This window comes from Marmota flaviventris, chromosome 7, assembly GCF_047511675.1.
Source record: "Marmota flaviventris isolate mMarFla1 chromosome 7, mMarFla1.hap1, whole genome shotgun sequence".
In the NCBI taxonomy this organism is placed as follows: domain Eukaryota; kingdom Metazoa; phylum Chordata; class Mammalia; order Rodentia; family Sciuridae; genus Marmota; species Marmota flaviventris.
Window position 1 is genome coordinate 34,366,478 of NC_092504.1, and position 144,179 is coordinate 34,510,656.

Below are 144,179 nucleotides of genomic sequence, written 5' to 3' on the forward strand. Positions count from 1 at the left end.
TCTACCACAGAGCTATAGATCCAACCCCTACATTTACATTTCTAATACTGCAAATATACTTCCTTGTTCTATTGTTTCTATACTGCTTCTGGCAAAATTTTGGGGAGCCACTCTGGTTGTTAAGATGTGTAGCAGGACACCTGTCTCAGTAGTTAATTCCTGAATGCCTTGTTCATTCATCCTGTCCAACCTTTACCCCACCCTATGCCATTGGATTTGCTTTTGGTATGGTCCAGCTACACTTTTGAGCAGCAAACTTCCCAAATGTTGGATTAAAAATATGCATAGTTCATTCACTGATTATCTCTTTATAAGAAATTAAAGGATGTAAAATTCATATGCTAATATCCTATAGTAATAATACAGTTGTTTAAAAATATTTTTATCATAGATGCATTAATAACTATTCTCCACAGTGATGATCTGACTGAAGAAGGGCCTAAAAGTGATCTTTTTTTCCTCTTTTCAGCTTAAAGGATTTTAGCCACACAATACATGAGAAACTCCCTGTTTAATGTGAAATACCAAAGTAGTTTTTTCATGTTAGAAAATTATGCTTGGAGCTGGGTGTGGTGGTGCATGCTTGTAATCTCAGTGGCTCTGGAGGCTGAGGCAGGAGGATCACCACCAGCTCAAGGCCAGGATCAGCAACTTAGTGATAGTGAGGCACTGTCTCTTAAAAAAAAAGAGAGAAAGAAAGAAGAAAGAAAGAAAGAGAAAGAAAGAAAAGAAACTTGTGCTTGGGTTTGTAGCTATGTGGTGGTGCCACAAGACTGGATGTTTGAACTGCTTGTTTTTTCTAAGTTGAAGGGTGCCAAGTCAGGTGTTCAACATATACACAGTTAACTTGGTTCTTGCTCTTTGATTTCTCCTAGGACTTGGATTCTGTAGGCAGTGTGCACTGTTTGCTTTCCAGCATTTGACAGTTTCTGTTGTAGTGTAGGCGGCATCTCTAATGAGATGATAGAATTTTATGACTAAGATCTGCCTTCCCAGGAAGTAAACATTATTCACCATCTAGTATACGGACTGGGCAGGAAGCAGGACAGAAGGAGATGGATGTAATTATTTCTCTCCCTCCTGAATGTGAAGTTGGTTTGGTTCTGATATTGAAGTCTAATTCAGCTCATTCTAATTCAGCAAACATTTCTCTGAGCTCAGTTTATATGCAAAACACCCTACAAGATACAGCGTGGGATTCAAAGATAAAAATTGATCTGTAAAACACTATTTTGGGAAGTTGTTGCTCAGGGGACTCTTTATTGATCCTCCTTCATCTTTGGTTGTGTTAATTTTTAGAGAATTAACATAATTATTTAAAAGAAATGCTGGGTGCGTACTGAGCATACCAGTGAGCAGTCCCGGGAGTCTGAGCCCACGCCTCTCAGGATCTGCAGTGACATGCATAAGCTAACCCGGAAACCCTGAGCCCCAGTGCAACACGTCACCTACAGAAAAAACACTAAGAAATATGGAGTCATGGAGGCTGCTGCAGTTGGGAGTCCTTCCCCAGAATCGAAGAGATGACAGATTGGTTCAAGCTTGAAGTCCTGGAATCCTACCAGAAATGTAACAGGATTGCCTCAATTTCCTATCAGTGATAGTCACACTTTCTTGGATCCATTCTTCTCACTATCCTCCAAACCATATGGATGTTTAGCCAGGTTAGACCCTTGATAAGAATTCTAACTCTCTTCTGTTGTGCATCACACCCACTACTTCATGTAAACCTTCTATTCAATCCTTCCAAACGTTCTGTGAAGTGAGAATTACCATGTGACAGAAAAGGAAACTGAGGCTCAGAGAGGTTAAGCAATTTTCCAAGATTATTTAGAGAACAGCAGATGCAAGATTCAGACCAAGTATTGTGTGTGCACAGCCTCCATTCTTAACCACTAATCCAAAACTAAGACATCATTATTTCTTTTTATGTAAGAACACAGTCCTTTTTCCAAACAATACTTTCTTGAATACACTTAGCTTCTTTTCTGATTAGAAGTTCTCTGCACTTTAACCCTTGAACTGTGAATTCTGATGTATGGATTTGTTTGGGTTAAGAAAGATCCAACCTTCAAAAAGCAGAAAAGTCTCAGGGATGGTTTTTTTCCCCCTAATTACATTGATGGTTTGCAAATCCATGTTCCTCCTTTAATCACCAATGCCATTAGAAAATGAAAATTGATAGCCTCCCTCTATCCAAACAGAAATTCTGAGAACAGCCACGAAGGAGTGAGTCAGGGCTTTTGCTCTTCAGTGACAAGTGTTGCTGGAGAAGATAATTACTTTGCTACTGGCAGAACTTCTGCTTCACTTCAGTGATCGATTGCTAGTGTTTTCAAGAGCAAAAAACCAAAAGAGTCAATGTCATGGCTAAAAGGTAGCGTAAAATGAAGCTATGCTGCATAAATTGACTGGGGATTTTAAAATTAGGCTCTAAAACTAGGAACATGGTTAAAATTATTTCTTACCATGGTAATCTTACAGAGGTGATCACACACAGAATATGGTGATGGGAGCAATATTTTGGAGACAGCATAAGTAAAAAAGAAATTTTATGCTATACCTTCCCTGTAAAAAGGAAATAGATATTCTAATGAAAAATTAACAAAAAAACTGACACAAACCAGAAATCTTTAGGCCTAAGTTTTAACTGCTATCGGTTTCTGTTCCTACTGGTATTTGAAGAAGGGGTGTTTATGATTAATAGTATTTTAAAAAGTTTTCCTAGTCTGATTAATACACATTCTATCCTCTCTAGAGCTTCTGGAGTCTATAATTTGTTATTGTAAACAAATAGATGGCCATTGATATCAAACTTATGAATTCTTGAAATATTTCTGGGTTGGTAATATGACTTACAGGTTTTTTGTTTCATATTTCAAAGCATTACATTAACTAAAGTTTAGGTTAGGAAGGAAAACTCTTGCTGGTATTGTCTTCTTTGTAAAACAACTTTGTAAAACAGAAATCATATTTGTCTTCATCTGCTGCTGCTTTTTAGTTCTTTGAGAAAATCTATTGGCTTTCTGCCTTAGGACCTTTGCATATACTACTGCATATAAGGAACTATCCCAAAGTACTCCTGCCCACCTCTTAAATATTCATGTTCAATGTCTTCTAATTTTGGTAGATCCCAGTATAATATCTCCTCTTTAGAGAGGTCTACTATGTCTATTTGGTCTAAAGTAGGTTCCCTTCTCTTATAATTTCTCATTGATTCTACACTTGATTTTTGCAAATCTTGTAACAATTCTTATTGCATCTTTATTTCTGTACTGTATGTTTTCTATCTACCTGTAAAGCAAGGATCATGTCTATTGTATTCACCTACATAGACTAGACTTGGCAACTGTTTGACATTTAGTAGGTGTTTGACAACATTTTTAAATGAGTAAATGCAAGAATACACCTGAAGGAAGAAAGGGAAATTCTTAGTGATGGAAGTAAACAAAGCTGGCAAAGGGATTGAAATGTAAAGAACATCGATGTTGTGAAAAGGTGACAAAACCAGTAGCAAAAAGCAACTATGACACTGAGTGACTGGGAACACATTTTAAACAGAACAAGGATGGAGAGTGTTGAGAATAGTCCTGATATCATATATTGGATGTGATGAGAAATTTGTTTATTTCATGAATTTATAATATTCTAAAGAAGTCTACATGCATTTGAAATATAACAAGTTAACTTAAGCTATTTTGCTTAAGCATCATATCACCAATGGAAAGTGTGGGCTGTAATTTTATTATATTTACTGTACTGTCTTGTTATGTTTTATCCTTGAGTGGTGATCAGTAGATATTTGTGGAATACTCATTGCTTGAATGAATGAAAAATTGCAAAAATTTTCCACCAAGGAGAACAGCTTAATTTTATTTTAGCTTAAGATAAGTGTGTGAATTATAATCATTAAGGGTATGTTATGTGTCAGGCATGTAGTTTTTAGCTAATATTTCCTTGTACTTGTGGCAGGATATTTTTTAGTTTACTGGACTTTCAGTTTATTCTTAGAAAGGAGATAACTCAAAGGAGTATCATCATTTAAAATATGTAACCATACACACACACACATATATGTATATACACACACATAGACTTTTCACATATATTTTTAAAATATTCTAAATTTCTAATGACTCTAACAAATTCTTTCTATCCTGCAAATATGTCTTTAGACTAAGATCTTATATAGTCTTTGTTTGGCTCTAATCAGGCTAAAAAGAGTTATTTTCAGTTGGAGTACACGTAGTTATGTGCACAATATCACAGACACATTGAGTGACTATAATTGAGTGATGATATATTCCAGATATTTTGCAAGCAACTTTCTGAGGTAGATGTTGCTATCTTTCTATGTGAAAATTCCCAAGAAGGCATTTGAACCTAAGTTCCTTTGAGTCCAAAACATTACTCATGCTATCACACACTGTCTCCAATTCAAAGCACTAAGAATAAAAAGCTCAGAAGATTAAAGGGAGAGCTTGGGAAAAAATTAATTGAAACACAGAATTTTGATTTTTTTTCTTGGTTAGGCTAATAGGCATGCCCTCCCCAATTGTTACTGTGTATTCTGAAAGATCTGGAGATGTGGACATAAAATGGCTTTATTTTTTTCTTGTACCACAATGAGTATATACAAGAGAATTAGTACTTGTTGTAATACAGTGGGTATATGCAAGATAACTATTTCCTATTGTGACAAGGAAAAAATAATGCAATTTTATTTCCAAATGTTCAGATTTCTCAGAAGATACTGTAGGGGTTGGGAAAAGCATGCATATCAATCTAATTAAATTAAATTCATGCTTTCAGAAATAGCATATAGGAAAGGTCTCAATATATAATGTTGAATGATAAAGCCAGATATTAAATAAATGTAGATTGTATATATGAGAGCATTTTAATCAGATTCAGTTGTGATCACTGCTCTAACAGACACACCCTAAATTTTAATCTCCATTGCTTAACACAATAAAGGCTAATTTTCTTTTTTTTTTTTTTTTGCTCAAGACATAATCACATGCAGAGTGGTAGTGTTTATGAGTTTCTCTGTGACTCTGACAAGCTCAGTATGTGGTTTCAACGGTTCTCTGAGGTCATAGGACGAAAATATGGGAAAGGAAGAGAAACAGCACCAGTAGGACTCTCCCTATCTTAAATGCTTTGGTCTATAAATGACACTTCACTTTTGTTAATATCTCATAGACAAAAGCTAGGCACTGGTTCCCTCTCCTTAAATGCAAGAGGCTGAGCAATGCAGTTCTGTAAGCATCAGGAGCATGTCTGTCACTCACACTGGAAGAAAATACACAAAATTATCAATATCTCTAGTGAGGTATTCATGATTTTCATTTTCAACTTTGTGCTATAGAGTATTTTCTAAGAATATGAAATTCACAATTAGATAAAAACTACAAATATTAAAATTGGCAGTGCTATGGGCTTGTTGGCTGCTGATCCTTTCATACCAGGTGCAGATGGCTTGGCGCCCTCACTGTGTAACACATTTCAATGTGCCTTTATAACTTAAGAGATTCAACAAAGTGATAAGAACATACACTGAGCCTGACCCTGAGGCCCCTTCTCTTCTCTATGCATGGATGGTTTGGAGGTAGTATCTATCATTGCCGATCACTTGGATTGCTTTGGCTGATCTGGCTGGCTTGAGGGATTTTCCATTCTTCCCTTACTGCTCCATGTTTTTTTTTTTCCAAAAGCTTTCCTCTAGCAGAGAACAACACTTTCAACTAGCAGAAGTAGAAGCACGACTAACCCCAATTTATCTCTTTTCACAGCCTATTATAAAGATTTCTTGAGCAACATAGAAATATAGTTTGAAAATTCATCTTATACAGTGTAGATGAAGTCACTGGTTATTTAATAAGCATTAATATCGCTAGCTCTATGCAATCATGGTACAGATTCACTGCCCTTCTCAAAGATCACCTGCTGAAAGTGAAAAAAGAAATTAGCATTGGGAGAAGATGATGACACCTCCTATTCCCCACCTTGGATTCCACTTTTTATCTCTGACTTTTACTCTTTGGACATTAAACTTTAGAATTTTTTCTGCAGCTAAGATTTTTTTTTCAACACTTACCATGGGCTTCAAAGTTTGTCCTTCATTTCCTTTCCTTAAATTTACTTTCTGTTTTATTGCATGCCACTTCCTTGCACTTGTCCTGTTAAGGAGTCCACCATGGTCATTTAATATTTAAAGGCCAGGATCATTTTGCAGGTTTTAGTTTAAAGGTAACCATAGCACACACACACACACACACACACACACATTTATTATTAAGAGCAGAGATGCCCTGTATGTTCTTGGGACTCTTCTTTCCTTTCAGTGTTAGTTTTGTAGGAGTGCTGCTGTCACTAGGTTTCAGCTCTGACATTGCTGTGGCAATGAACTAGTGCATTAACAATGGGTTCAAAATGATGTAAACTGTTCATGTGGGTGGAGGCGACCATGCTGAAAAGGGAGATGAAGCCAGAAAGTGACAGGCCACGGAGAGTCCGGTTTCGGATCGCATCATCTCACAGTGGACGAGTTCTGAAGGAGGTTTATGATGATGGACAACCATCTGGCTCTCTGGATTCTGAATGTGCCAGTATTTGTGGGATAGATGGACTAAGTGATTCTGATGGACAGCAAAATGGCCACATTGGATCTGAAGGCGACGAGCAAGAGAATGATCAGGATAACTTGCTGGTGCTGGCAAGGGCTGCCAGTGAGAAGGGTTTTGGTACAAGAAGAGTCAACATTTTAAGCAAAAATGGCACAGTGAGAGGCGTCAAATACAAAGTGAGTGCTGGCCAAGCTCTATTTAACAATTTGACCAAAGTATTACAGGTAAGTCATGACACTTTCCTCCTCCTGAGCTTTGTTCCTAACTGGCCCTCTGAACACCTCTCAGCTCTGCAGTTTAAAGCAAGCCTCTCTTATTCATGACTCCTCCTTACTTCACAAGACACTCCCCATGTAAGACATTGTCTCAACAGCCACTGATTAAAAACAGGGTCATTATTCTTGGCAAACCAGACTGACTTCTCAAAGCCATGTTTCTAACATGCATATGAGCTTTTCTTCCAGTGTAAGGACTAAAACTGCATCTCTACTTCTCAGGCAAGAAAGGAGACAGACTCTAGAGTTCAAAACATTTCATAAAGCTTAGAAATTGGTTTCTTCCTGGTTTATGATTCTTAAATCATCAGGGTACCATTTGCCATCAGCTGTGATGAAAATGTTGACTGCTTGGATTCAGTGGGAATGTCACAAAGATGTAAAGGCTGTGACTTCTTCCCATTCCAGAGGAAATTGCAGGTTTTATCTGAGGTCCATTTCTTTGTTATTTGCCTATCATAACTCTGGAGCAGAATTTGAAAATTCTATTCCTCTATGAGTGTATGGACTAAAATTCTGACTTTATAGCCAAAAAAATGGTCCTTAAAATGTGGTCCACCCCCTCCAACTAACACAGGGATGTATCATTCAGATCCTAATGTCATTGACAATGATCTAATGATAAGTGCTTTAACCTGCCTAGGAGCATTGGAAAAATATTTTTTTCTTAATAACAGACATAATTACTTCAGCAATAGAATTTATAATCACTAACATTAAGGTAGCAAACCAATAATCTTCATTGCAATTCTGTATTATATGATTCTCAGTATTTGAATGAAACAATCTCTTGTGATAAATTATTCAATGCCTCTACATTATAGAGATGCAGGAGTGGTTGGGGGAAAGAATTTCAATAAAAGATACTCATATATGTTTTATTTCAAAGGAAGTATTTGAAAAGATCAAATCATCAAGATTTAAAAGCAAATTTAAGTTTTAATGAAAGGAAAAAAGCAGTTAAGACTAAAGGGTTTTTTTTTTTTTAATAAAATTTACCCATGAAGGATTTTATAGAAGTGGTAGGTATGGGGACAACAATCAGAAACTGATGACTCTTTTATTAGGTTGGGGATGATCTTATAGAGACTTCTAGACATGTGATTGTTAAGAGAATATCAGTGGAATGAGCTTAATCTAAAGTAAAAATTGTTACTGTCAATGTGTAAACTAAGAATCTTTGTACAATCGAGTTTTAAAATGTTTGCATTCATTGCAATTAATTTAGTTCTTTATTATTTGAGTTGCTTTATGATTTGGAGGGTTGTTTATAAAACTGTTTTACCACTTTTAGTGCTTTAATTTGAATTTGTGTATTCAACTCTCCCCACAAATTATGATTTGTGAATAAACATCTTAAGTCTTCAAAACCTGCAAGAGAAAAAAACCCTAATCTTCTCCCTATGCATTTACCTTGATAGTGCTATAAATTAACAAATAAGAAATGAAGGAAATTTTAAAGTCAAAATTCTAATATTAGATTAGATTAGAGTATTACACATTTTCTATTCATAATTCTGTCACCATTTTATGAGAACAAATCCAAGGAAACTTTTTCTAACAATTTAACATAATTCCACTTACCTATGGCTTTAAAAGGGTAGCAATGGTTACATGCAGAGGTCCCTCAAAGTCTTTGATATTTGATCAGTTTTTTTTTCTTATATGTGATCCTTCTTTCTTAATAATGTGGGTAAATCAGCCAGCATGTTATAGGTAATCACAGATTTTGGTTATTGTCTTTACTTTCATCACCCACCACTACCACCACCACCACCATCATCAAGTGAATGTTCTCTGATCTCTCTAGGACAAAAAATAAATTAATTGGGGTTGCCAGTGGCATTATTCGAAGGGCTCTATTCAGACAATTGTCTGTGTGAACAGCATGTTTTGACTTGTACGATATAACCTACACAATTAAGTAGAGAGCCAATTTGAATGTTTGCCACTTGCTAAGGGATTTACATGTAATAAGGGGCTAATCCTTGTCCTAGGCATTTGTCTTAGGATGACTGAGTAGTTTTCCACAGACATCTTATTATGCAGCAGTAATAGCTGAAGCTACCATTCAATTATTCCCATACACACTACCAGTTACAACTCTTTCTTTGGATCTCTTTATATTTTCCATATCCCTTGCAAAATAACCACCACACTTGACCTCATGTAACTGTAACTTAACAGTTTCCCTCCAGGAAGAAAATGTGAGCAGTTGGTATCTTGGATGTCTGGTTAGGGATTCAATGGATGGCTAATTTTATTGAAAAGGAACTGTGATTGACAAAAGAGTCAGACTTTTCTTCCGTTTTTAAGGTATAATGTCTTAAAGCACTCCACTAGAAACTTGAGAGGAAACAACATAAATAAAATCTTTCAAAGACCCTGAAAATCACTTTTCTTCCTTGTTGTTAGTTTCCCACTCTGTAATTCCTATTTCATAAAATACTGGCATGTGCCTTGCAAAAAAAAATTCAACTGTGCAGACAATAATCATCAAAATGATTTGTTTTAAAGTGTTTGTACTTTTCAGCATACTTAATTATAAAACTGTATATAAAAAGGAGCTAGTTTCTGTTTTGTCAGTTAATTTACTCTACAGAATCTTGAGTAAGTGAGGATGCACAATATTAGTTGAGGTCATTAAGGGTAGCAATGGAACCAGGAGGCAAACATAATGGTCACCTGACTGCTCAAGTGAAATTTGTGGAGGGCAGTTTGTTGGTGAGTCACTCAGGGCTTCCAGCTTGTCTCGATTATAACTCTTCAGATGTGGTTGAATTTTCCATTTCTCCCAGATATATCATGAATACAAAGCCCGGGAAAGGCTAATTTGGAAATATGAAAACCTAGAATCTATTTGTGATCTGGAAATATGCATTTATTAGAGACTTTTTAGGTTGTTCTTACATATACTACAGTTTGAAAATTATTGATCTAAAGCATAAAAGGAAAATCCAACCAGTTTTCTAGAGTAAAACAAAAATTTCTAAATATTCCTTATGTCTTTAATTTTTAATAAGGAAAATGAAGAAAATATGTATTGATCTGATTTGTTCTTTGGATAAGGTTAGATCACTAGAAGAACCTTTTCTGAGCCAAAGATGACAGTCATGTTTCCTATTAATATCCTATTTTATCAATTAGTTGATTTGGGAACAGGTCCAGAAATTTTACCAATAGACTCTAATATAAGTTCTGTGTTTTAGTACTTTTGAAGAAATTTTACTCTTAGGATGTTTCTATCTGGATAGATTTTTACACTTGATTACCAGAAAATTTTAGAAAAAAAGTTATTTTGTCCTTAAAATCAGTCTCTTGTTACCTCATGCAAAACAAATTAGAAAACCATTGTACAGTTCAAAAAGATCTCATTACCCAGTTTGCATGATTGAATGTGAGATGCACCTTGCTCTTAGATTCCTAATATTTCTTAGGGTGGCTCAATGATGCAGATAATTAAGGTCATTTATTTTTGTTATATTATTTTTATAGGATTAAATTTTGAATAGTAATCTTTTCTTGACCTTATCATTAAACTATATGGGTAGTCTGTTCGAATCTTCTACTGTAATTTCCACAATTTTAATTTTCTCACTTCCAAATTTAAAATTACTGTATTAGAGATAAATAAATCCAAAGAAGGAAAATAATTATAACACATACTATATTTTTGGCAGGTCCTTTCTAGAACTTAGACATACATCTTCTGTCTGTGTGTATACATGCATATGTCTGGCTAGTGTAGTTGCATGTATAAACATTCTTTCAAGATAAATAAAATAATAACATGTTTGCCAAACAATTTGCATTTTGCATGGGCTTTCACATACATTATTTTACCTAATTGTATCCAAAATTTTGTGAAATAAATAGCAAAATTATTATAATGCCCATTTTTTGATAACTATCAGAAATAAAAGCTACTAATTCAAGAACTCTAATTTTGGATACTTTGACACTTTAAAAAACATAACAAATGCAAAATGTCTCACATTTGCTGTTTTAAATGTTATCATGACAAATATGAATATTTATCTGACTACATCATGTTATGATAAAATCTGGTATTCTTAAACTTCAACATTTGGTTGGCATGTTTTAAAATATATCATTTGTTTCACATTTGATCTTCAGCTGGCAAAGTTTTTTCAGAAGATATACAAGTTTTTAAATAGTATTTTTAAAAATTTATCAGAAGCCATTATTTCTCTTCATCATTTTGTTAGATCATCATGAGGTTAGTTGGCACTGGAAGAGGATGAGTTGGCTACTTAAAGCAGTACTGTTGCTCAGCCTTGTCCACTGACTCAGCATAGATGATATTAACAGAAGTTTCTGGCAGTATTTATTATCCATCTCTGATTCACCAAAGCTAGCTCTTGTAATTGAATAATATTCCAGTGAGAAGAAGGTGACTCTTTGGATCACTCTATAAAAACAACAACAATAATATTAAGCCTCAACTAGGTACTTCCTGGATGCCAGGCACTGTTCACATTATTATGTGCATTGACTCATTTATTCCTCACAGCAACCAAGAGGTAGTATTATTATTAATAAATTATTTATAATTAGAACTTCTTCTCTGTGTAAATATTAAATTGTAGAATTTCAAATATCATTTACCAGAGAAATTCTTAGATGATTTTTTTTTTTGTCAAAATGAAAATATTGTCTTTTGAGCTTTCAGAAACTCTAAAATTTTTGGTACAATTAGAAATGGCCCAAAAAGTCACACTAAGAAATCAGGTGACTTGTTATCCAAAAATTAGGAAAGAAAGAATGCCAAAGACATGTTAACACTACTAATAAATTATTTATACCAAAAAAGAATTATAAACTGACAGACCTTAACAGTCCTGTTATCCTCTTCCATACACCAGCCTTTTGCAACTCTTGATCACAGCATTAATCATGGATGCTGAGTAGGATATAAGCAAATGTCTTTGTTGTTGTTGTTGTTGTTAGTGAACTTGGTGAAATTCGCCTAGTGGTTATTTCCCTTTGTTCTATTCCTTTTGCATTTAGAGATTCCTATATGGGGAAGGGCTAGAGTTTTCATGGTGAATTGTTGCCATCTGGCTCCATTCCATTCCTCAGTGTTTCTTCAATCATTTTTTAAACAATCATTTATTGCATCTTTACTATGGAGCAGACACTGTTAGGTAATGTGAGAAATAAATTCCATTTCTGCCTTTTGCAGAAATATTCAGGAGTATGTTGTAAATGGCTGTAGAAATCAACTTCTGAAAAGAATTTAGATATGAACTTGACTTTGCTTTCCATCTTGACTTTGTTTTTCCATCTGTTTTCTTGTTGATGTAACAGACTCTGCTACTCATTCTTTATTTCTCCACTGTTTTAAATTTTCTCTTGTAGTTTTTTCTTTTCTTAGTCCATCATTTAATTGAATTTTTTCTTAAGCTTTCTCTTGCTTTTTTCCTAACTTAGTTCTATCTCAAACATCAGGGACTGAAGGGAAATCTGTAGTATTAATGACTCTTATCTTGATCCTATCAGTCTCTAGAAGTCTAAAACAGTGATTTACTCTGAGCACTGACTTGCTCAAGTTCTATGAAAACCTTTTCTCTTTAGCTCAATGAATATCTAAATTGGATATCTTTCATTCTTCCTTATCTATCAGAGTTTGGTATCATCATGGTATTTTAATTTGTGCAACCTTGGTTTTAATTGCTGGAGTTTAAGCTTATGAAACTGAACTCTAACTTCAGAATGACATGCTGAACAAACCCATGGATTCCACCAGCTGACTTGCAACCACCTAATGAAATCTTATGGGCAGCCTGTGGTTACCACATAATTAGGAAATTAACACCTGGTATTTTCAAACTTTATTTAATTAAAGAACAGCTTTATTAAGACATACTTCATATATCATTCAATTTTTCCATTTAAAGTATAAAATCCAGTGGTTTTTAATCTTTATAGAATTATGTAACCCTCATCACAAATCAATTTGAGAACATTTTAATCATTCAACAAAGAAACTCCATAACCATTTCTAGTCATTTCCCATGTCTTCCTTCTCCCCTCTTATCCTCTTCTTACAAACTCCCCCAGGTCTGACACAATCACTTATGTACTTTCTGTCTCCATTTATTTGCCTATTTTGGCCATTTAAAAGATAATCTCCCTATATAACTATAATTATATATTCATTTATCAATATTTCTCTATCCTCCCATCCCTGCTAATTACTCATGTGTTCTCATAACTGTGTTCTACTCTCTCCTTCTAGGAGATCAATTATTTATATTTCACATAGGAATGGCGTCATGTGGTATTTGTCTTTCCCTGCTTTTTAAAATTTCATTTAATATTCTTCAGGTTCATCTATGTCATTGTGAATGACAAGATTTATTTCTTCATTTGGCTGAATAGTATTCCATTGTGCACAGATCCCACATTTTCTTTATCCATTCATCCACTGATAGAAACTTAGGTTGAGTCCATGTTCTGGTTATTATGAATAGTGTTGTAATAAACATAGTAATGTAGATATCTCCCTGCCTGGAGAATGTCCTATATGCATTAGTTGAGAAGAATGTGTACCTGTACCCATTGGATGAAAAGTTCTGTATTGTCTGGAAGTTTCATTTGGTGTACAGTGTAGATTAACTCTTATGTTTTCTTGTTGAATTTCTGTCTGAATGATCTGTTCATTTCTGAAAATAGTGTGATGAAGTCTTCTACCACTATTATGTTACAATCTTCCTTAATCTGTGAACATTCATTTTATATTATTAGGTGCTCAAATATTGTATTCATATATATTTTTACAGTGGTCAGAGCCTCTGTTTGAATTGACCACTTTATAGTTATATTGATCTTCTTTGTCTCTTTTTACAGTTTTTGTCTTTAAGCCCATATTTTTCTGATATAAGTATAGCTATTGCTGCTATCTTTTGGTTTCCATTTGCATGGAATATCTTTTTCCATTCCTTTACTTCCAGTCTATGTATGTCCTTACAGGTACACAGTAGGAGGTTAGGTCTTGTATTTTAATCTATTTAGCCACTCTTTGTCTTTTGAATGGAGAATTTAATCCACTTATATTTAAGGGAATTATTGTCAGATAATAACTTTTTGTTCATTGTTTTCTGGCTGTTTGTATGATCTCTTTCTTACTCTCTTTGTGATTAAGTGATTTTTTTCCCTAGCAGCATGTTTTCATTCATTATCTATTTCTTTTTAGTGTATCTATTATAGGATTTTGGTTTGTGGTTATTATGAGGCTTACAAGCTGGGTATTTTAAGCCAATAACAACTTTGATTAAAAAAAAAGAACCAACATGCTTTTATTACACTGCTTCCTACACATTTTGAATTCTAATGTCATAATTTACAACTTTTAATATTGTATATCCTTTAACAAATGATTATTTTTATTATTTTCAGTAGTTTTTCCTTTTAACCTTCATAATAGATTATAAGTGATTTACATACCACTATTACAATATTATAGGACTCTGAAAATAGATTATAAGTGATTTACATACCACTATTACAATATTATAGGACTCTGAAGTTTGAGCACTTACTTTAATTGGTGGGTTTTACACTTATGGGTGATTTCAAGTTACCCATCACCAACTTTTCTTTCAGCTTGAGAAACTCCATATAGATATTTTTATGAGCTAGGGCTGGTGGTGAAGAACTCCCACAGTTTTTGTTTTTCTGACAAAGTCTTTATCTTTCATTTAATTCTGCATGGCAGCTTTTCCGGGTATAATATTCTTAGTTGACATATTTTTGTTTTTTCCTTCAGCACTTTGATTATATTCTTTTGCTCCCTCTTGACCCGTAAGGTTTCTGCTGAGAAATCTGCTGGCTAGGGCATATTGAATTTTCTCATATATTATTTGCCTCTTTTATTTTCTTCTTTTTAAAAATATTTTATTTTTTAGTTGTAGTTGAACACAATACCTTTATTTATTTGTTTATTTATATGTGGTGCTGAGGATCAAACCCAGGGCCTTGCACGTGCTAGGCGAGTGCTCTACTGCTGAGCCACAACCCCAGCCCTGCCTCTTTTCTCTTGCTGCTTTCACTACCAGCTCTTGATCTTTGGCAGTTTGATTATGATAAGATTTCTGGTGGACTAGTTATTATTGGTGTCTTTTTATTTTCCTGCACTTGGGTTTTGTATTTTCTCTAGGTTTGGAAAGTTTCTGTTATTATTTCTTTAACTAAGCTTCCTTCTTCTTCTTCTCTATTCTTTTTTGAATTCTAATGACTTGTATGTTTGCTCTTTGGATGCTATCCCATGAATCCCATGATCTTTCTTCATTCCTTTTTATTCTTTTTTTTTTCTTTTTCCCTTCTGATTGGATACTTTCACATGTTTGGGGTTGCAACCAGCCGGCCCATCCAGAATCCCAGGCTAGACTAACTAGTAAAGGTCTGTCACCACCAAAGAACACCTGCAAATGCTGGACGGGGTCAGCATCTCATCAAATGTGCAGGCATCAACATAAGGACACAAGAATCATGAAAACTCAGAGGAACATGATACCACCAAAAGAATCTAATGAAGCTTCAGAGATGGACCCAGAAGAAAAGGAGATTTATGAAATGACAGACAAAGAATTCAGAATAATCCTCCTAAAGAAGTTCAGAGAATTACAAGAAATTACAGATAGAAAATTAAATGAATTTGGGGAAACAATTCGTGCACGGCATGAGACATTTGACAAAGAAATAGAAATTAGAAAATTCCAAATAAAAATCCTAGAGATAAGGAATACAATAACTGAACTGACAAATTCAACAGCAGGTTTCAACAGCAGACTTAATAAAGCTGAAGAAAGAATCAATGAACTTGAAGACTCTACGTTTGTTTCCAAACTTTAAAAAAAAAAAACAACAACAACAAACTTAACAGCAGGACAAGACAAACCTCCTTTCAGTAGCTTGTGCATGCTGACAGAGTTTGATATTTTCTCTGAAACTCAGTATTTTAATTTTGCATAAAATTAATATAGGCATTTCATAGTTTATAAATGAATATACTATATAAATATATCAGTTCCTCAATCATTATTGCCTAAAAGGGATTTATAAAATCTTGAACTGAATAAAATGTCATGTGTAAATTTTTAAAGGAATTCTATTTACATGCACAAACATACTCAACTAAGGTTTGAGAACTCTTTTGTCAATTTTATTTTTTTATAATTCATTATCTCACACAATTGCTGATAAATGATTTTCTTGATTCCTCTCTTGTGGTTTTATACATTGACACACCTTTGCTAAGATCATCTGTAAACATAATGTGCTTCTACAACCTTTGACATAGTCTTGGCTTCATAACTTCCTTTGGATGATGAGATGATAATAGATATGGCACAAACAGAGGCTTGAAGTGAACATGCATGGTTAGACATGCCCCCTTTTACTCCTTCATTAGCAGGAAAAAGATATGCCATGGGAGGCCGACTCATTCCAGAAGCATGAAAGACAAAGAATAGACCTATATCCAAATGACAGTTTGAAGCTAAGTCTCACAGAGCTCAGCACAGGTCAGCCAACTGCTAACCTATCTTCAGACTCATGAGTGAGCAATAAATGCTTAATGTTTTATTTTGTTCAGTTTGGGTAGTTTGCTAAGTAGCAGAAGCAAACTAACTGCATACTCCAAGATACTGAATAGCTTGCTCCAAGTTATGTAGATAGCAAGAGCACAAAACATACTTTAATGATAATTATTGGTGTATTTGACTTCAGAGATTGGTCCACTCATTCATTGTATGCCTAAATCTTTTCTTCAATGTCTCTGTCAAGGTCTTACCTAGGCTTTGGTGGGGATTTCTCAAGGCAAAAGATTGGACAGGAAAAAATTAAGTCTTCTCACTGTCTTGTGGATAGTGAATGTACTGGAACTGATCATACCAGCATAAAGACCATTTGTTATCCATATCTATTAATATAGTTTAAGATTAAATTAATATTTTTGGTGACTACCTCATGCTAAAGCGATGTTGGTTTGTAACTTATTTGAATATCTTTTCTTGGTGATATGGTTCATGAGTCAAAACTTACATAAAACACCTATTTTTTATTTCATATAATTGTTTTGTAATTTTATTTTCTCTATTTATGTATAGGACTCTACTTTGGGACAAAATTAATTTTATTGTGTAATCCAGGTTGTTTCAATCTTTTGGGATTCCCATCTTGTGCATACCTGTGTCTTAGTACATTATTGAGTCAATGGAACACAGTTTTTATTATGGCAAATTACTAATGTGGAAAAATAAATACTAGGTGAGTAAAAATAAATTAAAGAAAATTAAAATTTTTAATGAAGAGACAAATGATTTTTAGTAACTACTAGAAATCCACACATTTAAACTAATTGTTTTAGGTAAAGAGAAGAAAGATGATTGATGTGAAAATCGTTGTGACACACTGTATCAGCCTTAGAGGACTCTGCTGATTTCCCCTTTTCTTTAAGTATGACTCTTATATATTACATACACATACCATGCCAGAAACTTTGTTCAGAATGGGAATCATTTGTCCTAAAGGCTCATGCACCCTTGATATGATTTGAATGTGTCCCCTGCAGTTCTTGTACTGAATACCTAATCCCTTACATGGCAGTGTTAGGAGATGTGGCCTAATCAGTGTTTTTGAATCATGGGGACGGAGCTCTCCTGAATGGACTAATTCCTTTCTCATGGGATGGGTTAGCAATTACAGGATTCAGCCTGCTTTCCTCTTACATGCATGTGAATTCTTTTCCCTTACATCTTCCACCATGTAATGAAGCAGAACAAGGACCTCACATGATACAGCCATATGGCCACCTAATCTTGGACTATTCAGTCTCCAGAAATATATGATTAAATAAACTCATTTCCTTTATGAAGTACCCATTTTCAAGTATTCTGTTATAGCAACAGACAATGGAATAAGATAAAAAAGTAAAAGATACTACGAAAAGGGGCTATTGCTATACAAACAAACATCTGAAAATGGAAAAGTGGTTTTGGAACTGGGTAGTGGGTAAAGGATGGAAGAGTTTTTAAGTGAATGCTAGAAAAAGCCTAGAAAGTCATGAATGAAACTTTTAACAGCAATTCTGGTGAGGGCTCTGAAGAAGGAAAAAGACTAAAAAAGTCTGGAACCACTTAATTGGTCATAATCAGAAAACAGATGAAATATGAACAGTTAAGGCCATTTTGATAAGGTCTTAGATGGAAATGAAATATATGTTATTGGAACTGGCATAAAGTTCATCCATGTAAAGTTTCAAAGAGCTTATGTGACCTGCGCCCTTGCCTGAGGGCTTCATGGGAAGCAGAGCTTAAGAGTGATAAAGTAGGACACTTGGCGGAATAATTTCTAATTAGCAAAGTCCTTAAAGAACTGTGTGGTTCCTTTTTACTCCATACAGTGAGATAAGAGAGTAAATGAATTATTTTAAGGCATGATTTATAATTAAAAGGGAAGCAGAAAGTAAAATTTGGAAAATTCACAGCCTGTCCATATGAAGAATGAAAATAGTATTCAAGAGAACAAAACAAGTCTAAGGCTGAAAATAATGTCACTAAAGAGAGAAACATGAATAGAAGTAGGTGATAACCATCAAGACAATGGGAAATGGCCCAGAAGGTATTCAGAGATCTTCCAGGCTGCCCCTCCCATTATATCCCCAGTGCTCTTGCAGGGTAGAGTACTTTCAGAGTACTCTCCATATAGTCACTACTGCTCAGGGACCTCAGGATTCTGTTTCCTGAATCTAGATGTAGCAGTGGTTGGTCCCAGCCATGGCTCAAGCAGCCACAGATGTGGCTTGGGCTGTCACTCTGGAGGGTGCAAACTGAAGTTTTGGCAGTATCCATGTGGTACTGATTCTGCAGACATACAGAATGCAAAAGCTAGAGAGACATAATTTCCTCCCTGTAAATTTCTAAGGATATTATATAATAACTGTAGGCCTAGCTGCCATAGAGATTTCTACCAGGGAAATGCCTAGTAGAACCATGGGAGTGGGGTCCTTCCTTAAGACTCTAGAACTAAAGATACAGGCATGATTCAATTCCCACCTTGGAATGCTATAGATATGCTAATCTAGTAGAGCGGAGGCAGGAACTGAGCCCAGCAAAGCCCAGGTATGTGACTGCCCCCATGTTCCCAGGAAGCATCACATGGAACAAAAGATTAAGCTCCAGCTGTAAGACTTAAGGTTTGCCCTTGGGTTTTGGACTTAATCGGGTCTGTTACTCTTTTATACCTGTCACCCCTTTTCAGAACGGGAGTGTCAGTCTTCTATCTGTTCCACCGTTGTATCTTGGAAGTAGACAATTTGACTTGATTTTGTAAGCTTGCAGCTGGAAGGAATTTGCCTGAGTCTCAGATGAGACTTTGGACTTTTGAATTGATGCTGGAATGAGTTAGGAATTTAGGATTATTGAAATGGAATGAATGTTTTGTGCAGTGTAAGAAAGACAAGAGCTTGGGGGTTCAGGGGAGCAATGCTTTGGTTAGCATATCATCCAAAAGTTTATGTGTTAAAATCTTAATTCCTCAATGTGGGTGTCTGGGCACATGCATCCTAGTGGGAGGAATTTTCATGATGAGGTTGTAGCCCTCATGAATGGATTAATGTCTTTCTCTTGGGAAGAGTTATCTATCCCAGGAGTCTGATTACCTTGATTTTCTTGTGCTTATATGCCCTCTCTCTCCTTCTAACTTCTACCATGTTATGAAACATCATGAAGCTCTCATCAAATTTAGCTGTCCACTCCCGAACTTCTTGGCCTCTAGAACTATGAACCTAAATAAATTTATTTTCATTGTAAACTATCCTGTCTTAGGTATTCTGTTATAGCTATAGAATTCAGACTAAGACAATCCTAATTTCTATAATCTGAGGGTGATAACTATTATTTCTAGGGAACACACAACTTGTTCTCATGGTAAGAACAAGGTTGAGTCATTTGAATCAATACTCAAATGGTGGTGGTTGTGGGTTCTAGAATCATGGAGTTTTGTTTGTAATACAAAGAAAGAAGTAGAAGAATTTGGGCTAAAGTAGTACTACATGAGTACTTATTAACAGGTGTAGTAATATAGAAGTGCATATTTTTAAAATCAAAGAAGTATTGGAACATCTATTGCAAGGATATCATATACAAACCAATCTTCCTTTATTGAGGATAATGCATTTCTAATTAAACTAAATAATATAAATTTGGGACACAACATTATAGATTTCCTTGATTAATTTTCAAGTTTCAGGTCTCTTTCTCTAATTTGGAATATATGAATATATGCATGCATTTGGAATATACATGTGTTTGTGTGTATGTGTGTGTGTGTGTGTGTGTGTGTATCTTTACATTTTTCTTCTTCTGAGTTAGTGCTTCCATCAGCATACTTTAAGGCCAGTGCTTTAATGCCTCAGTTACTCAGTTACAAGTTGATGCCATCAGGAGTGTGTGTATATTTCTATGAAGGAGTTTTGGGGAGGAAATTATACTCTCAAAGAAATGATTTGGTGGTGGAAGCTCTTGAGAACTGAAACAGACTCCTTGAAAGCTGTGCTGGAGATCAGGTAGCTGCCTACTTGATAAAAGTCCTTTCCTTTCCCCTTCTTTCTATTAAAATTTAAAGATTTAAAGTGGTTGTTGGCTCCTATTTTTGAGAGATGAACCACAAATTCTTTATTAGTTATCATTGGCAATCTTTTCCTCACTCACAGTGAAACAGCAATATATGCAAACTTATATGGGATCAGAGAAATTAGCGATAGTCCTGGGATTCACCTGTGGCACTGCCCCTAAGCCACATAATGCTGCACTCAGGCTTCAGAAAGCTTTCAGGGCCTTCTCCCAGGATGCCCAACTCTTGATTCTTCCAACTCTTGAACTCCCAGCTTCATTGCCTTTATGTCCAGGCTTTTGAAAACTGTCAATAATTCCCAGGAACAAGATAAAACCCAAGGTTTTAGGAATCAAAGCTCTGCTTTGAAAGAAAATAAAATATCACTATTCTCTAGTAGTATCTTAAATGATTAATGTGCTCACGTTCCCTCCATTAATGAGTAAGAACACTCTTCTCTGGATGGAGATGACCTGGTTTCAGATGGAGCCTACTCTTTCCTAGTGTCTCTTCCAGGAAAACATACGTCTGTGAACTTCAGTTTCTTCATTGGTAAAGGGTAGATAATGATAGTGACTATTTCCTATCAAATAAATGAGCTATCATGTGCTAAGCATTTTGCTGAATGATTGGCACGTTCTATGTACTCAATAATTCCTATTATTCTTATTATCTGTCTCCCACACACATTGTGAATCAGGTACTACTAAGCCCTCTGCTGGACCATGAGGATGCAAAGATGAATAAAGCATGATCTCTGTCCTCAGGGAATCTAAGTTGTTCTTATGAAATACACAAACACGTAGTTAATGTAAAATATGAAAAGTACTCAGGAACTTATTGGGGGATAGAGGCAGGACATCTGACCCAATTCTGTGACTCTTACAGAGATCTTGTTGCCCTCTTATAGCAGCTGATGGATATAAGGCTGTGTGAGAAGTCTGGGCACTCCTTAAAAGGCTTTATGGTACTGAAGGCTTTCTTGGCAGAACTCACTTCCCTTTGGTAAATCTCTGCTGTTGCCTCTAATCTTGGCAGAGCTCCTGCCACACAAACCTCTTTTGTGTGGCCAATTTCCTCTGTTTGAGATCCTGTCTTGGCTCTGGCCCCTACCTGGGTCTTTGTCTTGTATTACTGAGTTTTCACCTCCCATGTCTACTTGGCCAAATGTGTGCCAGCCTGGCTGTGCTACACTTGGCTTCATATCTGTGAGCTCAGCCAGACGCCCACGTGCCTTGTGTCTGAGTATTCCTCTGGAACACGAATCACCCTTGGGGTAGAGGCTGACTCAGTCTCTTTGTCAGTGATAACCTGGGTTGGTTTTTAATGCCTTTTCATAACAATCCAGGGAGTTAATTGTATTCTGTGGGATGTGTTCTGCTACAAACCACAGAGGGTATTGCTAGAGATGGCTTAAAATACACAGGGATGCCTTATATTATGTATGAAGGCATTCAATAGAGGCAGATGCTGAGGTTATTTGGTGGCTTGATAAGCTGATAAAGAACAGCTTATCAAGAACAGGCTTTTCCTGCTGTTCTGCTCCATCATCCTTGGCTTGTTCGTGATACCTTTTGGGAATTCAAATAGCTGCAACAACTTAAAGCCAGCCCAGAGTCAAAAATCGAAAGAGAGAGGTGGCAAAAGTGAATAGTCATTGTAAATGTAATCTTTATGTCTGAAAGGCAAACAAAATTTCAGAAACTTCCCAGATGCATTCATTTACATTATACAGCTTACATTTCACATGGCCATTCTTTTCATGTTTTCTTTTAATTTTTAAGATGATGTATTATAATTTTACATAATAGTGGAAATCATTATGCCTTATTCATGCATACATATAACATAGTTTGATCAAACTCTTTCCCTAGTACCTGTCCTTTCCCATTCCTCCTCCACCCCCTGATCCATTTTCTCTACTGATTTCCTTTCTATTATTACTATTATTATTTTAATTAGTGTATTCAAAGTACTATGGTTTGAATATGAGGTATCCCCCCCCAAAGCTCCTATATTAATGCAGGGATATTCAGAGATGAAATGATTAGATTTCAAGAGCTGTTACATACGCAGTCTATCCTAATTCGAATGGGTGGTAACTGTAGGGAGGTGGGGTATGACTGGAAGAGGTGGATCCCTGGGGACATGCCCTGGCAGGGTGCTCTTTGTTTCCTGACCTCACAAATGGGGAGGGGGAAATATATATATATATATGAAAATATATATATTGTTTTCATAGTAGGAGGTTAGGAAAGTGAGTTTTCTGGACTATCTCTGTAGTAGAAGATAGCATGGGAGCATGGGTTGGAAACAACTTTTGAGTAAACAAGAAATAGTCTCAGTCACAGTCTTATTCAAGAACTTGAAACTGACTGAATTTTTCTTTTAGTTTATGTAGCTTACTTTGGCTCATACTGCTTGAATTACAGAAGTCTTTCAATAATAACCTTATTTTACAATCTGTGTACATGTTTTTTGCCTGCACTTCCTTTTTTTACCTTTTAATTTCTTAAAAAATAATCTCAGTACACATTTCTTTTGATATCTACTTACCATCGATATTTTCCCAAGGACAAAGTTTTTGTTTTTACCAGACCAGTTTAATGATTTTAATAGTACTGTGATAGTAGGAGCAAATGTGACTCCATTTTGTTTTATGACTCCATCCTGTAAAACAACCATGCCAAGTAGAAGAGTCATGACTGGGGCAAGATGTTCTTTTCCTTTTGCTATAGAAACCTTTAAGAACACAAAACTACCTAATGGGGTATTGTTTCTGTAACTAGGGTAACGGGGCTCTGTTTCTGTAACTGGGGTGACTAGGCTAACTGTGATTGATTAGGCTTCCCTCTGCTTGACTGCACTGTCCCGCTTCTGTAACCTGGGTTGCTTGCATTGGCTAGACCCCCTGAACATCCCTTTTGCGGTTTTCAGGCTTATAAGGAGTGCCCTTGCAATTGTTCAGGGCTGATCAGGGGAACAGCTTTATGTTCTGGTCAGCTGCCACTGGTGTGCTTCAATAAAGGCTTGATTCGATTATACGTGAGTGGTCTGGAAGTCAGTTTATGAAACCCTGGGATGAAGCTTTAACTATAACAGTACAAGTGCAGAAACTTCAAATGACATTAAGACAGGTAAATAATGTTCTGTTAACGAACAACATTAAAGTGTTAGTACATTAGGTATCTGTTTGTCTATAGTTATCTATAGTCCTCTGTTCTATCTAGTTTAGTTGGGTAATTTTTAAAAGGTGCATGCTATGTTTGATCTAACTAGAGCAACCTAAAATAGAAAGGAACTTCCCCTAAATTGTGCACATCTATATTTTTCCACCTGCTTACCTACATTAAATTTTAAAAAAATACAAAGCATGACAACTACATGGTCACAGTTCTCATCCCTTAATTCCTCCTTTTTCTTCTTGCCTCAGAAGCCAGTCACCTAAGGAGCTCTGTAGCTAGTGGCTTGGAACCCATTTCACGTTTGACAACAGTGGTAGAAAGCTCTCTGCCTGCAGAGCAGGACAGACCTGTGCTCAGAAAGCCTTTGAAGCAATGGCATTTCAGTTTCCCTGATCCTCCTAGTCATAAACAAGCTGGTTTTTATTTTTGAATTATTTATTTATTTTTCCTTAAAAAATTTAATTTGTTATATATGACAGAAGAATGCATTACAATTCATAAAAAAGATTATTAGTATAAAAGCAAGGTTTTTTGACTACTAACCTACATGTCACAGAAATGATCTCAGCTTCCTCTTTTTTAGCATTGTTTCTTTAATCCTCATAGCAAATTTGCAAGGTGCAGATGAGCTCATCTTACATGATGTAGACTGACAACATGTCCAGATAATTTAAAGGACAATGAAAAGACATCTATTCTCCAATATTTTGACCTTCATTTTGATCTGAAAATATATCTGTTATATTTCTGTTTCCTTATGCCAGAACTCTCCTTTGTCTTGAGTTTCTTAGAAGTAGAACCTAAGATTCTATGTATGTGAAAAGTGATTTCTTAAGACAGCAATCTCAGAAGAGAGGGAGCAAGGGAAGCAGGTTAGGGCAGGGAAGAGAGTTAGGCAAGTTAGTGATTTTTGGCTAGGGACCAGCTTCAGTCCACAAGTTCAGGAATACAATCTGCTGTATTGATTGGTCTCACTTTCAGGCTTGGGATGCCATTGTACATACCTGTGTCAGTCTGTCATTAGCCTCTGGCTGTGAGCTTTTAGTAGCCAATGTTCACAGTAGCTGAAGAGTGGCTTGGCCAGCAGTGTGAAAAGAGTCTGGGGGCATCTACTACTGTCCGCCTTTCGAACTATCAGACTTCTTTGCTTCCATTCATTAAATAAATACAACCAGACACAGCTTTGCAAGAGTTAGTGGGAGAATTAGTGGGATAGATTATAGCTCCTAAGCTTCTATTGGTCTTGAAGTGATAACCAGTATTTATTTTCTCCTTCTTTTACTATCCATTTTAGACTCTTGCTTTCAGTTAGCACATCTACTCACTATAGTGGCTTAAATGTTTCGGTGACCCATCTTGTCAGTCCCTACAGAATGAGCTCTGGTCACTATGCCCTAATCAGGTAGTGGGGGCTGAAATTGTCCATTTGCATCTAAACCCATGCAAGTTCCAAGACAGGCCAAGCATATATCTGCCTGAACCTTATCTAGAGCAGTAGTTCTGCCTCCTCATGACAATCAGGGTCAGTTACTTTTGCCAGTATAGAACTTCTTTTTATGCCAGCTAGTTAAATGTTGTATGAACTTCAAGTATCCAGATGTCAACTGTAGCTTAGTGGAAGTTTAGTGGAACTCACTGTGTTATTTGGAAAAAAAAGAGCTCCCTTCTGGATTCAAGGACTTACACTAAAAATGTCTGATGTTGCAAGGATATAAAGCACAATTCCTCAGGGAGGTGACCTGGGGGTGATGGAGAATAGGACCATTCCTACATCTTTCCATTGGATCACGAATTCTAGCTATTGGCAATATAGCACCTTGTGATAACTACTGGTTTAGATATAAGTAGCATCTTAAAGAATGATGCCATCTTCCCCCAGAGTGTCACCTTCCAAGAAAATGCATCAACTGCACCTTCACAGTGCTCTTCTAACATGCTCTCGGATGGCAGGACAAGATGGCATGGTGCATGGCCGGGCTGTACTCCTTCTTGTTTGTGTAGCTTACTCGAGTCTTTGATCCACCTGAACCCAATTTTAGACAAACCTTTTTCATTTGATGATGAATTGCTGCTGTGCCTGCCTGACTTGTGACTTTGTGAGTGTGACAGTATACATTTACGGATGGGTACTGATAGGTAGTTCTGATGACTTGCTAGGGTAGATACTCAGTTTCTTCCATAGCCCATGGCCTGCCAGAAGCTGCTTTTCACATGCTGTGAAGTTTTCTCCTATTTATGGCAAGGTCTTGATCCAGCACCCTGGGCATTTCTTCTATGACCTTCCTATTAAGTCTGGACAGAGACTCCACATGGTGCCCTCCTCTACTACAGATAAAGCTAGGAACATGAGATCTGCTGGGTTGTTGATCCAAGCTCCAGTCTTCTTCTATTTCAGCCTGGAGATGTTGCCAAGCCCTTCTTTTTGTGGGTCCTACTCAAAATGAGCAACCATCTACGCCGCTTGATAAATGAATTTGAAAACTTGAAGAAGCCACCAAGCACTGTTATTCTTTCTTAGAAGTAGAAACTATAGCTGGGCATAGTAACACATGCCTATAATCCCAGCTATTCTGGAGTTTGATACAGGAGAATAGCAATTTCAAGGCCAGCATCAGCAGTTTAGTGAAACCTTACCTCCAAGTAAAAAATAAGAATGGTTGGAGATGTATTCCTGTGGTAGAGTGTCCCTGGATTCAAACCTCAGTAACACCAAAGCAAGAAAGCAAGGAGAAGGTACAGTAACTTTTTCTTTCCTTTCAAGGGATGATTGCAGCTTTCCCCAGACCAACAGACTCCAAAATAATGCTCTAAGAGTTGTAAGTTTTTGGATCTGTGTTAGCATCTTTGTAGGGCTTATCTCCTATGATTTGGAGCAAATATGTTTTATTTATCAAAGCATCCAGATACTAAATATTTCTTGCTCATCAGGTCTTAATAAGATGGTATCATTAATATTAGAGGACCAGTGTGAGGTTCTGGGGATCATCAATTCCCATCAATTCCCTTCACTCTACAGCTTCCTGGATGAAGAGACCCATTTATCTGAAGGAGCATTTCTCTGTTTAGAGGAAGGAGCAGCTGAGCACATTTCATAGTCAACATTCAAAACTGATGGGGATGGTTCATCCACCTGGTTATGGGAAGAGGCGAGGGACAGAAACCAAATCATCTAGTACATGTTATTAACATAAAACTGCATTCTCTGGAGACAAGGGAGGAGTGTGGTGAGTGGAGAAGGATCAAAACTCAGGATTCTGGGATCCCTCATTGACACACTCTACTGAAAAGCAGTGAAAGGCAGATGCATCTTGAGAGAAAAGAGAAGGGGGAGGGTTGGTTGCCAGGAGTTCTGTGTAGCCAGAGCCCATTTCTGTGGGGAGTGGTAGCAGTGTGCTTGGAGAGAATTGTTAAACATTAGGAAATTCAGAAAATCAGTTGTGAGACCCTTGACACTTTCAATTAGGCATGGTGGCAGTTTTATATCCCAGAAATCAGAAAATTCTTCAAATTAGGGATGTTTTTCCTGTGAAAGTAGTTTACTAGCAACATATCCAGGAATGAGGATATCAAATGCTTTTCAACTGAATGTCAAAACAGGAAAAGATGAAAAGCAAGAGACACTCTCTTCCCCACAAACAACACCACTGCCACCCAAACTCTACATCCTTAATAATTTATCCTGGAGTCAGAACAACTCCCTGCACATTTTCCTTTTCCTAAAGTGCAATCAGAAAGTGCCATCTGGTTAGTCAGTTTTTAGGTTCATTATTGTTATTTCCTCATTAAAAAAAAAAATCCATCTACCTCCTAGGTTTGATTAGTAGCTTCATGTCATGTTGCATTAGATGGGAAGAAACTTTATGTATTTCCTTTTGCAGCCCCCAGTTTTAAGAATCTGATCATGTTCCTCCTTTGTTAAAAACAAACCAAGGGTTCTCTGCAGCATTTACATTTAAATCAAGTTTCTCAGTTTGCTTTAGTGACCCTAGTTTCTCTGACAAAATAAAAGGTGTGAAATAAGGACTTCCATTCAGTCGCTTTAGGCTTATTGAGGAAGTAATTACAAGGCAGAAAGGAGGGATGGAGGGATGTGGAAGAGGTAAGGAGGAAAAGGCCATATGAAGTGCCTTGACTACTGCCATGGACAAGGAGGGTTTGATTCTGGATCCTCTGGGGCATTCTGAGAATTGTCTAGAATGCCTTTCATACTCCACACTGCCCAGTAACTACCGAGTGAAACACTGATAGATTCCCTCTTTTATTTTTTTGATTGTTGCCCCAAGAGATCTCAAGCTTCCCACACTTTTGCACTACAAACCTATATGCCAAGCGGGCTTCTACAAAAGCCCCCCTTTGTGCAGTCAGAAGCAGCCCAGGGCAGAAAGTCAATGATGTGTAACTTGAGTTCTTGGAGAGTTTTTATCAGTACAAAGTGATTTGAAGCTTCTATGTAGCTTTTCATGGAAGCTGTGGCTGTGGAGTCTAACCTGAGGCCTAGAGGAAGTGAGATGGACTAAAAGAGGCAGCTGATACACCCAGCATAGAAAGCTCCTGGGATTTCCTATTCCAACTCCTCCAGTCTCATCCCTGGACAAGTTCACCCTTACAGCCTGCCCGTACCAATGCAGGTGTCCGAACTCCACAGAGCCATTTTATATAGCCAGATTAGTTTTGTTTTTTGATACATCTCTCTTCTAGAGAGGCTGCCACTTTCTTCTGTTAGTTAATTCAATCTTTTAAACTGACCTCAGCTGTGACTTTTTGCTGGATGCTTTCGTGTTTTCCTTCAGTTAGTGTTAAGTGCTTGTACATTCCTTGACCTATAGCTCCACTGAAGACCTTATTACAACATGTGTAACTCTAACACAGAAATTTGTTACCTAGCTTCAGTCTGTGAGGGACTGCATTTTTTAAGTTTCTATATCCTGAATAGCCATATACTTGGTTATATAATAAATGTTCCTTAAATACTTGTGGACTAAATGAATGAGTACATTTTGGTAGTGTATTGGATAGCTAAACCAGTGGATTACCAAAAATAAAAGAAAACCCAGATTCTATTAAAGCCTTCCCAAAGCAATTGAAGCATAGGTACATTTTGAAAGAATACTATGTGTCCAAATATACCTCTGATGCATAGAATCAACAATGTCACTTGATTTTGTAGGAAATCAAGTAGTAAGTCAATATAATGAATATGGAATTCCTGCTTTCAAGAATTAGACAAGATGCAAACACATAAAATGATGAGTAACAAAGGGGAAATACAAAGAGATATGAACTATTTATAAGGTAGTATGGGCAAGCAGGAAATGAGTAGCTAGAAACAGATTTGCCATAACTGAGGATTCTAAGATTTTCTTTCGGGAGACAGAAGGACAAGGAGGTTTCTAGGAGTTGAATTTGGCATTATGCATACTGATTTACAACAGTGGCTTTGGAAAAGAGCACTTAGGTTCAAATTTCTACATCACACACTACCCTTTGGCTGTGTAATCTTGAGCAAATTTTACCTCATCTATAAATTGGAGTTAGTGATTATACCTAATTCATGTGGTTGAGGATAAAATTAATTAATATATCTATAGAGATTAGAATAATGTTTCACATATAACACTTGTATTACATTTAATATAGCTTACCTTAAACAAGGGGGAAGTTAGTCTTTTAGCAGGGATGTAAGTTATGTTTGGAAGGCAGTGAAGGGATTAGTTTATTTGTAGCAGAGGTTTTGTGTGGGGAAATGGAGATAGATAAAATGGGAAAGCTGTTTGGAATCTTAGTGAGTATCGAAAAATTTGGATACAACTAGTAATGGAAACAAAAAAGATAGGATAATTGTATGTCTTAATTTTTCCTGGATATTATGGTTTAATAATTGTCTTAGTATAATTATTAGAGCTCCCATATTAGTGTCTTGTTAGATTAAAGATGTCTAAAACAGGGGTATGTAAGTAAGAATCATGGAGATTTAGGAATATTATCTAGCACAAATATGTAAGATACATTGGAGAACAGTTTGTAGGTTGGGAGGAAAGTCTGCATATTTATTCTAAAATCATACTTGTTTCCATAGTGTAATAAGAACAGTGCTGAAAAGGATCTGGAGATAATCTGGTAGGAGGCTTTTTACATTTTGCATATTGGTACATTGTGATTTGCTTTTCATGTGTTTTGAAATCTTCAAAGAAGTAAGTGAATCTGAACCCTTTGTGGTAAAACAAAAACATAGGAAGAAGTCAAAACTCATTGCCAATGAAGTAAGACAGCTCATGTAGATGGGAGGTCTCTTGCTTCATATTAGAATGACAGCCCTAAACTGTTTTCATATGCTGGGTTCCCAGTTTTATTCATTAGTTCATAGTTTAGTTTGGACAGCAGTGTTTGTGCCATGATCTCAACACTCTTCTGTACTTTATATTTATAACCTTATTGGAATTATTATGATTGGGATATTGGGAAATTAAATTGTTGATACTAGTGAGATCATTTTAATGAGGTAAGATAAAAAATCATTAGCTGTGCTCAGAAAAGTGAATCTCATGCTATGTTGAGTGGACCTGAGTCCACTCTCTGGGCAGCAGTAAGAGGTGCAGTGCAGGCTCATTATCAACCTTATTCCATTTAACCTGGTGAAAGCTGGTCAGAACCCATGCAGAGCTGGTCACCATAGCAGAGAATGGAGTCTGAGAGACGTGAGTCCCGGAGGATCTGAAATGGTCTGTAGTGGTTTCTGACTTGAGACCATCAGATTGTGGCCAGCATTTTCATGTCACCTGTACTGACTGTCTTGCTTCCAGTACCTTTTCTTCATACATTTATAATTAGGGAGTGCAGGGTTGACTTGAGTGGAGGGTATTTTTTCTTTCTCTCCCTCCACCTCCCTCTTTAGTAGTTATTGTTGCCTCCAGCCAGTCTGCAAACACTTCTTAAATGGTGATGTAAGACTTTAAAAAATTTTTTTTAAGTTGATGAATTAATTTATTCTAATTAGGTATATATGACAGCAGAACTCATTTTGATTCATTGTACACGATTGAAGCTCAAGACTTTTGTTCTGTGGTGATACAGGTATGTTTCAGATCCGGTTACCAAACAAGGGGGTGTGATGTGGCTCAGGACTGTTTGCTAGCTTCTGTTGGTGTCTCAACACATCTCTTATAAGCTGTGTTTCTAGGCATCCAATGGACTTATTTTCTTTTACCTGTCATGATCTGTTGAGCCCTAGCCTAGTTCCATTTCAGACAGTGAGTCTGGCTTCAGCTCACTGCTGAGGAAGCCCTGTGGCTTCAGTCCTGCTCATTACTTTGTTTCTTTTTCATTTCTGGTCCTTGACATGATATCATGTTTTGGTTTTTTAAAAGATTTACTGTTTTCATTTTATCTCTCAGTGCTGTGTATTTGGAACAATGCTTTGGGACACCTCTAAACCATCTCAACTGGACATCTCTCAGGAAAAAAAAAGATTTTGAATAGATAATTCTATTTCTGCACAAATTACTGATTAAGCATAGAATGAATGTTTTCCATATGTGCTAAGACTTAAGTGATTTTACCTTTCTTGCAGCATTTTTTTGGGGGGGGGAGATGACTCAAGCATGAATTTTTGCAAGGCAGAGAGTTACAAAGCAGGGGAAAGATTTGGAATTCAAGAAACACTGGTCCAACTCTGGAGAGCTATAGAGACATTGGGATGAAAGTATTCAGTAAACCCAGAGAATAGTTGGCCCAAGTTGGATTTATAAGCTAAATGGCAGGGAGAGGGAAGTCTTCAGGCACAAAGAGGACTACCCGAGACACCCATGCATATTCATCAAGGAAAATTACAAATACCAGGTGAAACTACACAGGCCAAGAGCAAAGCCACGGTTCAAATACAAAGCAAATGAATATTTGTCATTTTCTTGAGGTGGTAGTTCCCTACCCCCAATTTTTTCTTCCATACTATTAACATTTTGAAGAACACAATTATTTTATAGACTATCCCTCAGTTTGGGTTCCTACAAAGTTTTATCATGGTTAGGTTCAGGTTATGCCTTTTTTGCCTAGAATATTACATAAACAATGTTGTATCCTTCTGGAATTATCCCAACTGAACACACATGATGTCTAGTTTCTCTCTATTAGTGATGTTAATTTTGATCACCTTAATGTTGTTGTGTTATTTAATTTCTCTACTATGTATTCATTTTCCCCATTGTAATCAATAAATAATTTATTAAGAGACACTTGAAGGATATGTGAATATATTGTTCCTCATTAAACTTCGACAATCACGATTAAGTCTCCATTAATGACTTTTGCCTGAATCAACTTTTAGAATTATATTTGCAAAATTATGATTTTTAAATATAGATATTAGTCCATACTTCTGTAAGGGAGACCTTTTTATTCTTCTTTGTTTATGACTTTATTTATCCATCCATTATTATCAATATATGTAGACTAATGGATGCTTTTTTACTGGGTTATAATCTGTCATTGTCCTTATTTATTTTTGTGCTCTAAGTGCTTCAGTTTTGGCTGGTGGAAGTCTCTTAAAACTGGGACTGGTGCGTTTTTGACATATCCCTGTCAATTTTTCTGAGCCCTTCCCTACTTTTGAACACAAGATGTTACAGGCTTACCTTGTCCCTTTCCTGCCCTGTTTAGAAATCAGCAATGTCTTGTTGATATAGAATGGTATTAAGAGACCAAAATATGTAGAATGGTATTAAGAGACCAAGATCTGTCCCTTTAAAATATGAGTGGTAGGTTTTCTCATTGCTGCTGGTACATCGTTGTCATCTGTCCTTTAAGTGGACAAAACTGATGATAATGTTGGAGGGAACTGTGTTGGAATTTTTCACTTTAATTAATTTGAAGCTCATGCTATTTTCTCACTCCTAATAATACAGAAAACACGGGACATGAATGATTTTATGTTTGCTCCTTGTTGATGTTATGTTTATTTGGGAAGATGGATCCTGTGAGTCTATTCAGAAATCCATCATGCTGACCAGAACTTCTGAGCAGCACCTCTGAGATTCCAGTGGTGTCTCTGTCTCCAGGAAAATTAAAATTTAAATGGAGATGAATTAGTGTACATGCTGATTAAAAGTTTGATAATAAAAATTTGTCTTCTCTCTTCCAATAATATTTCACTCTAATAGTGTGTGGTTGCTTGAGGATCAAAGAAGGAAATTTGAGAAAATGAAACCAAGATTTGTCCCTTTAAAAAGAACACAATAGGAAGATAGCTTTTGTAATTTGCTTTTAATCGTTGCCTCCAGAGACTACTGATGTTTTCCCAATATATTTTACGTTATATATACATATATGCACCCACATACACAATATCTAGAAGTGCAATTCTTGGAATTTATGAAAGTTTAGTCTGATTTTATTGCTGAAAGCAGAAATATGCTGGAAGAGGAAAAAAATGTCCCATTTTCTCCAGTATTGATAGCACAAACGAGAGCTTAGTGTTTCATTCCAATAAGATTGTAGCTTTCATTAATCTCACACTTGCAGCTGATGAATGAAAATTGTTTTGTCGCCCTAAGCATATGATTCCTGCAAAGTAATTAATCCCAAATGAAGGGCTGGAAAATGCTGTGCATTTGCAGCTCAGCTGAAACTCACCAGTGAGGGCTTTCCTGGTAGTGCCTTGTGACTTGTATAAGAAGAGTGATAAATAGAACCATGGATACATGTGTTAATTAAATAATGTCATAAATAGGTGGCCATCAAGATGGAGATACAAAGGGCTCCTTAGGTCAGAGTTTTTAGGGGGAATGGATTTCACTGTGAAAGAAGCTTTCCTTCAGAAAGATTAACTTAGTGTTTTTGGGTGGAAGGGAATCAGTTGGGATAATTGGGCATAAGCCACCGTCCTGTAATAGGGATTAATCCTATTAATTCCTAATCAGTGGATCGATATTAAATGGATTAATTCACTAATCAGGTTACAGCTCTCATAATCTAATCATTTTGCCTCTGAATATTCTTGCATTAACACTTAAAATTTTGGAGGGACCTCCATCCAAACCAGAAGATCTTAATATTTAGTTTTTCAATGTAATGAGATCTGATAAGGAAATTAATCAGTGACAGGCATTTTTGGATTCCAGCATGGCCAGGACCTAATTTTATCTGAGTTTAAAGTTGTTTGGATACAGCTTTATATGTACATTATGTTTGTCCAAAATTTACCCCGTTGAGTGCTTTCTTTGCTACACCAGCCTCTCACCTTCATGAATGGTTGAAACTAGGATCACATTCATATAGTTCTCAAGTCTTGTTTTAAATGTCTGTGTAGCAATTCTGGTTCTAACATAGTTTTAATTATTTTTCCTCTGGAAGCACTAAAATCCCCAGAAAACACAGGATATTCCTTAACCAGTTAACAGAGGACCAGTAATATCTACATCACCTGAAAATTTTTTAGAACATAATTTTTTTTTTTTTTGGTCTACAGTCAAAGTTAATCAGAGTGTAAGTTACAATGAGATACCCAGGTGATATCTTTGTAAATTAAAGTTTTAGAAGCACTGCTCAAGAGGATAAAACCTCTCCATAGATGTCAATATATTTTGATATTTTGTGCTGCTATAACAAAGTACCCAAGACTGAGTAGTTTATAATGAATAGGAATTTATTTCTCACAGTTTATGGTGGCACAGAGGTAAAAGGTGAAGGTGCTGGCAGGTTTGGTGTCTGGTGAGGGCCATTTCTACCTCCAATATTGTGCCCTGAATGCTGTATTCTTCTCAGGGGAGGAACACTATTCCTCACATGACAGAAAATCAGAAGGGGACAAAGCCATTCTTGGAAGGCTTATCTATTGTGGCATTAATTCATTCAGGAAGGAAGAACACTCATGATCTAAATACCTCCCCTTTGGCCCCACCTCCCAACACTGTTGCATTGAGGATTAGGTTGCCAACTGAGGAGTCTTGTAGGAGACAAAATCATAGTATTGGACTTCCTGGTGTTCCCTCTTTTTCTCCATATTCCAGCTCTATTTTCCCTCCCGTTGTGGCTGATGCCTATCCTGTCAACACCCACTGCTTCTCCTTAACATGAGTGCTGTCCCTGCAGGCACAGGAGGTTTGTGCTGAGGCTATCTGTGCTTGACATTGAAGGAGTGAAATATGACACCAAGGATATTTGTTCCATCTCTGCTGCCTCCCATTATTTTTGCAACAACTTCTTGTTTTGACCATCTCTTTTTCAGTACTTGAGTTCTTTCAAAGTATATTTCGCAGTTTATACATCAAGAAAGTTCTATCAGACTCTTGTCTATTGGTTCTTCCTTTAGTCAGCTTTTTGCCATTGTGCCTAAAAGACCTGACAAGAACAATTTTAGAGCAGGAAAAGTTTATTTAGGGTTCATGGTTTTAGAGGTCTTAGTCCACAGATGGCCGACTGCATCGCTCTTGGAACAGGGTGAGGCAGAACATCATGGCAGAGAGGTATGGATGAGGAAAGCAGCCCACAATGTGGCCATCAGGAAGCAGAGAGTTTTCTTCACCAGGGACAAAATATATAGTCCAACGGCAACCCCCAGTGACTTACCTCCCCTAGCCATACCCTACCTACTTACAGTTACCACCTAGTGAATCTCTATCAGTGGACTGGTGCTCTGATTAGGTTAAGGCTCTCGTAGCCCAATCATTTCACCCCTGGATGTTCTAGTATTCTCTCACACATGAACTTTTGGGAGACATCTTATTATCTGAACCACAACAGTCTTCTATACGTACATATCTATATCTTCTATATCTTTCTAAGGTGAAGCTATTTTAGGCTCAAGTTGGGAACTCATCTAGCTGCCATTTTAGTAATAGCTAGTGTAATACTTGGGGTTAAAAATAAGTTGTGTTAGTTACTAATATTTTAAAACCAGGAGCTTTTTTACACAGAATCTGAATTGATAGCAGCTCTTAACAAAATTCGGTGACACGGAAAAACTGGATTGGCTTTCTTCATGTGAGACAGAAGAAAGCCATTCAGCTGAAGCTGTGTAGATGTTGGTTAGAGAGACAGGGCTGCACTGCTCCTACTGCTTTTTATCACTTACCTAACTCCAAGTCCAAAGGTTCTCAGTGTCTATCCTCATGTCTACTCTATTTTCTTAGATCTGGCCTCTGTCCCTTGTATTTATGTTGCATACTTATTTCCTGTGGGCATTGGATTTGAAGCCATGGTCCAGATGGTTTAAGGGCTTATGCTTATGCTTTTATAAAGGCATGCTATAACACTTAAGCCCTTTCCAGGGTAAGCGCAGGGTGTTGTGATTCTAAACGTAAAAAGTTTGGGACTTTTCAGATCATTGCCTTCAGAGGTGACAACACAACAGAATGTGGAAGGAAGATATTTGGATGATACAAAATCTCACCAGTTTTTGGATGATACAAAAACTCGCCATGTTTTCTTAGTTATTCTGATCGGATGCTTTAGAACACACAGTGGGCAGCAGGCCATTTCTTAAGAACATATCACACCCTAGGGGAAAAATCAACTCTTGGAACTCATGCTTTGTTTTATATATGGAGACCTGAATTTTTAATTTCTAAGATGTTAAATTCTATAATGGTTATTCTGTTTTTTATTATTAATTTGGAAATCTATCAATCAACCTCTATATCTCTCCAAGGTCCGAGACATGTGGTTTGTTAAGAAATGTAGAATGTGTAGAATTATCCTATATATTCTTTGTATGCCTGTGAAAAGCATCATGCTCTTTGTGGCCCTGGACATCCAAGAGGGGAGTAACAAGTCTTGCTGGTGTCTGAGGCCAGGCAGGAGGTAGAGCTTTCCCATGAAATGTTTCTTCAGCATCACTAGCTGAGAGTTTATTATAGGGCAATGGACACCCTGGTGACAACCTCTAGGACTGGCTGCCTTACTTGGAGTGAGTGATTGGCAAGGTGGGAGGGGAGAGGAGGGAGACAAACATGGAGCACAGAGTGTGAGATTATACCAGCAAGCAATTACCTCAACTAAGGAGAAATTTTCAATATGTCTAATGATATGCTTGTTCAGTCAGCCAAGAAGTCTTTCATTTCACAGCTTATGATGAACCAATATGAGAATTAATTTGTTACTGCTGCCATCACACTTAATGCATACATAGGGAAGAATGACATTTGAAGCCAAGCATAAAATTATGATATATATGTTGGTACAGCGTGTCACGTAGAAATAGCAGATAGCACTGCAGTGTGTGGCAAACATGCTGAGAGGAGCCAGAAACAGAGAATGTGTCAACATCGGGTAAGCAGAGAACCCATTCAGAGAGTTGAGAGGTTCTACTGAAGATCCCAGCTCTGTGTGGCACAAGCCACAGGGTTCTCCCCTCAGCAAACCGGGTAAATCTGGCAGCATCTAAATTTCCCTTCCTCTCTTCCTTTTTCTCTTCCTCTGTCCCTCCCTCTCTCCTTTTTATTCTTTCTCTCCTTTGTTCCTTTTATTTTTTTAAATTTTCCTTTCAAAATTTCTTAAATGCATTTTTTGGAAATGAAATGTGTTTCATTTTTCTCTTATTTTCTGTACTAAGTCATTATTCTAATCCTGAATAAATTCTTATTAGTGCCCTTTGTAGTTGTTTCTCTGTTTTTCCTTCTTTGATCTTCTTTAGTACATAGAGAAGAATAAATTATTCTAAGTCTACTTTGCCATGGGATTATCTATTGTTCAGGTTTGCATCCTAGACAAAGGCAGCATAAACATACATTGGAGAAAATATGGCTTTGCAATAATTTCCTTTTAATCTGCAGCACAGAAAACAAGTGCCAATGAGCTTTACACCCAGGCTCTATTTGTTCCCACATGTCCACTTTTTATCCATTTTTAGATTTTCCTTTTTTCTCTTAGGATTTTCCAAATTTGAGAATTCAGAAATATATCATCCTTCTGGTAAGATCCCATGGCAGGAAATATAACAATGGAGGACAGACAGTGGATAATTTTCTAGTTAGAATTCAGTGGTGGAGGCAGGGAGCAACCTGTATATAGGCAGATACTGTAATTATACACACACATACATGAATCTTTCTTGTCCTGAATCTGTCTTGCACTGATAGCAGCCTACTCCATCTGTGTGCAGTCATCTCAGTCAACACATTCAAGCTTTATTTTACTTCTTACTATCTGCTGCAAACAGCTTCTTCTTGGCTATTCCTTGGGCCTGGAGTTTTTTTCCTCAGGAGAATGAACACAGGAAAGAAGTTCGTGTAGACTCTGGTAGCAGGGTTGAGGCCATTTGGAGACAGAATTCTGGAGTACCCAGTACTCAGATCATAATCTAGAAGAGGTTGCAAGTTTCCTACAGACATGTATCCTTGTCCTTGTAGGGATAAGAATGACTGTAGGAGGACAAGAAAGGGTCCTGTAAAGCACAGATTAGGGGTAGCAGCCCCTCTTACCCATTTGTGAGAGGCCGTGTTGGAGGCACAAAAGAATTCTGAGGTCTTTCACTAAATGACCCCAAAATATGGAAAATCCATTTCTCCTTCCTATCGTTTTTTGTCACTTAGCCTTAATGCTGGAGATAATTCTCTACAGCCTCTTGCTACTGGAATTCTCTCACCTGGAGACTAATATTCTTGGATGTGGTACCTGCAAGATGTCTCCATGGTACCCACTTCACCTGAGGGATAGTCCTACAGCTATATAGAGTTAAATAATAGGAAATTAGATTGCTTCAGTCTGTCTTTCCCTCATCCTGCTAGTTCTCTCCACTTGTTTTCCTCTTGTCCTGATTACAGATCTGCAGAATTGTTGCATAAATGGACACCCAACCTTAAATCAGTTGCTGATCTGCCTTTTCATAGGAATCTGTTAATCGTGATAAATGATTCTCTTGGACTTTTGTTGGCTTTCTTAGTGGAGAAGTCACATTCATTATTTCTCCATGGGGAGGGAGAGGAGTGAATAAGCAATAATTCTCTCCTTCTAGACTCATAATTGCCTACTTCAATGGTCCTCTATTCCCATTTGTCTTCTGCTGATGCAAGGTAGGAAATGGCAATGGGATAGCAGGTAGCTGAAAGATAGCTGAGTTTATCTACTTGTTTCTTAATTAGCCCAGGAAGGGCTGTTTGCTCACAATTATAAGGCAATTTATGCTCTCGTATTCTCAGCTACAGTCACAGTATTCCATCCAGGGCTAACAGGAAAAGCTGACAATATCCTAATAAGCATGCAAACAAAATATCCTATGACAGAAGGTAACATTGCTACCAATTAAAAAAAATGACTATTTAGCCAAATATTTACTTTGATCTTTGCCTTTTATACATAGAAAATTTCTTTTATTTCACAATTATACAAATAGCATAGTTGTAATTGGCTTAAAATGTGGTCTAAGCCATATGCAAGTTACCAAATTAATCCCTTGTCTTTCTTGCCTCACTCCATATTTCTATGCTCCATCTGTCACCATGCAAGAAGTGTACACAGAATATTCCCACAAACACCAAATCTCAAAAAATCTCCAAAGAGTTTGCAATATGTGTTCTTTGCTCCTTTCCTCCCCTCTCCTCTTCTTCAGAGACATTCATGATAGGTATTGCTCACATCCCAAGCATCATTTCATGGGCAACCCTAAAGTTGATGTTCTAAGCCTGGTGTGCTGCCTTCACCCCCTTCTCTCTTAGTCAAGAGGAACATTTAGGGATGCCAATGAACAACAGAGTGATTATGGGGATAACATTGAATTCTCTCCAGTTTATATTAAAAGTAAAGCCACTCACAACCATTATTGCTATTCTTGGTAATATGTTGCTGCTACGAATTGCACAAGGGATTGTGACACTACAGTTGTCAAGCAATTCCATGGAGGTCCTAAAGTAGAAAAGTAAATATAGAGTAGGATGTTATAGTGAAGTGGAGAATTTGACTTCTGAATGATTCTTGAGAGAGACCCTAAATTATGGTGAGTCCTAGGGACACAACAAGGTCCTATAATCCAGTTTCAATTTCACCAAACACTCATTGACTACTAGGGTACTTTTACATAGTTATGTTTTAGAGATATCTATGTGAACCATATGAGAATGCTAAAATAAACTCCTGTGTGTTTACATGTATGTGGATGTGTGTATAACATACACACAGGAATGATGATTTTACTTATATTATCATACTTAACTCTGTGGGAAAAGTCAGGTTAATTCTATTTCTAGATAAGGAAACAGAGCTGCAAAGAATTTACTTAATTTGCCCAACTTTATACATTTAAGAAGTAATGAAGTCATACTGCAGCCCAGGACCTGCCAACTCCAGAACCAATGTTCCTAAAAACTATCTCCTACTCTCTCTGATTTCTTCTTTAGTTATTTCCTTTATTTAACAAAAATATATGGAGAAAAATTATGTGCCAACTATGCTTCTAGGTGCTGTGTATACTGCAGGAACAATACAGTTTACATCTCCTGGAGTTTATTTTTTTATTTAGACTGCTAAGTAATAAGCAAATAACTAGGTATATCCCATCAGGTAGAAATATACACCACGAAGGATATCTCCAAAATGTAAGGAGATGAAAATGAAGGATATCAGTAACAGTTGGGAATAGGAACCAGATGCTATTCTAGAAATGGGGGGCAGGAAGTCTAAAAATTGATGTGCTTCCCAACGCACTGGCAATTTTATTGAAGTCTGTAAGTTCCACTATTTCTCTGTAAACAATGGGCACTTGTTAGTAGAAACTCTTGGTTGGCTACTTGAGAGAGGAAGATTGTAAGTTTGAGCCCATCCCAGACTCAATATATATATTTTTAAAAAGCCTGGGGATGTAGCTCAGTGGTAGAACACTTACTTAGCATGCATAAGGCTCTAGGTTCAATCCCCCATATTATAAAGGAAAAAAGAAAGAAAACCATAGCTGTTTTCTGTGATTTGTTCTAAGCTCATGTTTTCCTTATATAGCAATATATGCATGTGCTCAGAGCATCTCCATAAAAGACAAAAGTTTGCAATCTGTTCCTAAAAGCATGAGAAATGTCTTAGTGTATCTAAAGAGTGTTTTAAGTTATATCGCAAGTAGGCTCATATCCTGTGTTTAGGTGAATACCTCTTTGACCAGGATCAAGATTTTGTGTTTTGGAAAAAAAAGAAAACTAGATTGAAGAGTGAAAAATTATATCAGTCAAGATTTTGCGAGGAGAGTGGTAAGGGTAAATTGCTAATGGAAGCAGAATGTGAAACCTACCAATCTAAAACAAAAGAAACCTCAATTTTGTTTTACTTAGGAATATAATAAACTTGGATCTAGAGGAAAATAAGATGTGAGGCATTTCACGAAGTACATTAGGGCCCTGAATTAGTGTTCAAGAATAAATTTAAGAATAAATTGCAGAAGACCAATTAACCAAATTTTGCTAATTTCAATAGTCTGTTATATTTTTCCAACAATTCAATTACCATTGTAATTTATTTCAACATTTTCCTTAATGATTTTCTCTGAATGATGTTCTCAGATATAACTAACTTTAAAAATATGCAGAATCCATGCATGTAAAGACTTTACAGTCCATTTCCTTCTTCACAGTTGGAAATGAAATGGAATAACTTGGACTCATGCCCTTCCCTCTTCTTTGCAGTGAACTTAATGAGTTGGAAAGTGAGAGCGAGATGGAGAAAGTCCTTGCTTTGTTAGCGAGTGTAAGAGGAGAGGCAGGCGTGGTACTATGACAGGTGATTCAGTTAATTCCCCCAACCAATTTCAACACCTCCAAAGGTCAGACTCTGAAGCTGAGAACTTCAATGTGGAACTTATGATGGGAGACGTTCATATAACTCCATTAAATGCTGCCAAGAAATAAATTGCTCTGATTGAACATTTCCAATCTCCCCAAGAGAAAACATTTTTTTTCTGTCCGATTCTTTCTACTTGAAAATGCTCAATTAGAGTATAGTAAATTTATTATCTATATATTACACCTTGATGTATATGAGGATCAGTAAAATACAGAACTCATTTAAGTTTAGAAAACAAGTAGTTGTCTTTAACTTTTGCTTAAATTTATTAAGCATTATCAAGTTATTTTGTAGAAATGTCAGTCATAAATATCATACATGCATAATGAAGAAATCTCAACTTTGAAAGAATATAATTGTTTTTCTAAATCAAAAATTACTATTTTCACTTTTGAATACTGAGAAAAGAATTATATGAAATCTATTTTTGATGTTTAACACTGAAGTGTAATATTTTAAACTATTTTTTTTTGTATTTCAGTTTAAGTTTAGGTATTTTTATACACTGAGCCACATTCCTAAGCCCTCTCTCCACTTTTGCAAATTTTGAGACTGTCTTGCTAAGTTGCTTAAAACCACATTAAGTTGCTGAGACAGAATTTAAACTTCTGAAACTACTCAGCTTTCCAATTTGCTTGGATTACAAGCATGGACCATCATGCCAGGTTTACAGTGCATTCTTTTTACCTATATTTACCTTATGTATGCAATATGTCTTTATAACTGAATATTTGTTTATATGTTAACACTCATGTATTGCATCCTGTTGTTAAATGACAGACATCATAGTGTTCCACTTGACTAAATGTTCTATGTAACAGTAAAGCATACTGTTGAGTAAATAAAAAAAAGAAAATGCTCAATGGATGTATTTTCTTCCTTGCTGTTAGGGAGAAAGCAGAGATTCAGCAGGGCAGTTCTATTATAGATTTTTATAAACTCAGACAACGCCAACTGGGATCAGAGAATTCTAGAACAGAGTTAAACTTATTTTGGTGCTTTCTTCATTTCGGTTCCTTTGAGCTCAACTTTGAATGAATATATGGGTGAAAATGTTCCAAGTGTCCACTAGAATGTTAATTCCATAAAAGGCATAAATTACTTTTTGCCTATTCACTGCTGTTGTTTCCAGTGCATGGAACAGTTCCTGGCACACAGCAGATGTACAATAAATTAAAAAAAATAAATGGACCATGGAGCTAGTATGACCCAATATAAGCTTTCAAAATTCAGCTAATGCCTGTAGAATAGAACAGTCCCTGGCACATAAAAAAAAAACAAACTCAGTAATGTTAATTCCTTCTCTCCATTCTTTGTTTTTTCTCCTGCTACAATAAATAGAGGATAATCAAGCCACTAAATTTTCATAAGGGTGTAAGAAGTGATTTATGTCAGGTGTAAAATCTAATGCAAAATCTGACAGGTTCAGAGACAAATGTTATATTTGAATTAATAAATGGAATATATGCAACAATAATATTACATATTTAAACCAATCTCCTTGAAAGATGAACAAAGTCTCAGACCCATTTTCCAAATAGAACCCCAATACCAATGTTCTTATGTAACTCTTTGAAAACTCTAATGAATACTTGAAAAGAAATAAAGAAAGAAAACCAAGTGTTTTCTGCAATTTGTTCAAAGTTCATGTTTTCCTTATAAAGCAATATATGCATGTGCTCAGAGCATCTCCATAAAAGAGAAAATTTTGAGGTGTGAGGTAGGTTTTCTAAGGTGGGAAAGCTCTTCACCTGGTTTCCCCCCAGTATCATGAACTCTTGAGAATGTTTTAGAATCTAATAGACTGTGAAATAGAAATGACAAAAAAAAGTATAAATATGGATCTGGCTGAAGATATTTCAGTATGTTTCTGGAGACTTTAACAATATCATCAATTAGCAGGCAGTGTTTTGGGTTTGGGAAATGCAACTCTGTTTAGAAAGCTGCATCCATAATGGATACTTGACAGGAAGGAAGGCATCAGAGCAATTTCCTTCTGTTAATTTATCCTGCTTTGCAGTCTCTAGACAATGCTAAGTTTTGAAGATAGCAGCTCAGCAAAAGTCAGAATGAGAAGATGGCAGTTTATTCTCTTTTATTGTGTTTGAGCCCCAAGTTTATACACCTTTTCTCTACCATTTTTCACGTTTATGGATAATTCTTCATAAAGTATTGGGGAAATATCAGGTAGGTTGCATTCAGGTAGGTAGTTGTATGTCCTTTTAGAAAGTGTTATGATTTGGATCTTGAATGTCCTCCCCATACTCAGACCTCCAGAAAGGCCTTTATGGTAAAAGCCTTGGTATCCAGGTGGAACTTGTAAAAGGTGGCTTCAGTGGGAGGTCGTTAGAACATTGGGGAATGGGCCTTCAAAGGACATTGGGGAATGCCAGTCAATCATGGAATGGAACCATTAAAACTATGAGTCAAAGTCAAACTCTCCTGGTTATAAATTGGTTATGTGAGATTTTTTGTTATATTGTAATTGACTAACACAGAAAGTGGAAGGCCTTTCGGCTTAGTCACAGACCCATTAATATAAGTAAATATATAATCTAGGGTAATAAGTAAAACTTTGAACTTCATTCAAAGTTTATTTCTATTATCCTCCAACTGGGGTCTCTCAAGTCTGAAAGGCTGACAGTGGGGAGTGAGAAACAGGGGTTTCTTCTCTAGTTCCCTGACTTGTTCTTCTCATGGTACACCTCAATACCTTTCCCCGTCCTCTGTAGGGTCTTTGGTTGATGGACGGAGCACGAGTCTTTCATGATCAAATGTAACCTGTCATGCTATCTTCTGGGAGTTTTGCCTTTGCAAGCTGATTTTTCCTCTCATGCTATACTTTTTTGAGTTTATCATTGATACCTCCTTTGGGCCCTTTCAACTCTTGTCTTTATTTTAAAAAAAGGAATTATTTTTTAACTGATAAATAAAATGTTTGTATATATTTATGGTGTACAACATATTTTGAGATATGTGTGCATTCTGAAATGACTAAGTAATTAACATATGTGCCACCTCATTCTTATTGTTTTTTATAGTGAAGACTATCTTCTTAGCAATTTTTAAGAATGCAGTACTTTGTTACTAACCATAGTCATCATGTTGGCAATAGATCTCTTGAATTTATTCCTCCTATAAATGAAACGTTTGTCTAACCAACATTTCAACTGCCCTCCTCTGGATGTATCATGCAGTACCACCCCCCTGCATAGACTCCTTCTTTGTCATCTGGCTATTCATTTCTCATCACTTGAATGTGTCTCTCCACAGCAGTATTATTGGGCAACATTCACAACAGCTGCAGGCTGCTCCTTGCTTCATGGCCCACAAGTAGTCTACAAGGAGAAATGACATTAACCCTTCAGAGTTGGTTTAAGTGCAGTTTGCTCTCCAATGCTGCGTCTTTATTATACAGTCATGGCCTCACAGCCAGCCTCTTGCCTGTAGACCTTTCTGTAAATCATAAGGGAAATAGGTCAAGTCAAACTGTCTCTGAGTGTTTTATTTTTTAAACTCTCTCCTAATCCCAACTAGGTAAAGGATAGAAAAATGCCACAGCCCTCCAACAATACATCCAAGAAAATTCTTTCTCTTTTTCTTTTGTGTCTTCAACCTTTTCATGTAGTTCAGGTTAGTGAGGTTAGTGATAAAGTAGCTTGATTCTTCTAGCACCTACTCTGCATGTGGATCACTTGGAGATGATGTTAATGTGCAAGATCTAATTCAATAAGTCTGTCTTCTGTCCTGGGACTGTGCATTTCTTTCTTTCTTTTTAAAAATAGTCTTTAGTTATACATGGACACAGTATCTTTATTTTGTTTATTTACTTCTATGTGGTAACTGAGGATCGAACCCAATGACTCACACATGGGAGGCAAGTGCTCTACCGCTGAGCCACGCCCCAGCTGTCCTGGGATTGTGCATTTCTAACAAGCTTGTGGGTGATATTCTTGTTGCTGGTTCATGTGCCACACTATCTATTCTAGAGAATATCCTTTATGCTATACTTTTGTGAGTTTTATCGGTGATATCTCCTTTGGGCCCTTTGATACCTCTGAAACTGTGAGCCCCCAAATAAACTTTCCTCCTCCACAGATGTTCTAGTTCAGTCCTTTACTCACAGCAGAAAAACAGTTGACTAATAAAGTGACTTCTCTGAGTTGGGGAATGCTTCTATGAACTAGGAAGACTGCTGTGCTGGGATATCAAGATAGGGTTCCAGCTCATTCTTTTAATTCTCTATTTTGTTTTGGAAAGTTAGCACAAAAGATGAAAGAGTGGTGACTAATGTCCTTGCTGATTCAGTATCACTCATAGAATCTTGAAATGGGGTTAAAGGATATGACAAAATGCACAAAACAAATTTAAATATGGATCAAATCTCTCTCTCTCTCTCTCTCTCTCTCTCTCTCTCTCTCTCTCTCTCTCTCTCTCTCTCATCTATAAAGCCTATGGAGAAGTTCATTGTCATCACCAGGTGAGAATTCTCACAATGTAAAGGACTATGCTGCATTATGAAGGATCAGTCATACACAGCTGTAGAATAAGTGAATAACTATAAGTTTTTGAATGCCAGTCTACATAAGGCACTGTGCTATGCCAAAAAGGAATGTGAAATATCCCTGTTCCCATGGTGTTTATAGTTTATTTGTTGAGTGAAAATATACTTCCTTTGGCCATGAATTACAACCAAGAATCAGACCAAGCACAAAAGGAGTTGGATGCCTCTGAGTTTGATAGAGCTGGTGGCACTTGGACTTGCTAACATCCCAGAAAGTTTATTGGGAAAATGTTCTTCTCTACTGACCACAATCCTAGTCCTGAACTCCTGAAGGTGGAGAAGGAATAAGGAGATCTGATGTTTCCTCTTTCCTAAGCTAAGGAAGGGAAGGGGTCAGTGTGGGCATAATTAGAGTCATCTCTGATTCTAGGGACCCACGAATAAGGAGAGACTACAGCTTTGATTAGACATGGGCTCCATGGAAAACCTAACTTTCCAATATATTATTAAAATGTAGGAAAAGAGAATTAGGGATTGATGGCTTGGTGAGACGTTACTAAGAGAGAAAGCTAAGACATATCCCATGCATAGTTCTCAGCTTAAGTAGATACCCTCCCACCCCTATTCCTGGTTATTGAGGACAATGATATAGGAAGCTACAGTCTTCCTGGGCAAAAGAGGAAAAATTGGGGAAATGGGGAAAAACTGAATCATAAACCAGAATGATGTTGCCTGAATCCGCGAGGTGGGGATCAATTGGAAGAGGCTGTCATACCTTATAAAGACTTCCAAAACAAAGTGAGTCTTTGAGAGTCTGCATTCACACCTATCTGTCTCTCATCTAACAAGAACAACTCTCATGCGCCATCAAGCAAATACTGAGTAAAGTGAGATATTTGTGTTTTAATATCTTCCCTCCTAAATTCACATGTTAAAACATACCCCCCATCAATATAATGGTTTTAGGATGTAGGGCCTTTTGGAAGTGTTTGGTCATGATGGGTACAGCCTTCAAGATTCAATGAATACTGTTAATATGAGAGTGGGTTAGTTATCACAGGAGTAAGAGTTCTTGATAAAAAGAATGAGTTTTGCCTAATTTTTTCTCTGTGTCATGCTTGCTTGCCCTTCTGCTATGAGATGATTTTCACAATATGTGCTCTCTTGATCTTGAACTTCTTAGCCTCCCAAACTGAGTGAAATAAACTTCCATTGTTAACAATTTATCCAGCTTGTAGTATTTTGTTTATAGCAGCAGAAAATGGACTGAGACACAAATACTACTGTATTATTCTGCTTTCTGCTGCTGTAATGAAATGTCTGAGGTTGAGATTTATTTAGTTCACAGTTTCGAAGATTCAAGAGCATTTGGAGAATTAGCACATGTTTGGCTTTGGTAAGGGCCCATCTTTACTGCATTATGACATGGTGGATGACATCATGGTAGGAGCACATGTGTGGAAATAGAGGTCACACAGTAAGACAGGAAACCAGAAAGAAGGGAAAAGCTAGTATTTCTCTTTTTATAACAACTCATTGTCTCAAGAACTAACTCATTTGACAAGAGCAGCATTAATCCCTTTTGAAGGCAGTGTCTCTGATGACCTAATGACCTCCCACTAGGCCTCATTTTTTCCACTTCCACCACTTGCCAGCATTGACCAAGCTTCAAACACATGAAACTTTGGGAGAAATAAACCACATCCAAAACATTAAAAGTACCTTATTTATTTTGCTACTCAAATTTTTCTAGCTTTGATCATTGAAATCCCAGATGCCTATTTTGACCCTTTGACATACCCACATTATTGAGGTTTTTGTTTTGATATGACCATGTTTTTATATCTAGTACAATTTCAGCTCTAGTCTTAGAATTGTCAATTTCTCCAAGAAGCTTGAGTTCATTTTAGTGGATAAAGGGTATTAAAAAATATCTGGGTGCTAAGGGTGCTGAGTGTGCTCATTGCTTCAGGTCTTCTCATTTGTCAGAATGTTAAAATATATGTGTGTATACTAACCTGTGTGTAACCCTTATCTGTAAATATTTCTATGTGTCACCACATAAATTAAACTAAACATAAATTCATACCAGTGCCTACAACATGGATATTATCACACGGATTATTGTAGTCTTCCCCCGACCTTGCTTATTTCTAAACTTCCATTTTTAATAGTGAAAAACATGAGTCCCATCATCTATCATTCATTTACTTAATTGTTAAATTTCAGTGTATATGTATGAATGTTACAATATATATTTTAAATAATCTATATTTATATTCAAATATAATTATATAGTTTCACGTGTAATGTAAGTACCCTAATAGAATATCTATTGTAGTATTCCTAATTCTTCTTTCCTGTCTCATATATTGGGGTTGTTGGAAGTAAAATCCATTAAATTTTGGGGTAACCTGTAAGACAATGGCCATCTGGGCTTTCTTTCTTTTATAGCAGTCTATCTTTGGTCACCAGTAGTTTATTAAAATTATCTCTCATATTCCATTTGATATGAAATCAATTGATGTGCCCATTATCAGATGAAAGGATAAAGAAAATGTAGTATTCATGCAAAATGGAATATTGTTCAGGCATAAAAGAAACGAAATTCTTTTATTTGTGGCAACATGGATGCACATGGAAAGCATTATGTTAAAGGAAAAAAACCAGAAAGACTAATATTCTCACTCATATGTGAAAACTTAAAAAATTGGTCTCGTAGAACAAGAGAGTTGTGTAGTGTTGCTAGAGGGTAGGAAGACTGGGAAAAGAGGATGGAGGGGGTTGGATACTTAGGTGAAATGAATAAGTGCTAATGCTCTATAGTATGTTAGGGTGACTATAGTTCACAACAATTTACCATGCATTTTGTATAGAACTAGAAAAGAAGGGTTCAGAGACTCTCAAAACAAAGAGAATGATTCATGTTTAGGGAAAGGGAAATGCCCATTACTCTGATTTGATCATTACTGATTTTATATACGTATGGAATAACTACACTGTACCCCATAAAAATGTATAATTATTATGCGTGAATTAAAAAATTTACAGAAGTAGAAAAAAAGAATAGATGAGGAATAATTACCATTTAAGTATTCTTACCAGCTATGGCATTTTTAGCTTGTGCTCCAGGTGAGTATATCTCAGTTACATCTGTCTCTTAAAATATCAGGGTGACAATTTGCTCTGCAACCTGCAACCCCAGTTCTTTCATGGACCCAAGGAAAGTCATTACCTTTCACTTTCATCCAGCTTTTTCTTATTGTAAGGAAGGGATCAACAACCATCAAGCTCTTCATGTTGGAGCTGAAACTGGAAAACCCAAACTATTTGGTTTTAATAATGATGGTGTCATTTGGTATTCTGAAAGAAAACAAGTGGTTTATTTCTATGATCAGATTTCAGCTATAATATATTGTAATAAATGGGTCAAGGAATGATACTAATTGGCTTTTAGGAGCCTCTTAGTTTTTCCATCTTAATTATATAACCATATTACTTTCCAATAACATCAATAACAACCTTTTTCCTTTAACTTTAAAAATCACCAACACTTTAGGCCAGGCATGGTGGTGCACACCTGTAATCCCAGCAGCTCGGGAGGCTGAGGCAGGAAGATCACGAGTTCAAAGCCAGCCTCAGTAAAAGCAAGGCACTGAGCAACTCAGTGAGACCCTGTCTCTAAATAAAATGCAAAATAGAGCTAGGAATGTGGCTCAATGGTTGAGTGCTCCTGAGTTCAATCTTCAGTACCAAAAAAAAAATTATCTACACTTTAGACAATTCACTTTTTAAAAAACGTTATTAGCCCTATCCTTAATTTCTACCTTATAATAAAAATTAATCTTCTAAGCATATACTGGTATTTTATTAATATAGAGATGTCAAAATAATTCAGATTTCTCATTAATTTTAATGGAGTAGAACAATGACTATTGTTTCCATGTAAAATATTTCCTAACTTCTTTCAAATATTACTTTTATCCCTCATTAAGTCTCTCTGTCTCTCACTCTGCCTCTCTCTCTCTCTCTTTTTTTTTTTTTTTGGTACCAGCGATTGAACCTTGTGTTGCTTAATCACTGAGCCAATTCCAAGCCCTTTTTCAAAATTTTATGTAGAGACAGGGTATCTAAGTTGCTTAGGGCCTCACTAATTTGCTAAGACTGGCTTTGAACTCCTGATCCTCCTGTCTCAACCTCTGGAGCTGCTGGGATTACATCCATGTGCCATAGTGCCTGGCCCATTAAGTATCTTTATTAAGGTTTATAATGTTAATATTTAGTCAATTATGAAGTATATTTGCTCTATTTTGTGGTTCCATGACAATTAGTATACATACAGAAATGTAAGTGGATTAATTTGGGCAAATTATTTAAACTCTTTATGCCTCAATTTCTTCCCCTGGAAAGAGAAATTATAACCATAATATTACCTCATTTTGTTGTTGAGGATTAAAATGAGTTATTGTAAGTGAGATCTCTAGTTTAGAGCCCACATGTGGTAAGCACTAAATGAATGTTGGCTATCATTAGTATCTTTGGTGGTTTCAATGACCATTACTTAGAATAACACTGTGTGTGTTTAAAGCTGGAAGGTACTTGAGAAGCCATCTTGTCCAGGAATCATGACCTGACTGAATTTGATTTTCAAGAGTTTTGTTGTATAACTATTTTAAAAATTATTTTTAATCTGAATGCCTTTTGAGGGTGCCGCAGTCTGGCTGGGCAAACTAACCGGGGGGTGACAAGCAACTTGTGAAGGTTGATACAGCGGGAGCCACTTTATTACGGGACAGAGAAGTATATATACCCAACTAATTACACACAGCTTAACTGAATTAACACAAACTAGATACAGCAGTCAGTCATTAAGGAATCTCCATCATCTTAATGGCTCGAAACCACTCCTCCTAGCATACTGCCAGGCGCCATCTTAACCTGGTTGTGGCCCTCATCATGAGGGAGCATTCAACTTAGCTCCTCAGAATCTCCATTAATCTCTGTCAAATCCCATTTGTCATTTGCCTCCAACATTTGGTTACCTGCTTAGTTCCTGAAAAACCTTTAATTTATGGCCCCTGATTAAAGCTGTTGCTCTCATTTAATACAGAGGCAAATGTCTTCCATACAAAAGCCCCAAAGTTGTGACCATGCTGCAAATAAGATAAGAGACTTGAGTTTCCTAGCCCAATGCTATCCCCATACTCCCTGGTGTCTGCTTTAATTGGAATTGCTTAGATCAAGTCCCCATGTAATAACAATAGACTGCAGGGTTTATCAAAGAGTCACATTTCCGTACACATCAGTGGGGAGAGTATGAATTCTTAGGGATAAAATAATCCTCCCTATTGGGAATTCCCCCAAAATGACACAAAACAAAACAGGAAACATAGGAAGGTGTGTGGCAATGTTCACACTGTCCTTGCCCACTTTTAATGATATGGGTGGGTCAGATGAGGGGTATATTTGAGAAGTTCTTCCTTTATAAATCTGGCACATATCCGAACCTAGGGCAGCAACTCAAGCACATCACTTTTAAATCTCTATATGAGGAGCTCAACAAACAGCTGCTCCTCCTGCTGTCTGTAAAGAGGGAGTAAAACTAAAATTATTTGTGTGGGACTAAAGTGTTGTAATAGGAAACTATTCTGGTGGTAGGCATGGTAACAACAATGAAATCGTTTCTACAAAATATAAAAGGAAGCAGAATGAGGTAATTAATTTTAGCACTCTAGATCTGGTATGCAACGTGAAGCCTATACAACTAGGAAAGGTGGATGGGTTGTGATTTATTTAAAATGAGATGCCTGTTTTAAAAGTGAATTGAGTTTTGGTGCAAGATTTTACTTTTTCCTTCATATTTTTCTCTTGAAATCAAGAAAGGAAATAAGACAGGATAGGTACTTGAACATGAATCACTGTCAACCTAGTGGGAGGTTTGGATTAGGCCTCTCCTTCAGTAAGAATGAGAAAATAAGAAAAAAAGTTGACAGTCTCATCCCTCAACAGTCATAGGACTGAGAAAATTTCCTGTAGAATGTTTGTTTACTCTCCATAGGGTGTAAGTAGAATATGCTATTTAAAAATTGGGGCACAAATAGAATATGCTATTTAAAAATTCATTCTTGTGACAAGAAGAGAGATTTCAGGTTGGTGATTTACAATTTGTCATGTGCACCAGAAACATATGGGGCTCTTATTACAGTAGTGGATTACTGCACCATCATTAGTGAGGTTGGGGCCTAGGACCTGCATCCCAAGACAGCTGAAGCCAGTGACCTATAGAATTATTTTGAGAAGGCATGACGATACATTTGTCTCTTATAGGAATTCTAGAGGATTTAATCTCTACCTGCCACCTCCTATTTTTAGCTTTATTTTAGGGACAGAAAATAAGACAAAATAGATAATAATATAATTTTAAGTACTTTGAAGATTTAAATCTTGCCATCAAAGTACTCACAATCTGCTTGGTAAACACATGCCATTAATAAATGGCATAGGGGTTGGGAATGTAGCTAACTGGTAGAGCACTTGCCTAGCATGTGCAAGGCCCTGGTTCAATCCCCAGCAAAACACGCAAACGAAGGAACAAACAAACAAAACAATGTAAGATTGGCATAGGTTGAAGAGTAAGGGGAGAAAAGGAGGATATTTGAGAGCAAGAGGAAATTGCAAAATTCTCAATGAAAGGATTGAGATGTGATATGTTCATAGAAAACACTGCATTATTTAGTTGAGAGATAGAGGTAACAAAGCTTAATTCTACTTTTCTGTACTTCAGCTATCCATTCTAGGGAAAACTATTTTATGTCTCTGAGTCTCAGTGTCTACATCTTTCTAAAAAATAAAAGCACACTATAGAGTTGTAACACACACACAAAAATTATTTAATTCTACGACTGGCACAGAGTAGTTGCTCCATGAGTTGCTATTTTTGTTATCCTTTAAAGAAGAGTTGGCTGTAGAAATAAAGAGGAAATATGCTGAAAGCGAAACCTCAGTAGTTGTATTCCATCAGATCACTCTAGTTTAAGTATGCTGGTATTCAGAAAGTATCTCTGAAGTTTTGACTTCCAGTTCAGAGTTCAAACTTATAAGATCATACAAATCACCAGAACTATTTGATACAGAAAAAAAGATCTCTGGGCCCAGTGCCAGAGTTTATAAGTCAGAATCTCCAGGACAAAAGCCTAGACACCTAGCTCAATAAATATCCATGTGGCTTTTAGGTTAGGTACTAGTCAGAGAGCATCTTAGTTAGATTCAGGAAGCAACCAGGCCAAAGCCATTCAAATGGAAACACAGAAAAAAGATTTATGGAGAATGAGAAGTGGGACTCCCTAAAGTTTAGGTACTTTCATTTATTCCTTTAGGAAATATTTTTTTTCAGCATCTTGTATGTGCCAGATATTGCTCTGGGTCAGTGGTTGTCAACTGGCATAAATTTGCCTTCTAGAGGTCATTTGTCAATGTCTGGAGATATTTGGTTTTCACAGTTTGGAGGTTGCCATTGGCATCTGCTGGGTCCAGGCGGTGGATGCTGTTAAACATCTGATAGTGGATAAGACAGTTAACCATTTCCCATCCAATAATCATCTACTGCAAAATGTCAATAGTAGTAAGGTTGAAAAACCTACTCTCCATGTTGGTAAGGAAGATAGCTAAGCTCCATGCCCTAATGAAATGTATATTCTTTTAATGGGAACATAATTGAGAGTGATAAAAGGTAAGGGAAAATTAGAAAGTATGGGACAGAGTATAAAGAAGTATATAAGCCAAAATAAGAAGTTTGGATTTTATGTGGCAGGGAATCAGAGCCACTAAATATTTTAGATGGAAGGTTTGAGAGATTATTCTGAATGGGTAGAGGAAGTAGTGTACTAGGGAGAAAAAATTGATGAAGCAGAAAGGATGTAATAATCTAGGCAAAAAGTGATGAGATTTGAGAGTTGCTTAAAATGATAAGAAGAAAGCAATAGAAATAATAGAGAAAATACCTTAAGGACACTTCCCAGGAAAAACTGGCCTATGATTTGGTATGATCAATAGGAGGATTGGGTAGAAGGTGGCTCCATGGTCCAAGAGAAAATAAGCAGACCAAAGCTAGAGAGGGAGCAGAGAGAAAAGGAAACTGGGGGAAAGTTCAACATGTAGACTAGCCAAGTTTGAAATTATGTCGGGATTCTAAAAATGGAAAGCCTATTAAACTGTCCCACAAATGAGAGGAAAAGAAAATAAATATTAACCTGGGAGAAGAAGAAGGGAAGTTATAGTTTCAGGAAATCAGAGAGATGAGTCTTTCAAGACAAGGATTTATAGAAAAGATATCAAGGTTCAGCACCAAGCCTTGAGGAAGGCCAGTGATTAGCAGTCACTTATGCATCTTTGTACAAAGTCCAGTCATGCCACCTGTTTTATTTAATCCTCATCAGGGCTGGGTGACATGAGTGGGTAGGTACGTTTTACCTGTTTTATGAATATGGGAACCAATTGGCTATAGGTCATCAAAATATCAAAGATGGGATTCACAGTTGAGGTTTCCTACCTCTGAATTCAGAATTTTCAATGTTATGAGCACCAGGAGTCAAGAGGAAGGAAATTATTTGTGCACTCCTAAGGTCTTGCTCATTCTGAATAGCCCAGGTGATATGTGAGTGTGGAGATGGGCTTATGTCCCCAGTGTGTGGAAACTGTTACTACCTTTCTTTCAAAAATACTGTTTCTGGAAAGTTTTTGATTTATAAAGAGCAAAACAATCTGAAAAGTTCACTGGATCTGCTGAAATCCTGGCTATTGCATCAGTCAGTGTCTTGGTTTGTGATATGATCTGAATATTTGTGTCCCTTTGAAATTTATTAACTGATACCTAACTGCCAAGGTGATATAAGAGTTAGCACCCTTGGGGGGTGAGGAGGCCACTCCACTTCACTCTCATGAATGAGGTTAGTGCCTTTATAAAAAAGGCCAGAGGCAGCTCATATGCCCTTCCACCTTGATAGGACACAGCAAGAAGTCACTGCCTATGAGGAATTGGCCTTCCCCAGAAACATAATCTGTTGCTTGGGTTACTGATCTTGGGCTTCCCTGCCTCCAGAACTCTGAGAAATAAATTTCTGTTGTTTCTAAGTCTATGGTATTTTGTGATGGCATCCCAAAAGGACAAAGACACATTGCTCATGACAGAAACATGGAAACATGAAGAATTAAACAGACACACACACCCCCAAACTACCCCAAAAACACAAAGAGGAATTAATTTATTGACTCATGTAAATAAACCATGGCCATGGCAGGAATGAAGATGAACAATGAACATGGAAATGCTGTCAGATCCCTTCTCTGACAGTGTGTAGGGGGTAAAAGCACTAGGTCTGGCATCTTCTATGCTTACACTTTCATTGCTTTGGAACCAGAGACAAAGATGCTTTCTCCTTTACAGGTCTGGCTGAAGAAGTGGCTATGTCCTATAGATCTGGACTGTAAATTTCAACAGGTGCTAACGGGTGAACAGTGGGTGATGATAAAGTGCAGCAGACTAGGGTTTTCTTGGGCCTGGTGGACATCTGCACAATATATCAATGGCCAATAATGATTCTCTGTTCTTTTTCAGGCGTGGTTAGCCTGTTTTTAATCCCCTCTTCTCTCTCTCAAAAACACATATTTTTGAGCACCACTTCACAGTCTTCAATGTTTCTGAAATCGTTGGCTTTAATGACTGTACAACATTATTTCATTTTAATTGGAAGCAAAAGTCTTTTGGTCTTTTTCTTCTTCAACCTGCTATTAAAAATGATAAAATGAGGCAGTGAGAGACTTTTGGCAACATGTTTACATGCGTCATGGTGTTCAGGGTAAGAGGTTGGCCATTGTGCAGTTAGCCTGCAGCTTCTGGCCTGGCAACGTGGTTTCAATTTAATCAGAGGCAAGTGCTATAAAATTATCCTGTTCAGAATGATACACACCCACTTGGAAAGCTCAGACACACCAACAACCTGCATTTCTGCCTCAGCTACTGATAAGAGCAAAATTGTATAAAATTTTTTAAAGAGAGAAAAATGCTTACTTGAGTGACAATTATTGGATGTTATATCAGTGTTGATTTACTTATTTTGGATTAGAACACTTTTGTTATTTTTCTTTTTTTCTTCATTATCCCCATCAATGCTAGATTGTGCTATTTTATTAAAATATAACATATACATATAAAATTTAGCATCAGACAGCCTTAAATTTTGGTTGTTCTCTATTCAACAAAAATTCATGGTATCTGTTTTGATGCATTTGGGCTGCTATCACATAACACCTTAGATCTGTAACTTATATGTAATAGACATTTATTCCTCACAGTTCTGGAGGCTTGAAATTATATGATCAAAACATTAGGGGCTGGGGTGTGACTCAACAGTGTAGTGCTCACTTAGCACATGCAAGACACTGGGTTTGATCCTTAGCACCACATAAAAGTAAATAAATAAAATAAAGGTATTGTGTCCAACTATATTTAGTTGTAGTTGGACACAATACATATATATATATATATATATATATATATATATATATATATATATATATATATATATATATATATATATAAGTTTTATATATATAAACTTTAACAGATTCAGGGTCTGGTGAGGCTTAGTTCAAGGATGGTGACTATTGTGGTAGCTGCATGGTAGAAGGTTCAAACCAGCTCCCTCTGGCCTCTTTTAGAAGGACGACAATCCCATTCATGAAGTCTCTGTCCTTAAGACCTAATTACCTCTCAAAGGCTGACCTCTTAATACTATAGCATTGGGAATTAGGTTTCAAAATATGAATTTTGGGGGGACAGCAACATCCAGGTCACAGCAGTGTCTATGACCATGTGCCAAACTCTATTAACTCTACAGTATATAAAATTAAGTAACACAAACTTTTCATCTTGGGAAATTCATAGAGGGAAAGAGTCAGTGCAGGGAGCCCAGAAGATGGACAAGTCATATCCCACTGAAGAGAGAGGACTGGGAGGTTCCCCAGAGGTGCTGCTGCATGACTTGAAGTTATCCACTGAGGAAGATGATGTTAAGTGAACTATGGAGAAAAGTATGTTCCAGGCTTAAAAACCACACGAGGAAAGAAAGGGACACCAAAGGACACGATATGTTTTGGAAAAGAGTAGGAGTTTTGTATCTGGAGAATTTTGCACATAGAACATGGTAAATATTAAATCACAGAACTTGATAAATATTAGTGAAATATTAAACACACCAAAGGGAGTGTTAGAAGAAACAGGACTAGGGCAAAAGGCAGAAGCCACAACAAACAGGGTTTTTCTGGATATTTTGACTTTTATCTTTAAAGCAATAGGAAATGATTATTTTATTATTATTTTAGGCAGTGTTTTCACTGTTGTGACCACAAGGCCTGACAAAAACAATTTTAGAGAAAGTAAAGTTTATTTGGGTTCACAGTTTCAGAGGTCTCAGTCCATAGATGACTGATTCCATTGCTCTGGGCACAAGGTGAGGCAGAACATCATGGCGGAAGGGTGCAGTGGAATAAAGCAGCTCAGGACATGACAACCAGGAAGCAGAGAGAGTGTTCCTGAATATGGGCAAAATGTATAGGCCAAAGTCCTGCCTGCTTACAGTTACAACACAGTTGATTCCAATCAGGGGATTAATGCACTGATTAAGTAATGGCTTTCATACCCCAGTCATTTCACGTCTAAACGTTTTTTCAGTGACATGACTAGTTGATTGTAGAACATGGGTTTGGTTAGTGTTAGCTCAGAAGATGTCCAAATGATACCTAGACTTCAGGCAATTGGTTGAGTAGGCTTAGTGGCAATGATGATGTGAGCTTCTGACAATCTGACTTCAACCTATGGTAATTATATGCAAGTGCAGATGCTAGCTACACAGCTGGAATTCAGATCCCTATTGTAGGAAAACAGTCTGAGATGAAGATATACATGTGGAGTTTCATTAGCCTTGAATTAGCTGGTGAAAATTTAAAAAGATCATTAGCGAGAAGGAGGTAGCCAGTACACCCAGCTGAGAGCTCCTGGGAAACAGAATGCTTATGATAAAGTGTGACCATCGTGGAACATGGAGAAGGAATAGCCAGATTTGTAGGAGAAAACCTAGAAAAGGGGGAGAATATATATATATATATATTCATATTCATATATATTCACATATATATATATGAAAAATTTCAAGATTTTGTGACCTTGAGAAAGTTATAAATCTCCTTGTGACTCATTTTTATTGTCAATGAAAAAAAAATAAAAGCATCAATTACATAATATGTTGTATGGTTATAACAAGAATAAATACATTCAGTAGACATAATTCCTGGAATTCACTCAATAAATAATTTTTATTTTTCCAGTTTTAACTGGGTTATTGATAAAATTATTCATATAAAATCTACCACTTAATGAGACTTACTATTTTATTCAATAATTCACTTAGATCTCTTTCCTACTGGCTGAATCTCCAAAACCTAATAATCAGCTCCAGTATGGAGCTCTGGTAACAAACCAAGCAGATTTGGATGAAAGACATTCCCAGAAATAACTCTTTTCTTTCTTCTGATAATGATTCTGTGATCAATCTTGTTTTAAAACACCTGCATTCATTTCTAATTTGAATTTACAATGAATAATAAGCATTAAACTTCCTTTTCAGAATTGCATAGGTCATTCCAAATGATATAGTTTATACTTGAAAAGACATGACTTTTAATGTTTCGAGCATTATTCTGCACATCTGTTGTGTAATTTTATGTTTCTCACAATTTAGGTGCTTTTATTAAAGCAACCCAATTTGGGGACATTTCAGAAGAAATGGAAAGGCAATATTTTCTTGCTTTTGAAATCTTAGAGTTATTTGTTCTCTTTGAAGTTGAGCTAAGAAATTACCTAGATTCCTTTGTAGAACTCACAGACTATTTAAACCTCTGGCTTTATGCAGAATTTTCAAATATTTTCACTTGTGTTTTCCTTTTCATGTAACACAAAGCACCTCCCTCATTTGGTCATGCTTAGAATCTGGCTTTCATAGCAATTTCTAAGGCTTATTTGACCAATTGAAGGAAAAGCATTTTGCTAAGTAAGAGATACAAAAGAGTACAGAAGATAGATGGATACACGAGATCGATAAAGAATAAGCAAACCATCTCCCTCACTTTAATCCACTTGCTTCTATTTTTAAATACTCTTTAAGTAGCAACTTAAAGAAAAATCCTATTCACAAGTGATTCTATCAAGGATTTTCAAAGAACAACGTGTTTCATGCTCACCTTACTAGAATTACCTTCCAGTTCTGTTTCTAAAGCAATTTGAAAATTACAAGGAGGAAGATCTAGGCAAATAACCAGAAGTTTGAGAGTGCTCTTGATATGGTCATACATTTGCTTGAGTTGCACTAGATAATTTTCAAGTCTCCTTTCTGTTTTAAGCTTATGTAATTTGAAGAACTTTCATTCCTGTAGCTAGAATCTGATACTTTATTTACCTATTTGTGGTAGGCCACTGAAAAATAGCTACCTACCTTCCTGCAATATCTGTCTCCTAATCCCCAGACTCATAAATATGATATCTCACGGTAAAAAGGACTTGAAGATATAAATAAGCTAGAAACATTGAGATGGGAAAATTATCCTGGATTATTGGATGAGCTCAACATATATGTAGCATCATAGCCGGAAGGCCCAATGGAGGAAAATCTGCTTAGTTCACGGCAGAATCAGAAAGCAGAGAGAGGGGAGGGAGAGAAGGGTCTCAGGGAAGATGAATCCTTTCAGGACACATCTCTTACAAAAGGGAGGCAGGGAAGTTCAGAGGCAGAGAGGAAGGGGAGACTGGAGGTAGTGCTTCATCTTCAAGAGCCTTGAAGATGGAGGAAGGGAGCTTGATCCAAGGATACTGTAGCCTCTGGAAGCTGGGAAGGCAAGGTAATGGCTTCTCCCCTGAGTCTTAGAAGAGACTGTAGCCCTGCTGACACCTTCTGCCTCCTGAAACCTAGCTGGGACTTCTGACCTCCAGAATTCTAAGATAATATGTGTTTGTTGTATTAAGTCACTGAGTTTATGGTAATTTGTTAAAATAGGAGTTTGAAATTAAAGCAATAGGGAGTGATTATACTATTTATAAAAGTTTGGGATTCATAGATTCTCCCTCAGTCGCTCTAAATTCTTATTTGCCAAAAGACATGAGGTATAGATGGAGTCAAGAGTTCTATGATTTATGTGGATCAAATACCAGCTTTATAATTTGCTAGTCATCTGACTTTAGGCCAGAAACATATTCCTCTGGGCCTCAGTTTTTTATTTGTACAGTTAACATAATAATAGAACTTACCTTACTTATAGAGGTAAAGGACTCATAACTCATAAAGCGTATCTTAGCTTCTTACATCAACCTCTAATTTCCTCATCAGAGTTCTCCAGTAGTTACCCCCACTCCATGGCCCAAGTGCAGCATTAGGAGTTAGATGAGACTGGAACCCTGACCAACAGGGTAGTCAGAGGGACAGATTAACCTCAGAATAGGAAAATAGGAGGCGACAGGGATGAGAAGTGTGCCTGAGGCTGGGTCCAATTTTCTCAACTTCTGAGTTTTCTGTCTTTGCCGCTCTTAGTTCTCAGTCTATTATGGGAATTCCTCAGAGACTTGAGATCACTTCGCTCTGTCACTCTGGAACTTATGAAAGCTTCAAGCTGAAATTTGGTATAGGTAATTCAGTCTCTAAGGTAAATTCTTATTGCATCCAAATCCACTGAAAGGGATTGACTATATTTAACTGATAATTCAAACATTTTCCTTGGTGTAGAAAATTGAGGACATTTTAAGGTTTTATTGTTTGATATTTATTCATGATATGCATGCATTTGAGAAGATGGAAAAGAAGGACACCTTTCCTGTTTAGAAAGAGCATGAGGGTTTTTGTAAAGAAGATGAAGGGCATTATCAAATGACAGCATGGTGCTTATCTAACCACTTATTCGGAGGCCACTCATTGTCCGATGTTTTAGTCCTTTTTCTTTTGGATTTTCAATTTTAATATTTCAAAGGATGAGATTAAAAGTATATTTTTAAAGATTTTCATTTGTAGAATGTTCTTGATTCATTTGCTGCCTGGCTTTTTAATGTTGTAAGCCTATCATGTTGGGATTGGATGCTCTTGAATATGGTAGTTTTGGCATTCATCTTGATCTTGACATTTGTCTGCAGAGGTGAGCAAATCTAAAATCCCAGTAGATAATGTTTGTTACAATTTCTATAGAAGTCAAAGTATTCTTGTTATAAGAGAAACATTTTTTGCAGGAGCATAGTTTCTAGGAGAGATTTCTAAATTAGATCTAGTCACTCTTTGGTGAGCTTGCAACATTTTATAATTAACAATGTGTTTTCAAGGGCATTTTATATGTGATTCTACAACAACATCATGGGCTAGTGCTTTAGTTAGCTTTTTGTCTCTGTGACCAAAATACCTGACAAGAGCAACTAAGGGGAGGAAATTTTTATTTTGGCTCATGGTTTCAGGGTTTTATCTCTGCAGATTCCATTGCTGTGCGCCAAGGTGTGGTGAAGTATCATGGTTTGAGGGTTCAGTGAAAGAGAAACTGCTCATAGTGGAGTCAGAAAGCAGAAAGATGGTGTGGGGGGGTGGGTGGAAAGGGTCACAGGGAAGATGAATCCTTCCAGGGAATATCCCTAGTGACCGGTCAGCTATACTCCACCTGCCTATTGTTATCACAGAGTTAGTCCACTCAAACTAGGGTGGACTGCTTAGGGTATAGCTTCATAATCCAATCATTTTCCCTCTGAACATTTCTGCATTAATATGAGAGTAAGGGTAACAACTCATATCCAAACCATAACAGCTAGATTATAGCTATTCGCATATTAGCTAAGAGAAAACCAAATCCCAGAGAAGTAAACTAGGTTCCCCAAATTCATATAGCAGCTATATTGCTTAAATTTCTCTGGGAAAACATAGCCAATATGCAAAGTATGTCCATAGCTACATCTATATCTATACATACCAGTAGAGATATCTATATCTAGGAAGAGATTTATTACATTGTATTAACTCATGGGATTATGGAACCTGAGAAGTACAATGCTCCTCAGATTACAAGTTGCCCCAAGGAACCCAGTGGTATATTTGGAAGGCCTGATAGCCAGAGAGCTAATGGTATCGATTCAAGTCTGGGTCTGCAGACCCAAGAACAATAAGCACTGAGGTCTGAAGACCAGTGACTTAGCTCAAGCAGTTAGGTAAAAAGAAAAGACAAAAACTAACCTCTGCCTTCCTGTTTCTTCAGGCCCTCTACAGATTATTACATGGTGCCCACCTATATTGGGGGGAGCCATCTATTTTCAAGTGCTAATTTCAATCCAAATGCTAACCTCTTCCAGAAACACCCTCAGAGACAAACTCAGAAATAATGCTTAGTCAGATATCTGGGCATCCTCTGGTCCAGTAGAGTTGACACATAAAATTATAAAATTAACTATCACAGTTGTAGTGTCAGTAAGTGCCAATGGATTGATGGCTGTTTTTTTTTTTTTTGTTGTTGTTGTTTGTTTGTTTGTTTTTGTGCAAAATATTGCTTCCTAAAGAAAGAGTTGATTCAAGTAATTAAACTGTGTGGGTCTCAGTTTCTTTCCATATAAGGGTCTGTGTGAACAAACCAGCCCAGATTCCAAATTGTAAGTTCAAATCTGAAGGGGTGATGCAAAGTCAGTGAATGAAATTGTCCAGATAGAGGAAAGTGACATGAAATTCAGCACTAAAGGACATGTGTCATCTAAAGGGAGTAGCTGATGCCAAACTCCAGCTATTGCTTCTGTGCAGGAATGTATAAAAACTACATTTTTGTTTCATCAGATATTTTGTGTTTTCAAAAGATGAAAATCCAGATTTTATTGGAAACCTTTCTGTGCCTGATAAATGCTGACTTGGTAGACCTGTGACCCCCTTCTATGTGGTGGGTGAAGGGGCTATCTTCATTTTCATGAACTTAGATGAACTACAAAAGCAGCATTGTTTTGGTTTAACTGTCTGAAACACACACACACACACACACACACACACACACACACACACTGCTTTTTTGGAGAAGAGGTGGAGGATTCATTAGGTTCATTGACTTTTCAATTAGTGTCTGGGATAATTCAGTAATTGCTTTGGACAAATAGACAGTTCCTAAGGATGTAATCAAAATTTGTTTATTTGCAAGATTTTAGAAAGTTAACAAAACAGAAAGAACTCTCTACAGAAACCTTTGCTTGCAAAGATTATGCTCTTGCATTCCTTCCATGTCAGAAAGGGCAGTGAGCTCGGAAAAGGAGAGATATGGAGAGATCTTCATAACATTTTTAAATATATTCCTCTCCATCACTTTTATTCTTAGAATTGGTGGCATATTCCAGACAAAAATAAATGACAGTTAACCTCAAAACATTTATTTTTTGATCACTGTGTAATTGTGAGGTTAAATTTGCTGCTAAGGTTATGAGAATGACGTCTGTAGATTTCAACTTTTTGTTTATAGAAATAATGGTATTGGTGCTGATAGGTGTCAGTCACATTTTACAAAACAATGACACACAATTTTCCAAGTATTTATTATGCATAAGTGTTCATGTTAAGATTTTCACCCTCATTCATTGTATTATTTAATCTTCACAATCTCCAAGGAGTAGACATTATTATCCCTGTTTTAAAGATAAGAAAAATTGGACTTAAAGAATTTTAGTAATTAATTCAAGATTATTTAGTTACAAAGAGGGAAATTCGAACCAAGTTCTAATTGAAAGCTGAAAAAGAGGCCAAAAGGTACTTGTTGAGCATCTACTATGTACCATGTTATATTCTGCTTTTTTAGTTCTAGGGAACAAAACTAAGTTGCTGATTAAATGGGGTTATATTTTATTAGTAGGAATATATAGTGAAGCAATAAGCAAACACCATATAATGTTCCACAACACTGAGTACATTAAAGGAAGGAATTAGGTAAGAGAACAGAGGTGATGTTTTCCATAGGATTTCTGGGAAAATTTTTCTGAATGGTGACATTTAACCAGAGATTGGAGTGAAGTAAAGGGACAAAGCAATGGGGCATCTAGGATTGTTCCTGTGACAGCCCTTTCATGATATAATTTGCCACACAGTTCTAGAACAGTGGGCTGTGGTAATTTACAATAATAGGGTGATGGAGCATCTTCATGGGAAAAAGAGCAAGGACTAGGGAGGCAGACTGAGGCTCGGATTCTGGCTCTGTTGCTTTTCCTTAAGTTCCCTAAGTTTATTTCTGCACCATCATTTTTTCATCTGTAAAATCTGTATCATAATACTCATTGCTTATGGGAATAAAGAAAAAAACATGTGAATCCCAATTTGAAGTCTCTAGAACTGCATCTAGAACATGCAGTCATCATGCAATAAATGATATTGTAATTATTTTTAAAACTTCTTTCTTATGAGGAGACATAAAACATAAAACATGTTTTGCATTCCAAGTGTGGGAAGGGGCGTGCAGCATAGAAGATCATGGCTCTCATTTAGGACTGAATGAAAACAAAACAAACAAACAAAAAAAAACGGTTGCAATGGAAATAAGCTAAGAAAGGAACCTGTGTAGTGAAGTGGGCTTTCAAATCATGTTACATTCAAGAATGAGAATTCAAAGTGATTTGAGAGCAAGGTGGGCAGAGGTTTATTTAGCTATTGAACATCAAGAAGCACTCAGGATACACATTTATCTACAGGGTTCAGAATAGCACAGAGAAGGAGAGAGAGCAACAGATATAAAAATTCCTTGCCCACCCTTGCAAGGGCCCACAGCCCTGCATCCACTGGCGTGGGCCTGGTTCTTAAAATTGTACCCTGGAGCCAGGTTGGCCTGTTGCTTGGCAATCGGGAAATCTGGGTCTGGTCCCAATTGCTTCCTGACATGATTCTGAGTCAGACTCTGAGTCAATCACTTTGCCTCTTTGGCCTTCAGGAGGACCAGAAAAGATCCCTACACCTTATCTATCTATCTCAAAGGAGTTTTTTGAAACTCAACAAACAAATTGTTTAAAGTGCCCCTTGTGTGTTGTATCTTACTGTTAAATGTGGTAGCATAATTCAGTAAAAGGCAAACCTCTATAATCATAGCTCTTATCTCTATCTTGTGGCAATGGATTCCACCTCCTGCAGTGTGTAAATTAGTTGTGGGGAGCTGACAGCTAAACAACAGGGGTTCAGAGGCTCAGCTTGGAGCTCACAGACTTTGGGAGGGTGTGCTTCTGGGTTCGATAACTTGGCCTTACTTTATTTAACTGTCACCTTGTTAAGGTTCATTTCTGAGCCCAGGTTTTTAGATCTATTAATGAAGACAGGAACATCATGTAAGTTATTGCGAGGATTAAATGAATACAAAGGGATTAACATTATGTCTTCCACTGATATTCAAAAACTTTAAAAAATTTTTATTAAATTTTTTTCCCCTTGAGATTAGAATTCCTGGAGATGTCTGGGAATTTCTAAGTCCTTGATTTAAGGATATGCATGGGCAAATTTCAGAGACCTCTTCCAGAGAACTGGGCCAGGCTGAAGTGGGAATAACCCACTGGGTTTGCTGAACCTGCTCTGCTCTGCTCCTCTGTGAGGGACTTGTGGGGACTAATTCTTGGCCTGAATTCCAGGGGCAGTTCCAGTAAGGGCGAAGCCTTCAAAATTGTCTTAGATGATTGGGTGATGGAAGGACTTACTGTTTCACAGGGGCCATCATTGCAGGGTGAAGGCAGACTGAGGACATAGGTCAGCTTTTGGTACTTTTATTCTCATTTTTAGCAATTTCCATCCTGATCCATGTGTGTTTGCTGCAGGTTGTTGTGAGGCTTCCAGGCCTCCCTGATTCATCTTTTTAATCAACCGAGAAGAGGAAATGGTCTGCCTTTATCACCCTCTCGGTGGCTCTCTGAGAAGCAGCAGGCTGCAATCCCAGTGGCTTCTCTGGCTGCTCACCTGCTTCCACCCCTCATTACACTATTCCCATGGTAACCCCCAGGAAGCCAGAAGAGGAAAGGCGAGCCATCCAGAAGCTATTTTTAGATTTCTGGCCAGATGCTTTGACAAATCTGTTGAGGGAAAGAAAATGGAACAAATGTAGAAGAGGATTTTTTTTTCCTCCCAAGAAGACAATATCTTTTAAAATTCATATTATAAAACTGGAAAAGATCTAGCGGAATCATCTGATCTACCTCTACCTCTAGGAAAACCTACTTCACACCATATAAAAAATGTACAATAAGATATTTTTTAGGACATTATATTGGATACCCCATTTAATACACAGCCATACTTTCTATGCTACCTTTGCCCCACATTCAATATGGTTCTTAGGCAAGGGGGTGAGCGACGAGACTGAGTATGATTGCACAAAAATGTGGACTCACAACTCTGGGCAAATCATTTATTTAGACTGTGATTCTTCCAGCACTATCTAGGGCTTTGCAGTGCACATTGTGTGCAACTACATATGCTGGCCCTTCTCCATTCATCTTTTTTGAAATGTAAACCTCATTCAGTGCAGCCTCTGTCATCCTCCATAGAAACCTTTAGGAATTTCCCGTTGTTCTAGATCTTTAAAGTCTCGATCAAATACAACATGATATTGGCCCTGCATATCTGTCTAGGCTAATTTAGTACATTTTTTTTCCTATTTTTTTTTCCTCTCTGTTTCAGGAAATGACCTTTGAAGAATTTCAGAGAAGCTACCTTCTTCCCATGGTCTCTAGTTAATTTCTGTGACTCTTTCCTGTGCTTGCAATCTGAACTCAAAAAACCCTTTCTTGTCTTCTAAGATAAGAAGAGACAGCACTGCTGCAAAATGTTCTAATTATACATTTCTTTTATGGTACTTAACAGTTTATAATTCCATACTTATGTAATTGTTCAGTTTATTATTATTTTATACTCTGAGCTTCATGTTGATAAGGAACTATATTATTGCACATTATTATATACCTATTGCCCAGCACTGTGTTTGGCAAATAAATTTGCTGAATGAATGACTAGGCATTATTTTATTTTGTTTTCTTAAGTATTGTTTTTAGTTGTAGTTGGACACAATACCTTTATTTTATTTATTTATTTTTATGTGGTGCTGAGGATCAAACCCAGCATCTCGCATGTGCTAGGTGAGCGCTCTACTGCTGAGCCACAACCCTAGCCCATAGGCATTATTTTAAATGGACATAAATCCACTTTGTCTTTCAAGCTATGTAATCATAACATAGTTCTTCAAAATGTAATGCATCTAGTTCAATGTCCTTTCATGATACAAGAATCTCAATAAAATAGAATTAAGAAAGAAAATTCTTCACCATTAACAAAGGCCACTCATGAAAAGCTCACAGCTAGCCTCCTGATAGGTAAGATCTGTACATGGCAAGATTGTCTAGTCTCACCATTTCTACTCAAGCATTCCTGGAAGTCCTAGCTAGAGCATTTAAGTAAGAATAAAAAAAGAAGGTGAAGGAGAAGTAAATTGTAGAGGAAGAAGAAGTAAAACAATCTCAACAGGATCAGATGAAGGAGAACACCCATGCTCTTCCACAAACTGCCAGGTCCCCATTGAGCCTGGTGCTTCACTTACTTGTGACTGTGAGCATGGAGAAGAGCCAGGGACTCTGAGGGTGTTTGGTTGCTTCCTCTTAAAATTAGTGCTTCTTAATCTAAGCAGAGTAAGAATCCATCTTTGTGTCATCAGTTATCTTGGTCTTTTCCACAGACTTATTTTTGTTCAAGTTTGAACTGCAAAATCTCATGGTGTGAAGTTTAGTATTTTTCTGTATTGAGCACCACTATCTTTCAAGCCCCTACAATAGCTGTTTTCATAGTCTCTCTTACTTAATCTTCTCAGAAACCCTGTTAGGTTGCTTTTGTTATTATCACATTTTCAAATGAGGAGTTCATGTGCTTCCTTTAGTTCCTGTGCTTCTTCTTCTTCTTCTTCTTCTTCTTCTTCTTCTTCTTTTTTTTCTAGAGAGAGAGAGAGAGGGAATTTTTTAATATTTATTTTTCAGTTTTCGTCGGACACAACATCTTTGTATGTGGTGCTGAGGATCGAACCCGGGCCGCACGCATGCCAGGAGAGCGCACTACCGCTTGAGCCACATCCCCAGCCCCCTGTGCTTCTTCTTTAGAAGAACAGATGGCTGGGGACGGAGCCTAGGTTTATCTGATTTTCAAGCCCATGCTCTCTAGTGGAAATAGATTGGCAGTTTATGCCATGCTATAGTTTGGATCCAGAATGTAATCCAAAGGCCCATGTGTTAACGTTTCATTCTCCAAGGGGGCAGTAGAGAGAGGTGGTAAAATCTTTAAAAGTAGGGCCTGATAAGAGGTCTTGAGGTCATTGGGAGCATGTCCTTCTTGCTGTCTTTTGCTTCTTGGCCAAGAAGTGAGTTTTCTTTCACTACATACTTCTGCCATGATCTGCTGCTTTGCCACATACTCAAATAAATGGGGCCATACAATCATGAACTGAAACCTCCAAAATTGTTAGCCAAAATAAGCCTTTTCTCTTTCATAAGTTGATTATCTCAAGTATTTTGTTATAGTAATGGAAAAGAGGACATTTATTGGTCCAATTGGTCTTTTAAAACATTTTTAATTAGGTATAACCATTCAGAAATCAGAACATTTCCTACAGAAATCTAGATTTTAATTTCTATATAAAATAAATCATGTCTAACCACATGGGGGTCACATGTATGCAAGCCAACAATTGCCTGAAGCTGTGTAATGTTTGTCTCTTATGGATGCCATTTTCCTGTCTGTCCCTAATTTCTCTATTAGTCCTGACCTGCTTTTGTATTTGTGACACCTGTTTAGCCCCTACAGGTCTCTGGGTTTTTAACTTAACATCTATATTCTGTTGAGGGAAGAAATGATTCTTACATCTTGAATAGATTTTATTGTTAGAGAAAAAAAAAAAAAAACCTGTTCTTTTTTCTCCACAAAGTAGAGATCATTGTATTGACATCTTCATAACATTAGATGTTCTTAGTTCCGTGCATTTGTATCTATCTTAGCAGATGATATGATTTCTTTAAATACAAAGTAGTGATGGTTAATGTGGCTGGTTTGGTATTTAGCTGTGTGAAATGATTTCTGATCAAGGTTTTGACTTCATGGGGATATAGCAAATTATATGGCTATATTTTTCTTATTTTTTTAAGAAAATGGTTTTATTACTAATTTTTAGTTCCATACAGTTTACAAATACACTTTACTTTGATAATACAACTTTGCAACCAGCAAAGCAGTTGAACTAACACCCATAAATACAGCTGGAGAGACAATTAACATTCACTAGTATTTCTCTACCTAAACTACTCTTTTAATGTCATTATTTAAAATAAAATTCCAAATAGACTACATAATACACATGGGCAAAAAGGCAATTCAGTGAATATCTTGAAACACTAAATGTATAATAAACAGCATATTATCAACATTTACACGATTCACATCAAAATGATGATATCCTAAAGTGCATTCCTTTTGAAGGATAGATTTATCAATAAAATACCTCATATCTTTTAATACTCTGGTATTTTAATACTTCTCATAGAATGCAGGAAAATTAAATGTAGGTCTGGCCATCAGCCTAATAAAGGGTCTTTTCCTATTACCTTTTATTAATAAAAGAATCACAATTAGGTCACAAACAAACAGGCAAATTTTTAATTACATGATTTGAGGTTTAGGATGGAAACTTTAAAAAATTATGTTGATATACAACATAGTTACATGACACACTATCAGGCTACATTTTTAACAACCACAGCCCTGTGGATTCTCAAGTATTTCTTGGCCTCAGGGTATAGTTATATCCTATTCAGTCTCTTTCAGTAAGCCCGTGATAAGGACAAACAGGAGCTTTCCTGCTGGCATTGCCCCAGTATGGCCCCATAGCTCACTCTAGCAGTGCTGTGGAGTTTCCCAGGCCAGCAGTAACTGATTCCTGATTTAGCAGGAAACAGAGATTCTTCCATAAGGCACTATTTGCCTTAGTTTTGAATGTTGCTTTCCTACACTTTCTTGATGTCTGAATTCTTTTTTGTTTGTTTTGTTTAGGTACCTGGCTGCAACTCTGGGCTCACTTCTGTTGGCTTCTGTGAACTCCCTTTCTGGTCCAGTCAATCACTATTCCTTGTGGCAGAGACTGCACCTTGCCGCCCTGTCACTCAATAGAGCACATTTACCTGTATTGTGCTATTTCACCTTATGAGGGAGCTCCTATTATTCCCAGGAAAGCCTGGCTCAAAAGACAATGAAAATTCACTAAGTTGATATGTAAAAGAATTTCCAACTGGTTAAAACTTCTAAACTTTCCTATTCAGTATACTTTGCGTTTAAGGCACAGATATAGAAATTGCTAGAAAACATCAGAAATAATTCAGCCGTTCCTTATTTCACCATGTTGCATCTTGTTTGAGACTTTGCCAATCTTCAGATAGGACATTACTTGAAAGGAAAGAAATTATAGTGTGTCATTTAAATGATAGTAGTCCTATCTCAATTACAAATGTTCCAACTTAAAAAAAAAAAAACACAAGTCTTTATAAATAAGGTACCCATTCAACTTTTATTGCATGTTGTTTGTATAATACACTTGCTAATTGTCTGATGATAATAAGATGTGGGAAAGTAAAAGAAATGTGTTTACACTGCATTTTTTTCCCCTTCAGCAACCATCAACTGACCTAGAATTTGACCGCGTAGTGATTTATACCACTTGTCTTCGAGTGGTGAGGACAACCTTCGAGAGATGTGAACTGGTTAGAAAGATCTTCCAAAACCATCGAGTAAAATTTGAAGAGAAAAACATAGCTCTGAATGGTGAATATGGAAAAGAGTTAGATGAAAGGTGCCGGCGAGTTTCGGAAGCTCCGTCCCTCCCCGTGGTGTTCATTGATGGCAATTATCTCGGGGTAAGTACTCAGCCAAGGAAGAGATCCTTTGTCATAGACCCCAAACAGTGCTGAGAGAAATATGTAAGCTTATCTAACAAGATGACTTGCAACATAACTACCGGGACACTTGATATTTTTTGAAGCTCTAACCAAAGGGATTGAAGCATTTATGTCTGTCCCAAATGATGTGCTGCTACCGTGTTCAGCCTTACAAAAGTACAGTGACATAAAATCAGCATGAAATTGCATTTTTGAATACATTTTTTAAATGTTCAGGTTACTTGAATTTTGCAGTGTGAAGATTGATGTGGTATAAAACTACCTTTTCTTTCATTACAAATAAGAAAAATGAGAGGCTTATGCATTTGTGTTCTCTTAATACCCTATTATCAAACACCCAGTTTCTTTCCCAATGAACCTGAGATGACAATCTTGAAATGAGATAGATAGGAAATGGAGCCTGGGATCTGAATTTTATCTGCTTGTTTATTATCAAAATAATAATTTAAAAAAAATAAATTATTATTGAAATAATAAATCATTAAAATTATTCTTGGTTTTTGTAGTGCAGTGTGAAACATAAATTCAGGCTTGCAGTAAGCAGAGAGAACTCTCAGAGCAGGCAACAAAATATGTCCAACTCATTTCTCTTTGAATAATACTTTTAAGTGTAATTAACCCCATTGATCTGTGAGCACGCTTGGGTAAGAAGCCCAAGGCAAGGGCTTGGGGAAGTGCGGTCTGGAAAAGGAGACAGCACCAAGGGACACCAGCACCCACTGAGAGCTGCATCAGAGGACATGATCCTTTATCATAGAACGGAGACTGTGAAGGGTACTTGCACCTTGGTTTTGTCTAGCTTCTGACTTTAACCTTTAGCTTTCCAGAGGAGATGGAGAAATCCAGAGCAGGAGAGGATTGTGTTTTGTTTCGGGGAATGTGTGTTCTCATATCTCATCTACAGCCATACCTGTTAGAGGCAGCCCTTCATCTTATGGAAAGGTAAATGCCAAGCAGCTGTGATTCCATAGTGAGGACATTAAGCACTCTTATTTTAACCAAAGGGCATCAGCTACATTTTGGAGTACAGTAATTTTGATTTGAAGTATTGATCCTGTTTTTAGTGTATTTCAATATATACCCTTAGGCTACAGGAAACCATAATAATAGTGATAAAAACTAATGATAATAATAATAATAATAACACTATTCTGTACCCTCGTGTTTCCACCAGTTATCTAATCCTCAGGATAACTTGGACAGCATACTGGTTAAGAGGGGAACACTGGTATTGGGTAGGCAGCCTTATTAAAATTCCTGTTCTGATATTTAACTTGTGACTGCTTGTTGGTTTCCTCATTTACAAAATGAGAATAATAATAGAGCTTATCTCACAGGCTGATGGTAAGGATTTTATGAGATAGTACATATAAGTACTTAGTTTCTATGCCTGTTTAACAAATTGTGTTTTCAAGAAATACTAATGATAATCCTTGTTTTGCAAAAGAAAAAATTAATTTCTCTGCTTTAAGTGACAAAGCTAGCCAAGAGGCAGGGCCATGACACAATGTTAGATTTGACATTCCAAACCCCTGCTTTCTGGAACATCATCTGGAGGAAAAGGGTTTTTGACTCTTTGATGATTCTGTCTTAATGCTCCCAGTAGGCTAGGCACTAATTGGGTGCCCAAATAAGGCTGTGTTGACAGGATGGGTGAATTATGCTGCATTGCTTTCTCATGTTCTTTCCTCCCCCTCCTGACTTTCATCCATAAAGAAAGGATCTGATAAACTCAATTACATCAGGGAGAATATAACTTACCAGGGCTATAGGCATTTATCTTTCAACTCAGGAAAAATTCTGACAAGATAAGATATTTCTCATTGGATTTGTACGAAACCTCACACACAGGTTGACCCCACCCTATAGACTGCTCTTGACCATGCCTGTTCCCATCCAGAAACCTCAGACTTCCTTCCTTCCTTCTTCTGAGACACTATAACAGGCTGTAATGCCTGTCCTGCTCTTTCAGCTGGGGGGATGAAAAAGTGCAGTGGACCAATGAGGTCAGGCACATGTTCCCCTCTCAATTGCCTTTTCTCTGTGATCACTTTATTTGCACACTTAGTAAACTTAGGGTGAAAGTGTCATGCAGGTGCAACCTCCCTGATAATGCAATTTGAATCCAGTGCTCCAAACCTGGAAAGAGTCCAGAAACAGATTTTTTTTTTTTGTTCTCCTTTTAGTTTTGTGTTACTGCTAAACCTACAATTCAAAATGGCAAATGATAACTTATATGATAAAAAATGACTTATAAAACATACCTCCCCGTCAACTACAACAGCCCCATTATTGAAATCCCAGTGTTCAGTTGTCAAGGAATCCAGTGCTGGCATTGTGGAGCCTTTTTCCTGCTGCTCATGCATCTGAAATGGAAGGATGCCCTCTGCTGGGTTTTGGCATGTGGTGAAACATGGCTTTTAGGAAACTAAAGTGATGTTGGTAATTTCCCTAACATTTGTGATGTTTTCAACAGTCACATGAAGCTATTTGATTGAGTTTACATTTAGATGGGTGAGAAAATTCGAAATGTGTGAATCATCTAGACAATAGTTTTCTTTAGAAAATGAAGTGAATAGATAGAAACAGAATGAGCGGCACCTGGAAGCAGAGGCAAGGGACACGTGGAGGGGATTGGGACAGCAGGAGAACATTTTGCACCTCCTTCACCGTCCTACTGTTCTTGCTACTCACCCCAGGAGTCTGGCGCTGGAGGAAGCCAGTTATCTTCCTCCAAGTGAAGACAAGGAGTTTAATGAGAAAGAACAGAAGAACTGACAAGGAAGCGAAGCTCGTTTTCCTGACTCTCGTCCTCCACCAAACTTAAAACTAAAGATGGGAACAGTCAAAGGAAAGGAATTGCTTTAGAAGACAAATCAACACTGCCTTGCAATGCTGCAATGTGGGGAGAGAGGAATTCAGGTTGGAATGGGCTTAGATCCACTGTTCTGTTGTTTTGGCATTGGAAAATATTTCCACAAAAAGATCCAATAGTTTAGACAAAAATTCTTAGAAATTGTATTAGGAAATACGTCAGAAATGATGATATGTCTGGACCAACCACAGAAGTCTACAGTGGAAATCCATGAAAACTTCAGTGGATGGAGCTATAAACAGAAAGTACTTAAGTGGAGTGTCTGGTATCAGTGAGTCATAGAAGGACCATTGATAAGTGTCTTATACTAGCTGATATTGTGACTGTGATATTTCCCCATCTATTTAAAGTACTGTATTGTTCCATTGAAGAAAGAAGGTAATTATTATTGAGCATAACTAATTTATGGACTAGAAATAGAGTCTAGCCCATTTCTAAGGACTACTCACAAAACTTTTCAGCTGAGATGGATCCCCAAGGCAGCTCCTGCCTGCATCAAGAAGCATGGACCAGCTCCAGAGACTCACTGCCTTGGCTGTGACTCACACCAGCAGAAAGGGCTATTTGTTCTCTGCCCTTCCCAATACTCAACTCTATTCCTAAATATAAGTAAGTTTACTAAATAGGCCCCACGCTTAACATGAGAGAATCTGGAAAATATGCTTTTTGGTTTTCTAGCCTCTGAAGTACAATAAGAACTTCTGGAACAAAACTGGATTGATTACTGAGTGAGCCAAATCACAGCATCTGCCAGATATGCTGTTTTCATTTATTATTTTAAAAGCAACTTTATTGGGTTTAGACTTGTATCCATTCAAGGACACAATCCAGTCTTGTCTAGTGGCAACACCTATAGTCCTCACACTGGAGCTAAGGCAGGAGGATCACCTTAGCAGAGGAGTTTGAGACCAGCCTGGGAAATATAGTGAGACCCTGTCTCCAACAACAAAAAGTATATAATTCAACAAGTTTTAACAAATGTGTATACTCATGAACCTACTACTTCATTCAGAATGTACAGTCATGTGCCACTTAATGATGTTTAACGACAGACCACATATACCATGGTGGTACCATAAGGTTATAAGGAAGCTAAAAATGTTCTATCACATGGTGATCTCATAACATTGTGGTATAACATACTCCCCACCTCTTTTTGGTGATGCTGGTGTAAACAGACCTACTTGATTATCATATGTTTTAAAATAATTTTGTTTTGGTGTGCCTAAATTTCACAGGATTCTTGAATATTATCTTTGTGTTTTTTTCCTTTTTTTTTTTTTGGTGAAATTTGGAAACTTTTCAGCTATTATTTTTTCAAACATCTCATCTCCTCCCTTTTCTCTTCTTCCTCAAGGGCTCCATTTATGTGAGGATAGGTTGCTGGAGTTTGCTCCATAGCACAATTCATTTCATTCTGTGTAGTTTCTATTATTATATCTCCTCAGTCCCTGATCTTATCTTCTATAATGTCTAATATTCTGTTAATCCCAGCAGTATATTATTTTTTATCTCAGACATGGTAATTTTATCTTTATAAGTTCGATTTTTAAAAATAGACTCAATTTTTTAAGAAGTAATTTTAAGTTCATAGCAAAATTGAGCAGAAGTTATAGAGATTTCTCATGTAACTTGGATCACATGTATAGCTTCCTCCATCATCCACACCCCCCAACAAATGATACATCCATTAAACTGATGAACCTACATTGACTCATCATTATTACCCAAAGACCATAATTTACCTGATGGTTTACTTTTGACATTGTACATTCTAAGAATTTGGATAAACTTATAGTGATAAGGATTGTGAGCACAGCTTGGGGGTAGAACACCTACCTAACATGCAAAAGGTCCTGGATTTGATTCCCAACACTGCAAAAAAAAAATTGCATATGCCATTAAAAACTTATAATAACATGTCTACCATTATAGTACCATTCAGGGTACTATACTAAAAAAATCATGTACTATCTAAAAAAATCATGCTTCCACTATAAGAAACTACTGATCTTTTTACTATCTCCATAGTTTTGCCTTTTCCAGAATGGTGTATAAGTTGAAATAAACAGTACATAGATTCTAGATTAGCTTTTTGAAATTCAGTAATGTGCATTTTAGTTTCCTCCATGTCTTTTCATGGCTGGATAGCTCATTTCTTTTTAATGCTGAGAAATATTTTATTGTCTAGATGTGCCAAAGTTTATTTGTGCATTTGCCAACTGAAGGGCATCTTGGTTGCTTCTACAATTTGGTAATAATGAATACATCTCTAGTAAATAAAAAATGAATGTAAAGGTTATTATAAACATAAATTTTCAACTCTTTTGGGTAAATACCAAGGAGTACTGTGTTAGCTTGATTTTCATCATTATGACAAAATATCTGGGAATAACAGCTCAAAGGAAGAAAAGTTTATTTAGGCTCATAGTTTCGGAGATTTCAGGTCACAGTCGGCTCATTCCATTGCTTTCAGCTGGTGGTGAGACAGAATATCATGGTGGAGAGGATGTTGTGGTATCGAGATGCAGCCAGGAAGCAGAGAGAGAGAGGGAGCAAGAGAAAGGGCTGGGGATCAGAAACATACTCCCTTGTCTAGTAATTCTAATATCTGTGCTAATTCTAGTATGATTTAATTGATTGATACTTTTCCTCATTATGAGTCACATTCTTCTACTTCTATTCCTTGTATTAATTAGCTTCACATAACTAGGATGAAATGCCTGAGGCACTAACTTCTAAAAAGAAAGATTTATTTAGCTCATACTTTTGAAGGCTTGAATATATGGCATCAGCATCAGCTTAATTCTGGTGATTGTGGCAGATGGAGGCACATCATGGCAAGACTGCATGTGGAAGCGGAGCAGTCATATCTTGAACCTGGACAGAGAGAGTCTGGGAGACACTGCAGTTCTATAATCCCCTTTGAAGGCACACCCACATTACCTAAGGTCTAGGCTCCACCTCTTAAAGATCCACAGCACCTCCTGGTACCATCACCATAGGAAACAAAATTTACATTTGGATGTTTAGGGGAATTCAGATTACACTCAAATCACAACAGCCTCTTGGTCATTTTGAATGGATGTCACATGTTGTGAATCTTGTGAATTGGTCCCGATTCTTTTTCCTGGAGCAATATAAATAGAAAGTGTTTCTTTGTTCTAATAACTAACTTTATTTTTTTTTTACAAGAATATTGACATGTTTTCTACGTGGTTCCCTAAACTCTAACTCCATGGTGTTTTGAACCTCCACATCTTAATTATTCTCTACTATGGTCTTTAATAGCATCCAGAGCCAATCTCCCTGAAAATGTTTTCCATCCCTCCTATAAAGGAGCCCAGATTGACTTTAAATAGCTATGCCATACATTTGATCAAATGAATCTGGGACAAGTCAAAATTTTCATGTAACTTTCACATGAATTGTTTTTCAAGATAGATTCCATATCTTCACGGTTTTGGGATATATTTTACTACACTTTTTCCAAGTTTTTTTTCCCTCGTGTGTGTTGTTACTGTGCAGTGATTCAGGCCTCAAGGATCAAGTTTCTTTCTGGTGCTGGTATCATTTCTTAGATCAGGAAGCTAATGACTAATCAAATGTCTCAAACTTCATCACCAAAGAAAAGTAGCATGGACTGGAACAAACCATGGTTAAGGTTTAAGATGTAGCGGTATTTGTTAGTTTTTGTTATATAACAAACTACTCAAATCTTAGTGGCTGAAAACAGTTGTTTCGATAGGTTGCAATGTTGGTGGAATTTGGCTGCTCTCTGTAGTCTCCTGGTGGCTTGGCCAGAGCTGAATGACATATTATGACTTCAGTTACATATCTTGAGATTGGCACCTTAGGTTTTTCTCTAAGTCTCTTCTTGAGCAGAATGTCTGGGACATGTTAAATGGTGGTTAAGGGGTTTGAAAGAGGCAAACCACAATGCTCAAGCACATTTCAAGACGATGCTTGTATCATATTTGCTTTTCCCCATTGATTAGAGCAGGTCACATAGTGAAGTCCAGATTCAAGATGGAAATAGACCCCATGTGTTGATGAGAGGCACACTAACATCAAGCCATAGGGGTGCTCATACAATTCCTGTAACGATCTACTAAAGTGCAGGATTTTGATATTATCTAATCCTGGTTTTTGCCTATGTTAAATGGGAGCTCACAGATCTGAAGCCTTTTCATTTTGGAGGATTGTATATTTTTGATTGACCAAAGTCAGTTAAATGCTTTAATACCTCATCAGCCCATGAAATGTTTGTGGGACAGTTTGGCATTGAAAGCCCAGTTTTGTAGATTTTAATCAAAGTACCAGGTCCCCTTCAAATTTCCACTAACAGCACACCATCATCTTGTTCCTTTAGTAATTTTCCAGCATAAAAAACAGTATTTTGTGATACCTTGGGTCCATTGATCATATCTTTACCTGCAGTGTCACAGATTTATTTGTCATCTTTTCCCTCGAGTCTTAAGGCTCATAGAAGAAATGCAGAAATACTATGGCTACAATTTCCTTATCTCATATTTTGGAAGCTGCTGTTAATTCAATGACATGAAAAGTCAATAGCAGTAACCTCTTTATGTACAATTCAATTTTCACTCCTGAAACTCAGAGTCAATTAAAGAGAGAGAACTTTTGAGGCGTGCAGACACTAAATATTCCAAGGAATAGTTTCCTCCACAAAGTTTGTATTACAAACTAATGCAAAAGAGTCTATATTATGTCTATATCATTTCAAAGGTTTAAATCTTTTATCATATTAGATCAAGACTTGCCATTCTTAGTTTCACCTGCCAGATACTTGTAAATTGTCTAGTAGGTTCATTATTTTAAAATTTGTATAATAAGTCAAAATTTAAGTCTTATAGTTGGTCCTCTGGACCTAAACACTAAGAAAAGTATAAAGCAGTTGTGTCTATTGCAACTTGACCACAAATTTAATTACCTACAATTTACCTGTATCTCAACTTACTAAGTCATTAATCATTCTCAATCTGATTGAGGAGAAAATGTATTTGTGTATACTTAATGTTTCCTTATTTGGATTTAAATATTCTGTAAGTATTTGAAAATGTCCTTTTTTAATCCTAGAAAATGAATAAAAAATAAATTAATGAATAAAAATAAAGTAAATGGAAGTTCATAGATTTTTTTGTGTGTACCAGGGATTGAACTCAGGGGTATTTTACCACTGAGTTATATCCCCAACCATTTTATTTTGAGAGAGGTCTCACTAAGTTGCTTAGGGCATTGCTAAGTTGCTGAGACAGGCCTTGAACTTGCAATCATTCTGCTTTAGCTTTCTGAATTGCTGGGATTACAGGTTTGCACCACTTGGCCCTGCAATAGAAATTTTAAAAAGCATCCATTTTTAATAGAATTTAAAATCAGTATCTTCATAAAGAAAAGCTTTGGTTGGTAATGAACTCTGTTTATATTCTTATGAGCCTAGAGATTTAGTGTCTTCTCAGCCACCAGAGGGCTCTCACAATATAAGAAAATACATTAAATGTGTAAGAAAACACATGAAAATAGAAGAAATCATTTGTGATATATCTTTTGTAGAGCCCAATTAAAATTACATGTCTTAACCATATAGATTACATGCAAAGTTTCAAATCCAGATTTCCTTTAAGAAAATTAAGAATTAAGAGGAGCAATTTTAAATTGATAATTCAAAAGTTTAAAAGAAATACAATAAATATTTTACTATTTTGTGCCTAATCTTGAATCAGATATTTAAAACTTTCATTGATCTTTTGACTGGAAAATAGTAAATGGAAAATACATGGATTTTTTTCTGAGAGATTTTGGGTCTTAGGACCCCTTTTCTCTAAACATCGAGTTTGTTACTATGATGCTATATATAATTACAGCTGAGCAAACATCTCACACAGGGATTTGAGAGAGCAAAGCTTCTGAGCCAAGCCGCAGGCATGCTTATGCCCAGGTAGGATCAGGATGCACTCACTGTGGTTTGGCTTTGTTTTTAATCACTCCTTGGACTCCTGGTTTGATTGAGCTCTGCCCAAGGTACTTCTCTCTCCATAAACAAAAATTAAGCTAAAGACCTGGCCATATGTTTGATCCTGATGGTGTTTATTCTCCGGGTTAGACTCAAAGAATGAATATAATGAATAAAATGAAGCAAACCATCTGTCCAGTGGCAAGCCTGCAATGCTGAGACAGGGCTCCTGTGTGCTGCCTCTTTGGGTGTGACCTTGCAAGATATCAACAAGGGCTAGTGCTCGTCCAGGTGCTCGTCTACTTGTTTTGGCTCCCAGCATCTCTTCCGGATTCATGTGTCCATCTGAAGCATCAAGGGGGCTGGTTCAGAATTTATGCTGTTCTAGTTGCTCTTGGTGGTGCCTCTGGGCTTCCCCCAGCCTTTCCTACCTGATGGGTAATGTAAGTGAGAAGGATTTCAGGCTCTTCTCCCAATGCCAACTGTATCCTCTACACATTCTTCTATTCATTTTACATAATTTCCTTTGAAAGGTTTTAAAAAATAAAACAAACTGAAATTTTCCTTTGAATAACTTGGGGAAAAACAAAAATGAATGTCTGCAGTTTTTAAATTATGTTATATTATTATTATTTTTGTATATCTCTGGCACTTGGGTGCTTCTGTTAATCTGGGTGGGGACCAGTGATTGCTAATCAGGTGAGGCAGGTGGATATGTTTTTGCATAGCCTACAGGGTATTTTAGAAATTATTTACCCTGAAAAATCCCAGAAGGAACAGGCTATATAGTCATGGAGCAAACAGCGAGAATTCTATCTGTACAGCATTTCACAGTGTTCTAGAGAGTCACAGATTTTAAGCACACAGTTCCTGCTACCTAGCCTCCAAACTTAAGGAATGCCTGTGTAGGGTTTTGGAAGGTGGGGGTGGACCATATGGACACACACCACCTCATCACAGGCTTTGCTAGTTGTGCTATGTGCTAAATTAATGGTGGAAAAAAAAGTTTATTTAGGAAAAAAAAAAGAGACAAATATACTTTAACTAGGGCAATGGGGTTGATTCTAAGAAAGTACCTTTTGAACTGTGCTTTGCAAATGAATAAGGTTTTAAAAAGGAGTGAAAATGTGCCTCTGATTCTAGGCCTAGTGTTTTACCAACAGGAGGCTTTGAAAAAGAACAAATCTTGGCCACACCTGACTTTAAAAATCTTTGGTTCCTTCTGAAGAGTTGTGATTCAATTCAATTGTAAGAAAGGTCTAGGTGATAAAATGCAAGATCAAAGATCTCTGGAGACTCAAGAATGTTTTCCCGAAGGAGTTTCAGATCAATTTAAATTTCTACAAAGTGCCAGTGTCTAAGGACAGAAGGTTCTATTAGGCTTGTCTGACCGCTTAGCTCATGGCTGATGGTAACCAGTTTCCTTGCTGCCTATCTTCCACTTTGGCTGCCAAATGACAAACGGTGTCAGAGCCTACAACTGACAGGAGAGCCCCTTAGTGTTCTCAATGGTTCCTCGGATATCACAAATTTCCTAGAGTGTGCTGCGTGCTCTGGAGCTTGAAATGACTGATCCTGGGATTCAGTCTTCTAGTCTCTTCTTGAATGATTCTAGAGAGGGTATAAGAAGGTGACCTGAAGACCTGGGGTACGGAATGCTCTCTGCAGCTGGGTGCTTGCTGAGAATCCATCCTCCGCTCTGTCTACTGTGTTCTGTGGCTGGGGAAAATAGGACAAGACCTACATTTCCAAATTTTTTTACAAGTCAAAATGAGAAATAAATCAATTCCTTCTGTCACTAACTGAAAGCACTGATGCAGAATGACACAGAATTTCAGTCATTTCTCAGGCAAAAGGTACAATAAAAAATAAAATATGCCCTGTCCAGAGGACTGCCAAGTTTGGTCTACTGTTTCTCTTTTGGGTAGGGCAGACTGAGTTCAGGTTAAAGAGAGATTATTGACAATAAATAGTCTTTCATGTTTTCCTCTAGATTCAAAAGATCATATTTCAAAATATACTATGATAAATTATTAGAAAACTGGAATAAAAATCTAGCTAAATGTTCAGTAGTAGGTCCATTTTTCTTTTGTAGAGGAAAACTGGGTACATTTTCCTGAACTTCTTTCAGTCAGTGAATATTTTAGTACTTGTGAAGTTCTAATTAACAAACGGATAAGAATCTATCATATGTTGCCTGGGTTTTTTGAGCATTCAGGAGCCCTGAAAACTGTGCAATCTTTCTTACTAGAAACTTCTAAGACTGACAAGATGTGGTAAATATAGTGCCCCTGTGCAAGATAGGGTTGTTGTGGTTTTCTTTTTCTTTCTTTATTTTGTTTTAGTCAACTAAACAAAGATCAGAGGAGGAAAGGTCAGTGTGAGCTTCCTGCAACAGAGCCTAACCTTTGATTGTCCCCTTCTGTAGATGGGAAAACCAAAGTAGAGTGAACTTAACTAACACACTCAAGATCACCAAGTCAGAAAAGCTGAGTTAGATCTATGGAGAAATGGATTATGAAAGAGTGGAATCCTGCTGCTTCAAGAAGCCTTTTCCTGATAAGGGCAGCTCACACTCACCTTTTCTCCTCTGATCATATACCACTTAATTGGCGCCAACTTTATGAACTTATTTAACTTTATCTCTTTAAAAGCCCTATCTTGAAATACAGTTTTAGCCCGTCTTGTGTTGCTATAATAAAATACTTGAAGCTGGTTACTTTCTAAAGAAAAGAGGTCTATTTGGTTCACAATTCTGAAGCTTCAAGAACAAGACATTGGCATTGTCTTAGCATTGGTGAAGGATTCATGGTGGATGGGATCACAATGATAGAAACGCATGTGGAAAAGAACACAGGGCAATATAGGCAGGAGGGAACCAGAGTGGGCAGATACAGATCTTGTGGGAACTAATGTGCCTTTGACAGACTTGACTTGCTTCCAAAACATAGCATTAATCCATCCATGCAGTCATAGCCTCACAACCTAAATACTTCCACTAGGTCCTGCTCTTAAAGGTTCTATCACCTCAACATAACCACACTGCAAACCAAGCCTCCAGCAGATGAGTCTCTCAGGGATAAATCATTTCATATCAGAGTCACATTGAAAGTAAGGGCTTCAGAGAATTTTGGAAGGGGGCAGAGGCACAGTTTAGCCCATAACAACCTATAATAATGCAAATTACTCCATTTGATTTCCTACGCTTCTACCTCTGTGCTGTTGGGCCCCTATGGACTATTCCTCTTTTATCCTACAGGAGTCTGGAAGTAGAACTTCATTATCTTGCACAATAAGTCCACTTAATCAAGCATGTGTGGGCTTTATTTGATCCAGAAGGATCACATTTTGCCCCATATAGAATCTTTCTTTTTCTTTTAATAGATGACTTCTTTAAATTCACCTTCCTTTGTCATTTTCCCACTTTCCCTACAGAAATAAGCAAGTGCTTCCTCTTTTCTCTTAGAACTAAGAGTTCCACAAATATCTCAGTGTCTTCAGTCAGTATGGTCTATCTGCAAGCACCTGACAAGTCATTTTTCCTTTTAAATATAGGGTCCTTTGTAAAACAAATCCTGAGGTATTAATATAGCATCATTTTCCATGTTTATAGTAATGATTCCTGAATATTTTCAAGATTGTGCAAGATTTAATAATTAGAGAAAGTAATTTCTTGCAAATTTCAATAGTTTCCAGGAAAGCACAGTATATACTTATTATAAGATTTTGGTCTTTTTTATTTCCTCTTTTTTCTTTTCTAAGATACTTTTGACTTATATTGTTCAATTTCTTGAATTATTAGTTCATTTATTTATTTTTCTGAGGGAATAAAAATGAATGGATATGATTTTTTCTCATAAAATGATTTACATTGTATGTGTAAGTTTGATTTAAATTTTTATTATAGTTAGAGTAGGTGGTAATTTAAATTTTTCCTTCTTTGACCTAAATGTTTTTTGGAGAATTTATTAATTTCCAAGAAACTGAATATTTTTGTTTTATTTTTAACTATTTATAATTTTACTGCATTGTGATCAGACAATATGCTCCATGAGATGCTTATTATTTGGAGTTTGTTGATATTTTCTTTACAATTTAACATATGATAAAACTTTGTAAGATTTACATAGCTTATTGCAAAGAATATGTAGTCTCTGTTTTTGCATATGTATACATATATATGTACAGAAGTACCATACATTTTAAAGTTATATCATTCAAATATCTTATTTTAATCTACTAGTTTCCTCAAACACTTGTAGTGATTTATTAATCTTCTATTATATTTTAATTTTTGTCAATTTGGCTTTGTATGTTTAAATGTGCAGAGATATATTTTTGACTAATCTCTCTTTATTTTGATTTAATCTTTTATTAATGTAATATAATCACCTTCATTCAATTAGTGCTTTTGACTTCAGTTCTTCCTTCTGGTTTATTTATACTCACTTGGCCTATTCTACATCTCAGTATTTTATTGATGTATTTTGTTTTAGTTTGCCTTATATTTATTTACTCATTCTTTATTCTTCTTGGTAATTTAATTTAAAAGTGGCTTTTGTAAATAAAGATATAATTATATACATATATATATATATTTTTTTTTAAATATTTTTTTCTAGTTGTTGATGGACCTTTATTTTATTTATTTGTATGTGGTTCTGAGAATTGAACCCAGTGCCTCACACATGCTAGGCAAGTGCTCTACCACTGAGCCACAAGCCCCATCCATATTTTATTAAAAGATTTTCTACATTTTATTTTCATTATATAAATATATATATATATTTAATAATATATCTGTTTTATTATTATATATGTTGTATTTATTAATGTAATATTAACAATATAATATTACTTATATGTTTTCTATAACTATCTTTTTTTGCAGTTTAAGGGAACAAAGAAGGAGACAGCAGGTGAGGTAATTACAATAATCAACTGCCTCTGCAGTGAGGCAGTCAGGAGTAGCTTGGGGCACTATTTGCCAACTGTCCATGCCACTGTTATTGCTGTTTCTTGTGTCAGAAGCCTTTCTCTGTAGTTGGTGCTGTACAACCTATTTCTCATGATTTTTCATTATCAGCCCTATTTATGTTCTATATATAGATCTATATATCTGTGACTATATATGAAAAGATAATTTTTTTTGTTAATTCTTACTCACCCCAGAATTAATTTTCACTTTCTTGGAGACAATATTGTCCTCATTGAAAAATCCATGCAGTACAGAGAGGTCTCATTACTGCTCCTCACTTCTAAATGACGAACTATTGGTGACACTTTCTGAAGGTATTTTCCTTTTCCTCTAAGACATGTGGCTCCTCTGTATGGCAGAGTTGCAGCACATTCCAAGCTGTCTGCCCTTCCTTTTGTAGCATTTCCTTTAAGCACCTGATATGCAGATGTAACCTTTTAAATCAACTCTTAAATTCTTCCTCAACCCCCCATGGAAAATCTGGTAGTGGTGGATAAAGGAGTTGGACTCATGGACTTATGTTACCACCGTATGTAGAAATCCATATTGTTTTTCCTAAGAAGATTCTAGAATACAGCCATGAGCATAACATCGAAATGAAGCTCAGCAAATGCTACAAGTTAAGCTTGGGATAGTCATTTTATTAGAATGCCAATTCCTCTGCCATTTTTCTTAATAATTAGAACAGGGATGATAAGGTGATTTTATGCTTTATACACTATAGGATGTATAATGATGCCAACTATTTTTTTCTACCTTTAAACATCGCTAACATTTTATGATCCAGAGAATTTAACGTTTTTTCCCCTCCTGTCACAATTTCCTTGCTTAGAACTGTAATACAAGGGTGGAAAAAGTTTAAATCAGATTTATGCTCAATACACTCATAGTGGGCCATGCTATTGCTTGGGTAACCTCAGAGCCTGTGTCTTTGTTTCCACAGTGGAATATAGGAGCTCATAATGCTTACTTGATTCAGGTGCATGACATGTTGAGAAAATGACTTTGCATTGTTCTTAGCTGTCAGTACATGCAGAATATTAAGTTGAGGCTGTTGTAGGTGGCAGTAAAATTCACAGGTTGTAGTATAATTACTTAAATACAAAATATAAGTAAAATGGGTTCCTTAAAATGACTTACAATATTTTTATAAAGATGCCAAATTTTAATGCTACCTTTGATTAATCAGTATTTTTCCATTTCTTTTTTTTTCACTTTTTTTTATTGGTTGTTCAAAACATTACAAAGCTCATGATATATCATCTTTCATACATTTGACTCAATTGGGTTATGAACTCCCATTTTTACCCCAAATACAAATTGCAGAATCACATCGGTTACACACTCACATTTTTACATAATGGCATATTAGTGACTGTTGTATTCTGCTACCTTTCCTATTCCCTACTATTCCCCCTCCCCTCCCCTCCCATCTTCCCTCTCTACCTCATCTGCTGTTGTTCAATTCTCTCCCTTGTTCCCCCCCCCCCCCTTTCCCCTCACAACCATTTTTCCATTTCTTACATTTCTTAGTCATTCCCAATTTGGAGAGAAAATTAATAAAAAGGTTTTTTTTCCTGAAGGTAATCCCCCCCATTTCCTTTTTTTTAGTAAATACCAACATAGCACAAATCATTTTAGCTTTGAGACAGCAAATGCTGCTGTAAATTCGTGGTGGGATTCTTCCTACCATACCTCTGCTTCTTTTCTTCATTCCTTTCTCCTTCCTTCCATCGAGGAACAGCTAAAAATGTGCTCCTGGCTGTATGAGAGTCATGTCCTTGGTAACATCCCAGAAACACTCTTGTCATCTTCCTCATTGTCTCCTGTTTTCTCTTCTTGGATCCAGGGGTATTAATTCCTTGAAACATTTCTTCCTTGAGTTGAAAAAAAAAAGGGGGGGGGGTACAGTGAGGAACTAGACTTTTAGCTTTAACCTCTCATATCAGCTTCTGAACCTAAGATCTGCTGTTCAGTTATTTTCAACTAAGAAATACTTATTAGGATCCAAGTAGGCATCAGTGATTGGGATGGATGCTGTGTTCTGAGAGTGGAAAAGACATATGGTCCTGTTTCCATTCTATCTCCATCTCTTCCATAAATAGAAGTGTGAAAGAAAATTGATTGGGGCATCATGAGCAAAAGTCCTCATTCTATAATGTCAACAGGTAGCTTGGAAGGAGCCTTTTTCTTGCTAAAAGAGATTTTTTCCCCCCAGTTCTGGGGATCAAACTCAGGGCTTTGTACACGCTATATGTGAGCCATATCCCCAGGCAGAGAAAATGTTTTATAGGGCTGTAGCAGCGCAAGTCAGCAGAATTTCACTAGGTTTAAGGAATTTGTGGTCAAAGATGTTTCTTGAAACAGGGAATATTGCTCTTACAGATTAGCAACAACTGTTGATCACTTTGGTTATCAAGAAGTGTGGACGAGTTAGGGCATAAGTCATGAGCTGGAGGGCAGAGGACAGGGCTGTCCAAGTGCAAAGCTATCCTTGTTTCTTATTCAAGACAGTGTAGGAAGAGCTGAATTAACAGGAGGAAACTAAGAGAACTTCTGTTTAACTTTACTATAAAGAGCTAGGCAATTCTAAGAACATCAAAATTTCCAAAATAAAAGAGGGGCCATATCGTTGCCTTGCTCTGCTCCAGCTCCTACAATGTGGGGACAGTAAATTGTGCAAGTTAATTGTCTGCTTTGATATGAGGCGTTCATAATAAATGGATCATGTTTACTATGCGGGTTAAATCTAATTTAACTTTTTTTTTTTTTTGCCAAGTACTTGTAATTAAAATTGAATATGATTTGACTTTATATCATCATGTGACACATTTAAAATTATTAAACATTTCCAATGCAGGGATTTTTATGCTTTATATATAACACTAGACCTACCTGTTGAATTATATTCCTAGGACAGAATACCAGAAATGGAATAATTGAGTTTTAGTTGTATTTTAACAATAGGCATCAATTCTGCTTTGGACAATTTACAATATGCATTTTATTATAGCTTTAAATGTGCTTATCCTTACATGTATTTTCTTTGCAGGTTTAATAATGATTTATTTAAAAATGTTTCTTGAAAAAATATCTCTTTTGTTTAAAGGACAAAGAAGCATGTATTATGTTTTCCCCATTTTTATTTTACTGGAAATAGATATTTGCACGTTTGTATACCAACCACTAGGAGTCACTACCTTACCACATCCTTGCTGCATGGAGTTTATACCTGCAATCCTGTGAACACATATGAGTTGGTGGCATTGAGCAAAGGCACATGTGGTGCAAATCTTATAAAAATGCCCATATGTCTGCTGTCTTAAAGATAACATGGGATGTATGTATGCCACTCTTTAGGTCAATAAAATTAATGGGTAAATAAGACAATGCCATTTTAAATTTCTGATGGTTTTTCCCTTCCGAGGTAAGGAATAGCATGTCACTTGTAGGGATTATTTTGTCCATAACAAATCAGAGTATCATCTTTAAAGAATTGGAAGAACTGTGTGCAGGATTCTAGGTACAGGAGCCTCACAGGCAGCTCAGAATATGGTCTTATTGAATCTAAGGGCTTAGAGGGTGTTTGAAGCAAAACTATGGTTTATGTGTTCAGGACTGATGCCAAGCAAAGACCTTACTGACTGCTACGAGTCCTACCAGAAAACACCTCACACATAAACACCCTCAAGCTTTCTGATTTCTTCATGATGCTGCTTTATCTAAGGAGTCATTTAATCAGTTAAGAGTGGATATTATTTGTTTAAACTATGATACTCCAGAAGCATGCAGAAAAAATTATATACTTTTAAGAATGTTTTAAAAATAACATTTAGGGGTCAAAATGATTTCTTTAGAAGCAAAATTGCTGTGGAAATGGAGTGAAATTTTAATTTGGTGAATAAATCCTGCTTTAGATATAGTGCCATAGAAATCTATCTCTAACATAAATAGAGTTACAGTCATCTGTCCTTGTGACTTGTGGTTTGCTCTGCTGTGGCTAATACTGTCTGATTAAAAATATACATTATGGCAGGGTAGAAATAGCTTTGGTTATAAAATGACAGGGGACAAAGCAAAGACATAAATTTACTACATCCAGTGCTATTTTATGACTCTAATAAGTCATCTTTAACTTTGACCTAGAGTTACTTGGAGAATAAATCATTGCAGTTTTTCTAACTTGTATATTTTGATACATGGGACTGTTGGTTTGCACAATGAAGAAATCTTGACTAATAATCTATGAGTTTTGAGATGCACTATGTAATCCTAGTAAAATAACAGATTTGTCTGTGATTGAGTTTTATTTTTGCTTCAAAAACTGTAGTCAAGTATTCATTTCATTGTGAATTTATACAGGAAGACCAGAAATAAAACATTTAGATTTATTATACAGAGCTGTCGTCCTTAATTATGTATATGTAATGTACCTCAAAATTGTTACTATGAAAGATGATAAAATAGCATACTGACTGCATAAAACATAAACTCTAATAGACACTATAACTTTTTTGTATATTAATAAAACAAATATATTAATAAAATGTAGATAGACAAGAAGATGAATGTACCCTCCTCTCTGTCTCTTGCCTCACAATGGTGTGGTTACAAACCCTGGTAACTAAGTACTTTACATTTTACCTCCTGAATATTGTTTACTTCTGTTTCTTTTCCTTAATTTAAACTATGTCAGTTTAGTTTCTTAACATCTTTAGTTAGTGGCCATTTTGATGACTTTTTGAGTAAATTTTTTCATATGTAATTGATACTTTAATTGATATATGAATGTACAAATGTTTGATTATTAAAAGGAGGTTATGGGGCTGGGGTTGTGACTCAGCGGTAGAGTGCTCACCTAGCATGCAAGGGGCACTGGGTTCGATCCTCAGCACCACATAAAAGTAAAATAAAGATATTGTGTCCACCTAAAACTAAAAAATAAAAAAAGGAGGTTATGGCCTGCAGGCATGGTGTATTTGGGGTAGATGATGTCATAGATTTGGAATACTTTATGTAACCCCTTGTCTCCACTTTTGCCATCTGTGAGAAGCCTCAAGTATTTGGTGTAGGTTATTATTGATCACAAAATAGATTGGCAAACTGATTTTAACGAGCAGAAATGTGTCTATTTACATAGGCAGTGTCTAGCTAATATTCAAACACTAATTAAAATCTATGGCAGAAGAGAATAATCATGAAGCTGAGATGTCTGAATTTTTTTTTCTTGTGTTTTGATGCTTTGAAATGGACCCTTACAGACAGTGGAGTGCCCCTGCCAGGGTGAGCTAATTCCTAGAGGTGGCAAACAAATGGCTTTGGAAGGAGCCTTTGAAATGCAAACCAATCAATCAGAGCCCACACCCACAACCACCTCCTCTAGGGGATTCTCACACTTAGGGCCATTCTGCCCCTGCCCTAACTTACTCCAGGGTTGGTATCAGATATATAGGGACATTCTGTTTCCCAAACCCCACTGAAATTATCCAAACCAGCCAATTCTAGGCTAGCTGACCCTTCCTTGCCAGTTAAGGCTCCTGCCTGCTTTCCCCCCTCACTCCCTCTGCCTCCAGGCAGGCCCTGATGCTACTTCCACCCCCTTGTCCCTGGCCTGGAGTGGTGAGCTGCCTCCTCTTCAGAACTGTAAGCACAAACAGTGTTTTCCATGGCCAGCTGTCTCCTGATCTGCTGCCATCACCACACATGAATCACCATTAAACCTACATTTTAAAGTAGAACAGATCAACATTTTTTTAAAAGCTTACATTTATTGAGTACTTCGTGATAGGCATGGTGGTAAATGCTTTTCACAGGGGATCTTACTAGGTCCTACCAGCTTTATGAGGTAAATATTTTGTAGCCTCATTTTGCAATTAAACGTTTTCTTACTGTAAGAGGGTAAGGAACCTACCCAAAGTTCGATAGCCAGGAAGTGGTGGAGTAAAAGTTTAGAACAAGACTTTCTGCACCCAGCCCTCAAGCTCAAATATGCCACCACTAGGCTGAATTCTGCAAAACCTAGAAAACTTGTCCCTTTGTTTCCATTCATTCTTGTCAACTATTGGCAGATTCTTTTTTTTTTTAATATAAAAGAATATGAAAACAAAACACACTGAAATATCTACTCCATTCCTAAAGAGCTTCACATCTTTATTTATGTAACAATTGCACTATGTGCATGTAATTGAATAGAACATGTAATTCATCACACCTGAAAACTGGAAAATAGGGAAATCACAATTTCTAAAGACAATTTCACCAAAGTGCAATTGAGTGACAGATTGTAAAGATGTCAATGATTGTATTAAAAGTCATCAAAATGGCCAGGCTTCATAAGGCCAAAAATGTTCTTCCATGACTCTTAATAAAAAACAAAAAAGAAAACCCAATGGAATTTGCATTTGAGTGGTCATGCTTAGACTTCACCCTTGTGACATTTCTCCTAAAAGCATCATTGGTCCAGGACATGTCATATATCCTGACTTCTCCTAAGGCAGAGAGAGTCTTGTTTAAAGAAACAATCACCTTGGAAGATGTAAATTTAAACAGAAAAAAAGTGTTTTTCACCTTTTGGATCATTCTTGATGATAATCAATTAGTTGGAATTTTATAAATTTTCAGAGCTGACTTAAAAAAATAAACTAGTAGACTTGTCTTTCCCAGCCATGAAATACAGCTCATGATGGTGATTTGTTATTTGGTACCAACATTATTAAGTCCCTCTCAACTGTCAAAACATATTTTAAGTAAGCAGAATTTAGGAACAAATGACTTAATTGACACACAACTCAGATAACACATGGGTCCCCTGACCATGCAGGATCTGAGTACCAATAAACTGAGTCACAAGATTGCCTTCTTGGTGCACATTCAAAATCCTCACCAAGAGTTTCTGAATTCTTGACAGTGAAATGATGAGAGGCCAGAGGGCTTGCATTTTTATGGACACTTAACTCAAGCATGATGTCTTTCACAGTTTCTTTGTGCAGTTCTTCTCTATATGTGATTCCTGCAAAGTACCTGTGAGTGGAATTTACTCAAGAGTCAGAGGATATGTGAGAAAGGTAGAGGAGGGACTTGTTTCAGTCCCCACAACTTCTAGTTAAACGTGTGCTTCTCCATGGTCCTTCTGGCTACAGGGTTTCTCATACGCCCTTGGTTTGTCCCACGTCATCACTGCACATTCCCCACCCCATACACACTACCCAGTATCTTCTGTCCTCTCCCCCTTCTTTGGAAGCCAGAGCAGGGACTTTCCTGGTCTCCTACAGAGCAGTGGAGCAATTCTCCTTCGTGCTTTGGGTTCTTATGCCTCCCTCACTGTCAGATTCACTCTTTCCCTCAAGAAACCCCAAAGATCAGGGTCCTCCTCCCAAGCAGCCTGCTCTGTTTAAGATAACTTGCTAGGAACAACTAGTAGGGATTTTTAAAAAGTCATTGTTAAAATTTGTCATACACTGAATTAAGAAAATAGCTTCAATTTGGATCTAAAAAGTAGACAGATTTAAAAAAAAATCCCAAAGCATATTGTTGGCTCATTTGTCTGTATGCATCAGTAAACAGAAAACAATCCTATTAAATTCCTAAAATCGTTTGTGATCAGATGGTTGCTGGAGTTTAGCTTCTGCTTAATGTGACTTTTGTATCTTTGGTGATTTGTGAGCCCACTTTGATTATTATTATCAAATCACAGGGGGAGAGGTGGAGAGCACTATATCACCAAGGCATAATTTTTTCAGCCATATACTTGGACTGTATGCACTTGGCTCTTTTTTCAATATAACTTTTATCAGAGATGTTTGGATGACTTTGTACCAGAGCCAAATTTCCTTCCCTGGTGGTCAGGTAACTATTCTTTCACTAAAATATACTTTGAGCAAGCCTCTACTTTTGTTTCTTTTACTTGTCTTAAACTTAGTTGTCTCATTCTTCTTATTGAATTACCTTGAGGAGGAGCTAAAACCAATCAAACCTCAAGAAATGGTAACTTGGCACTGGGCTTATTGCTAGACTTTGCAATGTATTAAACATGCTTTCTCTCTCTCTCTCTCTCTCTCTTTCTCAGTGCCTACTGGGGGTTGAACTCAGGCACTTGACCTCTGAGTCACATCCCCAGCCCTATTTTGTATGTTTATTTAGAGAGAGGGTCTTGCTGAGTTGCTTAGCGCCTTGCTTTTGCTGAGGCTGGCTCTGAACATGGCGATCCTCCTGTCTCAACCTCCCCAGCCACTGGGTTTACAGGAGTGTGCCACTGCACCTGGCCAAGCTCTCTTAGTTGAGTTTTGACTATTGGAAAATACTCAGTTTAAAATGCTGAACTCAGGAGTCAGTGGCAATTATTCTGAGAAAAATTATTTGCATTCTGTGGCATTTTCCTAGAGGAGAAATGTTTTTGGTTAGCATTTTTTTAAAAAATATAAGTCCTTAGCAGTATACCTATCTCACTGGAAGTTTCCAAATGGCTTGCTTGTATATGTACATGTCTGTGACATCCTGTTTATGTTTCATTTGCTTTTCCCCTGAATACTGGGTTAGATGTAATAACGCTGTGCTTCCCCATCTTTTCATCCAGTTTATAAATCCCTGAGGCAAAGAAATGATTATTTATTTTGGTCTCATAGAGAGAGGAGGTACTGAAGTTTATGGTCTGTGTTGAGCCATGGTTTAGTTTCTGAGGTGTTTTCTAGTATCTTTGATTTTAAAACACACCTGCAGGTCATGGTAGCTTTTGAGAGGTCAATGGGATGTGTTTTGTTCTTTGTACCATAGACTTTAACTGTAATTCTATGCTCCTTTTTTGAGGACTGATGCATTTTTATTATGTTTAACTATAACAAATTGCTGAAGCTCTATCATTTTTGACAATGAGAACAATGCCATGTAGTTAACCCTTATGTTGCTTACGGACAAAGTGCCACTGCGGGAGGGGAGACTGTGACCAGGTTGCAGACTATGGGTGCCAAAAAGCCAGGCTACAGAATTCTCTAGTTTGAATACCGAGTTCTCACATTACCATCTAAGGTAGGCAGGATATGTGGGGGAGTGGGTCATCAGTTGAGGTAAGGGGCAATTACCTGACAGCTGTTCCCTGATGCTTGATCTTGAAACTTCTTGTTAATAGAAGGCTGCCAACGCTTTGGTAAAGAGCCTACAGCTTGGACTTTCATTCTGCAAATTTTTATGAGAAAGTAAGACGAGTTTAGTCCCATGTTGGGCACTAGTTACGTACGGTGTTAACTTAAATAGATGTTTTTGCTTTCCCAGGGTTTATCTTCTCCCAGGGCGGGAGGCAGTGGAGGAACAGGTAACTAAATTTATACTCAAGTCCAGATTGAAAGTTGCAATAAGATTAATTAATAGGATCTGGGATTGAGAGCAATTAGGAAAAGGGATTAATTTAGTGATCAGAGGTTTGTTTGAAGTTTTGAGACATGAAACATATACTAAGAGGCAACCATAAAGAGATCCTGGGAGCTGGGCATTCCCTATGTAGAGATTTTGTACACTTAAGCGTGAGCTGGTGCTCTAAGGAAGGAAGGAGCTGGGCATATTCTAGGAGCTGAAAGGAAAGTGAAAGAAAACCCTGAGAGGAATTCAAGGACATAAGACAGATACCAGGCTGTGAGGTGGGGCTCTAGAGATAAGCAGGGCCATGCTGTACAGGGTCCTGTAGACTACTGTCAGGAGATCAGCTTCTGATATCAATAAAAAACAAAGGTATTCAATGTTTATAATTGGGAGAATGCCAAGGGAAGTGATCACTTACGAGTTTGTGAAAGATCATTCAGGCCTGGGGGAGAAGATGGGAGGTGAGCAAGAATCAAAGCAGAGTGATGGTGGACCCTTGCAATAGGGAGTCAGCATCAGAGATGAGAAAAGAACACATTGAAAATAAACTGCAGGGGATCTTACTGATGGATTGAGTCCGGGGTGAAGAAGGAGAGGAGTCAATGTCAAGAGCTAGAATGTGGGTACTTGGTGGTACCCTTTGTAGTTTACTAAATACATGCTTTAGCTTTAATGCTCCACATTGTTTTCATGTGAGGATTTATGCTTTGGGTCTCAGAGGCTGCCTCTTTTATACATTCTAATAAAATTCTTGGCTTTTCCTCTGACACTTTATAGTATCTTAACTGGTTAATTTTACATTTTCAAATATTTTGCACATTTTAATTTATTTTTAAAGTGTTTCTGGAGCTCTCTTTATCTTGATTTTCTTACTCTGCTGTGGCTTTGGTTATAACACCTTATTTTATTAATATCTCTTCTTCAGGTTTTATTTGCTGAGTTATACTTAGTTTTTATTGATTATATATATATACATATATTTTTAAACTTGGAATATGTTCTTCAATATTTTCTTATACTTCTTCAAGTTTGTTTTCATTTTTTGAAAATCTTTTAGTATTTAGGATATTGTCTTTTATCTATGATCAAGCTTTACCTTAATAGATGTCTGGCAATACCAGTGGTCACTATATCAATACCATTCTTGTTAGCCCCCATCTAAACAAAGGGACTGCATATTTACTCTCCAGATGGCCCTGGCACAGACCTGCCTATGTCCTTTAGCGATAGCCTGTATTTCCATTTGTTTTTTGGTAAGTAAAATAGAAGACATGATTCAGTACAACATAAGATTTCACTGGTTTATGACTTCACTGGTGACACAAATGAAAAGCTGAAAGAATCTGCGAGGCATAAGAAATGACAGGACCTAAAGATCATGTTCTGCATCATCTACCATCACTGTTTATTTGGTGAAATTCACAATATCATAGTAGCAAGGGTGTGATTATAATACTAAAAGCAATAGTAATAATGGTAACAATAGTAACAGATGCTATTTATTAAGCATTTAATATGTTCTATATTGGACTATAGTTTAACATGTATTCATATCATGCTAGAGGAAGATATTATTTTAAATATATTTATAAGTGAGGAAAGTGAACTTAAATGAAGAAGGGCAATGGGAAGCTAGATGGATCTACATTTGCATTCTGATCTGCCAACTGTCAGCTATGGGATCTTGAAGACGAAATTTTGTAACACTTGAACTTATATAATCTCTTTGTGTCTCAGTTTTCCTGTCTTTAAGACTGAAGATTTTAAAACACAGCTTGTGTTTTAATAAGTGTAATAAGTGATGCTTATAAAACATCTTCTTAAACAATTAGACTTCTCCTGAGGGTCTGCTCCCATGCCATTGCTCAAACTCCCTCTTCTCCACCTTTAAGAAATCCTTCTGGCCTTGTCTTCCCCACTGAACATGGAAGGTCCCCAAGAGATGAACTACAGAAGCCCTGTAACTTCGAGAAAATCCCAAACTTGCTTGCCTTGGAGGCTATAGAGGCCATGACAGAGGGCAATGACAACGGAGTACCAGGCTTTGTTCTCAATCTAGAGTTAAAGACCCGGGTTTATTCATCTTCCCAGAATAATTACTTCCTTGATTTTCTTCTTCAAGCAGGACACAGTTCTGGTAGGTAGAGTCAGTCCCTAAAGGAATGGAGGAAAAGGCTCTAAAATATCTACCAGTATTTCTTCTGGAAAAGTTCATTATTGCTGCGTTGTTTTCTTTCTTTCCCTAAGCATTGTAGATAAAATAAATTGTTTGACTTTGGGTTGCACCCAAGAGTTTGTGTGGGACTTCAATTCTCTAATGTCATACTCATCCTGTCTCTCTCTCTGCCTATCATGTCTCTTTCTGTATCTCTACCTGTATCTAAATATGTATGTATATATGTACACACAGACTAGCATGTCTGAGCCCATGAGGGCTGTTGTAATAACATATCATAAACCAAGTAGCTTATAAACAACAGAAATTTATTTCTTATAGTTCTGGAGGCTGGAGGCTGGACACCAGAGCCTGGGAAGTAGAAGATCAATCAAGGCACCAAGGGATTTGGTGTCTGGTGAGGGTCCACTTCCTGATTCACAGATAATCATCTTCCCCCTGTGTCCTCACATGGTGGGAGGGCAAAGCAGCTCTTTGGGGCCTCTTTTATTAAGAGCACTAATCTCATTCACGATGACTTCTGCTTTCAAGTCTGAATTACCACCCAAAGGCTCTTCCTGTTAATAACATCACATTAAGGGTTAGGATTTCAATAAGTGTTTTTTTTTTTTTCCTTTTTGAGGATAGTATACAAACATTTAGGCTATAGGAATCTCTCTGTCTCTCCCAACACACACAAAGACACACACGCGCGCGCGCACACACACACACACACACAGATGTGTATTTGTCTATGAGTCTGTGCATCTACATAGCTACCTATCAACACTATGAATCATAGGCTAGTGGTTCAAACAAAATATATATTTATTTATTTTCCAAATAAGCCTGAATTCGAAGTGGTCCAGGGGTAGAGATTCCTCTGCTCTATGAGTAATTGTATTATTTTATCACAACTTCCTCTAGGGCAATCTCTACTTTCATGAGTAAAAATGATTTGTCCCTATCACACTTTTTCCAGATTGTTGAAAGTTAGAAAAAGGAAGTATAGGAGGAACAGCTTGCTTTTAAGGGTATGGCCTAGAAGATGCAGGTATTACATCTGCTCATTTCTCACTGGCAAGAATTTACTCTCATGGTTACACCTAACCCCACCAAAGTCTGGACAGTGCAGTTCTTCTCCAAATGCAATGTTCGAATACATTGCAGAGTAGACTCTAACAGGAAGAGGGGATGGTGGTCATGGTCTGGGGATAATTGCTCTTCATTATTAACAGAAGGAAGAAAGTTCCAATAAAAAAGATTTCTGTAGTTTATTTAAAAAAGAAAAAAATGGTTACAGTGAATTTTTCCAAAAGTTTTTTTTTTTTTTAGAATGAGGCTCAATAGAAAGTTCATAACTTAACACTAACATTCTGAAAACAACAAGAATAAGTCAATATTGTTCTTGTTACTTAAGATTTCTATGTGTTGAAAATGTCTGCTATTTCATTTGTACTTTAAAACCCCTACATGTTAGAAATAGTTTTCTCTTCCATGCTGCTTTGTGAGGTGCCCCATCTAGGGATCTGGCAACAAGGTGAGCGGTGGGGAGCTACTTCCAATCACTTGTATCATTATCTGATACATTTCCTTTCAGTGTTTTAAATCAAAATGGAAGTTTTGAGGAATTAAGCAACTTGTCTAAGCTCATGAGCCAATAAAGAAGAGAGACTGAGCCCTGTTTCAATGTGGCTGAGCCCACAATTCTAATCTCAGTGCTTCAGCCTTTCCAATATACATTTTTACACAAATGACTTATTTTTCTTCAACTCAGGATTATGGGAAGCTTATCATCATCCTCATCATCATCTCCATCATTTTTCTGTCTTTTGAAAACATGTAACAAATAAATTCAAATGGGGAATGACCATATTAGAATAAAAGCAAGTGATTTATTGCTGGTTATGCTGGTTACTTTCTGTTTTCCCTCCAAGATCCATTTAATCCCCTCCCCTGGCCTACTCTGAACCCCAGGAAGGTAAACTTTATAGACTGCTGCACACAGGTGCCTTTGCCCTTTGACTTCTGACTGGCTTCCAGTTAGAGGGTGAATGTAGCAGGAAGTCTGAAACAGGCAAAGCAGGGGAACTGGGGTATTTATTTCCTCTGCCATTGCTGAGTTCCTCTTAGCCTCTTTTCTGTGGAAACCTCTCTTATAAGTTTCTGCAACATCATATCTTCCCATGAACCCTAGACCTTGGGTGGCAAGAGCTTCCGGTTGCTGACAGCTCCTGGGTATTTGGATTAAGTCTATAGGTTTATATAACCTTGTTCACATTAAAGAAGGTGGGACTTTCTTTTAATGTTTCTTAATAAAATTGGGAATGCCACCTGTTTCCTGCTAGGATCCTGAAGCTAACTTGGGTTATTACTGTAAGTTAAAAAAAAAAAAAATGTTTGACTAAAAAAATCTTAGTCTGGATAACACTTTCATATAATTTGATAATAACTTAAAGAGGATGGCTTTTTTCAATAAAGAAGCAAACAATACATCCCGTGACAATTTATTTTGATGATATAGTTTATTATAAAAATCAGAATTGGCTTCCATTGGAAATCATTCTTTACCATCCAAGACTCTTTAGTGTTGTATCACCTTTTAGAAATAGATACCTGTTTCATTTCATGACCATGAACTTCAGTACACTGCAGACAATTCTTTGTAGGAGTCAACTGGTGTTTTACAAAAATAGTAAAATAGTACAGAAATTGTCATGGAATGGAATAAGCTGCAGTGATGGATCTTTAGTAACCAATCTATGTTCAAACATCCCTAAATCCCATCTGGGCTAAGAGCCCATTCAAATTGGAACTCCTTCCAATGAATGGAATTTTAATTGACATTTTGATCATCTAATTATATTTCTCAATTACTATCACAATGTGAATCTTCCTCCAAATATCTACACTGCCCCAGAAAAACAATCAACTCAGTCTTCTTCAGTAATATTGTTCACTAACTTTTCTCACTCTTTGGACTTTTCAGAGAGCCCTGGATAAACACTACCTACATATCTCATATTAAAGAAAACTTAGTCATTTTATAACTTACCAGACAACTTTTATGGCCTGCAAAATATTCAGGTTTCATGCCATCTTTTCTTTGTAATAAATCACAAATTTGTCTTTCGTCTCACTATCTTGCATGAGTAATAAGCACATATTAAGCCCAAGGACTCCATTCATTCCCCTTTTTTTATTACATTCTATTTTGATTTATGGTAACATCTCCAGAAACTGGAAGACTCTTTTTGGCCTCCACTATTCTTTCTGTATTGATTGTCTGTAGATAAGAAATATTTGTGGACTCAATTTATGTACTTGACATTGATTCTTAGGTAATTTACTATTATTAAAAATAAATGACTAATATTTATTCCTATCTTACGATGATTTAGACCCTTATATAACATCTCATGTAATTATTACAACAACCCTATAAGCATTATCGTGAGCATTTTACAAATGAGGAGACTGAGTCTTAAAGTGTTCCAACTGCTTGTCCATGTTAACTTGTAATTTGAAGAGTTTGAATTTAATCCTGGGTCTTTTAAAAAAAAATGTGAATTTAACCATTGCATTCTAAAATTCGTTTTTGCAAAGAGGATTTAGGGTCACTGTGAAAAAAATATTAAATCTGTTACATAGAATAGTCTTCTGATTTCTTTTATCCCAATGCCCAACATGACCATTTAAAAAAAATCAGTCTCGATACCACTTTCATATAATTTGATAATAACTTAAAGAGGATGGCTTTTTTTTCCAACAAAGAAGCAAATAGTGCATCCCCATGACAATTTATTTTGATGATATAGTTTATTATAAAAATCAGAATTGGTCTCCATTGGAAATCATTCTTTACAACTACATACTAAACAGTGGCTCAGCACTAATTATGTGAAACTATAGTTCCTCTCTTTGGTAGAAATTTTCTGACACCCAAAGGCCTGTGTTACATAATTGCATCAAAAAAGTCCATGAGTTTAGTTAATTTTGCAGTTAATTCTTCCTGTAGGGACATAGGAAAACCATGCTCTTTAGAATGAGATTATCCACAGGAGCCTTTACTGTGTTTTTAAAGACACTGATGGGATATTACTACTCTTGCTTTGAACAGTTTCCAGGTCTAAGTGTTTGGTATAGAACTCCAGAGACTCCATGGAGTTTGTTCATGCACTAGAGAAGATCCAGAGCTGATTCCTGAAGTAAATTCTTTTTTTTTTTTTTTTTCAGCAGGGCTCAGATGGCCCATTTCCAGGCAGAGCTGATGTAATCTCCCATTTCCAGTGTGAATGACATTGCAACAAACATTTATTGAGCACATCCTTTGGCAGACATCATGCTAGTTTCTGGTTGAGCTCTTTCAATGCCAAAACTGCCATCTGCTCTCCTGATTACACAGCAGAAGGGTTCTTTATCAGCTAGTACTAGATAGTCCTAGCCTCTTGGTCCTCATCAGAGAGTGCAACCAGAGTACAACCTCCAATGGTTTGATCTTTGTTTTCCATCAAGAGTCCAGCTGAGAGAAGTGATAGGCAGAGGACATCATTTACATAGTATTCATCCTTCTAGTTATCTGTCATTCCATTATGAAATCACATCATCATGGTCTCTTGCATATCACAAAAGTGCATTTTGACATATTTGCTGGCTTGTTTTTCTTTTTTGAATCAGTAGTCATAGAAGACATAACTGCTTAGAATTTAATGCTATATTTGCTACAAAAAATGTTGAAGACATTAATGTAGTAAATACTTACAGATTGTCTAGGGTGCACAAGGTACTAGGTACTGAATGAAAGTCATAGTTCCTATTATCACCACTGGGTTTGCTGTCCAGTGAGGCAAATGTGATGTGAGAATACTTACAGAGGAAGATATGATTGATTTTTGCTGGGATAGTAAAGGATTCTTTATTGAGAAGGTGACCTTTTAAATTGAAATTGAAGGACATATAGGAGTTTTCCAAGAGACTGGGGAAAAGGATTGACAAAATTTCAGGCAAAGAAGGATGGGGCATGTACAAAGGCATAAAATCTCATGGAGTGACTTGGAGTGTCAGGAGAAGAAAAATTGAGGGTATCAGGCACTGATGATGTTAAAGGCAGTGTTGCAAAGATTGGTGCAACCAATAGTGAAGGCATTTTTGGGCCAAAATGAGATTTTTGGGTTTTTACCATAGTCAGTAGAAGATACTCTAACAGGCACTGTGGGGTATGCCATAACACAGGGATAAATAAATGGCAGGAAGGAGTGAGAAGGAAAAAGAATCTGGTTAGAGCTAGTAGGAGGGATGTAAACCTGTACTGGTGGGATTTAAGAGCCATTACTATTGTAGCATTTATTTGGAGACAAAATTTTTATGGGTTAATGAAAAAGCAAGAATATTATCTGTTAAATCAGCTAGTCTATCTGAAATAGTATGTAAGGCATCATTTAGACTACTATTCTAAGAAAAAAATCTGTCTTGTCTGTTAGATTATGAGAGTGGTTAACTGGATGGTAATTGCAGGCAGGTAGAGTATGGCTATAGGTGGGTTTCAGGGGACACATATTTGGAGTTTATATTTTGCCCTTGGAAAGCAGAGCTCTCTCTATCTGCTTCCTGATACCATGTCCTGAGCTGATTTCCTCTGCCACACCCTTCTACCATGATGTTCTGCCTTATCTTAGCCCCAGAGCAGTGGAGTCTGCCATCTATAGAGTGAAACTTCTCAAAAAGTGAATTTCAAGTAAACTTTTCATTCTCTAAGAAATTGTTCTTGTCAGGTCTTTTTGTCACAATGGCAAAAAAGTTCACTGAAAAAGGAGCAATCTATAATTTTTGCAGTTAGGCTAAGATCCTCATTTAACTGGAGTTGCTGTTAGGATCAGAGAGGGGATCTTCTGATTTTCTTTGTACCATTCCCAGAAATCTTGCATGTAGAATCATCAATGATAGGGAGTCAAGTCGGGGGAAGAGACATGGGACCCAGTAGGGAACAGGAGATTTTGCCTACTGTTACTGCTTCACATGTAGCACATAGACCAGAGGAGTGGTTCCAAGGAAGAGAGCCGAGGACATGGTCAGTAGAGATGTAGAGGTCATGTGAAGTAGCAGCACTGAGAGAGGAGAGTTCCTCCTATCAGCTGCCTCTTCTCTTACTGGGCAAATGTTTCCCAGCCTTGAGCACTTGATGTACTTCATGCCCCGTAGACACCAGGGTATCTTGAAGACCAAGGACCATCATGCCTTTTTATACATTGCTTGAGATGAGCAAAGCTTACATTTCTCCTTTGAGGTGGAATCTACTTCCTTATTAGTAATGCTGTTGAAATTATTTTGCTGAAACAGAGCAAATTTCATATATTTAAGGGCAAATGCTTTTCTTGGCATGTCACTGTAGTCTACATAGTAACAAAGGCAGACTGTTTTGATGGAGAAGGGGGCGTAGAAACAGGCACATGGAAGTTCTGGCACATTCATTTTGTTTGAATTCATCCCTGTGTTTTTTTTTTTTTCATTTACGAAAAATGAGGCATATATTCTTTTTACTGCCTTAGTTCCTGTACCAAATTCCACAGAGCCAGTCCCTCATTTTAGCTTAGCTAATTCTTAAAAGAAGTAGAATGAAGCAAAACTAAAATATTACCAGTTATTACTAAGTTTCAGACCTTGATGCTTTGTCATGGTGTTTCATTACCTTTGCTCTTATTTTGGCTGTGTCAGGTTTGTATTACTGTTAAGACTACCAACATATGAAAGAATATAATCTGCCTGGAAGAGCTATATATATTCTCTATAGCCCTGTATATTCATTTATAGTGTGTTTAATATATTGACCTGATATTTCTTATGGTGACTAAGATGACATGAGATATATAAAATAGTCTGAAGGTAAATGAAACCAAGGACTAGAGTCTCCTATGTAGCACTACAGAATTCCCTACTCTCAGAAATCTCACACAATCTTCCTGGCCCAAGCCAAGCCTTCTCTATCCTCAACAAGCAGATCTCCCCAACCCTTATCCCTCGGGTGCCATTTTTATTTCTACATCTTTTATTTGGCATTTATTTTCCATTCTACATTGTGGGTTACTTTTGTGTATGTTTACATAAAAATATATAATAATTTCCTTAAGATCTAAGATCCTTTTTACATTTTAAAATGGATCTTTGTGTTTCCCACCATGCTGATTAAAAATGGGAATCTGAACATATTTATAGTGTGATGGTATCCCTCCCTTCCTGGTTCATTAATTAAGAATGGATTCGACACCTACATTGCTAAGCAATGCAGACACAATATGAAATTCCTGCTCTGTGGTTGTATACTGGGAAATGGAGTGGGAGAATATGGGACATTGGAAAAGAAAGAAACTGGAGTAGTTCAAAGGAACAGAGGAGTTTGTTGGAAAGTGAATGCATTGTCCCTTTTTTTTTTTTTTTTTACTTTCATAGCAAAGTTTTAGAAATTAAAAGCAGCTCTGGAGCAAGTCCCTGGCTGTGTGTAAGTTCCCTGTAAATGTCTTCCTTTGGTGACCTTGGAATTATTATTTAATCTCACCAACACTCAAATTCTACTAATAATAGAGTCTACTACATCAAATGAGGTGATATTTGGTGCCTGGCTCACAATAATAATTAGTATTGGTTATTATCATTATTTTCATTATTAGCTGTTATTTTTACATGCATGAGTCTAAGGAAGGCCATGTCCAAGACTGCTTGGAGTAGACACCAGGGTATCTTGAAGACCAGGGACCATCATGGGCAGAGACAACCCAGGGTTGGGAGTTTGTTCGAAGGCTTTCTTTCCCAGATGGCATAGTTGATTCCTTCTACTCGAACACCCCAAAGGGTATGCAGGATCCTGCCATTTCTGGACTTGTGACACTTGCAGCTGCCCTGAGATCAACCCCTGCTGGCAACTTTCTCTCTGCATATAGTAAGCCTTACGAGAGGGGCGAAAATTTGAGAATAAAGAAAAACTTCTTTTTGGCCTTCTGGTTTGAAGTTTACTCAGATCTGAAGAGAAGAATCATGTTTATTGTTTTGTGAGTTAAACTTTCCTGGCTAGAACTTTGTTTTCTCAAATACTAACACCATGGATTTTCTTTCCCCCCACCCTCTCTTGTTAATAGGGTGCTGAGAAAATTTTGTCAATGAATGAATCAGGAGAACTGCAAGATCTCTTAACCAAAATTGAGGTAATTGTGCTTTTAGCAACTTATTTTTAGTAATCAAAATGTTAAGCACATTCGATTGTAATTTGGTTTTCCTAATTGAATTTCCCCCTATGTTGTTACAAACATGTAACAGGATACATGTGATGATTTTAATTGAATATCACATGCCATTAGGTTTGCTCCAGCTAAAGTGACTTTAGTACTAGGGTTGAATAATCTCATACTATTACTTGAAAATTTTGGTCTGCTTTATTTGAGCCTAATTCTCTGTAGCAGAGATATTGATGAGGTGTTTCAAGTCTGGCATTTGTGTTAAAACACACTTTAAAGTTTTGTTAAAGCTTTTATTTTTCCCATGAACTAGCTAAAGATGAAAGAAAAAAGTTATTTCTCTCAAACCACATTTTAATTTTCCCCCCATACTTCTAATGAAAACATCAGAGAAATACTATCAAATACATAATGCATCAGATTAATATGCAACCAGGGAACCCTTTTCACTTCTCTGATAAATTATTGTGTTATCCTGTTTCTTCCTATATGTAAAAAGATTACATTCGTTATCATGCAGATTGGGACCTTTTGAGAATGAATGTCCCTTTTCTGGGACAGCAAACATGAAACATTGCTTTCCTGGATGAGCTAGGCTGGTCTATGATTACCCAGTATCTCCATGCCATTATCTCCTCTTTTGGTCTTAACATCCTTTGCTATCCTTACTTCTCATGCTCTGCCAAACCTTTCATTTCAGTCAAAACAAGTATTTATATTTTGATCTTCCCAGAAGGAAAACACACTGTATTCATTCATTCAACAAATATTCTGAGTATCTACTATTTACAGGCATATTGCTAAGGGATACAATGATGCCCTGTCAAAGAATTGGTTGCATAGAGCAATGACCCAGAAAAGTTTTGTATTAATTTATGTCATAATACAATAGCATTGCATTTAGATACTATGCTTCAATAAAGATGATAGCTAGAGAGAAAATATCTGGGAGGGAAGGTCCCTGGATATAGGAAGGCAATGTACCATGATCTGATTAGTAAATTAAAAAAACCATAGGGTATTTTCAGAAAGCTAACCTTGTGTAAGAGTGGTTTAAATTCCCTTGGTTTGCACAATTTATAACTTGTGAAGTAGTATGACTTGCAAATCAGAGGATATTAACTCTAACCTCAGCTCCACTGATAGCTATGTAACTTTGGGCATATTTTTTCATTTCGAAGAATCTTGATTCCTTTACCTATTAGATGAGGGTGTGTACCTCCTGATTATTAATATGGATTAAATAAATCATTAATATGGATTAAATAAATCCATTCCATTTGTCCTCATATGCAACTCCAATCCTATGACACCATTAAGTTAGTGTGTATCCAATCATTTAACTTGGTTATTTTGTATTATTATTATCTCTGCATACTTTAAATTTATATAAATGGTATTATATAATATACCTAATTTGGTTTTAAAGTATTCTCACTAGGTACCTATGCATTTAACAACCATCTACATTGCTATGTGAGCCTTTAATCTACTCATTTTAACTGCTGCATGCTTCTCCATAGCAGCCATAACCAATAGAGTTTCTTTGGTGATGGGAATATCTTTCATTTTTAGTGTCCAAAATAATAGTCTCTAGCTGATAGTGGCTATTGAGCTATGGCTAGTATAACAGAGGAACTGGATTTTAATTTAATTTGATTTGATCTAAATCTAAATTTAAATTCACACCTAGCTAGTTGTTCTTGTTTTAGACAGTGTAGCTCCACAGTGCCCACATATTTTTATCTATCTTCCCACTTTTCCACTGATAAACACACAGGTGTCCTCTCATTCCCTCCTTCAAACAAACAGCACTGCAAGGAACAACAGTGAATGTGTTCCTTTATGGGTTTCCCAGGAGTAGAAATGGCTGAAGCCTTGCTTGTGTGTGTGCCTAATTCTAGATGGTGCCAGATGGCTTTTTGGAATGGTTGCATCAGTCAATACTCCCTCCTATAAAGAAAGAGATTTCTTGTGTTTCTACATTCCTGGAAATATTTCATATTACCATTTTCTAAAAATTTTCCAGAGTAGAAGTTATAGAACTATATAACCTTATTGTTTTAAATTATGCATTGCTGATTACTATTGAGTTTGGGTATCTCATTGTATGTTTGTCAGATTTTTACATTTTTTCTTATGTAAATTCTGTATTTTTATACTTTTCCCATTAAAATCACAGAATTATCTTTTTTGGGGGGATTTGATTTTTCAGAATATTCTTTTCTAATCTGGATATTAATTTCTAGTTGTTTTAGTCATTGACATAACATCCTTCCCATTTTAAAGTTTCTTTCATGTGTACTTTATCCAAAAGAAATTCTCTCATAAGATAATAAAATCTACCATTTTTCCTTATGTTTTGTGCCTCTGAACTTTAATTTAGTTCTTCATCTGAGAATTCCAAAGATATCATCCTCTATTTTCTTTTATTAGCTTTGTACTGTTTTTTATATTTAATTCTTTAATTTATATTCTACTTCTATTTTTTTTAATTATGGTGAACTAGCTTCCTAACACCATTTACTGAATAATCTATTATTTCTTTATTGCTTTGTTGTGCCCACTTTACATTATAATGAATCTCCTCATGTACTTGGGTCTTTGAGCTTTCTAGTCAATTCAATTGATTTGTTTGTTTCTTATTACACCAATATAATACTGTTTTTATTTCCATTGTTTAATATCGATTTTTTAGGGTCTTGATAACTGACTTAGATATCCTTTATTTTTCTTCTTTTGAGTCCATAATTCTTGAATTCTGCAATTTAACACCACCATGCTAGATCAATAGAACCATTCTCTCTCTCTCTCAGCTTAAAATACTTTGGAAAACAGTGAAAGTTTCTATGGGAAGCTGAGTGGATAAGACTTGTTGATAAAGGTTGGCAGCATCCTCCCAGGTGAGGAACTGGCCAAATGGCGCAGATGCAAGTGGAACAGAAGGTCGTAATTATGAAGACCAAGTTTCATACAGCTGTTTGTAGCAATGGGGTTCTGCTCCTGAGGTGACAGTTTGCAAGTCATCCTTCTAATAGAATATGAGCTCCAGTGGATACAGACTCTTATCTTTCTTATTCTTTCCTTTCCTGCTGGTGCCTAGAACAGGGATTGGCATATAATGGGCACTCAAACATTTGTTGAGTGAATAAATTAATGATTCCAGTTTCATTGAAGGATTTTGAATGAGGTAAAGCAGTTAAGAGATGAAAATCAAAATTATTATTTTATATAGGAAAATGCTTGGATGAAAAGAGTATTTTTAGTAGAATTTATTAATTTATATGTTTATGTAATTTGTTTATATTAATAAAAAGGCTATAGGTTAGAAGCCAAAGGTATCTAAGGATTTGTCCAAATGACAACCAAGACACGCAGAGAGAACCCAGGGAGCTCAGAGATGTATTAGCATACCACTGATTCTGGCAGACACTTGATTCAAGATCTTAGATGGCAAAGCAGCTCTGAGTAAGCTTTTGCCTGGCTTTCTTTCTTTATTTTTGAAAATATGAACAAAAGCTTTATTGTCATCTCTGCTGAGCTTGCCAACATTGTATCCATTTTCTGCCCTTAATTTCTAAAAAAGCTTAAAATGGTTACCTAGTCTGATTCCCCCCAGGGGGTTGGTGACCAGTTATTTGTTGTTCATTAAAAACTGAGTTTTAATTTTAATTACATATAAAATGTAAAAATTTAATTAAATATTAAATATTACTTATATAGAATATAAATATTTTATATTTAATATTTATAACCTGATTCTCAGCTATACAGCGAGATGCCGGAAATGGCACAGGCTGTGTGACAAGGCACTGGAGCTGTCAAAGACTGTCCTGAGCTCCCCTGCAGAGGATGGTCCCTCTTAGGGAGCAGACTTAGCAAGTTCAGAGGCTATGGCAGCAGAGCCCCACTTTCTCACTTGGGCAATCAGGTGATATCATCTTCTTCTTACTGAAAACTGATAACCTATTAAGCAGGTTTACAGCAGTCCATCCCATTGGGCTACAGAATTAGGCTCCTATATTCAGGTATAAACATTGAGGATTATATATATAAATTTCCTGTGTCTGCATTTTGTGCAGTGGCTTTCCCCCCCAACTTTAAACTAAGAATGCTGGAAACACTGTTGATTAGGAAAGATTCTGTTTAATTTTTTTTTAACAGCGTGGTCCAGCAGTGAGGTGTTTTAATAGGCAATTAAAAAGCATTTGCTAAATTAAATTGTCATATCTATGTACAGAGAGAGATGATTATATCTCAAGTGTGTGCTTGTCGATAATTTGTTACATGAATAGATCTACTTATAGACAATTTGGATGATGAGGTTTGTGGTCACAGGGACACAAATAAATAACCTTCTCTTTGGTAGGTGTTTAAGGTACTTTCATACTCTACTAGAATAGGATTGGATGATCTGAGGTTAAAAAAATAAATATTTTAAAAAAATATTTATTTTTTTAACCTGATTAATATTTTATATTTAATATTTATAACCTGATTAATATTAATATTTAATATTTCCTGATCTTGAAGATGACACAAAGGCTCTTGATTTTTGTATCTTATTTCTATATTAGAGGACCTGGGATCAACTCTCTGTATTCTCCAAATATGAGTTTGTACCACAAAGTTGACAATCATTCATGCACTCCACCCTTGAGTCCTGGTCCCCTGGGTCTTTTGCTGTACATCTGAAATTTCTGTAAGCTTCAATTTAAATGACTGGAATGAATCTATTCAAAGATCTAAGGATAGAGCTGAGAGGTCCTCTTAGGGGAACAAGGAAGTTTCTAGTTCACTGCTGTAATCGCCAATGCCTGTGCAGTTCCTGGCTAGTGGACACTAGGTAAGTATTTGTGAAGTAAATTAATAAGTAAAAAGATCTCACCTAGTGAGTTCTTTAAAAATGCCCTTCACCAGAAATACATGAACAAAAAGAGGAAAAGGGGAAAGATTATTTCTTACTCCCCTTTCCTTAAAATTTCATTACAAAGAGACATGCCTCAATCTAAACCACTCTTCAGTGGAGGAACATTTTGTGGATTGAGAACTCCAACGATGTCTGTTCTCAACCAGGTCTGCATGGTTTCTCATTTTGCTGGCAACTAGGGCACTGAAGAGCTGCCTTAGATTCCTGAATTGCTAGAAGGTCAAAGTTTTTGTTGTTAACCTCTTCATTGAAAGTGGAGGTCTGCTTTGTTACTAATAGTTATGACTATATTGTTAACCTCAGTCATTTCTCCATCTTTTAACCTGAAACATTGTCCACATTCTTTGGAAATTTCCTAGCTTTTTTTTTTTTTTTTTTTTTTAACATTGTTCTGTAAAGAAAAAACTGAAGTCTTGGACTTCGGGTGAGTCAGGAGCATCTATTTTAAGCAAGTTCTTTGTAGAGAGTACTTTAAATTGGAATGAGAATTTTAGTTTTACAAAAGTGTTCTTTGAAGGAGGTAGCTAGGAATGACTGACCTACTTATTTTTGTTAGAAGAACCACTGCTTTAGATTGTGTTGGATGATGTAACAATAATGGGATTCCTGAAGGCTGATAGAGCAAGTAAGAGTCATAGTGGGTACCCTCAAGACCCTCCTTTTGCTCCACATTCTGTGTTAGTCACCATATTTATTCTTCTAATTATTTTACACTTGGGGATCTCATGTATATATCATTTGAGCCAACAAACAAACAAAAATAATTATGCCAGTGGCTCAGCTCAGTAGTAGTAGCCCTTGCCTAGCATGCATGAGGCCCTGTGGAATGGATCCTAAGCACTGCAGAACAAGCAAATCAATAAATAAAAATTAGCACACTACAGAAGAAAGCCCACGAATTTTGCTCATGAAGAGAACACTCCAGTTCTTATCTTCTAGTGGTGACCTGAATTTTTTTCCCCCATTAAGAGGCTTTGTTTTTTTCTTTGTAATATGGCAGTATCTATCATATGGGGTTGGTGTGAGAATGCGTGTAGGCAATGCGTGTTTAAGGTACTTTCATACTGAAAGTACCTTTCATACTTTCATCCTGAGCTGGCTAAGCTGTCCCTTTTCTCTCCCACATGTATGGTTGAAACAGCCATGTTTTCTGGAGAATGGAAATGGTCTCTGGGTCTTTCCAGCACTGCCTTAAACATCATAATTAGCACTGGACTGAAGTGCATTTGCTCTCCATTCATTATAGTGGCAAGACCTTAAATCAGAAGGTTAATTATAGAACATGTGTTTAATAAAATGACTCTAAATGATAGAAAATTGCTTGTGAACATAAGCAATTTAGTAGTTAATCAATATCCCTTCAAATAAGGATTTATTAATGAAATACTTGCTAATAATGAGTAAACTTGTTGAATGCCTACTATGCGCCAGGCAATATTCTATTCATCGTATGTGAATTAATCCTGACTCTTCTCACCAACCCTTTGAGTAGGACAGACTGCATCATAGAATTGCTTCAATTTTGAGGACACTATTCTAAGATGGCTTTGATATATTTATGATTCCGTTTAAGAATGAAAATGACCTTTCAGTATTGATATGCTAATTTTATTTTAGGAAAGGTATTGTTATGACTTAATATACATCATTAAGAAACAGTAGACTCTTGGTATTAGTGGATTTAACATTTGATATTTGTGGTTTTTGAAAGTAAGCATTGTAAGTCATACTGACGGCCCATGGTGTAAAAAAAATTAATTTTGTTGAGTTACCATTTTGAATTCTGTTTGCCAATAGTCTGGTGTCTATAGTGAGTGATGTAGGTAGAGAATGAGCCTAGGAAACTACCTAATGCATATTATTTCAGCTTTTCTATTCTTTGCTTTTCATCACACATATAAATTGTGGGAAAACCATATGCAATTCAAAAATTTGATCATTTGCATGTGTCTTGGGAAATAGCAGGGTTGACATTCAGTTAGTGTACATCCACACAGCTATACTGGTTATTAAAAAAAATTGAAGCATGCCTTGAGTGGTTTTGAAGATACTGAAATAATTTTTATTGATTGATAAGTAGCTGCTGCACAAACAACTCTCCTTTGCCTGACATCCTCTCTTCTACAGGGTTGCCAGGTAAAATACAGGATGCCTATTTATATTTAAATCTCAGGTAAATGATCAATAATTTTATAGTTTATGTTCAACAGAATATATAATTATACAAATATTATTTCTGAAATTCAAATTTAACTTAGCATTCTGTATTTTTATTTGCAATTTGGACCACCTATTTTCCTAGGGCACTATTTATGATTCAGCAGTAATAAATGAGATTCTGGACTCAGGGGCCTTAACATCCTTGCTACAGTTCTAGGTAGGCTCCACATCTGTTCTGTGTAGGTGGTGCCTTTGTTGTAGAAGTCATAACCATTTTTAATGTAATCTCTCTTTCTAACTTTAATTATATCAAGGATATCTCATAATCTCTCTAAAATTGGACGAGAACAACATTACTTATTGATTATCTTATATTTGCTTTTAAAATAGGTTCTTTTTATTATTGCTAGATTTGCTTTTACTCCAGGTATTTTTCTAAAGACTTTTTAGAATTATAAAAATTATAACTTCAGTGCACCTTTCTTGGTGTCAATTCTTATACCAAGCAATGACAAAAACCCATTAAAAAAATAACCAAATTGCTACATACGCTCAATTCAACTTGTTGGAAGACCTCTAAATCATTACAATCTTGACAAAGTTCCTTGTTTGTGTCATTCAGATTGGCAGCCACTACTTTCCAAGAAAGTAATTCTGTGCTGTTAAAAACGAGCTATTTCATGAGTTTTGCCATCTTAATATGATAGCTAAACCAAACTGTAATGGTAACTGAATCTTGCCACATACAGAAAATGTACATCTGAAAAATAGTCTGGAAATATATAAATTTTAAGTCAATCATGTTCTTAATGTTTGTTTTCAAAGTATGTTTCCCAAGCTACTTATTATGAGAGAGTTATATTTATTTCCATGGAAAAAGTTGTATGTGTTAGAGAAATGTTTGGTTAAATACAGGTAGACAGGTTCCTTTTAAGATGGATTTTTGGAGACTTTAAGATATGAGATTTTTAACCTCTAAAGAAAAGCTGTGTGCATGTGCAAGTGTGTTTAGCATGTTTCTCTGAGTATGTCTTTGTATGTATTCCTACATTTGCCAACCTTGTTTTAGTAATTATTTTCTTTACAAAGCCAAGCTTTTAAATATTAATGCAGATTCCCATTATACAAGTCAGAAACTGACCATCCATTCATTCTTTGCTCTTGCTATTCACCCTGTTATGGTTCCTAATGTCCCCCACCTGACAGAGACCATTAATGGACTCTGACAAAGGTTACGTGCTCAGAAAAGCAAAGAGAAATGTATGTGAATGATTTTCAAAATATTATCATCAATGTGATGCCTAATGGTTTTTCATTCTACTATTAGGATACTTGAAGTTTGCTTGAGATAGAAACACTGATTGCTACTGTGGGACATTTTATAAATGCACGTAAGATTTCTAAACCTGGTCCCTTAAGTATAAAATGAGGATAATGATGCTTGAATTATGTTTTTATTGAAGAAGATGACTATATATGTGGAAGATGGATTGGGGGAAGATTCTACATAATAATGCATTTGAAAGTGCTTTGAAAAGAATAAAGCATTGTTCAAACTGGCAATATAAAGATGGATATCATTGTTAGAGGCTCCTCCACATTTAGCTTATAGTTTCCTGATTTTCCAAATTCACTATTAGAGGTACTATTCTATAAACAAAGACATAAAGCTGTTAAAAAATACTAAAGGGAAAGTTAAAAGTATTTTCTTTGTTGGAAAAGTAAAAGTAGTTTCTTTTAATGCAAATATCTAGCGCCTCAATTACATCATGTGTAAAAAAAAATATATATTCCTAGGATGAAACTCTGGAAGGTGTATATGTTAAATCTACAACTTACCAGCCTTTATAAGCCATGTCTGTGCTGTCAATGGGGTAATGAAGGAAGACTCCACCAATTTCCCCCCATGGCTTGTCATTTCAAATTCACAGCCATGTTATATTGTGCCAATGTCATTTTACAAACTCTCAAAGGACTGAAAGATGGGAAGGCTAATTGCGTTGTTCATGCTAACACACTTTCTATTCTCTCTTGTCCCCTTGTCCCCTACACAGAGAGTGCAGCATCCACACGAGTGTCGCTCCTGTGGAGGCTTCGGTTTTCTTCCATGCTCCGTGTGCCATGGGAGCAAGATGTCAGTATTTCGAAATTGCTTTACAGACTCTTTCAAAGCCCTGAAGTGTACAGCTTGCAACGAGAATGGTCTTCAGCGTTGTAAGAACTGTGCTGCTTAGTGTGAGCTTCTGCCCAGGAAAAGACTCATTTTAGTAACTGAAAGTCATCATTTGATTTATACTTTTTTTTTTTAAAGAAAGCCATGTTTTTGGATTTATCAATAAAGTTTGTATATTACAATTGCCTTTGTTTTGAATTTTTTTCTGTGATTGATTTTGTTGATTTGTTAAATAAATATTTGTTTAATAATTAGTTTGTGCTAAGCCCTGTCCTAGACCTTAGTTTCTAAGTGGCATTAAGAGAGTATGCAATACCATTCCAAGATACCCAGTGTGGTTTGCTAAATGTGTTTGATTTTCTAAAGAAAAGACACAGTGTAGCTAATGGTGCCTATTGTGACCCTATTGTCTGGGATGAGTTAGTGTAACTCCCTAGATGCACAACACATTTGTAGGCATGCTTCAGCAGCAGGAAAGAAGAGAGCCCTGGAGAGTGGAGAATATTTTCATAATTATATTTAAGCATAGACTTTTTAAAGTAGAATGATCTTGTAGTAGAGATCTCTTTAGATGTGCAGTTTTAAAAAATTTTTATTATGTTTTCTTTCTTTTTTAAAAATAATTTAACCTTTATTTATTTGTTGATTTGTTTTTATGTGGTGCTGAGGATTGAACCTAGGAAGGCGCTCCGCCACTGAGTCACAACCCCAGCCCTGGTATTGTGTTTTCAAAGGACAAATATATCATCTGTTGACAGAATAGCACTTAAAACATACAAGTACCGATACTACAAAATGAAGCAAACTCCAGTTATGAGACACTACATACATCATGTGAAAGTAGTGGTCCAATCTCCGAGTTATGAAACCTAGAATCAGAAAGTCTTTACACAGAAAAGTTCCCAGTTTCTAGTGGAAAAACTTGGATGCAGTTACATGAAACATTTAATACCAATTTTTATGCCAATATACGAACAAAATGATGACTAAATCTGTGCCTGGCCATTTCAATTCAACTCTGAAGTACACAAAACATACAGACTCCTTGTACATGTCACTTGTTAATTGACCATTTTTTTTCCTTAGTTGGTGGGAGGAAAGGCACCGTGATCATGCAGAACAAAGATGTGGGAAGTAGAAATATTGTACAATAAACATTATAAAGTCATGGTGAAATCAAAGCCACAATTAATGCATAGCTTCAGGGGGAAAGATCATTGGTGTGGATGATCATAAAGGTACATCACAAATGTTGGTGATGCTATGAAAGCTGACAGAAGATTTATTTTTTATGAATAAAAAGCACCTCTGTGATAAGCTCAAGGTTTCTGTTTTTTTTAAGATCTTTTTCACCTACTTTTATTCTATTTATTTATTTTTATGTGGTGCTGAGGATCAAACTAAGGGCCTCACACGTGCTAGGCAAGCACTCCACCTCTGAGCTGGAGCCCCAACCCAAGTTTTCTGTTTTAATGGAGTTTTATTCTAATTAGAAAGTAAGTATTCAACAGATAAATATAAGCAGATGAGTCTTATAAATATCACAAAAGCAGCACATCAGGCTTTGGGAATGTAGAACAGGAGTAAATCAACAAATATTTGTAATTCAACAAATATGATTTAGAAAATGGTTAGAAGAGACCTTGTTGAACAATTGATACAAGGGTAATTGGAAACTAATTAGTCAGAGAGCAAGGGATAGTGCTTCAGTTGAAGAAATAGCATATGTGGAGCCTGTGCTCAGAGAAAAAGTGTGTGAACTGTATGAGAAATTCAATACAAAGAGTAACAGGTTCCTAATAGTAAAGAAGATGCTAGCAGCCTGAGTCTCCTGATAATAACACGTGTATACTCCAAACAACAATGAAAAATAAACCCAACCATTGAAGGCCTGGAAAGCAATTAGGAGCAGAAAGGAACAGAAGGGGATTCAAGCACTGAAAAAGGGGAATCAAAAAGAATCCCACGTTAATTCAGCTTTTCCTCTGAAAGCACTCTCTAGTTTGCACAGAACATAGTTCATGAGGACAGCACCATCTAAATGGGTTGAAGAAAGATCTAAAGGTTAGAGACTGGAGCTGCCTCAATGTTTGGAATTGAATGGACAGTTCCAAACAACAAGGGCATCAAAAAGAAGAAAGCCCCAAATCTGCTCATTAATTCAATAACTATTAAGATAATAACTGTGGTTAATTTGAATTCAAATACTCTCATAAAAAGGCATGTAAAAATGTAAATGGAAACCAGAGCTAAAAGAAAATATGTACACTATAAATATCTGTACAAAACTAAAAGCTAGAATATATAAATAATCCTGAAAAATTAAAAAAGACAATCTAATAGAGAATGGACAGACAACAGACAATCCACAAAAGAAGACATGAATGGTCAAATCCTTAAAAAAATATGACATTATTATTCATCAGGGGAATGAAAAGTAAAATCAAAATGGAATTGTAGGACATAAGACTACCATCATATTTACAATGAATAGTGTTAAAACATCCCAAAATACCAAGTGTTAGTGTGGATGTAAAGCACCTGGAATTCTCATCATTGCTAAAGGAAATGCCAAATGGAAACACCATGTGGAAAACCATTGACCAGTTTTTAATAAATATACACCAATTAGATGCCAAACAATGATGCCCCTAGTTATTTACCCTAGAAAAAGGAAAACATATTTTCACAGTGTATAAGAATTTTGTAGAATTTACATTGATAATAGCTAAAAAGTAGGAGTATCTCAGAAATTCACCAGTGGGGCAATTGATAAGAAATTTGTGGTATGTTAACACAGAGGCACAGGACCTGGTAATAAAAGGGAACAAAGTACTGATCCTAGAAATAACATGGATGAATCTCAAAAACATTACATTGAATAAACTAAGCCAGACATGAAGGGTGTGAACTACACATACTATACTAATTTAGGTGAAGTTAGAGAATAGGTGAAATTAATCTGTAGAATTATTGTCCACAAGTTGGGAGGAGGGGAAGAAATTAAATGTAATTAGAACTAAGTGGAACAAGATGGGGCTAGTTGAGAGTTAATTTCTTCTATCATAAAAGAAGGGAAGTGCTTTGTATCAACAGATTTCATCTCTCTTGCAACATAATGTGGTGAGACTCCAGTAAGTATTAAGTAGGGCTTATCTAGAATTTTTTTTTTTTTACTTTTCAGGATCTCACTCTGTGTCTGAGAATTCAACCGAGTTTCAGTGTTCTTCTGGTGTGAGATGTCATCAGGATGGAGAAATGGGTTAGCATGAGGGCATCTAATTTTCAGGTGCTGTCTTGAACTACAGACCCTGAGGACAAAGCTAACTGACTCTCAGTTGTGCTTATAAGAAATTTATTTCCTTTTTTACGTCTTATTATTTTTTGGCACGTATTGGCATAGATGTTAAATGTGATGTTTTCTGCTGATTATTATAGACTTCTAAAGAGAATATTATGAAAGACTAACTAAAAAATGTCAAGACATGGGGTAGAATTTCAAGAGTTAAAAAAGTAATAGGATCAGGATGAACTTAAAGTAGGTGATGTTTAAACATAAATTTATGTACCATTCTGAGAGAACTTGATTTAGACAATTCACATCCATCTGTTTCAGTTTTACAACAAATAAATAGGAGAAAGTTATACCTGGTATATCTGCCCTTTATTGTCAGTGTGCAGGATTAATTAAAATATACAAAGAAGTACTTAAAACAAAGACAATGCAGAGGCATAGAATTATTTCATAAATAAAAAAATTATGCATTAGCAATGTATTTTTTTATTGGCCAGAGAAGGGAAAGAACTAACATTCACATAACACCTTCTAATTTCTATATTAATTTGCTGTTTCCACAGAGTCCATGTGAGCTGCCTTTATTTCTTGTACAAAGTGGAAAATCAGTGGAGCAAACAACAAACTGGCTCAACGAAGAACACTTAAAAAGCAAAAGAGTTGGAATGAAAAGAAAGTCTGTCCTGTGTCCCTGACTCTTAAACCCCATCATACCTCTTAGCAACTCTTAAAGCCTCACACATTCCTGTTGGGTGCAGTGGCACACGCCTGCAATCTCAGCGGATTGAGAGTTTAAAGCCAGTCTCAGCAAAGGTAAGGTGCTAAACAACTCAGTGAGACCCTGTCTCTAAATAAAATACAAAAATAGGGCTGGGGATATGGCTCAGTGGCTGAGTGCCCCACAGTTCAATCCCTGGTAACACCCCTCCACCAAAAAAATAAAAAAAAAAAATAAATGAAAATAAAAAAACAACCTCACGCATTCCTCTTCCTGATCTTAGAAGTCAGGTGATGCTGGTTGTTGGCAAAGGATACACAGTAATGAGATCAGGGCTGGACTTGGACCATTAATTTAAAGAAAAGATTAACGGAGGAATCTTTAAAAAATGACCTGATATATTTAGCAACATTTTTATTTTCAGTATTTTTGTCATTCCAAGTTCTTTTTTATTTTAAAGCTAAATTATTGGCTTATTGATTAGAGTTTTGTCTGGTCTTTCATAAACAAACCTCACACATAATAAAGAAACCAACCTGGCTTTCTTCAAAATGGAGTGAAAATTAAAAGGCTCTTTATCAAGAAATCTGAATGTAATACTGTTTTAGATTTTTGTGATCATTTCTTCTGAACTTTTCTAGTTTCCTCATCCACAATTAATTTTGACAGTACGTTTTTCTTAGTACTTGACTTTATAAAGTCATTCCTGAGGCATTAATCTTAGGTTTCATAGAATAAACAGCATTCTTTCTGTTAATTGTATTTAACCAGTTTTTGCAATATTTAGTTATACTAATTTTAATAAATAAAATAATTTATTATGTTACATAGTTATCAATTATACATGTAACTGTAAACAATTATAAGGCCACCAGATTTGGGAAGAAAATAACCTGAATCTTGGGATACATTGCCCAAGAGAAGCAGAAGTGAGCAGGATGACAGGAGTGTTTCTGCTGGTTGCAAGCATTCAGCAGGCAGGAGGTATTGGAAGGAATGCATTACAGAGAGACTGGGGAACATCTGCCAACCTTGAAAGCATGTGAAATTGAAGTTGGCTAAGAAAGAAACATTAGCTAACTTTTGTGTTCATAACAGTAATGAGGGGCCCATTAATAACATGCTCAAGGTCATTCATCATTGCCTTTAGTACTAGTCTTCCTATTCTTCATCTGCTGGTATTGCTTAGATACCAGCATGCACACAGTATTTGGAGAGTCAATTACTTTGGGAAACATGTACACTTTGCAAGTATGAAACACTTCCAACATTCCGCACTTAGAGACAGTCTCAGTATGCACCCTGTGGCAGAGACTTCTGCTTTGTTAGAAGTGACTGCAATGAGTTTCTATCAAGAAGCACTCTTCTGGTTGGGCTCGGTGGCACATGCCTGTAATCCCATGGCTCAGGAGGCTGAAGCAAGAGGATTATGAGTTCAAAGCCAGCCTCATCAAAAGCAAAGTGCTAAGCAGCTCAGAGAGACCCTGTCTCTAAATAAAATACAAAATAGGTCTGGGGATGTGGATCAGTGGTCCAGTGCCCCTGAGTTCAATCCCTACCACCTACCCACTACCAAAAAAAAAAAAAAAAACACTCTTCTGCAGAGGAATATTGGTATCTCTAGGAAACCTGGACAAGCTATGTATGAAAAATTCTATTCAAAGAAAAAATGTTCAACTACAAGGAAATATCATCTTCTGAAAGCGCAACTCTTCTAGGGAAAGAAGGAACACCCATTCTGATAAAATCTTTATATTTTAACCTTGTTTCATTAAATCTAGCACAGAACAGACTAGAAATTCAAAATGCATGATTTTGTGGCAAGGTAACTTTGAATAAGCATATAGGTTTCACAGAAGAATGTAAGATGTCTTAAAAACACTGTTTAAGTCTAGTAAAACTGGAGCCTCCTCTCAATAATAATCAACATCTAGAAAAATTCATATTGATTCCTGGCACTGCATATGCCTCATTAGCATTCTGTGTCCTTAAGTTCTTTCCATTTTCCCTCTATATTTTCCTACTTTCTCTCCCACCACTTCTTTAGAAGAATATCAACATAAATGGCTTCTGTATACTCAACATACGGTACACAGAACAGTTAGAAAGCAAAATGTTTGCACCATCTAGACAATGGTGCTGTGATTTGCTGTCAATTCATTGCAATGAATGAGACATGCTAAGGCTCATAGAAAAGAGGGTCTTTTAATTTTTTTCTAAGTTGCTGTTTTGTTCCTTGTTTCCTACAATGCCTTTGCATTTTATGAATGAAGGTGTTGTGAAGTTCTAAGACCTTAGAAGGATCAGTGGTACAAAATCAAAGGAGCTGTTTTCTTAATGACCACATGGCTTTTGATCACTATTTGCCTCCATTACAGATCTTTTTTTTTTTTTTGAGTTTCATGTTGCTGTAGATTTTTACTTGGAGACAGAGCTGTCAGTACATTTTTGTGTCACATTTTTGTTTTATGGTTAGGAAATATTACAGCATAATTTAGTCTTAGAAAAGAGGAATATAACTGTTTTTCAGAACATTCTTTCCCTAAGGTGCAAGTGTTCCTTGTACATTTTTGGTAGTTGCTATGAATCCTTGTGCTGTTATAAATATGAAAACAGTTACCAGTACTTGGATTCCTCTTCCTTACATATCCTCTTCTCATTTTATATGTCTGCAAACGTAGGAATTGGGAAAGACTTTTAAGCCTATTTATGAAGAAGTACTTGGGTCTGAATGAAATATTTAAATTTGCTAGTAACATTATAGTAATAATTATAGAAATCTCACTGAGTTCCTGGAGTCAAAAGTAACCACATGAAAGACAGGATATATACCAAGAATTCTGAAGGGAACAAAGATAAATTTGACAGTTTTGCCTCTATTAGAATTGAGGGGGTAAGATATTGTAGATAACTAGAACACAAACTATTTCATGAAAATCATTTGTTATTAGATGTCTCATAGAAACACTGAATAATATAGAATGCTCAAAGGAGCAGAATACATGAACACGAGAGCTCTCTTGGTGGGCTTAGATTGAAGAAGCATCTTTCCTAATGGCTGGGATTTCTACAGCAAGGGCATGGGTAACAACACAGCCCACCTATGAAATCAAGTAGGTGGTAAAGCAGAGTTCTTAGAATATGCAAACATATTCATAGTACCTGGCATTTTCAAACACTCATCACTGCTTCAAGTGATCCCAGTGACGGCTGGTGGATCACTGTGATTAGGAGGGTAAGCTTTGGATTCTAACTATCTGGTTTTGAATTCCACTTCCACCATTTACCAGCTGTGTGATTTTAGGCAAGTTACCTCCACCTTCTATGCCTCAATTTTCTTATTTGTAAGATGAGAACAATACTAATGCCTAACAAATAGGATTGCTGAGATGATTAAGTTAATACGCATAAAGTAGCTATTTCAATACTTGCTGTAGGGTTTGAGATAAATGGTGAAAATCTTTGAAGTTGTAGGAATTTGTTTTTGTCCTTAGGCAATGAAGGCATTGACAGTAAAGTTATTTATTTTATGAAACGTTAATTTGGAAAAAGAAAATAATTATGCATTAAAAGAAGCAAGGGAGCTAGTAAATAACAACTTGATATCTTGGGTGCGGTATAAGTTTTTAACCAGTGACAAAATATGGCACTGATTTTTAGATATTTAGAAGACATGCAGAAAAATTACTGAATCTCAAGACTATGAGAACCAAAAAGTGGAAGTGAGAATGGACCTTCTAAATATCAATCAATATTGGGACCCAAAATATTTTTGTTTCCCAAATCCTTCATGTTGAGCTATTGATACATAGATAAGGAGAGCTTCCATCAGGGGCCAAAACAAGGGTTCTGTGAACCAGAAGGTGAAACTTCCACAAAGTTATTCTCAGTTTCTGCTACCATCAAACTCAGAGAAAAAGTTACTCTTTGGTTGACTTATTGATTATATTTGTCAATAAAAAAATAATGTTGCTCTTTTTCTCTAATTGCTAGAGATGTTGAACATTTTTTTTCATATACCTATTGAGTGATTATATTTCATCTGAGAAGTTCATTTCCTTGGCCAATTTATTGACTGGTTATTTTTTTTTTGCATGTGTGTGTGTGTGTGTGTGTGTGAAGTTTATGAAGTTCTTTATATATCCTAGAGATTAGTATTCTATCTGACGTGCATGTCGTAAAAAATTTGCTCCCATTATGTAGGCTCCCTCCTCACCTCACTGATTGTCTCTTTTGCTGAGAAGTTTAAATCCATCCCATTTATTGATTCTTGTTTATTTATTTATTTATTTTTGTATTACAATTCTTAATACACCATTACCCATTTATTGATTCTTGATTTTATTTATTGTGCTAGAGGTGTCTTGTCAAGGAAGTTGGGGCCTACACCAACATGATGAAGATTTTGGCATACTTTTTCTTCTATTAGGTGCAGGGTCTCTGGTCTAATTCCTAGGTCTTTGATCCACTTTGAGTGGAGTTTTATACTCTAAGATTTCATCTCACTCCAGTCAGAATTGTGGCTATTAAGAATACAAACAATAACAACAGTTGGCGGGGATGTGGGGGAAAAAGGCACACTCATACATTGCACGTGGGACTGTAAATTGGTGCAACCAATATAGAAAGCAGTACGGAGAATCCTTGGAAAACTTGGAATGGAATCACCATTTGACCCAGCTATCCCACTCCTTGGTTTATACCCAAAGAACTGAAAAATAGTATACTTCAGTGATGCAGCCACATCAATGTTTATAGCAACACAATTCACAATATGTAATTTGTGGAATCAACCTAGGTACCCTCAATAGATGAATGGATAAAGAAACTATGGCATTTATACACAATGAAATATTACTCAGCATTAAAAGAAAATAAAATCATGGCAGGTATATGGATGCAAGTAAATGGATGGAGTTGGAGAATATCGTGCTAAGTGTAGTAAGCCAATCCCCCAAAAAACCAAAGGCAGAATGTTTTCTCTGGTATGTGGATGCTGAACCATAATGGGGGTGGGAGGGAGCATGGGAGGAATGGAGGAAATTTAGATAGGGCAAAGGGGAGGGAGGGGAAGGAAGGGTGTGTGGAGGTAGGGAAGATAGTGGGATGAGATGGACAACATTACTCTAAATACAGGTATGAAGACATGAATGGTATGGCTCTACATTGTGTACAACCAGAGACATGAAAATTGGGCTCCATATGTGTACCATGAATTGAAATGCATTCTACTGTCATGTATAACAAATTAGAATAGATAAATCAATTTAAAAAACAAGAAAATAATGTTGCTTCAGGGAACAGGATGTGTGAAACCCAGGCTGTTTCTCAGTCATATCCAGTGCTGAAGACTAATGGAAGATTATAGTCATGCAATAAAAGCAGGGCACCCAAAAGGTAAAAGCTCTTGGAAAGAAAGATTTGGATTACCCTACCAGGAGAGGAACCCAGTGCACTGAGGTGTTGACTGAGGGCAGACTTAACATGGAAGAAGGTGAGGAAGTTTAGAAAAAGAAACTGGATATCATGATCTTTTGCAGAAAAACAGAGGAGGGTGATTATCTCTGTGTTGTAATTCCCCATTATATCTCTGTATGTATGGATCCATACCCTTAATTCCCTCTGCCACTTTCTTCTACTATTTGAGAGTGTGGAGTTGATCACTAACTTTATAACTGAGTCCATGTTTGAATTCAAAAGCCCCAAAGTTGTCTCCCATTGTCTTCTCTCTCTTCCTCTCTGGATCAGCTTCATTCCTTTTCTAGTTTATCTATAATATTTTTGTGTCATCTAGGAGTAATATCCTAAAATTTGTGGGTTCTTGCTTTGGAGGGAGCACATTCTTCAACACAGGATGAAGTTGATGTGAAATGTTTTTTAACATTAGACTGACATAGTGTTGTGCTTCAAAGAATAATATCTGGCAATGGGAGTGTGAGCTAAAAAGTATAGATTTGGTTCCTTTACTGTGGCCTGGACAGCATTCTAGAACTGAGTAGGCAGTGCAAGTCAGCAGAAACCCAAGCATCAGTTATCAAACTATTAGAATATGTCTTTAGCAAGAATTCTTGTGGCTTGGGGGTCATGCCACCAGAGGCATTATCAGGCACTGGCTTGGAAAGCAGGGTCCCTCTGGGACTTTGAAACATACAAGTCCTTGAAGAAACCTTCAAGTGAGAGATATTTACCACCTGCTAATAAGAAGAAAAGAGATTTGAGCAAGGACTGGAAAAATCAAATTAATGCTATAGTAAGCTAATACCAGAATGCTGGGAGCCATTAGCCAAGTAGGTATGACAATTTCCTTGCCAGCGTACCCCATGTTGCTGACATGTTGCAGCGACATTGAATGTAGGTGACCTTGCTCAAGGACCAAGGCAGATTAGGGTGTTCCCGGTTTTAAGATAATCCTGTTTAGGGCGTTCCCAGTTTAGGTTCCAGGTTTAAGGTTTAAGATTATTCCTGCTAGGAATAGGGCGTATCCTGCTGCCTGAGTTCCCCTTGAGTTCTCACGGGATTCAGACAGTATATTTTGGAGATAGAAGCCCAGTGGAGGTGGATTTGGGCAGAGAACGTGGATTTCCCCAGAACGTGAATTTCCCCAGAACGTGATTGTAGACGGCTGGTGTGAGTTCGGGAATAAAGAGTTGCTGTTTGAATCTACAAGCTGTGTGGTGGCTCGTGATTGTGTGCCCAGCCAGACTGCGGCATTTGGTGGCCCGTACGGGGAACTTCTGAAGCTTAGAGGTAAGTGAAATTTCTCGCTCTTGAGGAAGAGAGAAAGAATGGGTGACCAATTCAAAAAACAATGTGTTATTGTTTTGATTTATCTTGTTTTTGTTTCAAGCTGCCTATCCCTAGAAATTTCTCAGGCAAACTGGAAAAAATGGTTGACTAAAGGTTTGAAGTTTGTCGGCCCTGAGGAAGAGAAAATTGATACAATGATTTTTTATTCCGTTTTTGTTTCATTCAGTTTCGGCTTTGTTTTGTGCTATCTTATTGGGTTGCGTTATCTTTATAGTAGATTAGAAATTAGTAAAAAACAAACCGAAAAGATGTTAAGTAAATTGTTAGAGGTTCAGACCATGGAGAAAGACATTTTAGATCAAGCAAAAGAGAAGGTCTCTCGAGCTAGTCAGACAGAGGAAGAAAATTTAAAGGAAAAGGGGTTGTTAGGAAAAAGGCCACAACAGGAGGCTGTTACTAACTCCGTTTTATCACAAGAGGGCGTAATTCAACCAACAGCCCCACCGATGGAGACAGCTGAGTGGCCCTCAAACCCCGTAGTTGATAAATGGGATCCTGAGACAGGACCTCAAAGATTAGCATGCCCTGTACTTGAACAGGCAGGAGGGCAGCGAATTCACCGTGCATTAGATTTTAAAACAGTGAAGCAGTTAAAGGAGGCTGTAACAACCTATGGTCCCCAAGCTCCCTTCACGGTAAGCATGGTTGAGTCCATTACTAACTTGGACATGACGCCAGCAGATTGGGCTAGCATGTGTAAATCTGTACTAAATGGAGGACAATATTTGTTATGGAAGGTTGCCAATGAGGAATTTTGCATGGAGACAGCTAGGCGAAATGCAGCAGCCGGTTACCCTCAAAGAAATCTAGATATGTTGTTAGGAAAAGGACCTTATGAGGGTCAACGGCAACAAATTGAATATGATCCTGCTATATATGCACAAATTGCTGCAGACGCAGTTAGGGCATGGAAGACTTTACAAGGACATGGAGATTTACAAGGTCAGCTATCTAAGGTAATACAGAGAGCTAATGAACCTTACGCTGACTTTGTAGATAGGCTAATTCAAACGGCTGCCAAAATTTTTGGGGATACAGAACAAGCAATGCCATTAATAAAACAACTGGCTTATGACCAAGCAAATCGTTGCTGCAGAGAGGTTATTAGACCATGGAGACATGAAGATTTAAACACATATATTAAATTATGTAGAGATATTAATGAACAAGGGCAAGTCTTGGCAGCTGCAGTACAACAGGCTTTAGATGCCAGGCCAAAAACATGCTATGATTGTGAACAAACAGGACATTTTAAAAGGAATTGCCCCATAGGAGGAGGGTTTAACAAAAGTAGGTATCAAAGGAATAGAATACCGGGTATTTGCCCACGATGCCGTAGAGGGAGACATTGGGCTAATGAATGCCGTTCTCAAACCACCATAGAAGGTACTCCCTTATCAAAAAACGGACAAAGACCAGGTATTTATCCAAGATATCGTGGAGAAAGGCATCAGGCTCCATTGCCAAAAAACGGACAGGGGGGCCCAATGCTCCGGGGCCCACAACCACAAATATACGGGGCAGTGGAGGATCCCAGCAACACCATCAGGCTAGTGCCCAGGACACATTGTCCATTAAATCCCTCATCAGACAAACCCGAGGGAGCGCAGGGTTGGACATCTGCGCCTCTGCCAGAGCAGTATTAACTCCAGAGATGGGAGTTCAAATCATTCCCACAGGAGTAAAAGGACCTCTTCCCCAAGGAACAGTAGGCTTATTATTGGGACGTAGTTCATCTACATTAAAAGGACTTATGATAAGTCCTGGGGTAATTGATCCCGATTATGTAGGTGAAATAAAAATTATAGCTAGTTCTCCAAGAGGTATATCAGTAATTTCACCTGGAGATAGAATAGCACAGTTGTTAATAATACCCAGCCTACATAATAAATTTCCTAGTCATAGTGTAGAAAGAGGTTCCAGGGGATTAGGCTCCACAGGTGTAGATTGGGCTATGTTGTCTTTAAATTTAGATTCTCGCCCAATGCTAAAACTAAATATTCAAGGTCATGAGTTTAATGGGCTACTGGACACAGGAGCTGACCTTAGCATCATATCTCGTCAAGAATGGCCAAAACATTGGCCATTACAACAAGCCACTCAAACGCTTCGAGGCCTAGGAGTGGCGACTAATCCCCATAGAAGTTCTATGATATTAGATTGGAAAGATCCTGAAGGATGTGAAGGAACTATACAGCCATATGTATTGGATCATCTTCCTATAAATTTATGGGGACGAGATGTCCTAGATCAATTAGGTTTGACGTTAACAAATAACATCAATCCTAATGCGCCCACTACTAGGGCTAGACAAGGCTTTAGGAAAGAAAAAAGATTAGGAAAACAAGGGCAAGGTATAGCAGCACCAGTACAAATAGATCAAGGAACAGACAGACATGGGTTGGATTTTCAGAAAGGGCCACTGAGACAATCAAAATTACTTGGAAATCAGAAAGACCAGTGTGGGTTCCTCAGTGGCCCCTGACTAAAGAAAAGACACAAGTAGCCCATGATCTGGTCAAACAACAATTAGCGGAAGGACATATACAACCTTCCATATCTCCCCATAATACTCCCATTTTTGTCATCAAAAAGAAATCTGGTAAATGGAGATTATTGCAAGATTTAAGAGCCATTAATAATGAGATGATTATTATGGGACCTGCTCAATCAGGGATTCCTCAATTGTCTGCTTTGCCAAAAACCTGGCATGTTTTAGCTATAGATATTAAAGATTGTTTTTTTTCAATTCCAATTCATCCCAAGGATAGTCCACGTTTTGCATTTACTATCCCTGCATTAAATCATGAAGGTCCTGATCAGAGATATGAATGGAAAGTACTCCCTCAAGGGATGGCTAACAGTCCAACTATGTGTCAAATATATGTTAACAAAGCAATCCAGCCACTTAGAAATCAAAATCCTGAACTACAAATATTTCACTATATGGATGATGTATTATTGGCACATAAAGATAAAAACATATTGCTGGAATGTTATGCCACACTTACAAACTTATTAAAAAATTATAATCTAGAGATAGCAATAGATAAAGTACAATTAAATTTTCCAATTAATTATTTAGGAGTTCTATTATCCTCAACCATGGTCCGTCCACCAAAAATTCAAATACGAGTAGATCAACTCAAATCACTTAACGACTTTCAAAAGTTATTGGGAGACATAAATTGGATAAGGCCTTATCTAGGTATACCAACAGGAGAGTTGGGACCTTTATTTGATATTCTAAAAGGTCCATCAGATCCAAATTCACCCCGCATGTTAACTCCTAAAGCAAGAGAGGCATTAAAAATTATTGAAACATATATGGAAAATATGCATTTGGATAGAATTGATATAAGTTTGCCTTTATTATTTATTGTACTACCAACAAAAAATATTCCTACAGGAGTATTTTGGCAAGAAGGTCCATTATTATGGATACATTTATCTTATTCTCCTAACACTATTCTTACTAGGTATCCTGAGGCTGTAGGACAATTAATACTCAAAGGAATAAAAGCAGCGAAGGGAGTGTTTGGAATTTCTCCCAATAAAATTATTACTCCATATACTATGGATCAAATTGATGAGTTAGCTAATGAGTTAAATACTTGGGCAATAATCATGTGTAAATCTAATGTTTCATTTGATAATCATTTACCATCTAATCCTTTGTTGTCTTTTTGGTCTAAGCATCCTGTAGTTTTTCCTAAAATGACAAGAAAAACACCTATCATGAATGCTCCAAATATTTTCACTGATGGGTCAAATAATGGTACAGCAGCAGTAGTTACCCCTGATCAAACTTTTACATTTTTAGTACCCAAACAATCAGCTCAAAAGGTAGAGCTTAATGCAGTTTTACAAGCTTTTTTGATGTTTAAAGATTCTGTATTTAATTTATTTTCTGATAGTCAGTATGTAGTTAATGCTATAATATCTCTTGAAGATGCTGGTAGGATTTCCCCTTCTTCTACTGTTTTCTCTTTGTTTTCCACTATACAAAGTCTAATCTGGGACAGAAAAGATCCATTCTTCATAGGACATATTAGGGCACATACAGGATTGCCTGGAGCCCTTAGTTTAGGCAATGATTTAGCAGATAAAACTACACATGACATACATATTTTCTCTACATTTGAAGAAGCTACAAATTTTCATAAAAGGTTTCATGTTAATGCTAATACTTTACAAAAGCGTTTTAAAATAACTAAGGAACAAGCCAGACATATAATAAAACAATGTCAAAATTGTGTGACATTTTTACCACAAGTTAATCTTGGAGTCAATCCTAGAGGACTGATACCTAACCATATTTGGCAGATGGACGTCACACACTTGCCAGAATTTGGAAAATTAAAATATTTACACGTTACAGTCGATACTTCTTCTGGATTTTTGATGGGCTCCCTTCATGCCGGAGAAAAAACTAAAGATGTTATAGCTCATTGCTTACAAAATTTTGCCACTGTGGGCGTTCCTAAACAGTTAAAAACCGATAATGGTCCTGGCTATACCTCTACCTCTTTTAAACAATTTTGCTCATCATTTGGTATTACTCATATAACAGGAATCCCATACAATCCACAGGGACAAGGCATAGTTGAAAGAGCTCATCAAACTATTAAAACATACTTATTAAAGCAAAAAGAGGGAATTGGAAAGGGGTATATATCCCCCAAAGATAAACTTAAAATAACGCTTTTTACTCTAAACTTTTTAAATTTGGATTCATCAGGACTTAGTGCTGCGGAAAGGCATATGTATCCAAAAAATGTACATAAGCCTAAAGTACTTTGGAAAGATATTCTAACAGGACAATGGAAAGGTCCTGACCCAGTGATTGTCTGGAGTCGGGGGTCTGTTTGTGTTTTTCCACAGGGAGAACAGCAGCCCATTTGGATTCCAGAGAGATTAACTAAAACAGTCTCTACAGATCGAAAAGAAGATGATTTGACTCAAATCCATAACAGCTGATATCCAGAACTCCAGCTTGGCCATTCTTACATCTGCGACAGTGATTAACCAGGATGCTTTTTTCAATAGCTATTTTATTATTGCATTTTTCCACATCATAAGGTTCTATTTTTATTTTTTGAGCTCATACAAACCTAGGTTAATGTTTTTCTGATCAGTTTTATTTTTTGACGGTGGAGTTTTTAAACATTGCAATGGAGATTTCACCCAGGTAAAGCTACAAGGCCTTTACTATTTTCTTATGTGTTGTACGTTTGTGTACACTCTTGTGTTTTGTGTTGTATGTCTGTATGTGCGTATGTCCATATTTCTTATATGAGGAGCGCTCATGAAAAAATGGATCCGAATTATTATTATTTATTTTTATTCACGTGATTTAAATGGTTTAATTTAAATTAGGTAAACAGCTGTTAAAGATTGTTTTTAAAGGAGGTTAACAGATCTGTTTGTTTACTAATTTAAATTAGGTAAACAGCTGTTAAGGATTGTTTTTAAAGTAGGTTAACAGATCTGTTTGTTTACTTTCACCTTTCCTTTTCATTATATTTAATAATTCTTTTCAGGATAATGTCTCTTTAGCATCATTGCCAGAATTCCTATCTCCATCCCAGTGCCGGTGAAGAACTCAACAAGTAATGCTCAATCAAAGAGTCAACTTACTTTGGGAGGAAACGGATTTTGGGAGGAAATGGACATATTGATAGATTCCTCTGCTTTGAACTGCTTGCAGAACTTGCCTAGACTATGTAACTATCGTTTGGTGCAGCGAATTGTGGTAATGCTGGCATATCTTTGCTGATGGTGTCACTAGTGATGCAATTTTTATTTCCTTGCCAGCGCACCCCATGTTAATTGTGGTAGTGCTGACATATCTTTGCTGATGGTGTCACCAGTGATGCAATTTTTTCCCAAGGAGCCGTCAATTGGCTTGGTGTCGTGGCCTTTCTGTATCCTCCTCCCTTCTGCTAGTGATGGTCTAAAATTTGGGGGCCAATGGCTTATGCTGGACCGGTAGTCAGTGACGGGTATGATCCAATTGCAGTGGTATCAACCTAAGACAGGAGGCTGACGCCTAAAGGTCAGTTTTCCGATGACGGGTAAGAACCATATGTTGAATTGGACAACCTACCAGGCACGGTCCATAAGCCACATTAACCTTACTCCCCCACTGGCACCAAGGCCAAATTTGGGGGCCAACAGAGGTGAGGCAAAGAACCTCACCCCCCCACTGGTGCATAGACCTATCCACAAGTATGGCTGTATGCTGGACCGGTAGTCAGTGACGGGTATGATTCAATTGCAGTGGTATCAACCTAAGACAGGAGGCTGACGCCTAAAGGTCAGTTTTCCGATGACGGGTAAGAACCATATGTTGAATTGGACAACCTACCAGGCACGGTCCTTAAGCCACATTGCTTGTTGTTTAATTAATCAGAAGGGGGGAGATGCTGGGAGCCATTAGCCAAGTAGGTATGACAATTTCCTTGCCAGCGTACCCCATGTTGCTGACATGTTGCAGCGACATTGAATGTAGGTGACCTTGCTCAAGGACCAAGGCAGATTAGGGTGTTCCCGGTTTTAAGATAATCCTGTTTAGGGCGTTCCCAGTTTAGGTTCCAGGTTTAAGGTTTAAGATTATTCCTGCTAGGAATAGGGCGTATCCTGCTGCCTGAGTTCCCCTTGAGTTCTCACGGGATTCAGACAGTATATTTTGGAGATAGAAGCCCAGTGGAGGTGGATTTGGGCAGAGAACGTGGATTTCCCCAGAACGTGAATTTCCCCAGAACGTGATTGTAGACGGCTGGTGTGAGTTCGGGAATAAAGAGTTGCTGTTTGAATCTACAAGCTGTGTGGTGGCTCGTGATTGTGTGCCCAGCCAGACTGCGGCACCAGAATATTTTTTTTCTGTATCGGAATAGCAGGAGTGTTCTTGATGACAATTATTTCTGAATATTAAACTAATACATGATAATTATAGATTTCTTTTGTAAAATAAAGAAGAAAGAACTCAGCACAACTGTACCTCTTGACATTGTTTCCTTCAAGACTTTTGTTTGTTTAAGTAAACTGTATTAATTTGCATATATATATATATATATATATATATATATATATATATATATATATTTCTCTTACTACTTTTTAGTCTTCAAATCAAGAAATAGGAGAATCTCTTCTTCAACTCTTTTTTCAGTATGGCTCAAATGTCACCTCAACCCCAAACAGCTTCCCTATCTACCCTATTTAAATGATCAGCCTTTATTATCATATTATTACTTACCTTGTTTTCCTTCAAAACAGTTGTTGGCACCTGGAATTGTAGTGCATGTGTAGTGGTTTATTATCTCAGGGAGTTTATTTACTATCTTATTCCTAGATGTCAGAACCATGACAATTATAAAGTATAAACTAAGCAAGTATTTGCTATATAAGTTTATTAAAATGCCTATTTACATAATTCAGTAGAATTTTATTTATTTGTTCATGTGGGTAATTCAACTGTTTTGTTAAGGTTATTGTGTTCTAGTTTACTTTTCTAGATTATTATTATTCGGTCTGTTTGTCATTGTTACTATGATAAAATTACATTTATGCAACATCTATTTTCAGTTAAAGTTTCTATGGTGAATGATTATACTTTCTATATTTCTTAGTGATTTATAGATAATTTGCTTTTGAAAAGTTGATTCAAAAAATTACTTTGACCACTTTTTGGAACTCTACTGGTCCTAAATTATCTAAAATTTTTAAAATATAAATAACCTAAAGTATTAAATTTTCTAGATATGTATTTATTTCATTGGGTTCTGGAAATGTTGTTTGATTAGTAAACTCATGGAATTTTCTGTATAGCATATAATCTTCTTGCTGGTTGTAATAATAAACTTTTAATTCTTATATCATCAATGATTATCACAATGCTTGAGTTACGCAATATTTCAAAGCTTCTTTAAGTGACTGAATGCCCACACATCTTTACATCTCTTGCCTTCCAAATCCTGTTAAGTATGGAAAAATACCAAGCTGGAAGCCCCAAGGGGATTGATTCTGAAGACAGCTGGTTGAAATCTGTAAACTCACAGTTTTTACCATTTGGTGCCATTCAGATTCTCTTATAAGGAAGTGGCAAAAAAAGAGTAAATGGAGACGTTAGTTACTTGATATGTGACCCAGCTCTGCATATTACTATATATGTTATCAGGTTGAGGGATTTCTGGCTCCTACTCCCCCCTTTTATTTTCCCCAATTCCATTTTAAGCAGTGCTTAATGACTTAGGAAAAATAGAATTTAACCACACTTATTGAGTCAGCAGAGTTTATCTATCTTCTCATTCTATTACCCCTCCATAGTGCAATGGCAGGAAGAACACTGTTAAATATACATTGAGTTTGAATCTTTTTCAAAGATTTCTTCTAGGATGGGTTTGTAGTCATGATAATGCTCTTGTATACCCACTACCAAGTTGAGTAAAGCATTACCTTTTAACTACCCAAACTATACTCATGGAAGCATTTGCCATAAGAAACAGCATGGGTCAAATGTACAATCTTCTAGTGCTGATAAAAACTTGGCTAACCTCCATGTTCCTTTTACTTCAGAAGTGCTGAAATTCCTGCCAATAATGTTTGGTATATATTACCTTCCTTAGGATAACATAAATATTTTATAGACCGGAGTACAGCAGTAATAACATGAATTAAAAAGTGCATATGTAGAAGTGCTAGAGAGTGATTCATTCTTAAATTTCCCTTCACAGATTGAAAAATGTCATACTTTTATAAGTTAAGAAAAACCCAAATTAAATTTTATATTAGAGTTTTTTGACATGACTTAGAATTTTCCATATATAGATATAAGTCTATAACCAAGCTTTTATAGTTTCTCAAGGAGAATTCTCTTTGCCAACTGTTCCCTGATGTCTTATATAGAAGGAAATGGAGAGAGTATCCTAAACCCCATTGAGATACTAAAAGGAGGCATATGGATGAAGCTTATTGGGATATTCATCTTGGAAGATTATTGAAAAATAATAAAAGAGACTTAGATACCTGTAGATTACAAATCAAACAAGCAAAAAAAAAAAAAAAAAAAATTAGCTACCTCCCAGACGTTTGTATGTATGTTGTAAGTAGAATTGGAACCATGTGTTTTGAAATTTATGATGTCCTTGACTACTTTTCTCCTTACAAATATCCCAAATCTTCCATTTTCCCCTTCTGGTGTTCCAAATTAGCGTGCTATAAACATAATAAATGTAAAATTGGGTAATAGAATATATGAATAATTATTGTTGTTTATTACTGTATCAGATGTTAGTGTTTTTTCAATCAAAGTACACTTTGATGTTTGTCTTATGCCAGGAATTTAAAATTTAATATCTAAAAAGATAGAACTGATAATATGAAAGATTCTCATCATTATTTAAATAAAAAAGAAAGCCTTGAATAAAAGAACTGGGATTCCTTTATTTGTGTTTCATACATTATCTAGTGTGTTGAGAGCCACAGCCAAAGGGGCCCCAGCAAACTTCCAGCTGCCAGCTGATGATTGGCTCACAGCGGCCTCAGCAAACTTCTAGCTGCCAACTGATTGGCTCCTCTGCGGTGATGCTCATTGGGCTGTTTCCCCTCCCTTTCAGACCACAGAGCTGCTCACTGGGGGACTTTTTTGGCTCTGCCCACAAGACCCAGCCAATCGGCCTCAAGAGCAGGAGGAGTGGGGGAGGTTGAGAGGCTTGTGGGAAGCCTGTGGTGGCAGTTGGGCTCTGAGGGTTTTCCTGAGGAGCTGTGTGGTGTGGTGTGTGTGTTCTAAAAATAAAGTTCGTTTCTTTTGACAAGTGGCTCCTGAATTGTGCCCAGCCAGACTGCCGCACTAGTGCTTATTAAAGAAAAGTAACATTGAATTGTGATTCTGCAATCTGTATTAGGGGTAAAAATGGGAGTTCATAACCCACTTGAATCTAATGTATGAAATATGATATGTCAAGAGCTTTGTAATGTTTTGAACAACCAATAAAAAATATATTATTTGGTAGATTGTATTAGTAGTGATGTCTGATCTTGGGAAACTAGATAACTTTAAGTTTTAAACTGAATTATTGAGTGATTTTTTAATGGGCTTCATTGTACAATCATAATGATCCAATGGAGAAATATGGAGAAGAAATACCCATGTGTAAATATTATTTATTCTCCATTATAGTTTCCCTGACTGTGTAATATAGCTCCTAATAATTCTACCAATCCTTTGCATAGGAAGTCACAACACAAAGCCTTCTAGAATTTATAGGGGTGTGTGGGGTTGGAGATAGGGGAATGTCACATAGATTATAAACTTAAACATAGATTGGAAGACTTGGTATCTGAGTTCAGAACAAAATTCATGCTTAGATGTTTTTTCCAAGGAAATGGATAATAGTTTTTAGTAGGATGTCCTTCTCTGAGATCTAATGTAGACAAAGGCTTTCTTTTTAAAGTTTTGCTGCTTCTTATGATCAAAGTTTGCATACAGCTTGTGAGGATGACTCAATCTCTTTTATAAAGAGCTCTCAGTTTTATTTAACTTTTTCTCTGATCAGATAATAACCTCCTGCCATCATTCTCCATTGTTCTTGGGGTTTCTTATTTGTTTGTTTGTTTTTTTTTTTTTAAAGTTGGGTTTAGAACTTGGGAACTTAAATCTTATATTTTTTTCATAGTATTTTCTCTCAATCCTCAAGCTGTGGTCATAAGGAATTCAAGTAATGAACTACAGTGGTTACTAAAAATGTGCTGTTTATTGATATTTAGAAACTGTACTAAGGATTTCCCTAGTAGTGTGAAAAATATATATAGTTTCTGAAAAATGTCTGCATTTTTTTGATGAGAATTTCTTAGAATTACTTGTATTAAAATATCTACATAGTTACTAGGAAAAAGATTAATATTAAAACATATAATTTATTTTATAGCTTTCTTTTTCAAAGTAGTGAGTCTAAACACATTGAAAGTTAAATGTAACTAAAAAAAAAACCAATAATCTTTCCCCCCACTTTACTGAAATTTTTCAAACTCTTGCCAACATAGCAGATCTGGGGGAAAGAACATTTTTTTTGTGTGTGTGTGTGGCCTCAAAGAGAGTTGTGCAAGTTTATGAAATATGTGCTATTATTTTAACTGTTTGAGATGCCACATCTTAGAAGTTTGCTTTGTTTAAAGTAGACATTGTTCTATAAGAAGAAAATGAGTTTAGAAAATTACTCCACTTGAAAATTAAGTTTTCACTTAAACCTCCAGAAGGGCTGAAACAATATAGCACAAACGTTGTGGGGCGTAAAGTTCTGCAGAACTATTTTCAGAGAGAAAGATTTCGATAATTATGAGTCTACACTCACTGATATCTTCTAATTAACTTTAAACTTTAACACTTTCACAAATTCTAGCGAAGAACATAATAAAGTGTCAATGCACTTGCTTATTCTAATGTGTGAAATTCATAATAGAGGACTTTGGTTTCAACGTGAAAAAAAAGGGGCTTCAACAGCTGGATTTCAAAGACCATGCAAATTCAACATGGATGGGCCAGTGAAGTGTGAATAAGGACTTTGGCCTGCTCATTGGGAGCCCTTGCCTGGCTGTACACATGCGTTCCAAAGCCATTCATCTCATATTGAATTCCTGAAAACATGCAGACGCTTCTGCCCCATTGCACAGCCCACCTAATGCTTTATTCATTTGATTTGATTTATTTATACTCTCCATATTTCTCCCAGTGCTCTGATGTGAACTTAATCCAAATTCAATATCCAAGGCAAAATCTAACAGCCCAAGCTTGATTTAATGAAAGTAAAACATAGGAGGAAACTATGGAAAGAGGAGTCATGTTTTATACTATAATAATGCTATCAACGGGGGGCAATGAGGGTTTCAGAGGATTTCCAAAAGTACAGATGTTTTGGCCTCTGAAACTTTTAGAGGACACAGTTAGCTTTTTGTATTGGGTCATATCCAAAGAAGAAAATATGAAGGAAGGTAGCTGTATTGAAGGTAACTGTTTGATAATGACTAGACTATTAGTCTTAAAGACTAAATTTTTTTCTTTCAGGGCCGAGGATCAAAACCAGGGCTGTGAGCATCCTAGGCAAGCACTCTGCAACTGAGAGAAACCCATAACCTCTTGGAGGCAAATTTATAACCGTTGTCAAGTTTCATTCCCAAAGGATTATGGATATTGTTGCAGAGAAGGCCCTCCGTGGAGCTGCAGTGACTGCAGAGATCCTCAGTCACCAGGTGTTTATTTTCACTCCAGAAGAATTTCAGACAAATTGCTCAGAGGGGCAGGCATGAGTTTATTAGAAGGGATAGGAAAAGGGATAGAGAGAACACTCTCAAGGGAGAAAAGGAGAGAATGGGTCCTCTCAGGACAGGAACAGCATGCCCCTCCTGTCCTCCAATTTTGTTGGGAGTCTCAGAGGAAGTTTCCAGAGCCCTGCCCAGGTCTACTTCTTGACTTTTGACTGACAGCAGAACTGCATCAAATTTTCAATTCCCAAATGTGCATGGATTTACCCAAGGAAGGGGAGATTTTACTATTATACTGACATTTTAAAAATTCGAAGCAACTCTGAGTCACATTGGCCTGCACTGACTGGTTCTCATTGGAACTTGTTCTTACAGATTTTATTGTTGTGGCCTTGATTCTAATTATCCTTCTCCATGAATCCTAGAATTTGTTCTGTACAAAGGTCCCAAAAGTCCCCCTTTAGGGTAGCCATTCTCTTCTTTTTGGCAAGGAGGAGTCCTGGGGTCCACATTTCTTCTGCAGATAATAGGTTGCTTGCTGAGGAATGTAGTATATTCCACTGAATCAAGCCAGCGACTTCCAGAAAGTTTCCATTCCACAAAATACATGTAGGAGTCAGGGCAGTAGACCCTGTCTATAGATTTTTCCCCTTAACCTCATGTTCCCACCACTCATGTCTGTCTGCCATCTATCAGATGTTAAAATATATTGAGATTAAACCACTCTAAAAGAAATGTAAAAAATGAATTGTGAGAATTTTTGTTTGAATACTTTTGAAAAGATTGGTTACTTTGGTTGAAGTGATCAAACTCCACATGATTCAAGTAGAGGCAATGTTTGTAATGGAATGAAATACCTGAATGCCTTCAATTTAATTTCACAGTGATTAAAATAAGAGCATAGATTCAGGAGAACAGGTACATTTTATAGTACATGAAAAACAAGTAAATATGATTCAATAAGTTTAGTTTTTTTAAGTCATTTTTCTATCAAGAACATGGGAGGTTGGGGCTGGGGATGTGACTCAAGCAGTAACGCGCTCGCCTGGCGCTGGGTTCGATCCTCAGCACCACATAAGATAAAGTAAAGATGTTGTGTCCACTGAAAACTGAAAAATAAATATTAAAAAATCTCTCTCTCTGTTCTCTCTCTTTTAAAAAAATATTTAAAAAAAGAAAAAAAAAAAGAACATGGGAGGCCATATGTGTATTCTGTATAAGAGTTTAAGGTATGAATTAAGGAAGTATACCATTGTTGAGGTGGGGTCAAGTAAATGGACACAAAAGATATCAGCATAAAATATCAAATAGTGGGTCCCCAGGAAGCTGCTGAAATACTAAGGCATCTCGAAAAAGCTTCCTTCAACATGTTAAGGCGACAAAGGTGAGACTGGAGTTCGTGAGCTCACTACGAATCACTGAGTCTCAGATCTGACTTCAAGTGTCTCTGGAGAATGATGGTTCCTTTTTCTCTTTTATTCTACAAATTTAATGTGAATGCCAATCATCACCAAACTCTACCTAGAACAAGGAAAATAATTTTGGGAATTTTAGTCCTTACTTTTACAGTTCTTTCTTGTAATGCTGAATTAGGGGATAGAAGTTATGGTGTACTATGAACCCTCCAGTTCAGTTTTGAAGACAACTTCAGGGAAGTGCAGGAAAATCTACTTCAGATATACAAATATGAAAAATACTGGCAAAGTAGAAACTGAAGGGAGAAAATAAAACACCCAATTTACAAAGTACATGACACTTTATAAGATGGAAGTTTAGTTTTTACACTGTGTAGACAAAACATAGAATTCTAGAAGGATAACACCTTGGTGTCTGGCAAATTAAAAATGCAAGTTATTAAGGGAACTGATCTAAAAGGACCATTTACTTCAAAATGGGATATCTGCAGGTTTCTGTGGTGGGCCTGTTATGAGTATCTGTTCTCCTTTGATATGGAAACTTATGACGAGTGCAGTCCCTTAAGTCATATAATATTTATGAAATTCTTGCTTACAGTTTATTGGACCATGGAAAAGCATTTGGCCCCAGCTACAATGATAAGATTCTTCCTCCAGGAAATTTAAGGTGAGGCTGGGCTTTTCTTGACCAGGATTCCCAAAGATACCAGATCTATCCTTGGTAATTCCGAGTTAGCCAAGTTCTGTATGCTGCATTAACTGGACAGCCAATCTACTGAGCAAGCAAGATGAAGAGAAAGCCTAGAGGGAACCAAGCTTAAAAGGTGTAGTGAGATCCTCTTATAGTTTCTTCTAGAGACCCATAACTGTTACCCTTGGATTCTATAAAATAGCCCTGTGTCCATATAGAAAATTCCATCTCCACAGCTCATCTAATCTATTTTTCCCCTCAATTTTCTTTATCCTGAATTGGCTTCCATCACTTGCAAGCATAAACCTCTAACAAATAATTCTCCTTACACATAAAATATTATTCAATTCAAAGGGTACCTCAATTTGATTCAATAGAACAAAATAACTTTTGAACAAAATAATTTCACTATTATTTATTTTTCCTCTGATTTATTTAGTCATTTCCATTATCTTATTTCCCATATCCATTTCCATTATCTTATTTTTCTTATGGCCTTGCCATTTTGGAACATTGGTCTTCTTCTTCTAATCCCCTATTTCTCCAATAAGCCAGAAGAAGAGAACAGAAATAAAATCTGAAAGTCAAATCATGTGGTTTGGACTTGCTAAAAGCACCACTAAATGAGAGGTAATTAAAATTAAAGACAGAAATGAGGTTCTAGTAAGTCTTCAAAATAGGCTGTTTCTAAACCAATGGGGAAAATGAAGCACAGTACTATCTTTTAGTAATATAATCTAAGGCATACTCCAGAGAGAACTCATTGGATTTCACATAAAATCACAAATTGCCAACTCTTCTTCACCAAGGTAATTGGCCACATTGGTAAGTATATTATTGCCAATATAAAATATTCGAATAGGTATGGAAACTTGAACTAGCAACAGCATATTTAGAGAGTAAGTTAAACATTTATTGCAATTGACTTTCATATATGGTAAAAAAAAAGCCACATACCTCTGTGGAATAATTTATTGTTGGTGCAAGGCTAACTGAATAAAACAAAAATGTGCATTGTGGCCAACATTGCTTCATCAGTTTCATAAGGAAAAAATGGCAGTCACTTCTTGTATTATTTCTGGACATTGCTTTTGTATTATTGCATTAAAGCTAATTTTATTCACTTAGGCTAAGATGCAAAATGTAACCACAAAAGCATTCAACAGGAAACACTTATGACCTAAATAATTCAGGCAGCAGAAAAATTTAGATTGCTGAGTTTTCTTTAAATAATTTAGATGTGGCACTTAAGGACACTGAATAATCTGGGGTGAAATGATGGTGCCTAACTTTTTTTTTATATTTAAATCTTAGAGGACTTTCCTTTTTTACTCCAGCATAATGAATTTGAAAAAAAAAAAAGTTCAAAAATGGTAGGTTTTGAGGAATCACTTAAAATATAAGGCAAAGCTGGAGTAAAACCCTTGTGTGCTTTTCCAGCAAGGCTCAGGTCCATAAATCAGTTTCCTTTTTCAGACACCATATATTTCTTTTGTAAAGAAGCACCACTATTCCTTTGAATGTTTGTATATTGCTCTTAAAAGATAGTACTTCAGCAATTAAAATTGCTGTGAACTTTAGGAAAACAGAATACACTATTTGGGTAAACAAGGATTATGATAAATCTTTTGTTTTTGAATGTTTCAAATACCTTAAAGAATATATGGATATTAAAGTCACAGGGTTGCTTTCCTTGGCCACATCAAGAAAGGCATTTGTTTGCATATTTAGGCTAATGGAATTGTTTGACTATAAAGAGTATAACACTGTTTAACAAAACATCATTAAAATAAGTTTAAGACAGGAGGATAAGGAACACATTAAATAAAAATTCACATAATGAAATAGTTTGGTTTAGAAATTTATTTTTATAATAGAATTTTATTAAATGTGTCACATTAAAATTGAGAGGTAAGTAAATTAAATACTTATTAGACTATCGTATTTGCTTACTGATTAAGTTCCAGTAAATGAGCAGGTTAATTTACAGTTCATGACTGTTTGTTAAATACACTACCATAGAGCATAGTTGTACTTTTAAAAAATTGTGTTTTCATTGATATTTTTATTATCTGGCTTATTCCTTTTGTTGATATTTTTACTACCAGCAGTATTTTATTTTAAAATCAGTTTAGAAGGTCCGATTCTCATATAATAAAATTTATATGCTTTATAAGTATAATTTGGTGACTGTTCACACTAGTGGGCACCTGCTTAATGGTGTCTTATTACAGAATGCATTTCCATCACCCTAGGAAAAACTTGCCTTTGTGTCTACTTACTGCCAGTTTTCTCTGACCTCTCTAATCTCCACGGTCAGTTACATATGTGATTTCTTTTATTATAGGTTAATTTTGCTTGTTCTGAGATTTCTTGTACACAAAATCACACAGTAATTTTTCTTGTGTGTGTCTGCCTTATTTCATTAGAGTATGATATCTGTGACATTCATCCATATCAGCATGTGTAGGTAGTTTGATCCATTTATTTATCAAGTAGAATGTTGTGTGAATAAACTGTAACTTGTCCATTCACTTTTTGATGGACATTTCAGTTGTTTTTAACTTTTCATTTTTGTCACTTTTTTAAAAACTTAACAATAATTTTAATTCTGAAATGTCAAACTTAGACAAAAGTTATGAGAATATTACATCTATTTGTATTCCATTAATCATTTAAGAATTTGTTGATGATATGGTGTGCTATCAGCCTAAATACTTCAGTGTTAATCCTATAAGCAAGGACATTTCTCTAATAAATCATAATACATGCATCAAAATGAACATGGGTATATTATCATCACCCAATCCACAACTCCAATTTGAATTCTATTAGATGTTCCAATTGTTCAAACCAGGATTGCGTATTGAAATATCTTTAATGTCTTTTAATCAGAAACAATTACTTAGCCTTCTCTCCCCTTTCATGACTTTAGAGTTTTTTTTTTTTTTCCAAGTTATTTCATAGAATGTTCTCCAGTAGGGATTACTTGATATTTTGTTACAATTATATTTGTTATATTTAATTAAGTTTGTCTTAAAGTGGCCACCCTACTTATTCTAAGTTTGACCTAAATGTTTTTCTTTACCTAGTGAACTGGGACCTAACTTAATGTGTGAACGACCTACTCTCTCTTTTTTTATAAGTAGTTAAGTCTTAGTTGTCATAATAGCCCAATTTCAGTCAAGTAGGGCAGCCAACTATTTAAACCAGTATCAAATAAGGCAAGTGCCAAGCTTCAACCAACACACTGTTTTTGTATTTCAGTTTTGTTTTCTGTCCATAAATGCTATCTAGCCCTGTGGCAGACCTAGAGTCACTCTGAACCTATTCTGATTTCTGGGCATTGCTGGATTTGCCAATCCTTCCTTTCACAAACTTTGGTGAATTTAATATTTCTAAAGTTTTATTTTTAACAGGCATGAATTATGCATTTTGAGCAAGTTTATTAGAGAAGTGGTGTGTGTTCTTTTCATTGTATCCTATTAAGTAATGCAGAGTTTTAATTTGTTCCATAACTGGTGATGCTGACTTTGAGCACTTGATTAGGGTGACATCTGCTATGCCTTTCCACATTAAAATTACTCATGTGCCCTTTTGTGATTAATAAATGTTTTGTAGGGAGGTTCTTTGGTACTATATAAATTCCCATTGCTCATAAAATTTTAATCTACTCATTTTAGCATCCCCTGATATGTCTTTGCTAAATTAATATTACTTTGCCAAATTGTAATTTCTTGATTCTATCATTCATTCTAAATTTATTATTTGATGTTATACCAAAGAAAATGGTTTCTCTTGTTTGTACTTATTTATTTGTTTATTTATATCACTATGGATTCAGGAACCAAATCGTTTTAAAATATGGCCACAGTCCCTGTAAGGTAGTTTTTTTTTTTTTGTTGTTGTTGTTGTTGTTCTTTAAACATGTCCACCATTCTTTGAGCACTTTTTTGCTTTTGATAATAAGCTCCCAAATCAGCCTGGAATCAAGGATTCCTGTACCTTTTACTATGTACAGATATTGTGAAACTAATATTTGGGTATTAGATTTGTTTATTGCTATTGATGTATCATTGCTCCAGAACCCATTTCCATGGATAGAATTTCAAAGTATATGTGTGTGTATATATATATATATATATATATATATATATATATATATATATATATATGCATGTAGAGATATATGAACATATAAAATATCATCTCATATTTGTATATTTATTTATTTGTATGTATTTGAGCTCATTTGATTATTTCAAGTCTGGTTCAGCAACAAAGTGTTCTTTCTACATGTTGGCTTTTCTACATTCGTAACTCTCTTCTCTGGTGAAACATAGGCCCCATCATCTTCAATGTATCATTTAGTGAATTCATTTTCCTGGTAGGTGCCAATCTCCCATTGTGATTGTCCCCACCCCTTTGCCTATTATGGGAGTGCTCTCCTCACCCTGCCTAGGCTCAGTTAATAATCTCCAGTGCCACCTAAGAGTGCACAGACATGATTTTCTTTTATTCTAGTTTTAACACTTTATGCCAATCCACTGGACCCAGTCCTGGCTGACACCTATCTTGCTTACCTGCTTCGAATAGATAAATTATTCAAGAAGGAAAGCGAACAAGGTGGTGGCGTAAGTTATAATTAATGAATTTATTACCTCAAATAGAATTTTTAAAAAATTTTCTAAATTACTTTTTTCTAAATTACTATTTCAAGGTAACTAGTCAGTAGAAAAAATGAACTATAAATTTTTCATTCTTATATATAAGTAATGTGTTGGTTTATATATCTATAAAAATTGGTATAATCTTATAACTATTGGGTTACATGAATTATAGAATTAGAGGTTTAGAACTAGAATATATTGATTGACATTCATCACCTAAATAAGTCATTTAAAAACTAAATTAATAAGAGGTGGATGGCTATTCCAAAGTAACACGATAGGTAGGCATTAGAATATATGGGTTTGGTTAACAAACCCAGAAAAATTATCCTCAGACATTTAAATTTTTTTTTTTACAGTTTGTATTTATTTTTTTGTGGATACCCATGGGAACCTTTCAGAATGGTTCATTATTCTTGCTGTAGACATAACTGCTAATTTTTGAGTGCCTATTGTGGGGCATATTATATTTTAGAAGATATATTATCATTG

General features: G+C 36.4%; 1 protein-coding gene across 1 annotated transcript; it reads left to right on the forward strand.

Moving 5' to 3' along the window:
- Positions 1-6,469: 6,469 nt before the first annotated feature.
- Positions 6,470-113,891, forward strand: Grxcr1 (glutaredoxin and cysteine rich domain containing 1). The gene is made up of 4 exons (XM_027945308.3): positions 6,470-6,853; positions 70,731-70,973; positions 104,472-104,537; positions 113,712-113,891. Exons 1-4 carry the CDS (start codon positions 6,470-6,472, stop codon positions 113,889-113,891), a joined length of 873 nt encoding a protein of 290 aa, XP_027801109.2.
- Positions 113,892-144,179: the final 30,288 nt, after the last annotated feature.

Bases quoted from the DNA above. Each gene is read 5' to 3' on its own strand.
- Grxcr1 (XM_027945308.3), top strand. From the start codon at position 6,470: ATGCTGAAAAGGGAGATGAAGCCAGAAAGTGACAGGCCACGGAGAGTC. The intron at 70,974-104,471 runs GTAAGTACTCAG...TCTTGTTAATAG, and splicing joins TTGATGGCAATTATCTCGGG to GGTGCTGAGAAAATTTTGTC. The intron at 104,538-113,711 runs GTAATTGTGCTT...TCCCCTACACAG, and splicing joins ATCTCTTAACCAAAATTGAG to AGAGTGCAGCATCCACACGA.